Raw genomic sequence first — 118,013 nt, 5'->3', positions numbered from 1 at the left:
CCTTTTTAAGACGCGCGCTGTTGAAATCGCCCAGAACCAAAATAGCAGCGTCTACGTTAGCTGTCTGTTGTTTGTTTACCTCGTTGTGTAGCTTTGAGAGTGCGGCCCCAGTGCTTGCTTGTGGTGGGATGTACACTCCGATCATGATGATGGACGTTAACTCCCTCGGGAGAAAGAAGGGTCGGCATTTGATGGTGATAAACTCCAGGTCTGGGGAGCGGTGGTTAGACAATTCCTTTGCATTGCCTATATCGCACCACTCCTTGTTTACCATGAAAGCTATGCCGCCTCCTCTCGTCTTTAGTGATTCTTCTGCCGTTCGGTCCTTACGGAGAACGAAGAAGTGATCTGCCGGTTCTATTGCATGGTTTGGGACGTCCGGAGTCAGCCAAGTCTCGGTGAAACAGAGGACGTTGCAGTCCCGAATGTCCCTCTGGAATTGGATCCGTGCTCTGATGTCGTCCATTTTGTTTCCTATCGATTGCACATTGGCCAACAATATGCTGGGCAATGTGGTTCTGTGTCGCTTGGATCTCAATCTGTTTCGGACCCCAGCTCTTCTACCTCGTCGTCGCGCCTTTTTCTTGCTTCGGCCGCAACAAAGGATCTCCGCTGGCCACTGTTGTTGTTCAGCAATCCGATCCAGAGAGCAATCCAGTCTGTAAGTTTTCCTTAATCCAATGTCAATGAGTGACTGACGGTCATACACATATAATGCACCAACAGTTGGTGCAAATAAAACTCTTAAAACTATAAAAATTAACAAAAGTAAGCACAGTCTCGACGGAGCTAACAGAAAGGCGGCCGGTCGGAGCAGCGCCATCATGTTCTATTACTGGGACGGGTTCTATTACTGTGTCTTGACCAGTGTGGGAAGAACTTTAGTCATTGCCGTAGAGTGAGAACACTAGGTGCCCAGTGTGGAAAGAGCTTTGCTTCTTGTGCCTTGTGTAAATATATGTCTAAGAGATAAGTCTTTCAGTAAAAGAAAGCTAAATGGGAACACTGTGTGCGTGTCTGTTAATGTGCATTCTGTCTAACCCTTTCCTTTCCGGGTAATGCTCATTATTGTTTAACCCTTTCCCCACCCCCTGCCTATGCATCATTGGGACAGGTCTCTACTCGCCAATCAGGAAGGGTACTGCTTTGGGGATAAAGTATATCATCCATCATTACTGTCATCGGGTGTGGGAGGGTGCAGGAAGTATTGAGGGAAGTGTGGGTGTGTGGGGAACTACTGCGAGTCGCCCTGGAGGGCAAGAAGGACCAGTGCACCACCCATTAGTGAATCCTAGGCCCCATCCACTCCCTCTGCTAAACCTCCACTACAAAACTCCTGGCCTACAGTCGGGGACTCAGCCGGACCCAGATCTGCTGCGTTCCCACTACCAGGTGGCAGTGTACATCCACTCCTATAAAGCAGGGATAATCCACCCTGCTACAATATTTTGCCGGAGTATAAATAATTTGTGAGGGATTAAGAGAATCAAGTGAAAGATTTTCTCTGGTTAAGGTTGTGAGGGCACCAATGGTGCTGATGATGGACGATAACGGTTTGTTAATAATTGTTTGAAAGCTTAATCTGTAAAATCAACAGATCAAATTGTTTAACGAATAACGAAACAGAATACCGTACACAAATCAACCACACAATCACCTGGTGCACAGACAATAACCTCCTCCTCAACTCATCAAAAACCCAAGAACTCATCGACTTCAGACGCCAGCCAAACCCCAAAACCCCCATATCCATCTCCGGCAAACCCATAATCAACACAGACTCCTTCAAATTTCTCGGCACCCACATAAGCAATAACCTCAAATGGAAAACCAACACAGACCACATACACAAAAAAGCCAATCAAATGATGCTGAGGGGCGCATAACTATAGCTAGGATTATACACAATAACAGGAAAATTGCATTGGCAGCGGTATATGCCCCAAATTTGTACGAAGTGGGTTTCTTCACTTCACTAACCGGAGAAATGTTAAACCATCCCGAATACTCATATATAATAGGTGCGGATTTGAATGCCATTTGGAACCCAAGGATGGACAAAACTTACCTTACCTTTTCCAGCGAACAAAAAAATTCATCTAAAGCATTAAAAGATTGGTCGAAATCAACAGGGGTAACTGATTTATGGCGTTCACTTAACCCCATGACCCGCAAGTACTCCTGTCGTTCGTCGAGACACAACACACTATCCAGAATTGATTACGTCTTTGCATCCCCGAGAATATTTGATAAATATGAAGTGGAAATGACACCCAATGCGCTATCAGATCACTGCTACTTAATCCTGAAAGCAACATTTGGTACACTATCTTCCCGGGCCCCAAGATGGCGTTTTAATTCTATGCTGCTTAACAACAATGAATTCATTACACAAATTAAAGAAGCTCTCACAATATTCCTACGGGATAATGCTAACTCGGTGCAAGATCCCAGAATATTATGGATGTCGGTAAAGACTATGATTAAGGATTTCTCGGATAGATTTTCCTCCATATTGCGCAAAAATCAAAACACAAAACTATCTGAAATGGAAACGCTTTACTCAACGCTTTTTAATTCTTTAAAATACAACAACTCTACTAGACTAGAAAACCAAGTAAACATTCTAAAGACAGAGATCAAAGCAATATACAGACAAAAATCGGAATTGCAAATACGCAGCACAAGACAACAGCAGTACTTCCAAGGCTCTAAACCTAGTCACCTATTAGCCATGCGACTAAGAATTAATGCAAAATTTGCAGATATAACTGCCATTAGGAAACAACAAGCTCTAGTAACAGAACCCAAAATAATAAACGATACATTCAAAGAATTCTACTCCGATTTATATAATTCAGAAACGACCTTTGATCAAGACAAATTAGACACATATCTTAATCAAATTACTCTCCCTAAACTTACGGAGGACGACGCTAAACAGTTAGAAGTACCGATCACATTAGAAGAACTCAAGAAGGCCATATCCGGAATGAAAAACGGCAAGGCTCCGGGAATTGATGGTATCCCATCAGAAATGTACATTTCTTGCTGGGACATATTTGGACCCTTATTACTAAATATGATCTTATACTCAGTCAAAGAGGGAAGCTTCCATAAACACCAAAATACCGCACTCATTTCAGTTCTTCACAAAAAAGACAAAGACCCCACTGAGTGCGGTAGTTACCGTCCTTTAAGCCTCCTCGGAACCGATGTCAAACTGTACTCTAAGATATTAGCCATCAGATTGCAAAAGCATATGACGTCTTTAGTTCATCCGGACCAAACAGGCTTCATAAAAGGTCGCCTGATCAATGATAACATAAGACGAATACTGCACGTACTAGATGCAGACAAAGAGGACACCACACCTAAGGCGATACTATCCCTGGATGCTATGAAAGCATTTGACAGGTTGGAATGGTCGTTTCTATGGGCAGTATTAGAAAGGATGGGGTTAGGAAAAGGATTCATTGATATGATTAAAGTACTATACAAGGACCCATCGGCCAGGATTACAACAGGCACATTCATCTCCGATATCTTTCCGGTATCACGCTCAGCCAGACAGGGTTGCCCTCTTAGTCCCGGACTATTCGATCTATCATTAGAACCTTTAGCACAATTTATAAGACAATCCCAACACATAGAACCAATAGTAATCAAGGGCACACATCTTAAAATTAGTTTATATGCGGACGACGTAATATTGTTCATGCAAAACCCCAACAACACATTGCCGCATATACTCAAGTTGATAGAAAACTTTGGTGATTTATCGGGATTTAAAATAAATTGGCCTAAGTCGGCTTTTCTTCCTCTTAACACCAGTGCAAAAAAAGACACAACCCTCCCAGGTGCGATACCCATGGTCAAACATTTCAGATGCTTGGGTGTGGAAATATTTCCCACCATAAGACAAACGGTGAAGCACAATTACACAAAAATACAGAACAAAATCAAAGACGACCTGGACAGGTGGGCAAAACTTAAAAACTCAGTACAGGCAAGGGTATCAATAGTTAAGATGGATGTATTACCAATAATCAATTTCTTCAGCTCAATGCTTCCGTTACCTCCTCCAGAGGGCTACTGGAAAAGATTACAAACCTCCACATACAAATTTATTTGGAATAACAAACCACCTCGCATAAAAAGATCTACCGCACAGAGAAATAAAGCAGACGGTGGCATGGCAGTCCCAGATTTTTTACAATATTTTAAGGCCTTCACATTAAGACCAGTGAAGATATGGTTTGACCCCCAGGCTTTGGTATCTTGGAGAGAATTAGAAGAAAACATGGTAGCCCCACAGAGACTGAAAGACATAGCACACACTAAACTTTCAATCAAGCATTGTGAGCGAGAATTTGGCCCAATAATTACCCATGCAATCAGAACATGGCGGGAAACACAAAAGAAATATCCTAACCCTCAAGAATGGCATAATCACACTCCCATATTCAATAACAATGCACTCTTAATGGGAAAACGACCTATAGGATTCCCTATATGGGAAGAGAAAGGCATACACTCATTAGGGGATATTTTTAATAACAAGGGCCTCTGTAGTTATGTCGAAATATGCATAAAGTTTAACCTCACCGAGTCCACATGGCTTTTTTACATACAGTTACGACTTTGTATGAGATCTCACGGTGTTCCATTACTCGTACCAATTGAACACCACAGATACCACAAATTTTTCTATGAAAGAGATACATTGGGAGGTTTTGTATCAAGTTTTTATTATCAATTACTAACGTCCTCGTATGAAACCCTTCAAATAGACACTGTCTGGAGGAGGGATATACCAGACCTGGAATATGACTTTGATTGGCAAGGAGCCTGGGCAAATGTCCGACTTACATCAAGGAACCCGGATCATCAACAAATCAATCTGAACTATATTCACAGGACATACTTGACTCCTATAAGGCTGTGCAAAATGGGGCTTATACAAGACTCCAAATGCTCCCAATATACAAATGGGGACGAAGGAACATTTATGCACATGTATTGGGACTGCCCACCAGTTAAGGCATTCTGGAAAGATGTGTCCCAACAATTATCAACACTAGTATTTTGGAATATACCTGTACACCCCGCGGTATTACTATTGAATGATGTTTTTGAGTTTGCAGTGAATCCACAACTAAAAAGATTGGTTTTATCGGGTATCACAGTAGCTAAAAAACTGATCGCATCACGTTGGTTTCAACCGGAAAAAATGTGCCGAAAAGTGTGGTTTCTTACATATCTTGATGTGATATATCAAGAAATATCTACAGCAAGAATTCTGGGGCTCAATGAATCCAAAATGTCAATGTGGTTAGAAGTGGTGGAGAGAATAAAAGCTAGCTTATAATGGTGGTGTCTGGTTAGGAGTGAGGGATAATGGAGGTACTATCCAAGAGGGGGTCCGGGAGGGGGGGGTTTGAGCTGGAGCATATGTGTGTAGGGTTTTAGAAAATAGGTATTAGGGGTATATTATATACTAACATTTATATAATTGTAATTTCGCTGGATATACACTGTATACGGCTAAAATGTTATTATAGACTATTTTTGTTTTATCCTGTTTCTGTACTTGCATATATTATAACCACCTTTACTGAAAGTTTCATTATGCATTGTGTGTTGAGTACTGACTTTTAATAATTTTTTGTTTTGCAATAATAAAAGAAAATATATATAAAAAAAAAAAAGCCAATCAAAGACTCTTCTTCCTCCGCCAGCTCAAAAAATACAGAGTCAGAAAACATCTCCTGCTCCGCTTCTACCAGGCTATCATTCAAAGCATCCTCTTCTTCACAACTGTTTGGTACAGCAATTTGGACACTCACTCCAAAAACAAACTCCAAAGAATTATCAATAAATCCTCCAAAATAATCCACACCCCCCTCCCTTCTCTCGAATCACTCCACCGCCAAAGCACAATTAGAAGAGCTAGAAAAATCATCTCTGACCCCACTCACCCAGCACACCACATCTTCCAGCTGCTGCCCTCCGGGAGGCGCTACAGATCCCTGACCCCCAAAACATCCCGCTTTAAAAACAGCTTCTTCCCCACTGCCATACGGACACTGAACTCCCTGTAGTACCCCCCCCCCCCGCAACCCCCCTTACCTCTGCTGACATGGACATAAACTCTGAACTGTAATTGTGTATTTATGTTTTTTCTAACTGCATGTAGTATGTACGTTTTAAGTGAAGTTATATCTTCTATGTTCTATGTTGGAACAAATGCTGTAACATGCTGCACTGAAACCAAATTCCACCAGCCTGGCTGGGTGGTCATTAAAGATAATTGATTGATTGATTGGTTACAGATTTGGCAGTGATCACAGAGCACTGGAGTTGGTCCTTGGTATAGATGGCAACACCACCTCCTCTAGAGGATCTATCATGTCTGAATACATTATACCCAGACAGATCAGAGTTGGGAATGCTTTTTGTGAGCCAGATTTAGCTAATAACCAGTACATCAGGATTAGCAGAATTAACCCAAATTGATCTAGCTTTGGCAATAGGCTTCTAGAATGTATAGGTTTTTCTGAGTACAGAAGTCAGAAAAACAAAACTCGTCAATATTCAAGACACTGACAGGAAAACCTAAAGAAAAAAAAGAAAAAAGGACCAGGATGAACATGGACTTTACCAGAAATCCTTAGCAATAGCATAATTAAAGCATGTCTAAGGACAGGCCTTGTTTTTAGATGTGAAGCACATCATAGAGCAGCGATGTCACTAACTAACTCATTCACTCAGTCAGTCAGTCAAGTCAGCCAGTAGCTCACACACAGAGCCCCGAGTGGCAGCTCTCAAGCACGTTGTGTCCTTGTTTCACATAAAAAGCCAACCATTATGTAGCAGGGTGGATTATCCCTGCTTCGTGGGAACTGTGGTGCGCGGTCACTAGGTAGCGAGATACAGTAGCACTCTGGCCAGCTGCACCTCCGTCTTTGGGGTCCGGAGCGTCAACTGGAGACTGGCAGTGGGAGTGTATGAGGCCCAGGATTTACAAACCTGGTCTGGTACTCTGGTCTTCCTCCCTCTCTCTGGGGCAGTCAGCAGTACTCCCCAACACACCCCCACCCTCCACAATTGTCTCCTTAGCCCTCCCACACCTAATTACTGGATGGTAAAGAAATAACTTGGTTCCCCCCGCAAGCAGTACCCTCCATCAGTAACACCAGAAACCTTACAATGGAAATGGAAGGTAGAATAGGCAGGGGTTAATGATATATATATATTACCCGCATCAAAGGGTTAGGATTAGGGTTAGGTTCAATAAAAGACACGCACACAGTGCTCCCGTTCTGGATGGATGTTATATTAACTCAGCCTAGTTACAACAATGCTACGTCTGGTGATTACTGCACCATGGGTATCAACACAATGATTACACTGGCATAAATCAATTATAGTATTACACCCAGGCACCAAGTGCTCTTACAGTACCCAGACTAAGTGCTCCCCACGTCTGGGCGGAACACAGTATTTACCTCCTCTAAGGAATTACACATACACTGTTCCCGGTTGGTAATATGGGGAAGGAAGGGGGAGCATAGGGAAGGATAATAAAAGGGATTCACTGAACGGGAAATATTATGAAACACACACCTTATCACGCTCAAAGAAAAGGAATGAAATAAAAGAGTGAGCCCACAAAATACCGGTAAAGTCCTATCTTAATGCCGGCATATATTGGTCGGAGTACCCCTATGAAATGGTAGTAGCAACGTTACTTTCGCCCGCGGGCTGCACCACACTGTGTATTGTATAAGGAATCGGGAGCATCAATGCTCATTTGTACTCATCCGAAATGGCCGCCTCGCCACTCCACTGTTGTCCGGGCGGCAAGATGGCGTCGAACGCTCTCGGCGAGGATGTTAGCAGGCGGAGCTAGGCAGAGAGGCAGCACCGGCTGAGAGTGTGTATTGAGCGATGACGACCCCTGCTGGATGGGCGGAACTCCCGTCGGCCGCAGGCAGCCTGGTGCAGGTCTGAGTGAAGTCCTCCGGAGCAGGCTGAATGCAGGCAGCCGGTTGCAGGTCTGGTCGAAGTCAGCCGGAGCAGAATGGTCGTTGGCCCACGCTCGTCCTGGTGCGCGCACTCTATACCGCACACTGTAACTACTATAACTCGGTAGTTAAAGACTTGGATACTTGTTTAACCGCACGTTACTTATACCGCACAGTAACTATCATAACCCGATTGCTAGTGCCTGGCTCTGCACTTATTGTTCATATACTACCGCTGGTACTGCTAGGATATCGTGTCCACTAGCCAGTACTGGTTATCACCCGTTGTCCTCTCACGGGGCCCTCTGGCATAACGTCAGCAACAGGGCTATCCAGAGGCCCCGTTAGCTGCGACTACTCGTTGTCCAAGTTCACTGCCGAAGAGAGCGGCTTCCGCTGGTCTCTTCCATATATCACCTCCCAACTCTCTCCGCCACTCTCTGTCTGCTACCGCCCCCTGCTGGTCCCGCCTGCCAGTCACAAGGGGAGACGCATTGTAGAATATGATTCAGTACTGTCATTTATAATCCATATTCCAGTGCTCTTCGGAAGGGGACGCTTGTGTCATTGTTCGTGTGAATATCAATGACACTAGTTAGAATGTCTTTGTGTACAAAAGGGATATAAAACACAGTCAGCAGTTCTGAATAATATACCATATTTTCCAGACTGCTACAATTAGTTACCACTTGTGTATTGAATGAGAACACTTTCAGGCATTTCAGAGGAGGGAGAGTTTGAAGTTCTATTACAAGCAGGGAAGGCATGCTGTCAAAGTGCCCAATGTGATCTGTGGGCCTTTTGAATAGAGGCCTTGCATGGAATGTTAGTGTAGTTATCTTCCTTCCAGTATGGCTGCCTGTAACCACTGTTAACCACTTTCAAAAGAAAAAGCCTAATTTATGTGCAGCGGTAGACTATAAGTAAAACATGACGGTAAACATTGCTATTCTACTGTGAAAAATCCGATTATAAGACACACAAATTATTCCGTTTTTGTTGATATATTTCTTAATCTACACATTAACAGCAACTGGAACACTATAATGGTTGTTATATTACAGGAAGTCATCCTGGAAGAAACTACATAAACATTCAGTGCAAGGTCTCACTTACAGGGCAACTTTATTCCAAATGTTGAAATGGTTGTCATGTGTTTTATAGGTAACACTTTATAATAACACTCAGTTATAAGACCTTTATAAGGTATTTGTAGATAATGAACTAATCATGAACAAACCGTTTATAAACATTCATAAATTATTATTAAATCATTTATAACTATATTTGTATAACATCTACAAATTAGTTGTACATTATTTATAATTCATTATCAAATTGTTTGTACTTGATTTGTTCATCATTAAATAATGTTGTTTAATGTGTAGTAACTAGAGGCGGGCATAGATTATTTTTTTTAATCTAGATTAATCTATCTGCAATCCTGGATTTAATCTAGATTAATCTAGATTAAAATGGCTAAAAAAAAAGAAAAAACCCTGCCGAAGGCATTCAAAATATGTGTGTTTTACCCAAATAATGACCAGAAGTAAGTCCTTACTTTTTCTTTCCTCCTTATGTTTCTCAGGCCAGGTGGCCCATTACACCATGAGCCCATCTCCCGTTTCCAAAATGCATTACAGACTGTTTGAAAAAGCTGTTTTGCTATGATAATTGGTAATGAAATATCAAAATAATGTTCAATAAGATGTACTTGTGTTTAATAAGTTGTTTTATTCAGAAGTTAACACAAAGAAAAAAATATTACCAGTACAGTACACAGTATCTAGCACACTCTCAGGAGCAAAACAGAAAGAAGCATTTCAAACTTGAACTATGTGACATGGCTTGACTCAATCAGTCCAATCTCTATTTTTCCTTCTTCCACCAGTCACTCAGGCAGACCAGCTTGTTTTATGTAGCGGTGTCTACTTATAGTGCCTATAATATTTTTCCCATTGGGTGCCAGAAAGGGCCAAAACCCTGCCAATGCAAATCAACTGCTCCAGTGGAGTTGCTCAGTGGCCAATGGTGTCAACTGTGGTTGTACTGGGCAGCTCCCAGGTGTGAATGGAACTGTGTGAATGTGAAGCAGGGCGTTCCTGAAAAAGAGCATCTGTGCTCAGCGAACCTACCCTGGGTAAGTAAAGGTAAAAAAAAAAATGTAAAAAAAAAAAAAAAAAAAAAGATTAATGCGTTAATTATATTATCGCGCAATACTAGTATCGCGTTAACGCAGCACGTTAACGCCATTAACGGCCCAGCTCTAGTAGTAACACATTTGTAGATGCTTTGAAAAATGGATATGAAAAAACGACTATACTGTACCTCCATTTATTTGTTCATGTTCAACAAATTATTTGTTAAGATATTCATAAAACATCTATAAATCATTTGCAGATGCTATTGTGTGCCCTTTTGCAGATGCTATTGTGTGACCTAATCTAAAGTGAAGCATATTCATCATTAACAAATGTCTAATAGTTTGTTTATTTGTGGACTTTTATGAATACACACGAAGCAATGACCAGACTTTTCTTTTCATGTTTAACAAATTATTTGTTAAGACATTCATAAAACATCTATAAATCATTTGCAGATACTATTGTGTGCCCTAATCTGAAGTGAAGCCTATTCATCATTAACAAATGTCTAATACAGTTAATTATTTGTTTACTTTTTCATCATCTGTTAGAAATGTTGTTGACAGCTTTCGGATACACCCTTCTTTGTGACATCAAACAGTGACAGAATTAGGACTATAGATATATGCAATTTTATTAACATATAAAATACATAGGGCGGCTAGGTGGCGTAGCGGAGATTGCGTTCGTCACCAACCCCGGACCTGTGAGCTGGATTCGCCTGTTCGAATCCAGCTCACAGCTCCGGGGTTGTCACCAGCTTGGCTGGCCGTTCACACTAATACAATTGGCTGTATTAGAGGGTGGGAGAAGCTGGCGGGGTGGGTCCGGGTCGTTGTAAACAGCGACTCCTACAGTTCGGTCGGGGCGCCTGCTAAGCGCGGATAGGACCTGAGTGGGATAGTGTGATCCTTCCACACGCTACGCCCTCTCAGGGAGGATCCACGCTGCCAGGTGAAAAGAAGCGGTTGATTGGCTGGACGTGTGTCGGAGGAAGCACGTGATAGCCTCCACTCTCCCAGATGATCTGACTGTGGGGGGTAAGTGCGCGGCGACCAGGAAGGGGATTGGGAATTGGCATACGACTAACATTGGGATGGGAGAAAATCGGAGGAAAATGGAGGGGGAAAAAGATAAAAAAAATAAAACATATAAGATACATGTGCATAACATATAGTGTAACGTGGGGGGCACTAGGACCCAGGAGTACCCTGGCCAGATATTGACAGAGTATGTAGAGGAAGTATCGTGTGTTCCCTTCTGTTGAATGGAAGCGCGATACATTAGCAGAGCCAAGTTATTCGTGCTGCCCCACGCTTTTAAGGTATGAGCAGGCTAAACACCTTTTTTGTTGGTAAATCTATTCCATCATTTCCGACCTACAACTCTTATATGTTGTGTAGACGTACTTGATGTGGTGGGCGCTAACGTTACATTTGAATTATGTGTTTGTTCCTAATGTGTGCTCAGTATATTGCTGTAAAGGCCGAATGAGTGTTTTTTGTTATGGATTAATATTATTATTATTAATATTATTATAATTATTATTATTATTACCAATAGAAGGTTACAATTTATGGGAATGTTACGATTTATAGAAGGTTATGATTTAAGGGAATGTTATGATTATCTGTGTAGCCAGTTTGGTGGACTCTGTTGTACTGTGGGTGGATCACCTGCACCTGTGGGTGGATCAGCCCACGGCGCGGCGGAGATCATTAAATAGGTGATAGGAATCAGCTGTTGGGCTGTAGCACGGGGAACGCATAATATTTTCTGACCGCTTCGGGACGTTTCCGGATGCTTATAGAACGCTTCGGGAATGCTTTAGAATAGTTTTATCTTAGGAAACACTTTGAGCAATTAGAACCACGGTTATAGGACGCTTTAGGATCGCTTTGATCACCTCTCCCATGTAACCTACATTGTCTAAATAAATCGGATCACCACGTCGGTATCTGATAACGGAACTCAATGTGTGGAGACTATTCTTTGGATGGAGCGCGTATGGAATCACTCCCCGTCTACCAGGAAGCGGACACAGGCAGGTGCTGCTACAATTGCGGTATGTGATGATGACACAAGGGTAATAATTATTTGTATTTTCAGGCTGTATAGGCACCGATACCGCCTGAAAATACAAACTGACATTTGTTAATGATGAATAGGCTTCACTTCAGATTAGGGCACACAATAGCATCTGCAAATGATTTATAGATGTTCAGATTAGGACACACAATAGCATCTGCAAATGATTTATAGATGTTTTATGAATGTCTTAACAAATCATTTGTTGAACATGAACAAATTAATGGAGGTACAGTATAGTCATTTTTTCATATCCATTTTTCAAAGCATCTACAAATGTGTTACTACACATTAAACAACATTATTTAATGATGAACAAATCAAGTACAAACAATGTTGATAATGAGTTATAAATAATGTAGAACAAATTTGTAAATGTTATACAAATATAGTTATAAATGATTTAATAATAATTTACGAATGTATATAAATGGTTTGTTCATGATTAGTTAATCATCTACAAATACCTTATAAATGTCTTATAACTGAGTGTTATTATAAAGTGTTACCGTTTTATATCCTTAAATTGTTAATCAGTTGATCTAACAATAAGAAATGAACACAACATGGAGGCACTTATTAATGTGGCTTTACTTTGTTGGTAGGCAAATCACAACAACCAAAGTTGCGCAATCACAACGTGCCAACTCCAGGTGAGTATGGCAAGGACACTGGGACAAACTTAACCCAATACATAACAATGTGTATGAAGTGTGACATGACAAAAGGACACATTTTGTAAAAACGTAATTTGGGGATCCAGATTTGTTAATGTTCTGTGGTTTGTTCTGTTCTCCGGACATGCATTAGGCCGATACAGTTTCGTTTTTCACTTGACCACTAGATGGGACAATTTATCTATTCAAATCCTTGAGTGAGGGAGTATTCTATTTCAAATGTATTGAAAGATGCCAATTGTTACGTACCCCAGTAGGGAGACGCAACAGGCCACAGACAGGGTAGGTGAGGGTGCAGTGACACAAAACCATGAAACAATTTGCAAAATAATAGTATTTATTTTTATAAACACAAAACTCAGCAACACAGAGAGCAAGGAGGACCTACCAGTGGCACCAAATGAAATATCAAAAGGAAATGAAAACCCACCCCCCCATTACAGGCGCGGATGCCCAAAAGTACAGGTGGCGGTGCTCACTCTAAGGCTGGTGTCTTTAACATCAGGTCACCTACGTGATGCAAAATGTAGACCCCAGGGTATCTTCCTGTCCTCAATTGTCCCTGTGTGCGAAACAAAAGATTAATACAAAAGAAAAGCAATCACCATAGGCTGGGTGACAAGGGAATAAATATACACAGGATTAGGGTTAAACAGAAATGTGCTACAAACATCAAAAGATACAAGGATTCCACTAAACAATAGCACAACTAACCAGAGCTTTAGGTACCAGCTCTACACCAACCGAAATGCTTAAAAGGCCACAGCTCTACAGATCACACAACACTAAAGATACAGCTTTACAATAAAGAACAATACTAAAGCTATTTCCTACAAACTAACAGCACAAAGTGCCAGAGCCTTCACCAGCTCTACAAAAGACCCGCTCTCCCACAAAGACACAGAATAGTTACCACAACCAAACGAACCAGGGAGCTAACTAACACCGCACACAATGGGGTATATGAAGTGAGAGAGAAGGTTGATCGCTGACGAGCCTCAGCTGCTGCTGCACTGGGGTGAGTTGCTGATTGACCAGCTGCTGCTGCAACTGGGACTGGGAGACACCTGAGAATTGGATATGTTACACAGGAGGGAGACAAAAACAGAACAACCAAAACATGTGAGGTAACATTGACTTGATAAAACGGGTCATTTCAATAGAGAAGACTGTAACCTTGGGTGACTGCTGGGAAATGCCAGATAACAAGTTGAAACAGCAGTTAAACAGGAAACTGTGAGCTAAAATCGGAACTGCAGATCGCTTACTGGACATTGTAAAACCCCCACTAGGGCAACTGTTCTGTTGTGTAGATAGCACCACATTCCGGGGTGTGAGTGTTGCAGCAGTGAACAGGAGGCCAAATGGAACTGATGTGTCTCTTTGGACCAGGACATTAATGTGTAGAACTGTACTATCAAAGGAGACAACTGAGAAAAGATAATCTGTGTTAAACAGGTATTCTCTAGTCATAAAGCTCAGTACTTTACAAGTCAAGTCAAGTCAAGAGTTTTATTTGTCACGGCATACAAGTATACAATGAAATGCGGGTGGTCTTGCCCGCAACGATGTGCAATACAGTGGTACAACATATAATAGAATCCAATAAAAAACAACATTGTGCAATAAACAGGTAACAGGTAACATGGTGGGACATCTCGGTATCTGTACATAGTTATTTACAGAGCATGAGTGTGTGCCTGCTCATGTTAAAGTGGCTGCTAGTGTGTGAGCGTGCACAGCGTGCGTGTCGTGTGTGTGCTCATGTGTGCTTGTGTGTGAAAAGTTCAGTGTTCTGTGGCACTCAGTGTTCATTGTTCAAGGCTCTGATGGCCTGGGGGAAGAAGCTGAGCCGGAGCCTCTCTGTCCTAGTAGCTGGGGTTCGCAGGCGTCTGCCTGACCTCAGCAGCTGGAACAGGCTGTTATTGGGGTGGTGGGGGTCTTTCATTATTCTGCAGGCTCTGGATTTGCACCTCTTGTTGTATAGAACCTGCAGGGGAGGTAGTGCAATACCCGTGGTACGCTCGGCTGAGCGCACCACTCTCTGTAGGGCCTTCTTGTCCTGTGCCGTGCTGTTTCCATACCAGGCAGTGATGTTTCCAGTCAAGATGCTCTCTACAGCTCCGGAGTAGAAGGACTGGAGTATCTTCCCCGATACTCTGAACTTCCTTAACTGTCTCAGGTGGTAGAGGCGCTGCTTCGCCTTTTTTTTTACGACTGTGTCTATGTGTGTTGACCATGTCAGATCCTCTGAGATGTGGACCCCCAGGTACTTAAAGCTGCTCACCCTGTCCACGGTAGCCCCGTTTATCATCAGTGGTGTGTGTGTCTCCTGCTGTCCTCTCCTATAATCCACGATCAGCTCCTTGGTTTTACCAATGTTCAGGAGCAGGCTGTTGTCCTGGCACCAGCGTTCCAGTACCTCAACCTCCTCCCGGTAGGCCTTCTCGTCGTTGTCCGAGATCAGCCCCACCACCACCGTGTCGTCTGCAAACTTCACTATGGAGTTGGAGCTGAACTTGGCCACACAATCGTGTGTGTAGAGTGAGTACAGCAGGGGGCTCAGAACACAGCCCTGGGGGGACCCGATGCTCAGGGTGATGGTGTTGGAGGTCTGACCCCCCACCCTGACCGCCTGGGGTCTTTCACTCAGAAAGTCCAGTACCCAGGCGCTCAGGGCGGAGCTCAGACCCAGCTCGATCAGCTTGTCCACCAGTCTGGTGGGGACTATGGTGTTGAACGCTGAGCTGTAGTCAATGAACAACAGTCTCTGACGGTCAATGTGAGAGAGGGTGCTGTGCAGTACCTGGGAGACCGCGTCGTCAGTGGACCTGTTTGTCCTGTATGCAAATTGCATAGGGTCCATATCACTGGGGAGGGAGGCACAAATGTGGTCCTTGACCAGCCTCTCGAAACATTTCATGACCACAGAGGTGAGTGCCACCAGTCTGTAGTCATTGAGACATGTTGGGGAGGGTTTCTTCGGTACAGGGATGATGGTAGACATCTTGAAGCAGGCAGGGACCACTGACTCCGCCAGGGATTGATTAAATATGGCGGTGAACACCGGGGCTAGCTGGTTGGCACAGGACTTAAGTATGCGTCCTGTTATACCATCTGGGCCAGCCGCTTTCCTGGTGTTCACCTGCATAAATGCTCTTCTCACACTGTGTTCCGACAACGAGAGAGCGTCCCCGCCCCCCCGCGGTTGCCCCCCCCCCCCTCCACAACAGCCGGCGCGCCAGTGACGTCACTAGCCGTAGAGCCAGCGGCGCCACAGTCTACACCAAACCGGGCGTAGAAAGAGTTGAGTTTGTCCGCGAGTTTGTACATATCCATAAGTGTTAGATTCTGGGGAATTAACTATAAAAACTGTTTTACTGTTTGTATTTAACACAATACATATAAGAACAGATCATTCATAGTTAATTTCTATATATATATTAGATCAAGGTAAAAGAGTCCAACTATCGGTTAGCTACATCAATGCTTGATATCAAACTGAAGGTAATTACATACACCGGTTGAAATATTACATTAGAAATTATGAAGTAGAAAGTGTTTTCATTGGGGTCAACTGCCAAACACAAGAAATGTCAATATCTGTTCATCCTCTTTTGGGGGGAGAAGCCAAGCACAAGGTCCTCTGGGTTGAAGGACAACATGCCCATATATGGATATGAAGGTCTCTGGGGAGACAGAGAGGAAGAACATAGGAACAGCAACCTCTTGTCTTATTATGGAGACATTTCATTGGTAAAGACCATATTTGGATGTAACTCTGATTGGCTGAAAATAGTCTTAACTTGTGATGTCATGTTTAGTATATAAGAGAGAAACAGTGTTAAATCACATGAGGCCAGACAACCCCCGTCTGGTCTCACACCGCTGCCACCTGAGAGTGTATTTGCAATGCGTGAGTAAACCATGATTCTGAATAACAACTGTTAGTGTTGTCTAGTTTAAATGTGAGGTCATTGCACTGGACCAGAGTTGAACATGTATTGCACAGTATATTCCTTTCATTGACAACCATGTGAATATGTGTGTATAGACTTGTTTGGTAAAGCCAATTTGATGGGCTCCAGGAATGTGAAAGCATCTATAACCATGTATTCATTAAGTTGAAATATGATTTAATCCCTGTATGTCTGACCTGCTTTTCCACCTTGGGCCTCTGGCAATAAATATGAGTTGAATTCTAGCTCGGTTGTCTTGACTACAAGCTTTATTCTCCTTCTGGCTAGTGGAGTCAAAGGGGGGAAAACCATTTCACCATTCTATCCTTCTTCTATCCAATTCAGCAGGCTATGTACACTGTGACTAACCTAGGATGTCTACATAATATACGACACATGCCTATATACACACACACACAACAGATAACATACATAAGGACAGGGTCCGTAACACTCCCCCCCATAAAGAGTCAGCCCATGGCTGGCGACAACACAACACATAACATCCAAGTCCCCCATTTTTTTTTTTTTTTCAAAGAACACACATCATAACACCAAAAATATCCCACCACCGCCATCAACCACCCAGACCATCACCAGGCACCTCACAAAAAAAACAGAGGGATGGTCCATGGTTAAAAATGCACAATGGCAGACTGCTGCCCTCTTCCTTCTCACAAAGAAAAACACATAATACATTGTGAGAAAGTCTGCACAGCACTGTACAAACTGCAGCATCACAATACGCTGAGCAGTAGAGAGACCCCCCTTAACAGCCTCAAAGGGCTTCTCATTGACCGAAGTTTACGTTTATTCACAACAGAACGCAGCACCACACCCTTGCTTCCAGCTATCCCCGGAGCAGGAGCAGTAACTGAACATGTGGCCAAACCAGCGTCTTCACTCTGGGCAACTACCAGCTTACCACGAGTCCTGGGTAACCGTGTTGCCTCAGAGGCAAGTGAACCCCGCTGAAGCGTCACCTGGTCACCTCGTCACAACTGCAGGTTGTGAAGCACGGGTGATCACACAAACTGGCAACACATCAGGGAGCAATGGAGCCAACACATTACGGTGCAAAATAGTAGGGCGCTCCAAAACTTCAACACATGGCATAACTCTGCCACCAGCGATGTCACTACCCAATAAAAAGGTGACACCTCCCACTGGTAATGATGGGCGCACGCCCACCTCGAATACCCCCTTTGCCAACCCGCAGGTTAAATGTATTTGATGGAGGGGCACCGACACAAAGCCCATCTCGAACCCCTGCACCAACACACTAGAGCCAGTCGATGACTCAACACAAAATGGTAACATGTCTGATACAATGAATGACTGTGCTGCTCCAGTATCCTGCAGTATGCGTACTGGACGCTGGTCCAACTCACTGCCACTGAGCGAAACCAACCCGTCCGACATAAATGGTTCGTAACTGGGTCCTGGTACGTCACACATTTTCTCCGAGACCACTGACATTGGAGCCAACACTGTCTGGACTAAACCAACCTCTTTTGGTCGTCCATTTGCCTGTGACTGCTCCTTGTGTTTCAAAACAACACAGTTACTTATTACGTGGCCCACTTGATGACAATAAAAAACACTCTCGCTCCTCCTTGTAGCGGGGAGACACAAAGCGGGGCGGACTAGTCTGTCCAACATAGCCACTGCGGCGGATCTGCGGCGGACTAACGTGTGATCTAGCTGGAGTGTGAGCAGAGGGATAAAAGGTCCTACCCTCATGTCGGAGAGTACCAAACGTTTGCTTATGGGTCAGTACAAACTCGTCAGCGAGCACTGCAGCCTGAGCCAACGTACCAACTTTTTGCTCACTCAGATACGTAGCCAAGCGGTCAGACAGACTACATTATGCCATGTCCCCACGTATCTGGATCTTTTGCCAAACGGATATTCACAGGCTCTGTTTAAAAAGAAATCCTCGTCCACACGACAGTGGTAAAAAAAAAAAACTGATCCAGACGCAAACACATAAACGCATATACATTTCTCCAACAAGCATGCGGGCCAGTAGGTGGCGATAAACGATATCTCAAATACCATAGTGGTACGAGCGGTCAGGACGATTGAGAAACAATAGGAATTGTCCATTGGTCCCCTCAGCCCACGTGGCCATTCCTAGCACTTCCATTGGCTATATTGACATACATACAGTAGATAAAAAATAGATAGATATAGCGGTGGATTAGATGAAGTCCAGAGGAAACAACCAATCTAGATATGTCACGATTCAATGCTTTACTTCTGCGCACTGGGCGACGGAGAGATACAATGTCAATGTTGAGATCACAATCTTCGGATTCTGAAACTAAATATGGCGAGTCCTTATCACAAACTATATATACTAATTACAACAAGACATTCATTAATTGCATTGTACTGTTCACGTGTGGTGCCGATATCCTTAACTATCCGCAACATCAGAGAGCATCAGGTGCAGACCTCTTCTGTCGCGCCGTCTATTAACTAAATTTAGAATGCAATTTGGCTTTTAACTGAAGCCGGGCGCAAAACTAGACATGTTTAGCAAAACATTAAATATCTTTGCAACAGTTTGTGATAATGCCTCGCCTTATTTTGTTTCGGAATCGCGATATTGTGATCTCAACTCAACATTGACATTGTATGATATCTCTCGAGAAATAAGCGGACAAAAAAAATATCACTCGCCACTTAAATAAATCAAAAGCGTGTATTTAACAACCTCAAAAGCGTTCGAAACACGGTTTATATTAACTTAATAAATAAACAAAAACTAAAAATCTACTTGTGTAAACGAAAATGTCCAGTATAACTAAATAACAGATACATCCCTATTACACGCAAGCAGCGTCTGATGGCCGGATCTGTCGGCACTGGAGTATACAGTAGCTGTTACATCTAGACATTTATGAATGATATACAAGATATACAAATATACAGTACTGCTTAAGAGGCAGAGATCAATAAGAGAAAATATATACATTCGAGGGGGAAGAAACTACATGCTATTTCTGTCTGTCATTTCAGCACTAGGCGCTGTCCATCTTATTACCTCCGTGCGCTTCAAGGCTACGGGTGCCTATTGTATTGCCATAGATAGAACAACAGTCTGAGCATGCGTAGTGAGCTGTGGCGTCATCGTTTATCTAGACTATGCGTTTACAGTGGCTACACGGATCCACTGAACGGATATTTTGGAAAATCTTCACTTTAAAATGCGTTTAAGAAAATCTCTGTTTATGTTTCTGAAAACACCCTTTACGTGTGGATGAAAGGCCCAATCGTGGAATAAAATGTGCGTTTGGCAAAAGATCCAGATACGTGGGGACATGGCCTTAAACTCCTCCAGTAACAGTAATTCAGACAGCGAATTAAAATCAGACACGTCACTCGCCTTACACCACCGAAAAAACAGAGACTCCTTCTCATGAGCGAACTCCACAAAAGTCTGTACGCCTCTGGCACTAGCTCATAGGCCCTAAGTACAGCCGTCTTGATTACGTCATAAGACAAACTGTCAGACAGAGGGAGGGCAGACAAAATCTCCTGGGCTTTCCCAGTGAGTTTACATTGTAGCAAGAGAGCCCAAACCTCTTTAGGCCACTTTAAAGAGGTAGCAACTCGCTCAAAAGCATTAAAATAGGAGTCTACCTCCACCTCATGAAATTGAGGTACAAGAGATATAAGTCTACTCACATCGTAAGCCCCCACAGCCGTGGAAGAGGGTCGAGAAGGACTCCCAGCCTTAGCAGCTTTGAGCTCCAGTTGCTTAATCTTAATCTCAGCCTCCAACCGGCCGTTCTCCCGCTCGGTCTCAGCCTCCAACTCTATTTTCCTGACAGCTAACCTGTAATCCCTCTCCTTCCCCCTCTCCTCAAATTGTAACCGTGCAAAACTTAACTGAAGACTGGCCTCCTCAGTACTCCCACCAGGGAAAAGTGAAGCATGTCTGGGCACTGGAGACGTGACACTCGAAAGGGGAGGCTTATCCTCCTCTACCCCGTCTGCAACCGGGTCCACCACCGCCCCCTCTACTCCCTCATTCTCCGTGTCTGAGTTAGACTGAGGAGAAGAAATAAAAGACGCTCCCTCACCAACACAGAGCACCTTCTTATAGACCAAAATACATACCAACTCCTCTCTCAGGTCAGCCTTCGCCAAACTCCTAGCAAGGCTGACCTGAAAATGTACACAGCACACAGATCCTCCTTCCTACACTGATCCAAACTCTCAACCGAGGGATCACTTAGAAACTCCTCCACACTAAAAGACGCCATAATCACAAAGAGACCCCAGCGCAACCATACACAACCCAAATACCAGCCTATCTAACGTGCCCACTGCACACCAACACCAAACGTCTGTTGCCCATTAACGAGCCCCCATTTATGTTACGTACCCCAGTAGGGAGACGCAACACAAGGCCACAGACAGGGTAGGTGAGGGTGCAGTGACACAAAACCATGAAACAATTTGCTAAATAATAGTATTTATTTTTATAAACACAAAACTCAGCAACACAGAGAGCAAGGAGGACCTACCAGTGGCACCAAATGAAATATCAAAAGGAAATGAAAACCCACCCCCCCATTACAGGCGCGGATGCCCAAAAGTACAGGTGGCGGTGCTCACTCTAAGGCTGGTGTCTTTAACATCAGGTCACCTACGTGATGCAAAATGTAGACCCCAGGGTATCTTCCTGTCCTCAATTGTCCCTGTGTGCGAAACAAAAGATTAATACAAAAGAAAAGCAATCACCATAGGCTGGGTGACAAGGGAATAAATATACACAGGGTTAGGGTTAAACAGAAATGTGCTACAAACATCAAAAGATACAAGGATTCCACTAAACAATAGCACAACTAACCAGAGCTTTAGGTACCAGCTCTACACCAACCGAAATGCCTAAAAGGCCACAGCTCTACAGATCACACAACACTAAAGATACAGCTTTACAATAAAGAACAATACTAAAGCTATTTCCTACAAACTAACAGCACAAAGTGCCAGAGCCTTCACCAGCTCTACAAAAGACCCGCTCTCCCACAAAGACACAGAATAGTTACCACAACCAAACGAACCAGGGAGCTAACTAACACTGCACACAATGGGGTATATGAAGTGAGAGAGAAGGTTGATCGCTGACGAGCCTCAGCTGCTGCTGCACTGGGGTGAGTTGCTGATTGACCAGCTGCTGCTCCCTCTATATACATACATAAGGACAGGGTCCGTAACACCAATGGTTTTGCGTTTATATTTAGTCCTTTGCAAGTTGAGGCAATTCAAAGGTTAATCCTAGATCCAACTAGAAATACACCACAAAAAGCTAAAGCTATAGGTCATGGACATCATGGACATCATGGACAAGTGATTCTTCTGGTGTCTGATAATATATAGACCTGGTGAACCTGTGTCATTTTCCAGCATTGTTGCAAAAAACGTAATATGAATGCAAATGATGTGTGTGTGTGTGTGCACACGCGTGTGTGTTACCCAGTAATTGCTGTAGGAAATTGATTGAAACCTCATGAAGTTTTACTCTGAATTTGTAAAAATTCTCTTTAATAGCCTTTCAAAATGTCCATAATGGATGCTTTCCCGTATTTTAATTAAGGCTCTTGCATTCATTAATTTGCTTTGAAATAGACTAAAGCCCAGCCCGCCCTCTTGACTTTTAATCTTAGGAGAACTGATTTAGAGAAATATCCATGGCCACCCCACCCCCACCCCCAAACGAGGGAGATATGTTTTCATATGTATTGGGAAGGGAGGGGGCAACCTCATTTAGATTTATTTTTTCCATGTAGATCTTCTCATGATTGACGTTGACACGATTATAAACAATCGATACCTTATCTTCAGTGTGTGTTATAATGTTCTCAGATTGAAGGCTTTAGAGCAGGTTTTCTATGGTCTGGTCAGCTTCATACACTATGAGTCACGTAATATGTCTGCCTTATCCAGTGGCGGCCGCTGGCGCTGGTGCCTTGTAGGTCGCAGTTCTCGTTAATAGGTCGAGTTGAAAATGTAATGCTCTGAGATGCTCTGGAGCAATCTCTCTCTCTGTCTCTCGGATCAATCAAATCAAATAATTAACACATGTATGTTGTCATTTTAAACAACTCACCATTCATTCATTATGCATCAGCAGCAGCTAAATTAATGTTATAGTTCACAACACAGCAGCGCGTTTTGAATCGCTAGCCTATTAATTATCGTCTCAGCAAGCACAGTCAATACTTTTTTCCGTAGCCGCATTTCGCGGAGACAGCTGTGTATAGCGAGAGAGAGAGAGCGAGAGAGCGAGAGAGAGAGAGAGAGAGAGAGACTCACTGTTTAGTTGAAACATCCAGGGCAGGAGAGCTTGATAAACGTGTATAATCCACTGTTGATGTATATCCACTGTCCACTGTCTCCAGACTGCATCCGCCATATAGCTTGTTAGCCAAGTGTTAGCTTGTTAGGCTGTGTTAGCACAACACAAGTACATTTCTTTGTCCATTTTTCCGCGTCGAACAGACTGCAAACTACCTGGCGTTCTATCGCCATGCTCTAAGACAAACTCTAACCTTAACCAACTTTGAAAGAGTGCCTGCTGCCTGCATTTCACAACAACACAACAACACAACTATCTCTCACCAACGGACCGGTGACCGGAATAAGCTAGAATTGGAACATTAGAAATTGGATTCGGCCAATCAGAGATCGTCTCTGTGAAATTCTGCTACGGAAAAAAATACTGGCGTCGGCCAATCAGAGAGCGTCTCCGCGAAATGCGGCTACAGAAATTCTTGACGCTACTGGCTAGACCGCTTCAAATCGCGCCCGGATTCCAACATAATAGTCATATTTCAACGCACAACGCGCTACGCACTGATTGGCTTCGACGGATACAGCGATCAAACCGTGACGCGCACTCAGAGCGCTATTGCGTCTAGCCCGGGCCGAGAAATAATAAAAAAAAAAAAGTGATGTCACTTCCTGTTCAAGAAAACGAGTATTTTTTTATTTTATATAATAACGTTATATTGTGCATTGGAAACACAAACATACTTAAAATGAGTAAATGTTATTAATTTTAAACATGTTTATATTATTTATAGGGCTATAAAACTAAAAACTAAAAAGTTTTATTTTCTTCTTCTCTCTGATTTAACAGCAGTCAGCAGGTGGGTCGGCGCCCTTGCGCCCCTAGTGGCAGAGCCGCCACTGGCCTTATCACAACACCAGCTGAACTGTGAACGACATGATTAATGGAGTGTTTATGTCATAGTGGGACTTAGATCCTGCCGCTGTAATAAACAACGATGGCGGTCTTCCAATTCTATGACTCCCTATCTGGGGCAAAGGGAAAAATTGTGCAGTCGTGTACAGTATGGAGATTTATGATCTCACGCAATGATACACACACAACTGCAAAGTATCGGACAAATGTCTTCAGATTTATTCCATGACAACATTTTATTAGGAGTGCTGTTGTGAGATTTTCATCAGTGCTCTGTCAAACTAAAGACGTTGACAGTCGTCACAGGATAGTCAATGTCCCCACAATGTTGTCCTCCAGCAATTGACTGCATGCTAAATCATACTGATATGATTATGAGTTACGAGTTTAGAGCTTCAGACTGATGAGTCACTGGACTAGATTCATCAGGAATGACCATCAGACTTTATGAGTGTATGTATGAGTGACTGTGACGCAAGGACTACTGGTTCAAAGGTTGCCCCTTCCTCTCTTCAGGACTTGGTTAAATTGTCTCTGTGTCACTGAGAAAAGCCACATGGCTGTCAGCGATGTCCAAGACCATCATGGAAGGTGAGTAGCTCACACACACACACACACACACACACACACACACACACACACACACACACACACACACACACACACACACACACACACACACACACACACACACACACACACACACACACACACACACACACACACACACACACACACACACACACACACACACAGACACACACAGACACACACACACACAGACACACACACACACACACACACACACACACACACACACACACACACACACACACACACACACACACACACACACACAGTACAAGGGACAACTGATTTAGTTGATTAATCTGATTTGTTATGTATCTCAAAAGCTGAACATGGGACAAAGGTGCAGACTTTTGATATATGGTATTATTTATTAAGGACAAAATCATCATTTTCATTTAATTATCCACCCACCAACATCACCAGACCATTCAGATCCTCTTCCAAACTGCCCTTTTTATTATTTCAGTGAACCTCTGTGGAATATCAGCCCTAGATGGATTCTAGTTCGCTGGGCTAGTGGTTAATACATGGTTGACTCAATGATTGATGATCGACTGTGTGCACACAAACACACGCACACACACACACACACACACACACACACACACACACACACACACACACACACACACACACACACACACACACACACACACAAACACACACACACACACACACACACACACACACACACACACACACACACACACACACACACACACACACACACACACACACACAACCACATACACACACAATGCTTCCCTCTAGCTTTTTCTTATCCCCTTGTGCAATTGCAATGTGTTATTGTTGCATTGCATTTGATAAACATCCCTCATGAGAATTGCCAGCTACTGGGGGTGTGATAAGAAGTGTTGGCATTTTATATTGTGCTTTCTAAGGTATGTCCTGGCAGATTAACTGGTGAGAGAATTCACACAAATAATTCATTAGCATCTTTGAGTCACACTCAACGGTTTGGTACCTACTCTATGATAAAAAATAGCTGATAAGCAATGCCCATGATTGGAATAAAATATTTTTAATATGAATTCTTCAAATATTTATGAATATTGATTGATTGAATAGTTTATTGATTTAAATGAATAACACATACTGTATACAATTGAACAGGTATATATATATATCAGCCCACCATTTACCAATAGGATTAAAAAACACAATAAAGCCATAGGCTTGTTTCCATTGCGGTCCTTCATCATTGGTGTCCGTGGAGTCATGTACTGGTGTGTGGATGTGGGTGTTTGTAGTGTATGTGTGTCATCATTTCACACATGATGGTTTGCTTATATATCCACATTCAATTTTGGTACTATAAAACTGTTAATTTGAGCAACTACTCTTAACCCTCTGAGACCCACATAGATCCACCATTGTATTATTTAATGGAGGTCAGTGGATCTTTAGGAGGAAATAACAGGTCAGCAGTAGAAGCCACATAGAAGTGGTGACATCGTCTGAAAGCGAAGAACCTGAAGTGTATGAGATGCAGCTCAGCACGATGTGTCAGGTTGTTTGGTTGTGTTTTGGTTAGCTAAGTTCTTGCAGCAATGTTTGGGTTGATACCATTTGTTAAACTGGTTTGGTGCAAAATGTAACCTTGAGAACCGATGAACATGGCCAAAAATACCTTTAGAATATCACATTAGTACGGGCGGCTACGTGGCGTAGTGGGCAAGGCGCTCGCCACGAAATCTGGAGACGCTGGGCTTGCCTGTTCGAGCCCAGCGCTCCACATTTGCTTTCAGTTTAGCTGGTCGTCCGTACTAATACACATTGGCCGTATTAGGGGGTGGGAAACTGATGGGTGGGGATCGGGCGTTGTGGACAGCGACTCCTACAGGTCGGTTGGTGCGCCTGCGCAGTAGAATCAGGAAGTGTCGGGGGCAGCGTGAGCCTCCCACGCGTTACTCCTCGCCACTGAGAGATCGAGCTGCGCAGGTGAAAAGATGCGACTGCTGTTACCTCAAGTACCGGAGGGGACTTGTGCTATGTATGACTTAGTCCACATTGCAGCCGGCTTGTGGGAGGCAAGAAACAGCGTTCGTAACAGGGGAGGGTTGAATTGGATGTTACGAAATTGGGATGGGAGAAAATATAGAAAAATGGGAGAAAAAGTGGATAAAAAAAAATAAAATATCACATTAGTAAGACACTAAGACCTCGAGGGAACACCATATAAAAAGCAATATCACATTAAGACACTAAGACCTTGAGGAACACCATAGAAAAAGGTAAAGCTGTGATCTGCTATCAAACAGTTCTGACATTTGGAGATTTCTGTAAGAATTACATTTTCAGAGAAGCCATACATTCTCTGACTGGCCCAAGTCTCTAGTCTGTGGTTGTAAAGTTGCATGAGGCTGTGGGTTATACTAAAGGTCACAATAGGTCATTTATTACAGTAAAAATAAAATTAAAAAAAAGTCTCACTACAATGAAATGGCTACTATGGCGACTAACATCATCACACATGAATTCACTTGGCCTCTTTGAAGTCTCAGATTTCCAGTCATACCAAAATTCAAGACCGCTAGGAACCCCAGTATGCAGACATTTTCAAATACACAATTTTTTTAATACTGTAGGTGAAGATAACTGCATGGTTCTCGCTCCAAACTGAAATAACCCATTTTCATTCAGATATCTGGAGGTGACAGGTCAAGGGACCTCTTTGAAAATGGCCATGGCAGTTTTTCCAAAATGTTGCCCAACATTGGAGCATTATTTAGCACCCTTCCCGACAATAACAACATATTCCTTAACTCATTGACTGCCACACTGTTTTCCCATCTTTACTCCCTGGCGCCAGCGTTATTGACCATTTTCACGATGTTTGCGGACCCATCGTATATTCTATATTATAGCTATGGAGACAATAGTATGGCTCATTTGACAGGCACTATTTATAGTCCAACAGGGACGAAACAGTTAATTTCTACATACTTTAGTTTGTGCGCTATTCCATGCTAAACATCGCCCGTTTCACAATAATCCAGGCTGGTTTTCTAGATCGTGAGATAAAGTGTGTTATGCGCAAATCTCGCGGCTGCTCGCCTGGAATTATTATTATTATTATATTATTATTGCCAGGTCAAAGGTAAACACGACCATATGTTTCTTCACAAAGCCACAATGCGATCATACAAACGCATGTTTTGGGATGGGGTTTCGGTAAAATAGACGTTACCTTTGTCAAAAAGTACACTACCATATGTTTCTTCACAAAGGCATCGGGGGGGGGAGGGTCTTTTTCAGACGCTGCGATCATACAAACGCATGTTTTAGGATGGGGTTTCGGTAAAGTAGATGTAAAATAGACGTTACCTTTGTTTTAGAGGTACTCCATTTCTCACTTCGAGTCCAAGTGTCTTGAATCACAACAGGATCAATACATATAACGTTAGGTATAGCGATTATCCGTTGTCTTCTTCATCTACTATATCTGCTCGGGCCAGACTATAGACGGAGCCGAATAGGTTTCCTCATCGGTCGGTTTGATTATAGTTTTTCTTTTTTGCGTTTTACCAGTAGTGCTGAGTCCAACATAGTCTGGTGGAAACGCACCTTATCGTCCATAATCATCATCCATATAATCCATTTAGTCTTTTTCATAATATCCAATAGTTTGGTCTAGGCCAGGGGTCGGCAACCTGCGGCTCCGGAGGCCGCATGCCGCTCTTTAGCCAATCAGCTGCGGCTCCCGGCTCCCTTATTATTTTTAATTTAAATTTTTTTCTTATTTTGGAGATTGATGTCATACTGTGACACTGAAATGAAAAAATATTTCATCAACTAAAATATTTAGTCAACAAAAATATTTCATCAACTAAAATATACAGTACGTCACACCCCGTGCCTCTCCCTGCCGTCTGCAAGTGGCTAATCTTGAGTTTTTCGACTCCCCAGTAAGCTAACCATGGATAAATCCAAAAGAAGGAAAGGCTGAGGAAAATAGAGGGTTTAATTCAGCGTGGACAGATTAATTTGCTTTCACGACTAACAATGCAGGCTTACCTGTATGCCTGATATGTGGTGCGAAATTTGCGAACAACAAAAAATTTACTTTTTATTTTATAGATTTTCCACAAATAAGGGAAGGACTCAAATAGAGCTGCATAGTTCAGGGTTTTATTTCAAAGTAGGTCTACAGATGCCAGTGTTTTTTCTCCTTTTCTGTGTTTTATTTCAAAGTAGGTCTACACATGGTAGTCTTTTTTCAAAGTGGACTACTTTTTATTTTATAAATGTTCCACAAATAAGGGAAGGACTCAAATATACCTGAATAGTTCAGGGTTTTATTTCAAAGTTGGTCTACAGACACCAGTGTTTTGTCTCCTCTTCTGTGTTTTATTTAAAAATAGGTCTACACAGCCAGTATTTTTTCTCCTCTTCATAAGAGTTTGAGGTTTTCCTTTGTTATAACAGGTAAAAACAGCAATAAAAAGTCAAAAATTGTCTTTTTGTTGCTTTATAATTCCATTAATGCAACAAACTGTGTGCTATATAAGTATAAAGTATAATAAATCGCAAATTACTTTGGGTATGCAATTGTCAGGCGTTTTATGCTAAATGTGGGGTATGCTTGGGGATATATAAAACGTTATACACTGTGTTATCTTCATTTTAAGGGTAAATAGGTTGTGCGGCTCCCTGAGCATTTTATTTTGTGGGAGGGGGGAAAAGTGGCTCTTTTGATAGTAAAGGTTGCTGACCCCTGGTCTAGGCGATCGCGTCCTGCTCACAGCTGATTGCAACCTACTAGTAGATTCCCTAGTTGTTTGGGGGGCTGTGGTTGTTTGGGGGATGTGGGGCCAATGCATGTTCATAAGGTAGGTGATACTGCCACCTGGCGGGATTCAATCATCATTGCAGTTCCAATCCACAACCACAAGGCAAGCGCGAGTGCCTAGTTAGTATGATAAAATCGGAAAATGATCTAAAAACAAGAAATCTCGGGTTTGGCGCTGAATGAGTTAATGTTCTCTAGTTTCCATATCTTCACTCTAACTTTAAAAACATAGCCTCTGAAAGACCCGCCAAGTTATAACTGGATAACTGAATGAATAATGAATAATACATCCCAATTTATTATGATCCCAGTGATGATTTATTATCAGAAAAGGAAAAACAGGAAACATACCCGCTATCATCGACAGTATGAACACATTCGACAATATTTTATTATTCAGTGTCAGAAATTACACAAAAAAAGTACAGTCACAAGTAAATGTACACAATCACAATTGCAGATCCCCCTCTCGATGCACATTCCCTATTTCATCGTGCCGTACTGTACTATTGTTATTGTAAACACATTTCTGGCTCGGTCGGTTGCTTGCAATAATCATTCACAGCCCTGTCGTAACTGCCGCTCAGAGTTAATATTGAACCCGGTCCATAAAGGTTCATTGCTAATCGTGTAACTCCTCTGTGTATTTTGTAATCTCTCATGTGTGATGATAATGGGTGGTGGGTGGAGTCTGCAGGGGTAAGATAAGATACCCCTCAGAGGATCACAATATCAGGAGGCTCTTAACAGGCACATGCAGAGGGGGGAGCTTTGGGTGCCCAAGCACTTGCCCATGCCTTGGTGACCAAAGTGTTTTGGCAAGGCTTTTTTTTTAATAGATGTATTATTATTATTATTATTTATTTTATTAAGAGCAATGCCCAGGGACCCCATCAAGAATAATTTTAATAATATTAAAAATAAAAATATGTTTTTCTGTTATGTTGGTGACGTGTCACCCTCCCTCTTGGAATGACGGGCCCATTAGCCAATACAAATCTATAATACATTTTGATGAATCCCAAACTATTCTAAGGCATAATCATATAGTATGATGCAGTTTGTTGTAAAATTCTGTGTTACATTCTCTGAATATTGGTTGCTAATGGTATAGTTTGGCTGGTTACGTTACGGTATACGCTGTTCTAACATTTTGATACATGTGCCCTTTTTAAAATGTTAGCACCTGCCCCTCTAAAGGTCTCTGCATGGCCCTGGCTCTTAATGTGCATGTACCTTATTATGTGACAAATAAAACAAAACTTGAAAACTTGAAACTTGTGTACACAAATTTGCTTTATTCTATAGTAGTGTTTCTTAGCTCTGAAACAGGAAATGTACTCGTACATTTGTACTCAGAACCTTCCAATGGCTGTTCTCAGTGTCACCATCCTTACCAATGAATTGTCTGTGGAGCAGTCAATGAGCCAGTTTGACATAACACAGTCCTGATCTGAGCATGAACTTCACACACACACATACTCGCCCAAAGTACCAAAGCTATAAAGTGATTATGGTGGTTTTATAAGCAACCTTTTCTCATATTGTACAATATCTGTCATGTTAGATGTCCTGCTCTTTGTCTGTTGTTGTAGTGATGATCTACACATTTCATATTCTAGTAATAATAATAAAGATTTATATTTTCTTTGATTCTATTTGATTATTTTCTCCTCTCCTCTCCTCTCCTCTCCTCTCCTCTCCTCTCCTCTCCTCTCCTCTCCTCTCCTCTCCTCTCCTCTCCTCTCCTCTCCTCTCCCCTCCTCTCCTCTCCTCTCCTCTCCTCTCCTCTCCTCTCCTCTCCTCTCCTCTCCTCTCCTCTCCTCTCCTCTCCCCTCCTCTCTTCTCCTCTCCTCTCCTCTATCTTCTCTGCCCATCTCCTCTACTCTCTATCCTCTCCTCTCCTCTCTATCCCCTTCTCTCCCCTTCTCTCCTCTCTCCTCTCCTCTCATCTCCCCTCCTCACCTCTCCTCCTCTCCTCTCGTTCCCCCCCTCTCCTCTCCTCTCCTCTCCTCTCCTCTCCTCTCCTCTCCTCTCCTCTCCTCTCCTCTCCTCTCCTCTCCTCTCCTCTCCTCTCCTCTCCTCTCCTCTCCTCGCCTCTCTATCCTCTGGCAGTATCCAGCAGATTGCGGTGTCCGCAAGCCAAAGGGCTGGAGGGCATTGCAGCCCTGGTGCGCACTGTAGAGGAGACCCCTGATCCCATCACCACCACCATCAAGGGAACCATTCCTTCCTGGATCAATGGAAGCTTCCTGAGGAATGGACCTGGAAAGTTTGAGTTTGGGCCAGACAGGTATTTGCATAGTCTCTACAATCTTCACAGGACAAATACAAAGAAAGAACCCTTGACACATTCAACTCTTCCTCCCTCTTGAGTCCATATCATATGACAGCCCACACACAGATACACATGGTACAAGGACAATATGACCTCACACAGACATACAGTGCATATAGTGATATGGCTGTTTGCTGTCTTGTAATGCTTGGTGTCATGCTGCGAGGTCAATATGATAGTTTTTTAGTTCATTGATGTAGTAATATTTGATGTCAATATCCTATGTATCTGTGCACCTATTGTCTGATGCACACTGTAGCCAGGGCGTCTCTCAGTCTGTGACCTGATGACCCCGTAGCTGCATCCATCCTGCTAGTCCCTCCTCACACACACACACGCGCCTCACACACACACACATCCTCCTCTTCCGACGCGCACACGCACACACACTCACGTACACACACACACACATCGCTCACCCACACTTACAAACACATACACACAGTTACACACCAACTATTATGAGAACTGTCAGGAATATCACGAACCATTAGATGGATGTTAACCAGATGGCCCCCTTAGACAACATCCATTAACAGACACACACACCACACAGACTAGCACACACACACCACACACACACATACATACACACACAAATACATACACACACACACCCCTCCCCTTCTCTCTCTGTCCAAGAGGGTATATATGTCATGTAATGTGGGTACTCTTTCTCTTTCTTCTACTGGTGTGCGAGGAGCTGAGCCCGTGCGGGCTGCAGGAGGAGAGTTCTCTTCTTCTCTGTGTAATAAAAGCTCCGTTTGAAATACTCTGTGTTCCGCAAATCTTTTGGTCGACTGGTCCACTACCATATCAATTAAGAATTCACGAGGGACAGGTGATCCCTTTCAAATACCTACTGTCCTTGTACAATCTGTATCTGTATGCATGGCCGCCTAGTTATAGTTGAAAGTGGGGGTGCATAATTTTTTTTTTTTTTTTTTTTATTAATCTTTTTTTTTTTTTTTGACAGGCAAGGGGTGGTTTGGCAGATATTTTTTTCATTTAATGAACCTGTACATGCAATTTCCTGCAATATAGAGCCTTCAATCTTGACCAATAAAGCTGCTCTTTTCACTATAAAACTCAGTTTATATTGCAGTATGATAGCCAATTACTATAATAATAATAATAATATATTAATATATATATATATATATACTGTATATATACTGTATATTGATTTTTCGCTCTTTTATTTTTATTAAATCAATCTCCTTTCAAATAGGCCAAGTTTTTAATAAGAAAGAGAGAAAAAATACCAACAAGGAACAATAACAGGGTCTGCTGTAAATATAGCCTATTTTGTGTCTTAATTTGTTATGTTATCCTACACTTTAAGCTGTCTGATATTTCCATTACCTGTAACTCTTGGGTCTCTTTCTCTCCTTCTCTGCCTCCTCCCTGAGTCTGCACAGTCACCATATCATTCTACATTAAGGAGAGCAATACACTTATGAATACACTGAACATCATTATGAAACATTTCTATTGCACCCTTACTTACAATTCATTATGAATTGAAAATGGGGAACCCTGATGTAAACAAGACGAAAGTCTTTCTCTGGTCTGCATCCCCTTAACAATTGTGTGTATTGAGCTGTACTGTACTGTACCCATTCTGCAATCTGTTATTGATTGATTAAAAATGTTATTAACATATTGCAGAATGGGTACAATATAGTACGGCTCAATACACACAATTGTTAAGGGGATGCAGACCAGAGAAAGACTTTTGTTTTGTTTACATCAGGGTCCCCTTATTGCATTATTATTATTATAAATTTTCTTTTTTTTTAAGTAAAAAAAAAAAAAAAAAATTTGGGGGGCCCTCATCACTAAAGGCCCACGGGCCGCGGCCGTCGTTAATCCGGCCCTGCTCGTCTGCCATAGCGAACGTTAAAATTTGCAAACGAAGTCAACGTTATCCAGCTGACCACACCACATATCTAGATATATGACAACGTTAGCTAGCGGCTAGCACTAAAGCTAACGCCAACCAGAGGGAAACTTTGTTATTATTATTATTATTATTATTATTATTGGTATGACCAGATGGCATTTCGGGACGTGAAACACTTTTATTGTATTGCGTGGTAGAACTTCTACCACTCAATAGAAGACATGTCTAACATAAATAATCTTAACAATCATAAACAACTTACTGGAAAATCCTGCCTGCCACCAAATGACACACTTCTGTGGCCTTTATTTACACTCAGCCTACCTGCAGCGCCAGCGCCGTGCGCCGTCTGCTCTGCTGGGGGTGGGAGAGGCACTGGATCAAACCATATGGGGGAGCAGGGGGGGGGTGTCGCAATCTTTGGAAACTTAAAAACTTGCTATTTTGGGGGGCCCTCATCACTAAAGGCCCACGGGCCGCGGCCGTCGTTAATCCGGCCCTGCTCGTCTGCCATAGCGAACGTTAAAATTTGCAAACGAAGTCAACGTTATCCAGCTGACGACACCACATATCTAGATATATGACAATGTTAGCTAGCGGCTAGCACTAAAGCTAACGCCAACCAGAGGGAAACTTTGTTATTATTATTATTATTATTATTATTGGTATGACCAGATGGCATTTCGGGACGTGAAACACTTTTATTGTATTGCGTGGTAGAACTTCTACCACTCAATAGAAGACATGTCTAACATAAATAATCTTAACAATCATAAACAACTTATTGGAAAATCCTGCCTGCCACCAAATGACACACTTCTGTGGCCTTTATTTACACTCAGCCTACCTGCAGCGCCAGCGCCGTGCGCCGTCTGCTCTGCTGGGGGTGGGAGAGGCACTGGATCAAACCATATGGGGGAGCAGGGGGGGGGTGTCGCAATCTTTGGAAACTTAAAAACTTGCTATTAAGTGTCATTGCGTATTATTAATTTGATTGAAATTACGTAGTTATGGTTAGAAATATATATTGGGGGGGGGTATATCAAATTTTTCATATGATCAAAAAGTGGTGGAGCAAGAGCATAGCTTTGCTCCCCCAAGTTCAATAGTCGGAGAGCATTTGCTCCGAGTGCTCTTATGGCCAGGCGTCTATGTCTGTATGTACCATAGAAACTCTGTGGGTTGTTGTGACTCTGCACCGATGACACAGATACATTTCTATGCAGCTATTGTACTTGGTGAATCAAGTGGTTCTAAATGGTAATGGTAAATGGTGCATTTATATAACGCTTTTATCCAAAGCACTTTACAATTTGAAATCTCTCTCTCTCTCTCTCCCCCCCCCCCCCCCCCCCCCCCCCACTTCCAAAAAACCCGAAATTCAGATACACCCACTGGTTTGACGGCATGGCCATGATGCACCGGTTCCACATCAGTAACGGTGATGTGACCTACAGCAGCCGTTTCCTCCGGAGCGACTCATACACCCTCAACTCGGAGAAGGAGCGCATCGTGGTGTCAGAGTTCGGGACGATGGCCATGCCCGATCCCTGCAAGAACATCTTTGCACGCTTCTTCTCCCGCTTCAAGATGCCCAGTATGTTGAACCGCATGCATAATATCCCCCTATGTGCAAATTCCTTTTGCAGTTAGTTGTTTGTCGTTTGTAGTGTAGTTCGTTTAGTTAGGTACGGTTCTACTGCTGTGTCAGGATGCACCCTGCTCCCTTCCAATGGGTCAAAGTTCATGTTGCTACCATTTACCATCTCACAGGAATTTGCAAAAGCTTTTCTGAAGATTAATAAAAAAAAATCACACAAAACAATAGGGTTGGCACTTCGTGCTTGAAACCCTAATTAAGGATTTTGCAAGACCCGGATATATTTCTACTTGGACATTTTTTTTTCAACCTTTCAGATGGTGTTGTAGGAGTACTTTGTAGAGAAAAATATAGTGTTTATAAAAAAAATTATATATTTGTAAGGTTTTATTGAAATGTTGTAATAGTACAACTGTGGTTCTGTGGGGTAGCAGAATTTCCCATAGGCCATTTTTACTCAATGTCAGAGTAAAGTAAGTTATTCAAATAAGTAATGCATACTATTATGAAAATATGGTTTTGGTAATTATTTGCTTTTCACTGTATATATACAGTATACTTTATATATATGTTTAGGGTTTCAAGCACACGAGAGCTTGGCACAACAAGAGAAGAGACCTAGGGCTTTCTAAAAAAAAAAAAAACTCCACTTCCCAGCTCATGCCAGCCCCTGTCAATCATCTGACTTCTAGCGTGAAGCTTTTTCTTTTCTCTTTATTTTCAGAATCATATCTCACAACAAACCTAAACGTTATTGCCATGAAATAGAACGCAGTTAGTTTCTCTACCTTTCTGTGAACGTCTAGCAAAAAAAACGCATTGCAATCTGATGAAAAATGGCGGAGCAATTTACATTATAAAAAAAATAACTGTACTTGCAGTAGATTTCATTCACAGGTTTTGCTGCCCTGTCAGGGGCACCTGGTGATACTAAATCCAGATTGAACTCTGCCATTGGAAAGGGGATATTTGGCCCAATCCATAGATGTGTGACTTGGCCATAATAAGGTCATTTATAGGTGTGCTGAAGGGTCTGCAATTAGGTAAAATTAGACCTAAGATTATCCCCTTTTAAGTTCACCAACCTGTTCAATTAGTTTAAGAGTTAAGGCATCCTACCACACCCCCTAAGGTGAAAATTATATACAGTCCTCTAAGCTCCCGCACAATTTGGTCCTTCGAGCCGGAGTTAAACCAGATAGGATGTCACGAAAGAGCGAGGCAGGTTCAAAGGGTCCCCCCCCCCCCCCCCTCGGTGCTCCTAGAGAGCGTAGATTACCCTCCAGACTAGATGACTGTGTCCTGGGTACACCCAGTAGCCCTAGTTCGGAGAGCAATCAGCATGTGCTAAACACATCAGCTGACCGGACAGTAGGGGACTTTATAACCCAGACGGCAGGCACACCCCAGCTAGTAGAGGGTGCTGCTGCCACACCACAGTTAGATCAGATGGCAGGCACACCCCAGCTAGTAGAGGGTGCTGCTGCCACACCGCAGTTAGATCAGACTCTGAGAACAGAGTCAGACCCGACTGACACCCCCCAGCTGCCTGAAGAGAAGAAGAGACACCAGGTGGCCCCGTGTAGTAAAGACATAACTACCTTCTCGCCACTGAATACCGCCAACCAAGATGAGTATGAGCAAGATGAGCCTGAAGAAGAAGAGGAGTGTGACTCCGCTGAAAACGACTCGCGACCTGGAGAGGATATCAATCCCCCAGACAGAGTGGAGCCACGCGGCAGGCAGGACTTCAATCACTTCCAACCGGGAGAGTTCTTCCTAGACACTCGCAGAACTGGTAGGCCCCCCAGCAGAGCACAAAGCAGAGGGAGCGTTACAAGCCAAACAGAATTCATGTTCCAATGCATGCAACAACAACGCGAAGATGCGCTCGCAAGAGAGGCTCAACGACGCCAAGATGCGCTCGACAGAGAGAGAAGAGCCGCGGAAGCACTGGAGCGGGAGCGCGATAGAGCGGCAGCCCAGGCCTTGGAGTACGCCCGGCTCGCTACCGCCCAACTGCGATCGGCCTCTGCCTCCAGGCAATCATCAAGAGCATCCACTAGGAATAACTCACCCCAGCGCCGCCAGCCTGAAAGGGTGGAGCACCCGGCTACGTATCCCCGACCCCGAAGAGGGGACAAGGCAGACTCCGAAGACCTGGAAAGGCGACTGGCTCGTCTGCAGGAGGAATATACGGCACCAGGAGAGGTGCCACCCCGCTCTCAATGTGAGCGGCTACCCGCCACACACAGAGCAACCTCCAGATCCCATCAACATTGGCCCGCAACTACACCGGCCCCTAGGTACGACCCGCTCCCACAGCGCCCACCAGGGAGCGCCATCCCATTCTTCAAAGACAATTCTAGAAGCCAGTACCATGACATGAGGATGTGTCTGGAGTTCCTCCTGGGCGCCGCCAACCACAGCGAGCAACAGAAGTTCCTCGAGCTGTCTATGCACTGTACGCTGCCTGCGGCCAAGCTCATATACACTGCCAACGCATACTCCCCCACCCCCTATACTTCGTCTATCCAGGCCCTGGACGAGCGCTGGGGACGCCCGTGGGACCACATATTGGATGATATCCACGAGCTGGGAGAAATGGCAGACATAAAGGATGACCACGCCCTGGACACATACTCCTTGAAGGTACAGGCTCTGGTGAGCCTCCTGACGTTTCAAGGAGCCGCCAGCCGCACTGAGCTCTATGCAGGCTCCAACGTAGAACGCTTCGTCAGGAAGCTTCCAAAGGAAAGGGAAGAGAGGTTCCGACGGGAACACGAGCGTCTCCACCCCCAGCAGCCACTGTCTACCCTGATGGAGCTCTCAGAGTTCCTGAAGTCGGAGATGAGGCACATCCGCCTCCCCAAGCGGGAAGAGCCGAAAGGCAATGGACACAGTGGACGAGACAAGTCCGACCGAACGGGGCGGCCCGTTAGGGTGCTGACCACCGTACATGAAACCACATCAAAGGAGCACCAAGGGCCCCCGAAAGGCCAACAAGGCTTCTCCTCCCAGAAGAAACGAGAGAAGAAGACTCCGCCGCCATGCCAGTGCTGCACAGAGGTCCACTGGCTAGACAACTGTCCCGTTTTCAAGGAGAAGACTACAGAGGAAAAGAAACAGTGGATAATAGAGAATAAGCGGTGCTGGAAGTGCGCCCGTGAGCACAGAGCAAAGGACTGCACCCTCAAGGGACCCTGCAGACAGAGCGGGTGCGGGAAGATCCACCTCACGGCCCTCCACGACCTCAACAATAGAGACGACAAGGCTAAGCCTTACGTGGCGGAAGTCCGTGATGAGCCCTCTAGAGAGCTACGCAACTACTACGTGGGCCCCGTGAGGGGCAGCACTCACTGCGTGCTGTTGAAGATTGTGCCGGTGGTCCTGCGGAACCGCGACAAGACTCTGGAGACCTACGCGGTTATTGGCGATGGCTCGGAGCGCACGCTGCTGATGCGTGAGGCTGCCATCGCCCTTGGACTCGTGGGCGACGCAGAGGAGCTGGATCTCCTCACCATCCAACCAGGGCGCACCACTATTCAAGGAGAAAGTGTGGCCCTCACCCTCACACCGGCCGGACGGCCGAAGGAAGTCTTCAAGGTGAGCCGCGTATTCACAGCTGCCGGGTTGTGCCTCTCCAGTTACGGCTACCCGATGGAGTCCCTCATGAAGAGGTACCCACATCTCTGTAATCTGGGGATCAACGCTGCAATGGAGGTGAAGCCCACCCTCCTGCTCGGCTCCGATAATGTGAACCTCACTTTACCCAAGCACATCATCCCGGGTCCACCCGGATGTCCCGTCGCCCTGGAGACTCCGCTAGGCTGGACCCTGCAGGGCCCCATCAGTCTAAGAAATCTGAACGCCCATCAGACCCACTGCCTCTTCATTGGAGCGGGGCACGAAGACGAGGCACTGCTGGAGAATGTTCAGAGGTTATGGCAGCTGGACATTGCTCCATACAAAAACGAGAAGATACACACTCGCTCCAAAGAAGATAAGGCGGCGATGGATCTTCTCCAAGCCAAGACCAAGCGTGTCTGCGTGCGCAGAGTCCTCAGATATGCCACACCGCTCTTGAGAAGAGAGCCCATGCCGACCTTCAAGGTTCCCCCAGGAGTAGCGAAGCCGTGTCTGCTTAGCACTGAAAGAAGACTCAGCAGAGACCCCGAGACGGCTGCCGCCTATGCCACAGAAATGAGCAAGCTCATAGAGTCTGGACTCATCAGGAGGCTGAAGCCTGAGGAGGCGGAAAGGAGTACCGAGTCATGGTACCTTCCACACCATAACGTTAAGCACAACGGAAAGAACAGAGTGGTATTTAATTGCAGCTTTCAAGTGCGCCAGCAGAACCTCAACCGCTATCTCCTGCCCGGTCCGACTCTGACCCCTCCTCTCCTCGTAGTCATGGTGCGCTTCCGACGACAGAAGACCGCCATCAGTGGCAACATCAAACGCATGTTCCATCAGGTGTGTTTGCTCGACGAAGATAAGCCACTCATGAGGTTCTTGTGGAGAGAAAACCCAGACGACCCGGAACCGTCCATCTATCAGTGGGAGGTGCTGCCCTTCGGGACGACCTGCAGCCCGTGTTGTGCCACCTACGCCCTGCAGCTTCATGTCGACGACGGCACCGCACCCCCCGGAGTCTCCGATGCTGTCCACCACAGTTTCTATGTGGAAAACTGCCTCCACAGTGTGGAGACCGCGGAAGAGGCCTACAAGCTGGTGCATGACATACGCACCTTCCTGGCCACCGCTGGCTTTGAGGTCCGCCAGTGGGCCACCAACGACCCTGAGGTCGTCCGAGACCTCCCAGACGAAGCGAAGGCTGACAGCAGCGAGAGCTGGCTCTCCCAGTCAAGTGAGGACGCCCAGGAAATGACTCTGGGTCTCCTCTGGCGTTTCAAGTCTGACACCCTGTGTTACCGGCAAAAGAAAATCGAAACTCGCCATTACGTAACCAGGAGGTCGATCTACAGTACTCTGGCGAGTCAATATGACCCGTTGGGTTACATAAACCCCTACACGACTCGTGCCAAGGCTCTGGTCAGCGAGCTGTGGATTGAGGCGAAGGGATGGGATGACCCCCTACCAGAGACACTCGCGGCGAAGTGGAAGAAGTGGGAAGAAGAGCTCCCCACCCTCCAACAGATCGAGTTTCCCAGGAGCTACTTTCCCTCGAGCGTCAGTCTGACCGGCAGCCAGCTCTCCCTTCATGTATTCTGTGACGCGTCTGAGAAGGCATATGGTGCAGTAGCGGTGGAGCCCGACGACACAGTCCACGTCTCCTTCATTCTTGCACGCTCAAGAGTTGCACCCAAGAAGCAGCAATCCATTCCCCGGCTGGAGCTCTGCGCAGCTCTAAGTGGAGCCCAGTTGGGAAAGATGCTGAAGGAAGAGCTGCACCTCCCCCTTCACGCGGTGTCGATGTGGTCTGACTCCACAACAGTCATCCAGTGGATCCAGTCGACTTCGTGCAGATATAAAGTATTCGTGGGAACAAGGGTGACAGAGATCCAAGAGCTTGTGGGGATCAGCTGCTGGCGATACGTTTCGACAGATGTCAACCCGGCGGACGTGATCACCAGAGGTGCGACCCTCGAGGAATTGGCACGTCCCAACCTCTACCACCGTGGACCCGACTACCTACGCAAGCCAGAAGAAGAGTGGCCTTCTCCTCCGAACTTGGAGAACGCAGAGGTGGAGGTGGAACTTAAGAAGTCCATCTTCTGCGGCCTCACCGGACTCCAAGACCCTTCAAACACCGACGGTCCCAAGGTTGAGGATTGCCAGACCCTAGAAGAGCTCCAAGTACGTACCTTCCACCACCGGAACCCCGGTCCCGGAGACCCGACCCCCCTCAGCGCCGACGACTACGCCGCAGCTGAGATCATGTTGCTGCAGAGGGTGCAGCGGGAGGTCTTCCAGATCGAGATGGCATGCTTGGGACGGAAGATGGAGCTCCCAAGAGACAGCAAGCTGAGGCTACTGGCCCCCGAACTGGACGAGAAAGACCTCATACGTGTCGGAGGCCGCCTACGACGGGCTCAGGGCCTCACCGAGGACAGCAAACACCCCATCCTACTCCCCTCAAAGCATCCGGTGACTAACTTGGTGATTCGTGATGACACCAAATTGTATCACCCTGGAGCGGAGCGGCTCTTCGCGGAGCTCAGGAGAAGGTTCTGGATACTTCGCGGCCGGGAGGCTGTGCGGCGTTACCAACGGTCATGCACAGACTGCCAGAAGCTCAGAGCCCAACCCATCATGCCACGAATGGCTGACCTCCCATCCTGCCGCCTCAGTCTCCAAGAAGCGCCCTTCCACAACACGGGCATGGACTGCTTCGGGCCCTTCACCATCAAGGCGGAGATCGGGAGAGCAACTCCTAAGAGATGGGGAATCATCTTCAAGTGCCTCACCACGAGAGCCGTCCATCTCGAGGTGCTGGCTGAAATGACAACAGACAGCTTCCTCCAGTCATTCCGTCGATTTACTGGAAGGAGAGGGCGACCCCATACCTTATGGTCTGATCACGGGACGAACTTCAAGGGAGGAGAAGCTGAACTCATCAAGAGTTACCACCAGATGAGTGAGGAGTTGAGGGACGAGCTGGCCTCCCAACAGGTCACCTTTTCCTACAACTCTCCAAATGCACCCCACTTCGGTGGAACGTGGGAGAGAGAGGTCAAGTCAGTAAAGGCTGCTCTAGCAGCCGCTCTCAGAGGACAGGTTCCGAAGGCAGAGGTCTTCAACACCGTACTGGTGGAGATTGAAGCCATTCTGAATTCCAAGCCACTGGGGTACGTCAGTAGCGACGCGGCCGATCTCGACCCCATAACACCCAACAGCCTTTTGATGGGGCGGCGAGACACGGCCCTTCCCTTTGCGGTCTACGCCTCCACCGAGATCATCGGCAGAAGACAATGGAGGTATAGTCAGGCTTTAGCCGACCAATTCTGGAAGAGGTTCACCACCGAATATCTCCCATCGCTGCAAGGCCGCCGTAAGTGGATCACTGAAAGAGGCAACCTAGAACCAGGAGCCCCAGTCATGATCGTGGATCAGGCGCTCCCCCGAGCCCGCTGGCTCACCGGAGGGGTGAAGAGTGTGGTAAAAGGGCAAGACGGAAGAGTCCGCTCGGCTATCGTGGATGTCGGAGGAAGAACATACCACAGACCAGTGGCTCGACTGATCCGACTACCCCCGTACTCTGACTCTGACTCTGACCAGCCTGAGTGACTACTAGACATTCAGCAGACCTCAGTACTGATTAGCGCCGCAAATCAGGGGGCGGCTGTGCTGAAGGGTCTGCAATTAGGTCAAATTAGACCTAAGATTATCCCCCTTTAAGTTCACCAACCTGTTCAATTAGTTTAAGAGTTAAGGCATCCTACCACACCCCCTAAGGTGACAATTATATACAGTCCTCTAAGCTCCCGCACAATTGGCCTGATATTCTATATCCTATAATCATATTTCAAATTGCATGTGTGCGGATGGCAGAATTCAGTACTGTATCTACAGAACCTCCTGTCATCTGCCCTTTATTAATTTGCTTAGATTCTTTGTACACGCGATCTCAAGAAGGTGCTGAATGAGCTCAGTGGCAATTTTTCATATCTGGTACATTTTAGCATGGTGTTATTCACCATCAAAGATAAAAATTAAAAAAAATTATATTGATATTCTCCTTTGGTTCATTACAATTTACTCAAGCCTAGTAACAGACAGAATATGTCTGACACTGGGAATACATTCCCAGATCCATAGATGTCCCTAGATACCAAGAACATGCAAATGGTCCTTGTAGAAGTGGAGCAATCTTCCATTTACTTAGGTATGTATTTCTTGGCAAATTTTCTGAAAATAAAAAACCTCTTAAGCAGACCCTCCATTTTGCAGAAAACTAAAGCTTAAGAGGTTAATCTTCTTCAGAAATGCTTTTGCATATTCCCGTGAGATGGTAGAAACATGAGCTTTGACCCATTGGAGGTTTAGTGTAAATGCTTAGTGTAATGTTTAGTGTAAATGCTCTCCAACAAATATGACCCCACTTGGCCTAAAGGGGCCGCTATAATTAATGGTCAAACCTTTGCACTTTGAAAGGTCAGAACTCCTATGCCATAAGTCTGATTCACACAAAACTTGGTACAGACATCCATCTATATTCACTCTACAAATTAGTCTCAAGGACCCATAAAGTCTGCCATATTGGATTTTCTGCCATTTTGGATTTGATGTAAAACACAATTTTGACATCTCCTCCTAAACCGTATGTCTGATTGCTACCATATTTGCTGTGGAACATTATTGGATGAAGCTTATTAAAGTTAGTATAAGGATTGTTGAGTTAGTTTTCACAATATTAACCAATGAACTTCAAGAAGGTGTGGCTCACCACATAAATAGATGCAAGCCATTAACCAATCATCACCAAATATGCAGGATATGTCCAGGTAGCGTCTATTCGAAGCCTAACCGGTTCATGCTTCCGCGTTCGCGTTTTGCGAATCTGATTGGCCACTGCCGTTTCTGGTGCGATCTGATTGGCTACTGACGTTTCTGGTCATGTGACATGTGCGCCCAATCGCGTGACGCGCCCATTTCCGCCTCGACCAGCAGCAAACTAACACCTAACGCCTAGTTTATCACTGGTTAAGCTTAGCTCTTTTGAAGTTGGTTAAGGTTAGAGTTTGGAATCAGGGCTGGTGTTCTATCGCCCTGCTCTAAGACAAACTCTAACCTTAAAGGAAAACTCCAACATTTTGGGAAATTAGCTTATTTAACATCTTCCCTGGAGTTAGACAAGAAGATACATAACTTTTTTGTCTCTGTGCGTGCATTTAGCTTAGGGAACAGTCGCTCCGTTAGCGTAGCTTAGCTTCATCACTGGAAGTGGGGCGGAGTTAGAGCCTGACGTTCCCTACAGTCACGAAATACACTCCAAATACAACTCCAAACGTTCCTGTAAACATGTTGTGACCTGTGTATTTACCACATGGAGAAATAAAAAATAATTGAATTCGACAATTACGTTTTCTAAGCAAATATACTCTGAACAATTTTTTGCCTAACGACTCCTCTCTGAGCGCAGTCAGTGATTTCAATATGTCGTCATGATTGTTGACATTCTCATTCATTCAAAGGATCCAAACCGATTGAAGTTTATGGATACCATGACTTAAAATCCTCTTACCTTGACGATTAAAAGCCTCCCCAATTTAGAAAACAGTAATCCAATGGCTGGTATTGATATACTGCACGCTAACGGAGCTAACCAGCAACCGGACACTCAAGCAGATAACGAGAGCAATGACTTCCTTTCTGGGGGGTTTCAAAATAAAAGAGCGACGTCTATAGCAGCGGAATACGTTTATTTTGTACATTATCTAACGTTAACACGAACCTAAACTAACTTTAGGTTAGTTGTAACGTTAGTTTAGGTTCGTGTTAACGTTAGATAATGTACAAAATAAACTTATTCCGCTGCTATAGATGTCGCTCTTTTATTTTAAAACCCCCCAGAAAGGAAGTCATTATATTAGCTTTAGTGTCTGGTTAGCTTTAGTGTCCGGTTAGCTCCGTTAGCGTGCAGTATATCAATACCAGCCATTGGATTACTGTTTTCAAAATTTTAAGTCATGGTATTTTAAGTCATGGTATCCATAAACTTCAATCGGTTCGGATCCTTTGAATGAATGAGAATGTCAACAATCACGACGACACGTTGAAATCACTGACTGCGCTCAGAGAGGAGTCGTTAGGCAAAAAATAGTTCAGAGTATATTTGCTTAGAAAACGTAATTGTCGAATTCAATTATTTTTTATTTCTCCACGTGGTAAATACACAGGTCACAACATGTTTACAGGAACATTTTGGAGTTGTATTTGGAGTGTATTTCGTGACTGTAGGGAACGTCAGGCTCTAACTCCGCCCCACTTCCAGTGATGAAGCTAAGCTACGCTAACGGAGCGACTGTTCCCTAAGCTAAATGCACGCACAGAGACAAAAAAGGTATGTATCTTCTTGTCTAACTCCAGGGAAGATGTTAAATAAGCTAATTTCCCAAAATGTTGGAGTTTTCCTTTAACCAACTTCGAAAGAGTGCCTAAGCTTAACCGGCGAAATAACTTGCCGTCACACGTTTGGTGCGACCAGAAACATCAGTAGCCAATCAGAGCGCAAAACGCAAACGCGGAAGAATGAACCGGTTAGGCTTCGAATAGACACGTCCAGGTAACTACCCGAAACATACCCTAAAAATTACATTCATATTGAACACTAGGGGGCACCACAAATGTACAAAATGTGTGTGGAATAACACAATCGGATTATATTTCAATGTTTTCTCATCCAAACATTACAAAACTTGCAGGACATGTTTCATAACACTGCTGAACCGTGTGTGAACTTATTTTGCTTACTTACTCATGAACGCTATACTAAACTAAACACATGTATACAGAAGGGAGCAGTGGGACAATCCCCCATAGGGAACACATTTAGATGACTTATGCTGAGGACAGACTGGACAGAAGCGCAGCCAATTTGTTTTCGGCACCCCATGTTAACCGATTGCACCATTCAGATGGGCCGTGCCGAGGCGCGGAGGCGCTCCATGGCCAACTTGCGGTCCTCTGCGATGGTCTCTGTGTCTGGTCTATTCCTACTCTTGCGAACAGGAGTCTGGCTTTCTTCTTCTTTCGTGTAACGTCAGAGGTCCAACTCCGTATCTTGTAGCCATGCCCTTAACTCTGGTCCCACGTCAAAGAGGCTGGCTTCCGAGGCTGGCTTCCGAGGGTGGTTTGTATAGGGGGCAGATGGTCAGGATATGCTCAACAGTCTGCTCAGGGTCTCCACACTCACCTACCAGGCCCCACTTCTTTAATGCTGCTTTAAAGCGACGACCCCAGTTCTTAAACGGTTCAACAGAGTCCATTGCTGGCATGGGAGATCGTCTCCTGTGGCGCCATCTCCTGGATCCCAGATGTAGTGGTGGATGCGGGTTGGTCCAGCACTCTACCACTTTCTCTTCCAGGCTGCCGCCAGCCATCCATTTCTGGACAGGTCCTCAGTGGTGGAACGGAGCATCTCTTGTGCCGCCTTGTTGTAGGGGTGGCGGGACTTGAGTCTGCTCATAGGTGCTGCTGTTGTTGTGGTGTTGTGTAGGATGTGCCAGTTATGCATCACTGCTTTCCTTGCTAGGGCGAGAGTGGCAGCCTCTCGTCGTAGGCCAGCTGGGGTGCGATTTCTGCAAGGAGTCTGGCTGTTCACACGAGAAGCCATGTCTCCAAGATGACCAACAAGAGATTCCGCTACACTTCTCCAATCACATGTAGAGGTGCTCGTGGCTCATGGACAAAACAGACGGCAGACAGCAAAACTATTGCTCAAGATCACGAGCCGGCCACGAAGTTCCCAGTCTGAACATCGGTTAACATGGGTGCCGAAAAGGAAACTTCCCAGCGCTTCAGCGTCCAGTGTGTCCCTGGCATTAAAGCAGATGGAGACTGGGGTGGTTAAAATAACACTATAGCAATGGATCAGCACAGAAGAGAGTGCACAGAGTTGAGTGATGCATCATTTAAATCAGGGGTCTCAAACTCAATTTACCTGGGGGCCGCTGGAGGTAGAGTCTGGGTGAGGCTGGGCCGCATCAAATATTCCACAAAAAAAGGGTTTCAAGTATTCCAAAAAAAAGTACAACTGATCCAATCATCTCAATCTTTAGCAATAACAATTCAGAACATGAACAGTTCTTCAGAACATGAACGGTTCTTCAGAACATAGGCTTCTCAGTGGTGTCAGTGGACTCATCCACAGCTATGGAAATGCACTGTGCATTTTTTTTATTCTATCACAAAGCTGTTTATTCTGGTTGCTGTGCGATCTGAGGGGGATTTGCTTTTGTTTGCCTTCAAACATGGTCTCCATCACTTCAGTCATACATTATTTTATTATGTATGCATCAGAGAGAGAGAATGGCTTCTTGCCACTGAGTGTGGACTTGGTATCTGTATGTCATATGTCCTGATGAATTGAAAATGGGGGACCCTGATGTAAACAAGACGAAAGTCTTTCTCTGGTCTGCATCCCCCCTTTTTTTTCTTTTTTTTTTTCTTTTTTTTTTTATTTATTTATTCCAAGTTAAGAGATTTGATAATTGCTGGGTCACCTCTTTCCAGAATATCTTAACTGGTGCATGGGCAGTCCCAGTACATGTGCATAAATGTCCCCTCGTCCCCATTTGTACATAAGGAGCATTTGGAGTCTTGTATAAGACCCATTTTTTTCAGTCTTATAGGAGTCAAGTATGTCCTGTGAATATAGTTAAGATTGATTTGTTGATGGTCCGGGTTCCTTGATGTGAGTCGAACATTTGCCCAGGCTTCTTGCCAATCAAAATCACTTTCCAGGTCTGGTATATCCCTCCTCCAGACGGAGTCTAGGTGGAGGGTTTCATATGAGGACGTTAGTAATTGATGATACAAATCTGAAACAAAACCTCTTGATGTCTCTCTTTCATAGAAGAGTTTGTGGTATCTGTGGTGTTCAATTGGTTTCGTTAATGGAACACCTTGAGTCTTCAAACATAACAATAACTGTATGTAAAAAAGATGTGTGGACTTGGTGAGATAAAAATGTTTCCGTATTTCTTCATAACTACAAAAACCCTGTTTGTTAAAAACATCCCCTAATGAGTGTATGCCTTGCTTTTCCCATATAGGGAATCTTATAGGTCGTTTTCCAATCAAGAGTGCATTGTTATTGAATAAGGGAGTATGATTGTGCCATTTATGTGGGTTAGGATATTTTTTTTGTGTTTCACGCCATATCCGGATCGCATGAGTAATTATGGGGCCAAATTTCCGTTCGCAATGCTTGATTGATAGTTTAGTGTATGCTATGTCCTTCAGTCTATGTGGGGCTACTATGTTTTCTTCTAATTTTCTCCAGGATACTAATGCTTGGGGATCAAACCATGTTGTCAATGGTCTTAATGTGTACGCCTTAAAATAGTGGAAAAAATCTGGAAATGCCATGCCACCGTCTGCTTTATTTCTCTGTGCGGTGGATCTTTTTATACGTGGTGGTTTGTTATTCCAAATAAATTTGTATGTGGAGGGTTGTAATTTTATCCAGTAACCCTCTGGAGGGGGTAACGGTAGCATTGAGCTGAAGAAGTTGATTCTAGGTAGTACGTCCATCTTAACTATTGATATCCGTGCCTGTACTGAGTTTTTAAGTTTTGCCCACCTATCAAGGTCGTCTTTGATTTTGTTTTGGATTTTTGTGTAATGGTCTACATCCCCTTAACAATTGTGTGTATTGAGCTGTACTGTATTGTACGCATTCTGCAATCTGTTAATACAGTTTTCAATCAATCAATCAATACACGTCAATTCTAGCCTCCGATCCCATGACGTCATTTATCTCCTGCGGAGTGAGGATTATAAAATGAACGTGTTTTAAAGTGTGATGCTGTTTGTCATTTTAACAGCAGATACACTTTCTTAAATTCCATTGTCCCCGACAGAGCGTGTGACGGGGATCTCAGATGGGATGTGTTTTGCTTGGTGTTATTATAGCATTAGCTGAAAAGCGAGCGTTAGCTACGTTACATCAAATCAGGACCTGGTTTCTCCAGGACCTGACACTCTGTCCGTCTATCAACAATAATGCACCCACGGTGAATCGTATTTAAGTCAAGTAGCTACTGACTAGCGTTAGCTGACTAACGTTATCAAATGTCAATGTGAAAACCTTGCGCGGAAGACGAGCTAGGTCAGCTAGCTTAGCTTGACAACGGTCCCTTGGCTAAAGTTGGTGCTATTCATAATCCAGTAATAATGGCTGCAGACCTGCAAGCAAAGTACAGCAAGTTCCAAGTGCCAAAGGATAAGAGTCTCTGAGGCGGAGTCTCAAAAGAGAATGTTGAATATTTATTTTGCATCGAAAATCACAACATTCGAACGTCACTACTAGCCAGAGTCTCTGCGACTGCTACAGACTGGGTAGCGAATGTAACACCGTCTAATGTCCGTGCGGATCATTGGAGTAGGGTATATCTGCAGTGCCGCAGCCCCATAAAACGTCCAACTCTCGCGCAACGACTCAGCAAACAGTTGCGTGCGGGTAGCATTAACACTACACTACGCCGTCGTGTCACGTGAGACAAAGAAGTGGACGACGAATCAGAGGCCACGCTCCAGGACGTGTTTACAGATACGGATTGGGATATGTTCAAAGGAAGCGCCAGTGACGTCAGCGAGCTCGCAGACACAGTGGTGAGCTACATTACAACAATAGCTGATGGTATTGTCCCCAGGAAAACGGTGCGGGTTTTCCCAAACCAGAAACCGTGGGTGGACAGCACTATTAGAGCAGCTCTGAACTCTCGCACCACCGCCTACAACCTGGGTAGAGAGTCAGGAAACATGGAGGAGTATAAGGCTTCAGTCTATACTCTACGCAAGGCTGTTAAACTTGCTAAGAGGACATATGCTGACAAACTGGAGACACAAATGGCACAAAACGACACAAGAGGATTATGGCAGGGACTGAAGACAATAACTGACTATAAAGTCAGCGCCCCCTCAATGGGGAGCGACGACGCCTCCCTCGCGGACAAGCTCAACATCTTCTACGCTCGGTTTGGTGTAGACAGTGGCGCTGCTGGCTCTCCGGCTAGTGACGTCACTGGCGCGCCGGCTGTTGTGAAGGGGGGGGGGGGGGGCAACCGCGGGGGGGCGGGGGCGCTCTCTCGTTGTCGGAACACAGTGTGAGAAGAGCATTTATGCAGGTGAACACCAGGAAGGCTGCTGGCCCAGATGGCATAACAGGACGCATACTCAAGCCCTGTGCCAACCAGCTGGCCCCAGTGTTCACCGCCATATTTAATCAATCCGTGGCGGAGTCAGTGGTCTCTGCCTGCTTCAAGATGTCTACCATCATCCCTGTACCGAAGAAACCCTCCCCAACATGTCCAAATGACTACAGACCGGTGGCACTCACCTCTGTGGTCATGAAATGTTTCGAGAGGCTGGTCAAGGACCACATTTGTGCCTCCCTCCCCAGTGATATGGACCCTATGCAATTTGCATACAGGACAAACAGGTCCACCGACGACGCGGTCTCCCAGGTACTGCACAGCACCCTCTCGCACCTTGACCGTCAGAAGGGGGGCTATGTGAGACTGTTGTTCATTGACTACAGCTCAGCGTTCAACACCATAGTCCCCACCAGACTGGTGGACAAGCTGATCGAGCTAGGTCTGAGCTCCGCCCTGAGCGCCTGGGTACTGGACTTTCTGAGCGAAAGACCCCAGGCGGTCAGGGTGGGGGGTCAGACCTCCAACACCATCACCCTGAGCATCGGGTCCCCCCAGGGCTGTGTTCTGAGCCCCCTGCTGTACTCACTCTACACACACGATTGTGTGGCCAAGTTCAGCTCCAACTCCATAGTGAAGTTCGCAGACGACACGGTGGTGGTGGGGCTGATCTCGGACAACGACGAGAAGGCCTACCGGGAGGAGGTTGAGGTACTGGAACGCTGGTGCCAGGACAACAGCCTGCTCCTGAACATTGGTAAAACCAAGGAGCTGATCGTGGATTATAGGAGAGGACAGCAGGAGACGCACACACCACTGATGATTAACGGGGCTACCGTGGACAGGGTGAGCAGCTTTAAGTACCTGGGGGTCCACATCTCAGAGGACCTGACATGGTCAACACACATAGACACAGTAGTAAAGAAGGCGAAACAGCGCCTCTACCACCTGAGACAGTTAAGGAAGTTCAGAGTATCGGGGAAGATACTCCAGTCCTTCTACTCAGGAGCTGTAGAGAGCATCCTGACCGGAAACATCACTGCCTGGTATGGAAACAGCACGGCACAGGACAAGAAGGCCCTACAGAGAGTGGTGCGCTCAGCCGAGCGTACCACGGGTATTGCACTACCCCCCCTGCAGGCTCTATACAACAAGAGGTGCAAATCCAGAGCCTGCAGGATAATGAAAGACCCTCACCACCCAAATAACAGCCTGTTCCAGCTGCTGAGGTCAGGCAGACGCCTGCGAACCCCAGCTACTAGGACAGAGCGGCTTAGGCTCAGCTTCTTCCCCCAGGCCATCAGAGTCCTGAACAATGAACATTGAGTGCTCAGAACATTGAACTATCCACACACAAGCACACATGAACACACACACGACACGCACGCTGTGCACGCTCACACACGAGCAGACACTTAACACTTTAACATGAGCGGGCACACACTCATGTCGCACACACGCACACTTATGGCCAAAAGGAAAGGACACTTTAAATTAGAATAACAGGAACAGTGTATTGCACTACCAAAGCTAACTAGCACGTCCCATATGCTCTGTAAATAACTATGTACAGATACCGAGATGTCACTCCATGTTACCTGTTACCTGTTTACTGCACAATGTTGTTTTTTCATTTTGATTCTATTATATGTTGTACCACTGTATTGCACATCGTTGCGGGCAAGACCACCCGCATTTCATTGTATACCTGTATGCCGTGACAATTAAAACTCTTGACTTGACTTGACACTTTGACGTCAAGTAGGGAGCCGCAAAATATCATCCCGCGGGCCGCAAATGGCCCGCGGGCCGCGAGTTTGAGACCCCTGATTTAAATAAACCTAGTATATGTGAGATGATTGGACAGTGACAGATATTAGCTGTGTGTGCAGCGCATATATATACACGTATATATATTTATTTTTTCTTTATGGTGATCATTGTGACCAAAATGTATAGGTTTACCCACCTCAAATGATTATTATTATTATATATTTAACTACTTGTGTTGTGTATAGTCTACAGTAAGCAAAAGGACAGCCAGATGGCAGTTTACAAATCAGAGAAACAAGCAAAAAGCATACAGTATGTGTCAACATCATCATGCTTTACAGCTTTAGTGGAGCAGGAGTGTGACTTAAAACTGCTGAAACAGTTAGAAAGAAAAAAAGAAAAAGAAAAGCACAACGTTGCCACCATGTGATATATCAGTGAGAAGGATTAAACTGCTGAACCAGGACAGTGAGACAATGTTCCTGACAGATCTGTATGTGTGAACAGAGGCCACAGACAACGCCAGTGTGAACTTTGTCAAGTACAAGGGGGACTACTACGTCAGCACAGAGACCAACTATATGAGGAGAGTCAACCCACAGAGTCTGGAGACCAAGGAGAAGGTAGGACATCCATGCAGAGCTGGACTTTAATGAGTTGGATGATGCTGATTGACGGTGGTGATTGTTTGAATCTCCGGACATCTGCATGCCCTCCTGAGCGGGGATACTTCTGAAAGGTGAAAGCAGCCATAATTACTTTCTAGCGTGTAAAACTAGACCACTTCTAGACCACCATGTTTCAGTAGGTTACTTTATTGTAACCGTCAGTAATACATACAGCTGCTGTAGCCTCCTAGCTCGCACCAAGCCTCCTTGCATTTCAACAACGTAGAAGAAGAGCCACATCCGGTAGTCCTCCAACCTAGATAACAGTTCCTGCATATTACCAGCAGGAGGGGTAATAACATCACCATAACAGTGATGACGGTAGTGGTGGTGTAGTGGTGGTGATGATGATGATGATGATGATGATGATGATGATGATGATGATGATGATGATGATGGTGATGATGATGATGATGATGATGATGATGGTGATGATGATGATGATGATGATGATGATGATGATGATGATGATGATGATGATGATGATGATGATGATAGAGAAGATAATGTTTTTCTTGTCCATCATTAGGTGGACTGGACTCAGTACATTGCTGTCAACGCAGCGACAGCTCACCCACACTATGACCGTGAAGGAGCTTCATACAATATGGGCAACTCCTATGGCAAGAATGGTATGTTGTCTGTCTGTCTGTCTGTCTGTCTGTCTGTCTGTCTGTCTGTCTGTCTGTCTGTCTGTCTGTCTGTCTGTCTGTCTGTCTGTCTGTCTGTCTGTCTGCCTGCCTGCCTGTCTGCCTGCCTGCCTGTCTGCCTGCCTGCCTGCCTGCCTGCCTGTCTGCCTGCCTGCCTGCCTGCCTGTCTTATTGATATTTTCATATCCGGTCCCCACCAGGTTTCTTCTACAACATCATCCGTGTGCCTCCTCCAGTGGAGAACAGGGACGTGGAGGAGGACAGGGCAGATCTGAGCGGGGCACAGGTCATCTGCTCCATTCGTGCGTCTGAACCGAGGAAACCATCCTACTATCACAGCTTTGGTGAGATGAATAAGTCAACTCATAATAGTCTCAGTATCTATCTGTCTACAGTTGTACACCCACTGCCGTGGCCACAGGGATGACTCTTTCCTTTGAGTCAGTGACTCACAATGGGCCTCATTCAACAATACTCTCTTATTATTTTTCTTATATTCTTGCTTACCTGTCTGTTAAGAGAACAATAAGAAAAGCCACCGCCACATTCATCAAGCCATTCTTAACCTCGAAATCTGTGCGTACCCAGGAGATTTGAATGGTGAATCCCACTCATTCTAAACTGGATTCGCGTTCTCGCGCAAGTAATTTGCATACAGAGACATGCCTCACGGGCTCATTATAATACGAGAACCGTGGGTCTGCATTGTGGATCCCCCGGCCGCTGGAGTGAATGAATGAATGAATGAAAACTTTATTTAACAGATTGCAGAATGGGTACAATACAGTACGGCTCAATACATACAATTGTTAAGGGGATGCAGACCTGAAAAGACGTTTGTCTTGTTTCCATCAGGGTCCCCCATTTTCAATTCATATAGACATTTATGACATACACAACATACATGACATTTATGGCATAGGGACATATAGGTATTTAGTACTGATACATTTGTGACATAAGCGGTATTCAAATATACAGTACTGTTACCCCTAGATCCTGACAGAGTATATACATATGATGGGGAGGGGACTGTACATTAGGAGGGGGTGGGTGGGTGGGAGGGAAATATACATACGGCGGGGAGGGAATATATACATGCGGTGGGGAGGAGACTGTCTATTAGGAGGTGGTGGGGGTTTTGGGCATTTACGGTGGCCAGTTTCGAATTGCAGCCTCCCGTAGGTGCTCTTTAAGAGCGGTTTTGAATGTGGGCAGGGATTCACATTCCTTTACAGCTTTGGGTAGGGCGTTCCACATTGTTGTGGCATAATTGCGAAACGTGTTTAGTCCCTTGTTGGAGCCGAATCTGGGTTTAACATGATTTGTTGAGCTTCCTCTGGTGTAGTGGTTGTGGTATTCACTGACCTTTGGGAAGTATTTTGACATGTACATGGGCACCCCGGTCGTATAGTGTATCTTGTAGACCAGGCCCATTGCAAGTTGCTGTACTCTGTCGTCTACTCTAAGCCATCCTAGGTTGTCAAAGTGGGCAGGGGTGAGGTGGGTTCTGGGGTTCAGGTCAAGTAGTAGTCTGACCAGTTTGTTTTGTGATGTTTGTAATTTTGTTTTAAGCGCCTTTGAGGTGCTTTGGTACCATGAGGTGCATGCATAGTCATAGTACCCTTGAATGAGTGCTCCTGCCAGAGTCTTCAGGGTATTCTTGTTTACCAGAGAGGAGATCTTTGCGATCTTTGCGATAGATCAAAATGAGCTAGGAATCAAATGTATTGTCATCATACAGCACCTATAGCTATATAGTGAAATAGACTATTAATATAGTAGTAATATAATAGTAGTTGGCTAGTTGTGCGCTTCTGGCCACCTCCTGCAGTGCGCGCATACACACGTACTGTATATACTGTACAGTACGTGCAAAATGAATCGTTCCAGCAAAGTACTGTGGGCTTTGTCAATATTGAACGACGGCGTTATCAAGAGCCAATCGCACAGGTTGCCTCATCTCATCTGGCTCTGCAAATAGATCTAGAGTCTGAATATCTCCGCATATAGCCTGCTGATGACTGACACATCTCTCTCAAATCCATTCTGAGAACGGAATGCAGTGCCCGCGATGCGGGTCTTGATTGATTGATTGATTGATTGATTGAAAATTGTATTAACAGATTACAGAATGGGTAATACAGTACAGCTCAATACACACACTTGTTAAGGGGATGCAGACCAGAGAAAGACTTTCGTCTTAATTTTTTACATCAGGGTCCCCCATTTTCAATTCATCATAACATATATGACATACATGACATACAGATAGACCGTATTGCTACATCTATACATTTATGACATACCAGATTTACAAATACAGTACTGTTTGTGACACAAAAAGAGTTTAAAAAAAAAGAGAGTATACATTTGACGAAGAAACTGTACATTGGAGGAGGTGGGGGGGGGGGGGGTTGGGTAGGTGGGGTGGGGTGTGGGGGGGAACTACATTGGAGGTGGTTGGGTGGGTGGGGTGGGGTGGAGGCGGATGGGTAGGCGGGTGGGGGTAACTGTACATCGGATTATCGACGAAACCTTACTTGGTCCAAGAAGAGGATCTAGTGTATTACTGGGTTTAAGTCAGTTGTTTATTTATTTATGTTTTACTGTTTGCATACGAGGTGGTCCGCAAATGTTCTTGATAACAATCTAGTGGTCCACATAAAACAGAAGTTTGGGAACCACTGATATAGACGATCTCTAAATATGCATTCTATGCTACGTATATGTACTGCATATCTGTATGTCATGTCATAAATGTCATGATATATATCTGTATATCTGTATGTTGTTTATGTCATAAATGTCATTATGAATTGAAAATGGGGGACCCTGATGTAAACAAGATGAAAGTCTTTCTCTGGTCTGCATCCCCTTAACAATTGTGTGTATTGAGCTGTACTGTATTGTACCCATTCTGCAATCTGTTAATCAAATCTTCAATCAATCAATGGCCTGGGTGGCCAGAGCATGTTCTAACAGTAATATATAATCCATTTCAGACAGAACGCACGCAATAAGTTATAATAATAATAATTATTATTATTGAAAAGTTCTGTATTTTTTAAGTCATATTTGGGGGCAATTAACCAATGGTATGCTTTTTTTTTTTTTTTTTTGTAAGAGTTTCTTATTTCGGTAAGAGTGCTCTCGACCACTCTTATAATTTGTTCTTGCCTGAGAAAAAAGCAACAATAAGAAAACTTTGCTGAATCCCAGGTAAGAACAATGTAAGAGGAAATGCTAGTTAAGAACGAAATCTGTTCTTATATCGCTTCATGCATGCCTCCCCCTCACACACAAATACACACCTTTCTTTCTTTCTTTCTTTCTTTCTTTCTTTCTTTCTTTCTTTCTTTCTTTCTTTCTTTCTTTCTTTCTTTCTTTCTTTCTTTCTTTCTTTCTTTCTTTCTTTCTTTCTTTCTTTCTTTCTTTCTTTCTTTCTTTCTTTCTTTCTTTCTTTTTGATCATTGTCTACTTCTTAAAAAATATGTCAATGTCCTCAATCTCTTTGCCTCTGAGAGCTGATACTGAGATTTACTGGGAGGAAAAAAACAAACAGTCTACATCTTAGATCCCATGCCAGTCCTATGAGCCAGACCACCCCAGCTCTGCCAGACAGTCTGGCACCAAGAAATTTGAAAAGGGGGTGAACACTGTTTCAAAAGACCAATAGACCATGTAATTGAAATTAGTTTATCTCTCCAATCACACGTCTAAAAATAGTCGCATCTGTTCCACCAGATATTCTGGACACATAATATAAGTGTGTATGTGTGTGTGTGTGTGTGTGTGTGTGTGTGTGTGTGTGTGTGTGTGTGTGTGTGTGTGTGTGTGTGTGTGTGTGTGTGTGTGTGTGTGTGTGTGTGTGTGTGTGTGTGTGTGTGTGTGTGTGTGTGTATCTATGTCTGTGTGTGGAATGGATCACCAACTTCCACTGACTAATGCCCGAGGTCGCCTCCTGTGGGCACAACAGCAAAGACAGCGGGAACAATGGACTGAGTTGAGACTGCAGGGGAAGATTGCGTGTCTCCCTGCTGCGGACCATTCTGTCTCTCACTCTGTGTTAAATTTTTTTGCCATAGATGAGTGCATTGTTATCTTTACTCTGAAAGCGAGATTACAGGTCTTACCATCTAAACTGAATCTCTCCATCTGGTTTCCAGGCAGTCATGCTCCTCACTGTATTCATCATGACAATAACCAAATAGCTGAAACCATGTCCCACATCTTAAATGGTTGCCATGTATACAGGGGCCTCTACATAAGTAGGCATGACAGAATAGTAGATTTGATAGCGAAAGATATCTCTCTTATTTTTAGGTCCTCCATCACGCTGTTTAAGCATTCTACTGTGAAGCCAAGCATGTTCAACCTGTGCAATGATGATTCCATGTTCTCTAATATTACAGCTAACACCCCTGATATTTGTGGTAAATGAACACCTTAGGGAGGTGTCCATTCTTGAGGTTGGCTGTACTTTTGACTACAGCTTAGAAGAAGCCTTCCTAACTAAAATGCTGAAATACCAACAGCTACAGCAGACCATCTCACAGCTAGGCTACAGATGTAAACTCCTAGTTTTTATCTTTGGCAGCCTAGGGCGTGTGCACAAGTTGGTTGTGAGGGGCCTACAAATAGCCGGTCTTCCCAAAAGGAAGGCCAAGCAGTTAGCCAGGTACTGCTCAGTATCAGCAATTATAGGAAGCCGCTCAATTTGGAGGAGGTGTTGTTACCTTTTCCCATGATTCTGCCGCCCATGCACCTTGTACCTGACTGTTCTTTCATAATTTTCTGACTGCACTCGCATTGTTTATGTCCTTTGTATGAGGCCTCATTGTACTTCTGTTCATGTGGACATAAATAAACATTTCAAGTGTGTGTGTGTGTGTGTGTGTGTGTGTGTGTGTGTGTGTGTGTGTGTGTGTGTGTGTGTGTGTGTGTGTGTGTGTGTGTGTGTGTGTGTGTGTGTGTGTGTGTGTGTGTGTGTGTGTGTGTGTGTGTGTGTGTGTGTGTGTGTGTGTGTGTGTGTGTGTGTGTGTGTGTGTGTGTGTGGTTTAGTAATTAACATCCGGTCTCTGTTTTCACTCTCCAGTCATGTCAGAAAACTACATAGTCTTCGTTGAGCAGCCCATTAAGCTGGACATGTTGAAGCTCATGTTATACAGACTCCAGGGGAAGGCCTTCCACAAGATCATGGTATGGGAGCCCCAGTATGATACCATCTTCCATCTGGTCAACAGGCACACTGGAGAGGTGGGTCAAACTTTTTTATTTTCTTTTAGACAAGTGACACTGCAAAACATAATTATAGGCACGTCTAATTTAATAGAGGCTTAGGCAAATGTAAAAGTGTCAGCCATTTGGAATAAATAGCAATGCTTCATGGATTTTCTGGATTCCCTGAGTTTGAATTTCAGGTTGATGTCAAAATGACATAATCATCAGCCTGGGCCCTGGGGTGATCTTTTTGAAAACTGAATAGAGTTGGCAGGGAGGCTGGGAGCCAGCAGAGAGCCCCACAACTCATCACACACTGTTCACGTCTCATCACACAATGTTCTGAAGTAACTTTTCAGACTGAAGAGGATTCTGTGTTTCAAAAGCTGTTGTTAAAAAAGTAGAAGTCTGGAACAAAGGAAAACGGACGAGAGCTCTCTTTCTGATGTGTATTCAAGTGAAAATGGCTCATGACATGACAAGGTTCTTTCTCCAACGACAGCCAAGTTTCTCTCTTTCTCCTCTTCCCCAAGTTAGACATTTTATGCAATTCCCTGACCCCTTGAAACCAAGATGGTTTGTTCCAATGTCTGTTTCAAGGCTCCCCTATCTAGAATTAACAAAAGGTTTTCCTGCCGCACCTAAGAAAGGTGTCTTTCAACAATGGCCTTGTGTTTTCACATGATACTGTCAATTCTTGATTCGATCAGCGTTCTTCAGTATATTTCCTAGTGTCTTCTCCCCAGACGGCTCAAATACACATTGGGTCTCATTCCCGAAAATGTTTCAAAGATATATTCTGGAAGACTTATCTTGGAACCACTGAGACATAATCTATGACAAGTACACTCTGAGTCCTGAACGTGCTGGTAATATGTCTTAAGTGGCTGAAACGGTCGCAGAAATTATAATCTGATATCTGCTTGGAGAATGGCATTCTGTCTTAAACTCCAAAGCGCGTTCCCGTTCAGCTCATTTGCATACAAAACAACGCCTCCATATCTCCTTATAAGGCAACTGGTGACGCAGCTGTGTGAAATGGAATGGCGGAAGTGCTTTGCGAGTCTTGCGAGCCGCGTGATTACGAAACTTAGCGTCAGTCAGTGCCAATCAGAGAGCGTCTCCGAGAAATGCGGCTAGGTTTCGTAATCACGCTTGTGCCCATCAAAACTAGATTAGATTAATGTATTGGCATCATATACAGCTCGCGGTACACACCTGCCGCAGCGCGCGCGCACACACACACACACACACACACATGCGTGCACAGTACTGTATATGAATGAATGAATGACATATAATATATATAGCCTACGGCGGGCGTAATGAATGAACGCAGTATGGCTTATTATTCCATAATTAAGCCCATAGGCTACTGTTCATTCGTAGGCGCACACAAGACTTGTTATGGAATATTAATGCAGTCTATTTCCACCGATTAGCTTTAGTTCTTATTTATTTATCCACTGTCATTTAAGTGTTGGTGTATAGGCTATATAGTGTATTTCAATATAAGTTTAATTGATTAATGATATATTCGAAGGAATGCAGGTTTATAGCTATATCAACCCCCTCCAATGTACAGTAAATTACCAAGTATGGTATTTCTCGGCCCGGGCTATACGCGATAGCGCTCTGAGTGCGCGTCACAGTTTGATCGCTGTATCCGTCACAGCCAATCAGTGCATAACGCGTTGTGCGTTGAAATATGACTATTATGTTGGAATCCGGGCGCGATTTGAAGCGGTCTAGCCAGTAGCGTCAAGAATATCTGTAGCCGCATTTCGCGGAGACGCTCTCTGATTGGCCGACGCCAGTATTTTTTTCCGTAGCAGAATTTCACAGAGACGATCTCTGATTGGCCGAATCCAATTTCTAATGTTCCAATTCTAGGTTATTCCTAGGTTGGTCGGTGGAGATAGTTGTGTTGTTGTGAGAATGATGCAGGCAGCTGTTTGTCTTAGACGAGCGTGCCGTGACTGCAAGTTCTTTAGACTGTTAAGGTTAGGCACTCTTTCAAAGTTGGTTAAGGTTAGAGTTTGTCTTAGAGCATGGCGATAGAACGCCAGGTAGTTTGCAGTCTGTTCGAGCGGAAATGGACAAAGGAATGTACTTGTGTTGTGCTAACGAGCTAACACTTGGCTAACAAGCTATATGGCGGATGCAGTCTGGAGACAGACTACAGTGGACAGTGGTCTGGAATACATCATCAGTGGATTATACACGTTTATCAAGCTCTCCTGCCCTGGACGTTTCAACTAAACAGTGAGTCTCTCTCTCTCTCTCTCTCTCTCTCTCTCTCTCTCTCTCTCTCTCTCTCTCTCTCTCTCTCTCTCTCTCTCTCTCTCTCTCTCTCTCTCTCTCTCTCTCTCTCTCTCTCTCTCTCTCTCTCTCTCTCTCTCTCTCTCTCTCTCTCTCTGTGGTTAACGTTAACGTTTGTAAATAGTTTTTTTTAGGAGCAGTACTGTTAGGCTACTGCTGGCCATTCATGAAGCGAGACATTGCTGATTGTTTATTTATTTTATAACACAAGACTATGACTACCAACTGCCTAGCCAGCCATGTATCAATCTTGGATGCAATAATAACGTTACCACACTGACTATGTCGATGGCTCATTGATTTAACTACTGCAGCTCTCTCGGATTGAAAATACGTGGATTATGGCTTGTTCAATATCGTCTATGTTTGAATGAATGAATGAATGAGAACTTTATTAACAGATTGCAGAATGGGTACAATACAGTACGGCTCAATACACACAATTGTTAAGGGGATGCAGACCAGAGAAAGACGTTTGTCTTGTTTACATCAGGGTCCCAGATTTTCGATTCATATCGATAGTTTAATAGCTAGCCTTGGCTCGTTTAACAATATGCAAAATATGTGTACAGCCCTGTACTCATACTGAAGTTATTCTTGGTATATAATAGGTCTGATTGTGTAACGAATCGATTCCACGTCGCGCTGTGTGAGAGAGAGAAGGAGAGAGGGAGAGATCTGCCTGTGTTTGGAGACGGGCGAGTTTTGTTTCTAACTTTTCTATTTATATATTGTGTTTCAAGTTGTGAATTAGAGTCTAGACTATACTTTATTTGACTGGTTGTGTGTTGTTGTAGTAACAGCTGAGCGACTCGTTCATAAGAGCCGATTCATTGCCGTGAGCGTGAGTCGAATCGCTCACGTCTTGCCATGAGTCTGTTGCGTGGTACTGTACTGTACATGTTTGCAAAATGTTTGGTATAGCGCCCCTAGTGGCGAAGTACCCACCGGCCGCCACTGACTGTACTGTACCCATTCTGCAATCTGTTAATAAAGTTTTCAATCAATCAATCAAACAAAGGTCTGTCCCATTGTATACCAATCAATGGGATACATTGCATGTTGACCTGCATTCTTTCAAATATATATAATTAATCATTAAAACAGATGTGTAACAAATAAGAAATACAAATTCCACAGAAGGCATTAAATTATTATTATTTTCAATCATTTCACAATAATTGCATAATTGTGTTTGAATATCTGAGTAATTAAAGTAATTATACATTTGTCCAAAATAGCTGGTTCAGATATGGTTAAGCAGCTGCCCTGTGATCAGATGAATCCATATAATTTATTTTTCCGACATCAAATGCGTAATTTCTTATCGTACAAATATTGTCATATTTATTTTAATTATGATTAAGTAATTAATTCCAAGGAGGCCTGTAGCGTTGACGTGAAGGAATCACTATGAGAACACAGTCTGTCAAGTTATAATAACATTTTAAATTAGTCAATCAATCATGAGATTTGATCGTGGGCTGAGAGCATATTTAAGTGTGCTCCTCAGCACTCTTAAATCTGCTCTCAGCCACGATCAAATAAGATCTCAGGAAAGTTTGGGGACTCCCACTCCCAGCCCTAATATGTCTTAAATGGGCCGAAATCTGGCTAAAACGAAATATTTTGTCGTAACTTCGTTCGGGAATGAGACCCAATGTCAACTTTACCTATTAGCTGGTTTTAACTATTTCTTAACACTTTGATTGCCTAAGGCTAAATTCATGATATACCATCCCTTGCCAGCTCTATTTGTCTATGGAGAAGTTCCCCTTCTTTGCAGGGCTATAACTTTTTAAATTCTATTGCTAAATTGCCATTATTAGGGCCCATTCAATGTCCTATATGTATTGTTCAGGGTGTATGAACGTTAAACTTTTTCATTGACATATTCATACTAAAATATGATCTAAAGTATAAGTATGTTTTCATCTCTTTCTGCAGCTTTCTCCAGAACGTGATTTATAGCCCCAAATGCATTATATTGATGATCAAATACAGTTTGATAGCAATCGGCGCGATATAAAAAAATCCAACTGGACGGACTTCTGGAAGTTACTACACGTCATCTGATGTTGACCGGATGGGCGAGGGGGCGTTTATAATTCCGTGGGCAGCGTTATACCATTCATCTAATGTGGGTCAAATGTTCATCATAGCAGTTAGTGTCGAACACGGTAATATTACACGCTAAAACTCACCCCAGTCTCCGCGGGCCGTTGGGCGATCAGCGTGGGGTTTTCCATTATGGGATGTTGAAATACCCGGTCCATTTCCAGGTTGTATAATAATATATACGTCCAAATCATGTTGTTTTTTCGAGTTATTTGCAGCGATCGATGTTCACTGTGTGAAGTCTCTCTAACATTAGCGAGTGCCCGGACCACATATGGAGTGAGTCCTGCCGGGTTAAAGGTAACATCCGTTTTTTCGATCTGCCGATCGGCCACCAGATGGCGGTCTTGAACCGCTAGAGGATTGAGAGGAGATCACACTTGTGTCTCAGGGCCCCGGAAAGGAAATATCATTCCGATCACAGATTTTTTAAATATTGATATCAAAGACGAGTTACGGCGTCTTCGGCAACTTGAGCATGGCGGGGAAGGACGCCTAAACTCGTCCTTTGGCAACTAAAGTGTTAACCAACGGCCATATGAAGATAAAAAATATACGTCAGTTCTAATATCATCATCACACACTGTTCTAATCTCATCACACACTGTTCTAATCTCATCACACACTGTTCTACTCTCATCACACACTGATCTAATGGCATCACGCACAGTTCTACTCTCATCACACAATCATACACTCTCTAATCTTTCAGCTGCAGATGTATCATTTGTTTTGTTATAACTGTTTAAGTGCACACTCTCTGAGCACAGCCAACTCTCAGTATGTTGAGGGGGCGTGGCCTTCTGTACACTAAAAGGAGATTTCATGTTAGCATCATAATACATTCTCGAAGACACTCTGATGTCACGAGACCGCCGCCATCTTGGTATAGGGGGACCATACGGATTTCTACCATCAAATGCATGCGTTGAGGTCCGTTTTTATTACATGTTTTATCACATTCTTGTTCATTTCATAACATTTTCATACGATTTGTTTTGAAAATATTGAGGCCAACATGGCATTTCACTATTTCGAAAGCCTTTCTGGTGATTCTAAGGCGAGATATGAGTCAAAGATCTCCCCCTGATTGACTTGACATAATGTCCATACAAAACACCTGCAGACATGGCCATCTCTCGAATACCCAAATTGAAGCTGCTGTGTTACGTTTTGTAAAGTTTTTTTGAGGAAAAAGTGGCTGGTGGCTAACGTTCTGCTAACTCGCTTTGTGTTGTGGTCGTGGTAGCGACATGCTAAGCTAACGTTAATTACATAATATCGAACCGATAGGAGCTTATCTTATCTAATCTTACGTGGTGGTACCACGTGTGCCACTACCCGATCAAACATCCACGTAAGATTAGATAAGATAAGCTCCTAACGGTTTGATATTATGTAATTAACGTTAGCTTAGCATGTAGCTACCACGACCACAACACAGAGCGAGTTAGCCGAACGTTAGCCACCAGCCACTTTTTCCTCCGTAATGGTATAAAACTTGCGATTTGGATTTCTGTTTTTGTTATTAGTACAACGCGTAACACAGCAGCTCTTTGGCATTGTGAAGGACTGAAGAAAATTCCGCTTGATAGTCTTTAATTTGACGCTTTAACGATCCGTTTCTGCACTAAATGAACCGTACACAATGTACGAGGCGGGGCAGTTACCCCCCACGCTGCAGTTGCCTAGCAACAACAGGCAGGAAGTTGACTTCGAGAATTAGGGTGACCAAACGTCCTCTTTTGCCCGGACATGTCCTCTTTTCACGCCCTGTCCGGGGCGTCCGGGGGGGGGTTTATTAATGCATCGAAATGTCCGGGGTTTCATTGTTTTTCAGTTTCAGTTTCACGGCCCTTTGCGAGCATCTGAAGGCTCGGGCTGCATTTTTCGCCGAACATATAAATTACCGAATTAAAGCGCTATTCGTTGCCGTTCAAATGCCATCTGGATCGCCAAAATCCGTGCCTCGGTTCTCGAGTTACATGCCGATATGTCAGGCATGCGACTTTTTACATGGCGCGCCAGATTATCCAACCGGACTCCCGGAGAAGCATGCAGCTGCAGAGCCAGCGGCGCTCTCTGGGCCGTGCGCTGACGGCCGCGCTGTGAGGCAATAGTATCCAGCTGCAGGACGACAGCACCAACACTCTCAGGACCGCAACACTTTAAGGACCCTCGCTTCCATTGGCTGATTTGGGTCACGTGACCGTCCCACCCAATGGCTGAATTGGAGTATTGCACTGCGGGATTGATTGATTGATTGATTGATTGAAAACTTTATTAACAGATTGCAGAATGGGTACAGTACAGCTCAATACACACAATTGTTAAGGGGATGCAGACCAGAGAAAGACCACAAAGCAGTACTGTTACATTTGTGACATACAGTAAATATATACAAGGGGGAGGGAACTGTACATTTATGATGAATTGAAAATGGGGGACCCTGATGTAAACAAGACTTGCACGATTTTGCGCGCCGCGTGGGAGCAAATTCGAGACACATATTCGGTTGCAAAAAGGTGTCCCACGGTCTCCTCTATGGCCGTGCATATTTTCACGCGGATCGGAATCACGGCGTGCCCGTGGCACACTTTACCGCTTCGGCGAGTTTATTCCACGCTATGTCCTCTTTTTTGGAAATCAAAATATGGTCACCCTATAAAATACATGAAGCTTTCATGTGACCAGTGTGATCCGTTGCTATGGGAGGCATTGTGCAGGCGATGTTTTATCACAGTTGCTGTGGATGTTTTTGAACCTCTAAAAGTAACTACATTGTAGCAACCTTGTTTCATTACTTGTTTGTTGTTTAGCTAGCTGATATCCTTTACAACTACTGACTACTGACATATTGACTGATGGGCTGAATCTCAGTGAATCTCAAACAAGTGGCTGAGGCAGAGGTCAGTTTCCATGACCAAACAAAGTCTCTTATCAACTCAAAATCTCCTCTTCGATGAGGCGACCCAGGTGTCCAGTGCCTCATTAGTCTGCACTGCAGCCACTTGACTCACCAATTAGCTGACTAGCACCTGGTGAGTCAAGTGGCCTTCGCCCACGCACCACGAACCTAGAAACTGTGAGGCAGCAACAGACCATGAACTTGGAGAAACTGTGAACGTGGCAATGTGCATTAGAACAGCTCAATAGAACAGAGAAGAGAAGGTGCCTTGAGATCTTCCTCAGTTACGGACACATTTCAATGCCAAATACAAATATTTATTGTGTTGTAACTGTCACCACATCACCTTTTATGTGACATTTTGATAATTAGATTAGATTCGATTCAATTTAAATGTATTGTCATTATACAGCACAAGTACAGTACAACAAAAAGAGGTTTGGCATCCAACCAGAGGGATATGTACAGATATATAAAAAAGGATTATATTATGCAGGTATGTACAGACAGATGTGGATATATACACTGGCGGACTCGGGGGGGGGGCAAAAGTGGCAAAAGCGAGAGGACGTGCCCTATTGGTGCCCCTCCAATGGTTAAACTTGACCATGTGCTCCCACAGTTGAAAATATTGCGCTAAAATGCAGTTTGAGTGAAAAAACGTTCATATATATATTAGGGCTGTCCCCGACTAAGGATTTGGATAGTCGACTTTGATTGGCCGAAATTAGCCGAAATGAGCCGATAGTCGACTATTAGTCGACTATAAGAAAAAGAAAAAAAAAACGTATCGTTTTTTTTTATCATTCCATTTGGGCTGTGGGGGTGCTTAATGTCTGAAGGAGTCGACGGAAGACTTCTTGTCCTCTGCGAAAGCATGCAATCGACCTATCGCTAAGCCACGCCCCCTTTGAAAAGTCGGAAAAACAAAGTCGACCGTGTATGACTGTTGACGATGGCCGCAGGTAGCCCCTTTCCTGACTGTGATGCAAGCCTTGCTTCACAGTCACGAAAGGGGCTAGGCCGCGGGAGATTTACCACAGCAGGTAATAGACCTGTTTTGTGAAGATAACACAAATATTTCATCTAGAAGCAGACAGAGAGGGTTACAATATGCAGTGGAAAAGTACGTTCATGAGATACACATTTACCTTATGTTATGGTTTGTAACCGACCCCAATCGCACAACACAAGACAGGTATGAGAGTAAGCCAAGAACTGGGCATTTATTGAAACACACAGAAAACGGCACTGTCCCTTTAAGGGAGAACACAAATTACCGGAAAACAAGAAATGGGAAAAAGGCACAGTGCCTCTAGGAGGCGAGCTGGCTAAGGGGAAGGCTAAGGGAACAGGACAGGGCAAGGGACAAGGGCAGGAACAAGGAGGACTAGGAGGACTGGACGGGATGACTAGGAGGACTAGGAGGACTGGACAGGGAGGGCTAGGAGGACTAGAGAGGGGAAACAGGGACAGAGGCTCGCGGAGGCGGGCTGGGGAGAGGGAGGACTGGAAGGACTAGACAGGGAGGACTAGGATGACTAGGAGGACTGGAAGGACTGGACAGGGAGGACTAGGAGGACTAGACGGACTGGACGGACTGGATAGGGAGGACTAGGAGGACTAGACGGACTGGACGGACTGGACAGGGAGGACTAGAGAGGGGAAACAGGGAGAGAGGCCCGCGGAGGCGGGCTGGGGACAGGGAGGACTAGGAGGGCTAGAAGGACTGGACAGGGAGGACTAGGAGGACTAGAGAATGGAAAACAGACAAAGACTGGGATACAAGCATTAGAAGAATGTTGCTGCTCTGCAGCTTCTCCCGGGAAGGTTCGTCTGAGGAATCAGACAGTGACGTCAGAGCCGCTCTGCAGAATCCTCTCGGCAGCTCTCCGAGGTGGTAACGGGACAGAGAGGGAGAGAGAGAGCGGGTTAGCTCAGAGTACAGTTGGGAACAGAGCAGGTGACAGGAGAAGTGACTTGTCCCAAAACAGAGTAATCCAAGTGACTGAATCTTCGGTGTAAATACACACTGTGAGTAATGTCCCGACAACAATCCATGTGATAGAATCTTCGGTGCAAATACACACAGTGAGCGAAGTCCCAATTATAATCCAAGTGATAATATCTTCGGTGTGAATACACACAGTAAGCGATGTCCCAATGATAATCCAGGTGATAATATCTTCGGTGTGAATACACACAGTGAGCAAAGTTCAAGCAAATATTATCCCAAATGAACAATCCAAAAAGCAGGCACAGGGTGAGTGACAGTCAGAACAAAAAGCAGGATCTCTTCAGTGTTTAACACACACGAAAAATGATAGGGTCAAAAAGAAGTCTTGCAAACTCACCCAGGCGCTGTGCGTAAAGAGAGCAGGATCAAAACAGGGGGAGCGCGTCGCTACGGGGAACGGGTTGTCCAGCGTCGTTACCGGGAACGGGTTGTCCAAGCGGAGGTCTGAGTGGTGCGCGACTAGAGTGCGTCAGGATGCGCGTCTGGATGCGCGTCTGGAGTGAAGAGCGCGTCAGGCTCGGAGGTCTGGATGAGCGTCTGGAGTGCGTCTGGATGCGCGTCTGGAAGCGCGTCAGGAGTGAAGAGCGCGTCAGGCTCGGAGGTCTGGATGGTGCGCGTCTGCTTGGAGTACGCGCCGGTACGGAGAGCGCATCTGCTGCGCGGAGGTCTGGAGTGGAACACCGGAATACCTCCCGTAGAGGTTTAGAGAGCGCAGTACGGTGTCTCCTTCCAGGCAAACGGCGACAGGTGGCGAAGGCTTGAGCGCATCTGGCGCGGAGGTCTGGGGTGGAACACTGGAATACCTCCCTTAGAGAATTAGAGAGCGCAGTACAATATCTCCCTCCAGGCAACGGCGACAGGTGGCCAAAGCTTGCACCTCGTCTCACGCCGGAGATAAACAGCATACAGACAGAAACAGAACTCCCGTAGGAGCCTATAGACAGAGAACCTCCCGAAGGAGTTAGGAGATAGAGATATGATACGGAACAACCCGACAAGGCCAGAGGGGAAGAGCGAGGTACTTAAAGCCCAAAGGGGAACTAATTAGAATACACGTCAGGTGCGTGAAGGTAATTGATACTTGAAACTAGAAGTGTGTGTTCGGCACCAGACCAATCAAACACATAATGACAGGTAGTCCAAGGGTGTGGCTGCTGAAGAGCAAACGAACGCGAGGGTGGGGGCTAGTGAAGTGAGGAGACAGGGAATTAAAGTACAGGGAACAGGAATTAAAGGTCCAGGGAGAGGAGAACCTCACAGTACTCCCCCCTCCACGGGAGCCACCGGGCGACCCAAAAACACAGACAGAGGGGCAGGGGAAAAAACAAGGCAACAAAACAAAAGGTACTGGGCCATGCTAGCAGGGGAAGCTACAACAAAAGTGGGGCTAGCAAAGGAACAGGGCAGCTGAGGGGTAACTAGGGAAGCCGAGGGGCAACTAGAGGAGCTGAGGGGTAACCAGAGGAGCAGAGGGGTCACCATGGTAGCTGAGGGGTAACTAGAGGAGCTGAGGGGTAACTAGAGGAGCAGAGGGGTAACCATGGTAGCTGAGGGGTAACTAGAGGAGCTGAGGGGTAACTAGAGGAGCCGAGGGGTAACTAGAGGAGCTGAGGGGTAACTAGAGGAGCTGAGGGGTAACAGCCAGGGCACTGATAGCCACAGGGCCTATGCTAGCTGTACCGCTACATTAACATAGAGGCTGCGCTAGCTGCCGGGGCTAGGCTAGCAGACAGGGCTGGAACAGGGGCACTGGAGAGGGGAACAGGGAAGGGGCTAGCAGAGGGAAAGGGTAGCTGCCAGGGCACTGATAGCTACAGGGCCTATGCTAGCTGTACTGCTACATTAACAAAGAGGCTGCGCTAGCTGCCGGAGCTAGACTGGCAGACAGGGCTGGACCAGCATGAGAGAACAAGCTAGCTGGAAGGACAGTCCTAGCTGAGAGAGAAAACTGACCTTGCTAGCTGAAGGGGCAGTCCTAGCAGTGGGAGCAAACTGACCTTGCTAGCTGAAGGGGCAGTCCTAGCAGTGGGAGAAAACTGACCTTGCTAGCTGAAGGGGCAGTCCTAGCAGTGGGAGAAAAACTGACCTTGCTAGCTGAAGGGGCAGTCCTAGCAGTGGGGCAAACTGACCTTGCTAGCTGAAGCGGCAGTCCTAGCAGTGGGAGAAAACTGACCTTGCTAGCTGAAAGGGCAGTCCTAGCAGTGGGAAAACTGACCTTGCTAGCTGAAAGGGCAGTCCTAGCAGTGGGAAAACTGACCTTGCTAGCTGAAAGGGCAGTCCTAGCAGTGGGAAAACTGACCTTGCTAGCTGAAAGGGCAGTCCTAGCAGTGGGAGAAAACTGACCTTGCTAGCTGAAAGGGCAGTCCTAGCAGTGGGAAAAACTGACCTTGCTAGCTGAAAGGGCAGTCCTAGCAGTGGGAAAAACTGACCTTGCTAGCTGAAAGGGCAGTCCTAGCAGTGGGAAAACTGACCTTGCTAGCTGAAAGGGCAGTCCTAGCAGTGGGAAAAAACTGACCTTGCTAGCTGAAAGGGCAGTCCTAGCAGTGGGAGAAAACTGACCTTGCTAGCTGAAAGGGCAGTCCTAGCAGTGGGAAAACTGACCTTGCTAGCTGAAAGGGCAGTCCTAGCAGTGGGAGAAAACTGACCTTGCTAGCTGAAAGGGCAGTCCTAGCAGTGGGAAAACTGACCTTGCTAGCTGAAGGAGCAGTCCTAGCAGTGGGAAGGCTACACAAAAAGTGGAGGCCATGCAGAGGGACCGGGTTAGCTGCCTGGGCATGGCTAGCTACAGGGCCTATGCTAGCTGCAAGGGCTGCATTAACATAGAGGCTGTGCTAACAGCCGGGGCTAAGCTAGCAGACTGGGGCCATGCAGAGGGACTGGGTTAGCTGCCTGGGCATGGCTAGCTACAGGGCCTATGCCAGCAGCAAGGGCTGCATTAACATAGAGGCTGTGCTAGCAGCCGGGGCAAAGCTAGCAGACTGGGGCCATGCTGGTAGTAGAGGCCTAACAAGCTGCAGGGGAGCTAACGAGGCTAACAGGGAAGCAAACAGGGGAGTCAACAGGCTAACAGGGGAGCTAACAGGGGAGACTAACAAGCTAACAGGGGAGCTAACAGGGCTAACAGGGAAGCTAACAGGGCTAACAGGAAAGACTAACAGGCTAAACAGGGGAGCTAACAGGGGAACTAACAGGGGAACTAGAGGGAACAAAAAAAAAAGGCAAACTCAACATACACCGTCTGTGCTGGCTGGGGTCGTCGATTGGTCGGGTCGTACTGTTATGGTTTGTAACCGATCCCAATCGCACAACACAAGACAGGTATGAGAGTAAGCCAAGAACTGGGCATTTATTGAAACACACAGAAAACGGCACTGTCCCTTTAAGGGAGAACACAAATTACCGGAAAACAAGAAATGGGAAAAAGGCACAGTGCCTCTAGGAGGCGAGCTGGCTAAGGGGAAGGCTAAGGGAACAGGACAGGGCAAGGGACAAGGGCAGGAACAGGGAGGACTAGGAGGACTGGACGGGATGACTAGGAGGACTAGGAGGACTGGACAGGGAGGGCTAGGAGGACTAGAGAGGGGAAACAGGGACAGAGGCTCGCGGAGGCGGGCTGGGGAGAGGGAGGACTGGAAGGACTAGACAGGGAGGACTAGGATGACTAGGAGGACTGGAAGGACTGGACAGGGAGGACTAGGAGGACTAGACGGACTGGACGGACTGGACAGGGAGGAGGACTAGACGGACTGGACGGACTGGACAGGGAGGACTAGAGAGGGGAAACAGGGACAGAGGCCCGCGGAGGCGGGCTGGGGACAGGGAGGACTAGGAGGGCTAGAAGGACTGGACAGGGAGGACTAGGAGGACTAGAGAATGGAAAACAGACAAAGACTGGGATACAAGCATTAGAAGAATGTTGCTGCTCTGCAGCTTCTCCCGGGAAGGTTCGTCTGAGGAATCAGACAGTGACGTCAGAGCCGCTCTGCAGAATCCTCTCGGCAGCTCTCCGAGGTGGTAACGGGACAGAGAGGGAGAGAGAGAGCGGGTTAGCTCAGAGTACAGTTGGGAACAGAGCAGGTGACAGGAGAAGTGACTTGTCCCAAAACAGAGTAATCCAAGTGACTGAATCTTCGGTGTAAATACACACTGTGAGTAAAGTCCCAACAACAATCCACGTGATAGAATCTTCGGTGCAAATACACACAGTGAGCGAAGTCCCAATTATAATCCAAGTGATAATATCTTCGGTGCAAATACACACAGTGAGCGAAGTCCCAATGATAATCCAGGTGATAATATCTTCGGTGTGAATACACACAGTGAGCAAAGTTCAAGCAAATATTATCCCAAATGAACAATCCAAAAAGCAGGCACAGGGTGAGTGACAGTCTGACAAAAAGCAGGATCTCTTCAGTGTTTAACACACACGAAAAATGATAGGGTCAAAAAGACAGTCTTGCAAACTCACCCAGGCGCTGTGCGTAAAGAGAGCAGGATCAAAACAGGGGGAGCGCGTCGCTACGGGGAACGGGTTGTCCAGCGTCGTCACCGGGAACGGGTTGTCCAAGCGGAGGTCTGAGTGGTGCGCGACTAGAGTGCGTCAGGATGCGCGTCTGGATGCGCGTCTGGAGTGAAGAGCGCGTCAGGCTCGGAGGTCTGGATGAGCGTCTGGAGTGCGTCTGGATGCACGTCTGGAAGCGCGTCAGGAGTGAAGAGCGCGTCAGGCTCGGAGGTCTGGATGGTGCGCGTCTGCTTGGAGTACGCGCCGGTACGGAGAGCGCATCTGCTGCGCGGAGGTCTGGAGTGGAACACCGGAATACCTCCCGTAGAGGTTTAGAGAGCGCAGTACGGTGTCTCCTTCCAGGCAAACGGCGACAGGTGGCGAAGGCTTGAGCGCATCTGGCGCGGAGGTCTGGGGTGGAACACTGGAATACCTCCCTTAGAGAATTAGAGAGCGCAGTACAATATCTCCCTCCAGGCAACGGCGACAGGTGGCCAAAGCTTGCACCTCGTCTCACGCCGGAGATAAACAGCATACAGACAGAAACAGAACTCCCGTAGGAGCCTATAGACAGAGAACCTCCCGAAGGAGTTAGGAGATAGAGATATGATACGGAACGACCCGACAAGGCCAGAGGGGAAGAGCGAAGTACTTAAAGGGGAACTATTTTACTATTTCTTTCACTATTTGGGCACTTTTACACAATTCCTGTGAGTCTATGGAACACCTCTGTAATATATATATATTTTTTTATTCATTGTTTTGTATTTCTAATCAAGTCCTCAAAAACAGCATTTTTCTACCTCAAGATCTCGAGCTGTTTTGAGCCTGGGCTCCTAAACCACGGCACCGTGCCGGCCCCCCTGAACATTAACATGCAGCGGTGACTATATGACATCACATATAGGCACATTTTCAAACGACTCAGTTCAGTGAGGGTGAATATTGTGAGAGGAGAATTGGAAGAATGCGCCAATATGAGAATTTTGAGACATAGATCATATTAATATAAGTTCACATAGCTAGGAAACAATGCTAAACACTCAAAAAGGCCATTTATAAGATAGTTCCCCTTTAAAGCCCAAAGGGGAACTAATTAGAATACACGTCAGGTGCGTGAAGGTAATTGATACTTGAAACTAGAAGTGTGTGTTCGGCACCAGACCAATCAAACACATAATGACAGGTAGTCCAAGGGTGTGGCTGCTGAAGAGCAAACGAACGCGAGGGTGGGGGCTAGTGAAGTGAGGAGACAGGGAATTAAAGTACAGGGAACAGGAATTAAAGGTCCAGGGAGAGGAGAACCTCACACCTTAGACCTCCATGGTGATGCAAGCATTAGCTATATATAACTGTAGCAACCTGGAAAATATGCCTATTATCCAGATGTGCTGACTTGCCTTTTATCTCCCCTTTGTGCACAAAGACATGTTGACTAGTTTCCATTGATATTCTCACAAACAATGATGCAAGCTTCTCCTTCTTCTACCGGCTGAAATATGGATTATAAACGGCATTACTGGATTCTATTCTACAATCCTTTTCCCTGTGTGGCTAGTTGGCGACCAGCAGGGGGCGGTGGCAGGCAGAGAGCGTACCAGAGAGCCGGCGGAGCAAGTAAATGGGGACGGAAGAGGGAAGGAGAGCCTCTTCTGCCTGGGATGTTGCTGTGAACGGTCGCAGCTGCAGCGGGAGGTGCCAGCGACGGGTTATCATAGGAGTATCCGTGATAGTGCGTGAGTAAGAGAGTCTGGAGCTAACGAGACTAACGTCTAACGTTATCGGGTTATAGTAGTTACTGTGTGCGGTATAGTAGTATGCTGCTAACGGCTCCGTCTGACTGCAGTAGAAGAGACCGGTGGTATAGCCAGCCACGTTGCGCCACAGTATAATCGTGTAGCAGGTGGGCTGTTTTGGGACCCAGAGTGTAGCTTCAGTGTGAGTGAGGGCGAGTTTAGGTATGCGCGCCGTCAACTCTGCACCGGCTGTTTACAACCGTTCTGCACCGGCTGACTTCAGGCCAACACGGGAGATCGTCCCGACCGGCAGAGGCACACGCTCTCAGCTCACTACTGCCCCTGCTCCAGCCCCGCCTGCTAGCCCCCCGCGACGAGAGCGTTCGACGCCATCTTGCCACCCCGGACGGTGGTGGTGCGGCGCGGCCGCCATTTTGGGTTGAGTACAATTGAGCATCAATGCTCTGGAGCTATTACACAGTACACAGTGTGGTGCGGCCCGCGGGCGAAGCTAACGTTGCTAACCACAGTTCCAGGGGTACCCCATTAACAATACATGCCGGCATTAGCATAGGGCTTTTGTAAGGTATTTGTGGGCCCACCTTTTGATTTCTTTTCATTTTCTCTGAGTGTGATAACGGGTTTGTTCTTTAATAATATTTTCCCATCTAGTTAACCCTTTCCCTGTGGGGAAGTTACAGACCTGGTACATTATAAATAAGGCCTAGAGAGGTATTATTCTTGCCGTATAATTAAAGCCTTTTGGAGGTATTATACAGGGTGAAGACCCAGACGTGGGCGATGAGTCAAACACATTGAAGTATATTATCCCCGATATTAACCCAGAGGTGGGTGTATAATATACGTGTTTATGAGGTATGGAGTTACCAACGGTACTATAGTGGGACTTCAGTCCATTTGGTCACTAGTAGTAAATCATTGTAACTGACCAGTATCAATAACATTAAAGAATTAGATGGGAGCTCTGTGTGCGTGTCTATCCATGAGCCGTTTAACAACTCTTTTGGTGTGGGTAACGTTAACATAATTAACCCCTTCCTATTCCACCTTTCCCTTTTCATTGTGGGGTTTCTAGGGTCATTGAGGGAGGGTACTGCTTGCGGGGGGAACCCAGGGTATTTATTTACAATTCAGTCACTAGGTGTGGGAGGGTTTAAGGAGCCACCGGGGGAAGTGGGAGCGTGTTGGGGAGTACTGCTGACCGCCCTGCTGCAGGGGAGGAAGACCAGAGTACCAGACCAGGTTGGTAAATCCCGGGCCCCATCCACTCACACTACCAGCCTCCAGTCGACGCTCCAGGCCCAAAGACGAGGGTGCAGTCAGACGGAGCTCTACTGTGTCCAGCTACCTTGTGACTGCCAGCAACCGTTCCCACGAAGCAGGGATAATCCACCCTGTTACATAACGTTAGCTAGCTACTCTCAAGCTTACAGTTGACTTGATTGAAGATTACAAGAACTATGACGATAATCCATGATTACTACTATTGCTGATACATTTTAGTGGAGAGGGGAGCTATATTCAAGTAGCAGCTAGTACGAGCAGTGTTCTCAAACAGTAGCCTATTTATTTTCTCCTTCTCATTTCTGTTGAAACCATACTGTAGGGCACCAGGGTACTGTGCACACATCATTGGGCTCATGTACAGTTTAGACATTTCTCGTGCATAAAATTAAGACACTGCCTCTTGTACAAAATGGTGCTCATTCACAGTTTATTGAAAAAAAAATGTGCACCGTCATGCAGTTTGATGTGAAAGAATAATAGCCCATTGGTTGTGGCTTGAGCTATCAGGTAATTGTATTCTTGGCTGGAAGTTAGACAGCATGCTCACAACATACCAGATCTGGTTGATGTTTGTCAACCTTATGTTAGGGATCCTCTCTCACACAATTTTAAATGTCTTTATCTTTGATATAGCACGTTCAACATGTGTCCTGTGTGCAGCCACTTTTTTTTGTCAGGCAGACATCTGTAGAGGGCATCTGCCTTTTTCCTCTGACGAAGGGTGGGATGTTTATTTCAAGTCCAATTTCTTGTAGGTCATTTTCAATAAAAAATCCAAATCTACCATAAGCCCATCCCCTTCCTGCAGATAGCCATGTTTAAGCAGATTTTTCATTAGCTTAATAAAGTTGCTCTGCCTAACTATTTCTTTGTCAGCCATAGATCCAGTGACAAGATATTACAGAACCTCGTGGATCACATGCTATGAGGGATTTCAATGTGTTTGCAGACTTGTAGGTTGAGTAGCTTTGGAAGTTGGGGTTTGAATTTTTAACTCTGTACAGTCTAATATTGGCATCGTTGTAGGAAATTCCTCTCTGTACTTTCCTGGCATTTGTGCCATTATTATGTCTCTATGAGGCCATGCGGGTAATTCCCCTAGAACTGTGAACATAGTCCGTCCACCCATGCATTGAACAAAGTACCAACACTTCGTTCATCAATCATAAATCTAAATGCCAAATCTTTGAAATCATGATTTTGTCTCAGTTTCATAAGAACAAGCAAAAGCTGCACACGCAGGGGCATTGTGTTAATTTGCCAATCACTTCTGCTATATGTCAATGGGACTGAAGTTTGCTGTGCTGTTTCACTGCTAGGTATACTAAACACAGTACATAGATTATTGAATTGATCATAAGTGAATCTAGTGGCATATTTGAAATATAGGCTGGTACACAGCTGTTCTGCAAGACCTCTGGTGTTAATCTATTTGGTACTTGATTATGTCTCAGAACAGTATTTATACTCGTCAGTGATTCGATTTGTGCTTGTTGATTTCTCAATCGTTCATCTCACTCCTCTTGTCCACCTTCTTCCATTTGGGGGAGGCTGCTCCACAGGCCGGCAGAAGTGCTTTGAGGGGAAAAGACAGTTAGCAAACGTTAAATTAGCTAAAAACACCAGCTAACTAGCGAGGAAGAAAAGTCAGACAACAAATTAATGACCGCAAAGTTGATGTTGATAACACTGTAGCTAGCTAGCTAGGATAACACCAGCTAGCTAGCTGGCTAGCTAGCTTGCAGCTAACGTTAGCTAACTAATAGTTTGGTCTACGTTTCTAATACATGTCGTCAAATATTATGTCTTTATGAATTGACCTTACCTTTGAGCAAACATAAGTGTCCTCTTCACATTCAGTTGTGTATGTGGTCGACGACACAGTAGAATCCACCGCTTGCATTTGCAGAGTTTTCTTTTGGGCTTCGGAAAAGGTACAAAATATACTCCTCCATCCAGTCTTTCAGGGTACCTGGTGTCCGAATTACAGGTACCCCACGCACAGCGTTTCACCATCAGATATTAGCTAGATAATAAACATAGAAACTGAACCCTTCACAGTGGTTTCGATCACAGACGTTTGGTTTGATGCGCCCTACAAATGGCTTTTCTGTTGATGTCCGAGTTTTCTGCAGTGGTGCAGTCCTAATATGGGAACTGGTAACACGCCACGCCACGCGCACGCGCGGGTACGTGCATGCGCACATAACTGATTTATACACACACACACGCACACACACACGCACACACACACACAAGCGCATATACGCAAGTGCAATCTTTCTATCATACAAGCTCTTCTTGCTCTCTATTTGTGTGAATGTGCGCATGGAAAGCTGGCGCGCAGCACAGACGCTTGATTCAATATCATAAGCAGGTAGACCCCATCACGAATTCCGAGCCACATTAGTATTCACCTCCACTGCCTGTGTCACACAGAATGAAGGGGGAGATGCATTCAGATAGCCAACACCCAGACACTTAGTCTACCTGCGCTTTTTGTTATGTAAAACGGTGGCCGGGTACTAGTCACAACGAATGGATACAGCGCATTTTTGTGTGCGCGTACACGCGAGTACACATCTGTGCGCGATCGTGCGTACTTCTGCCTCAGTGATCTGGTAACACGGCGTGTAACCGGGTGTGACTGCGACTGCACCACTGGTTTTCTGCCAGCGAGGATTTTCGCTGTGATATGATTGGACAAATTCTATTTGGGGCGTGGTTTAGCGACAGGTCTATTGGTCCACTGATGGATACATCTTGATATTTGTCTAGTCTAGTCGTGTTCATTAGATGGGTGAAATCCTCTTTCAGTGCCTCTGTGCCTGTTTTCTTAGGCAGTTAGCCTCTGGTATGCGTGCCATTAGCGTTAGCCACGCTTCTAGGCCTCTTCTTTTGGAAAGAATGATACAAAACATTTTTATGTAAAAAAATAATTATAATAATAATAAATAAATAAATATTATAATAATTATTATAAAAAAAAATTGCATTCGACTAAGAGGTTGGCAGTCGACTACGGCTCCTTTCGATCGATTAGTCGACTATACTGTAAGAATATACAGTATTTATATATATATATATGGTTATACAGCACTATTGTACATTCTATCATACAGAGTTATATAGGTAGACTATAGTATGAGGTAGGTAGTAATAACATGATTATTATGATTACTATGATTACAGTGTAGGGAAGTTGTAGACAGTGAAAGTAGTAGGTAGGTATAAATTGAGTTTAGGCAACAGAGTTCAAAGTTCATACAGTATGGGTAACAAAGCCTAGGGTATAGGCAATGGAGTTTAGAGTTCAGAGTTGATATGGTATGGGGGGGGGGGGCTGACATCATGGTACAGAGTTGACAGGGAGATGACCGCTGAGGGAAAGAAGCTGTTCCTGAATCTGCTTGACTTGGAATGGAGGTTCCTCTAGCGCCTCCCGGAGGGGAGGAGGGCAAACAGTCCATGATTGGGATGAGAGGTCTGCTTGACAATGCTGCATACAATACCTTCAATTGCAGGGAGTGGTACTGGTGATGAGTTGAGCAGTCTTCACCTTCTGCAGTGCTTTCTGGTCTGAGGCAGTGCAGTTTCCATACCAGACTGCGATGCAGTTGTGGAGTAAGCTTTCTATGGTGCACCGGTAAAGGTTCACCAGAATCTGAGGAGACTTTTGTCGTATCTTGGTTTAGATACAATGTTCTATGTACTAGCGTTGTTCTGCTCCCAAACCTATAGTCTTCTTAAAAACGGGTTGTCCAGACAAGCGCTCCTGGTTTTCTCTTGCAAGTTTATTAACCAAAGCATACAATAACGGCTTCTTAATAACTTCTTGCAGTTGATCAAAAACACTGAATGGTTAAAATAACTCAAGGTTTGCATTGGATCTCCAGACTACTGTTACAAGAATGTTCCTTGGTATTTGTCAATACCGTCGTCCGTGATCTCTGTCTCTGTATAGCGGCGTGGATATGTAGAGTGGTTGAGGCATCTTCATTCATTTTCGCCTCACAGTCCAGGGGCCTCAGTTATAAAGGCCCAGATTGCAGGGTGATGACATCACAGGCTAGTGACCTCATCCCAGGTATTCCTCCAATCAACAATGGTTTCAGTTTGACTTTGAAAAAGTAGGCGTGGCTTGTCTAACTGCCTAACTGAACTTGGTTATAGCCATAACCTAACGTTCTGTATCGTATGGCTCCGCTCGGCGTCACTACTGCACAAGGGAGGCCGAGCGAGAGCCATCGGCCGACAAATGTACCCCGCTGAGGCCCCCCACAACCATCAGATCAGGGAGGACCAAGCCCCCCCGACCCCCCCTAATGGAGGGCACCCCCCCTATGGAGGATCGCGGGAGGGCGACGGATCCGACTGTGCGAAGAGGCACTCAAGCAACTCAACGCACAGGGTGAGCAGACCGTGGCTTGACCCCACGACTACACACACGCACAACACGCATGCCACCCGGGAACGAATGGAAGGAACAACCTCGTTACTGCCCCCAGAATCACGGGGTCAAGAACAAACCCAACCCTGTGGCAAGGCCGTAGCAGCGGAGCGCGAAGGAAGACCCAGACCCACCGAAGGGACTGGATCCCCTGGAAAACGGGGGCCCGGAGAGGTCAATGATGCCAGGCATCAAGACCCCACCAGGCGGTCACTTAGTGACACCGCCCCCCACATCGCCAGCATATTCGGATCAGGCCCCTCCAAGAGCGGGCCCTTTCCCCCCAATAGCACACCGTCTGGCATACTGACCCTGCAGAACAGGCAGTCAGCACGACCGTAAAAGGTTAACCAACGGAAGCAGGCAGCGTACCGGGGAAACCAGGCAACAGGCTGTAACCCGAGCCTGGAGCACTGCGGACGAGACAGGCGCCAAAGGAGTCAGCTGAAAACAGCCGCCCCGGCGGAAGGGGCGTATGCTGGCGTTGTTGATCACCATGACAAAGCCTCCTTTAAAAACCCCCACCCAGAGGGGTTGAGGCAGAGAAGGCTGACATGATTGGCAGATGTCATGAACGTGCAGGGGCACACTCGACCGGACAACCCGGGAGTTGACACTGCTCCAACACACCAGGGAACCAACCACCATGTCGTTACCCTATGCGTGGTTGTTCCTATAACCCCTCAGGAAAAACTCCAAAACACACCTGCGGGTATCATACCGCAGTACAAGTGTTGCAGTTTTTCAAAAAAGGGTTATTCCAGGCCTACGGGTCGACGAACAGTACTTCGGACTGGGCCCGGCGGCACGGGAAGCACAGAGTTACCAGAGGAGGTCCAAGACCACCCCAACAGACCCCTCCACGCCACGCGTGAGAGAGGAGCGAAAAGAATGGAGAACCAGCCCCAAGCACACCGCCCTTGGTATTCCCAGGCGGTCTCCCAACCAAGTACTAACCAGGACCGAACCTGCGTAGCGGCCGAGATCTGACGAGATCGGGCGTGTACAGGTTGGCATGGCCGTAAGCCATTACGACAGTGCAGAGTACAATATGTACCCAACAAGGGTCTCCATAGCGCCTAACCCTGTGACACCCGGACCGACCTGGCATTTTTCCCCCCGAAAAAAGCACAAGTCCCTCAGGGTACCAGAACAGCAGATCTGCATCCCCGGCGGACAACGGGTTAACTGACCTGGACCAGCGTGACCAGACCAGTCCCGCGTCCTAATCACGCCGACCTGCCTACTCCGGGAGAAGGGGCAGATATGCGTGTCGATCTAAAACATGAAAAGAGGGCGCCACCCAGACGGTCCCCATTTAGACCGTGCTCAGTTGCCCACCCCAATGGGCGTGAGACCCCTCTACATATGTTCAGATCTATTCCGTTAACATCCCCCAGATATGAACGAGAATTCATCGAGACAACCTAGTAAACTGGCGCTCGGAAGAGACAAAACTCCATCCCAGTTGCCCTATAAAAACGCTGTTTTAACAAGCAACCAAGGCGCACTTAGCCCCTGTGTGATCCTGTAACAGAAACACACCGAGCCAGCACTATGTATGCGTCGAGACACAAACACATCAATGGATAGTCTAGCCAGACACCAAACATTGTTCCTCCAAGTCGCCTGGGAGAACGACACGGAGCCGTCGTGCTTCATGTACCTTCCTCTTTTTATCCAAAAAAGAAAGAACACAGACTGACATGAATCCCTCGTGACGCAGGCTGAGGGTAAAAATTGTGTACATTTTTACATCCCACCACCCTCCCATAGGGAGGAGACGGAAATCCCCAGAGAGACTTCCCACGCGAGCTGTATAGATTGAAAAGAATATATTGCAACATTGAGCCATGTAAAAATTTGGTTTAGGGCTCTCTGAGGAGGAGGCACTGAACCCATACACACTCAATAATCGAATTGAATTGAATACACACACAATAGAGCAGGACTCCTTTTTGGAGTTCTACTCACCTTGACAATCTGAGGAGGAGGCTCTGCACTCTGAGGAGGCTCCCTCACATGGAAGGAGAGTCCTAACTCACAGAAGGCCAGAGTAGGAGCTTCGTGAGGAGGAGCCCTGACCCCTCCCTGAAACAGATCCATCATATGGACCTGAACAGCTCACGGAAGTCTTACCAACAGAGACGCGCACAGTGACGTACTCTGTGGCGGGGGCATTTCTGCGGTGCACACGCCCAATATTCCAATATGCTAACCTGCTATCTGATTTTTACTAAGGAAAAAACACAGAATAGAGAGGGCCCCCTAAAGAGCCCCGGTACCAGACTTACACATGTGATTCTGTGGCCAACCCAACCCAGTTGTAGATCACAAGATACACACAACCCTTTACCACCACAAAAAATGGCAATACACTCTACAGAGGAACGCCGTTTTTCATAATGAGAGAATACACAATTCTCGATTAGTATCGGCCACAGGCCTTGCTAAGCACACACGAAAAGTGACCAAACAATCTTTTCTTTTAGGAAAATACAGTTCCTCAAGCAGTTTTAGCACAACGCCAGCAATCAAGCCAAGGGTTACATCGTATCCCACCACACAGTGACACAATATATTGTAAACAACATGTCTGAGAGGAGGGTGAGGAAGTCCCCAGGGAACCGGGGGGAAACACCCCTCCTACCTTACCCTTAATACGGCCAGTTGAACAGGTAAACCTGTTAATATGTGAACACACTGTTCATTGTCATTACAGTCTGAGAAAAGAATTCATTCTTCACTCATATGTCACTAAGCATAGCTTTATAGGTTAGTTTAACCCCCTTAGTTGTGAGTACACGGTACATGAACACACATGATGTTTCTCAACACAACAAACCAGATCATTTTTACATCTGTAACAAACAACCCGATTTGCATGGAGAAGCTAATACCAGTGACAAGACAATTCACACACAACTCGCGTTGTATCCTAAATGTAGTGCAGCAACACTCGTTTTGGAAAACATCGTTATTTACAAAACATTTAGAAGGGAAGGAAGAAGACGCATTTTAAGGTCTGGTCAGGACCTTCCTACCGAGAGTGCAGATCAAGCGAACTGCAGTATCTAACAGGGCACCGATAGTAAACACAGCATCCTGTGTTTGACGACACGGGCAGCGTCGCTGCTCCCCGCCGCTACGGTTCTCCTTGTTGACGCAGTCCTCGCCGGCCGGCTCCAGGTAGGTTCGACTAACATCCTCTGTCAAAGATGACGTCGTAGTCAGAGTGTTTAAGGCATGTTATAGTCACAGAAAACGTTCAACAGTGTAGCATTAAGCTAACAGCCGTTCGGCTGATAGCAGCAAGCTAACGTGTACTAGCCTGGTAAACACAGCGAGCTAACACCGCACTAACAGCTGACTGGCTAACACAGTAGGCCACAACTAGCACGCAAGCTAAGCAGCTATCTGCTAAGCAGCTACCACCCGAATTTGTACACACACGATATAACAAGCCACACTTCAGACAGGCCGCCATTCTGAAACCCTCCTCACCTTTTAAGAGAGAAGAGAAAAAGAGATGTCAACACAGTTTACAACAGTGATTTTACCAGACATCCGGCGGAGCCAGCACAAGTCCCATCTGGGCTGTAGCCGACTTGAACATGGATCTCCCGATAACGAACATCCATGCCCACATTTCCTCGTTAGGGTATACTCTCATTTGTATATGAAAGATGGGGCCTACACGGTGACAGAGAAGCATCCACTCGTCCAGAGAATCCTGGGATCACCAGTTACTGGTCGTGGCCCACTAGTTGACTATAATGGGCTTCAAACCAAGATCCTCCGCCGTCTCCTAAAAGGCTGAACAGAAGGACCCTAATCTGGGGCCGGTTTTCGTAAAACTTGTCAGCTAGCCCCCATAGCACTAACAGACAAGTGGTGCTCGCAAGCAAACATTACTCACCAAACCTGGAACCCACCGCTTCTCACAACAGTCGGTGCGTCCTACAGTCCAGCTGTATTGCTGGAGGGTCTTACCCCATCCAGCCGCAGCAAGGAGGATTGTAGTTGGGAGGCATGTCAGCGGCGTGAACTCCTAATACGAAAAAAACAGTGGAGGTGTAGAATGATCATCATCTACATCATCATCTACATCATCATCATCAGGACAGTCAGTCTGACGTACTGGTGAGCAACACCGGCGCCCCCCAGGGAACTGTGCTGTCACCCTTCCTCTTCACCCTCTACACCTCAGACTTCTGCCGCAACTCCAGCGGGTGCCACCTGCAGAAGTTCTCAGACGACTCCTCCATCGTAAGCTACATCACCGACGATGATGAGGAGGAGTACAGAGCCCTGGTGGAGAGCTTTGTGGGGTGGAGCGACAGCAACCACCTCCAACTCAACACCAGTAAGACCAAGGAGCTGGTGGTGGACTTCCGGAGGGGCAAGAAGAGGCCCCCCCCGATTCCCATCTCCATCCGAGGGGTGGATGTGGAGATGGTGGACTCATACAAGTTCCTTGGGGTACACCTGAACAATAAACTGGACTGGTCGGACAACACAGAGGCCCTCTACAGGAAGGGACAGAGCAGGCTGTTCTTCCTGAGGAGACTCAGGTCCTTCAATGTGTGCAACAAACTGCTGCAGTCTTTTTACCAGTCTGTTGTGGCCAGCATCCTCTTCTATGCTGTGGCATGCTGGGGAGGATACATCAACTCAAGGGACACCAACAAGCTCAACAAGCTGGTGAGGAAGGCTAGCTCCGTGGTGGGAGTCGAGCTACCTAGACTTGAGGTGATGGTAGAGAGGGGGATGATAAGGAAGCTGGATGCCATCATGGAGAACCCCTACCACCCCCTCTACGACGAGCTAGTCAAGATGAGAAGCTCGTTCAGCCACAGACTCATCCCCCCCCGACACTCAACTAACCGCCTCGGACAGTCCTTCATACCAGCGGCCATCAGGCTCCACAACAGTGGGCAGCGACTAGCAGCCTCCAGGCCCCACAACAGGGGGCAGCGACAGCGACTGCTACCAGACATTGACCTGGGACTTATAGGAACCCAAGGGGGACAAAGTAGACTACCCTGGTACTTTGATTAATGTATACTCAGTAGATAGTAAATTATTATAACACTACCTCTTGCATACTGCACCTCATGTGACACTGTGAATAATGTGAATATTCCTCAGCTAGTCAGATAGTAAATTATATTGACCATATTGATCAAATTGTTTACACTGCCTGTGTTGTCTTTTACTACCTGTATACTGTGTTGTTTTACTACCTGTACCCCTCCCCCCCTCCCCCCCATGCTGCTATGATGCCTGAATTTCCCCAAGGGGATCAATAAAGGAATATCATCATCATCTTCCAGACACTCCAGTAACGAAGACAATATCGCCGTATTTTCTCGAAAATAGTGAGAGAGAAAATAAAGATATGATGTCAACGTATCTCTTGTTTTCCAACTTTCTTCTACTAACAACCTCGTCAAGTGGGGATCTACCGAAGGCACTTCCTTGTGGTGAAAGCGAAGAAGGAGGCGAGTATGTGGCCCCACCCCTGCTTATGTAGGTAAGCTGATAGGGGTGTGGCGCTCCACAGGTCCTGAAAAACAAACTTCAGACAGCTCAAAACAAATTAATGAGAGTAGTCCTTAAACTACCTCCACGCACTCACCTAGGGCCAACTTTCTTTAGGCAACTAAACTGGCTTCTGGTCAATAAAAGGGTAATTCACATCAAATTAGGTCTCACACACAAGATTGTTCAAAATACAGGTCCGAAATATCTATCTAATTATTTTAATCGATTCCGTGACAATCATTCATACTCCACTAGAAGGAGCAGTACGGATTTTATTCTGCCAAAATGTAACTCCCTAATGGGCACAAATACTTTTTTATATTCTGCAGCACTGGAGTGGAACAAGCTTCCAGTGGCCCTGAAAAACATCGAAGAGGGGGGAAGTTTTAGACGTGCCACAAAGAAATGGCTAGCCAGTGAAGTATAGAATAGCCATAGGAAGGTGAGGGTAGGGAGTGTTTTTTTGTATGGGGTTGCTATTATGTTTTATTCTCTGTTTTTTATTATGATGATCTATGTTTTATTATGATGCTCTATGTTTTATTATGATGCTCTATGTTTTATTATGATGCTCTATGTTTTATTATGATGCTCTGTTTTAGTATGTTTTATTATGATGCTCTATGTTTTATGATGTCTGTCCATGTCCAAAATCAGGGACCATGATGGAAATAAGTGCTTGCACTTTCTCATGTTTTTATCCCTTGGATGCTGTCTTTTACTCCACAATAAAAATCAATCAATCAATCAATCAGACGGATGTTGGGATGTAAAGGTACATTGTGGAATTTTTTATTCAGTGCGCGTGCACGAGCGAGGTACAGTGCAGTAGTGACGCCGAGCGGAGCCATACGATACAGAACTTAGTATTTGCTTCCAAACCATTCTAGGGCTAAATCATTATAACTATTACATTTATTTAATACACATGATATGTAAATATTATTCTTAGTCTAGTTCTCCATAACATCATCATATAATTAAAAAAAAAATCTCATATTATTCCCCCATTTTATTAAAGTCTTTTGTTTTGGCTTGTAAATTCCCTTTAGTTCTTTCAAAAAACAGATTTACTTTCAAACAATGGTTTCCTAGTTATCTACTAAACTTATATCTGTAATAACATCTTTTTAGAACATCTTTCCATCACAGAATATGCATTCTAGTAATAACACTTGGTTTCCTTTGTATACACATTTTCTAAACCCAGATTTACTTTTAACACCTACTACTTTGAAGATGTATTGTTGTAAATTACTTCTTTAAAAAGACTTTATTCTATGTCAGAAACTCAAACTATATTTTATTTGATCTGTCTCAAAACAGCTTTAGGCCATTTGGGGCCTTACGTGCATTAGTCCTGCTCAGTACGATACACAAGTCGGTGGGGAAGAGAGTGAGGGGTTAACACTACAGGGAGAACAGCCTTGGTGGGCGCCTCCTGGTTGTCCCTATCAAAGCTGACGTAAAGGTTATTGAGCTCATCAGGGAGGGAGGGGTCAGTGGTTGGGGGAGAGTTATTGGTGGTGCAAAACATAATGAGATGTTTTGGGGGAAATTGTGTCTGGTCAAAGCGTGTGCTGTGGCATTAAAGCTGTTGAGAACCAGTGCCATGGAACATTTCTTTACTCTGTACCTTGTTTGTTTTTTTAACAGTCATGATTGGTCCTGATTGTCTGTGTGACCGATCTAATAGGTGAGCAAAGTGAAGTACCATGGGGCGGCCATGTTCGCTCTGCACCAGATCAACGCCTACGAGGACAACGGCTTCCTGGTTATGGACATGTGCTGCGGAGACGACGGAGCGGTCATCGGAGACTTCACACTGGAGAACCTCCGCAGAGCTCCTGGAGAGGACATGGACAAGGTGGAGAAGATGGACGGACACACATTCAGACAGACAAGAAGGGTGGACACACATTCAGACAGACAAGAAGGGCGGACACACATTCAGACAGACAAGAAGGACGGACACACATTCAGACAGACAAGAAGGACGGACACACATTCAGACAGACAAGAAGAGCGGACACACATTCAGACAGACAAGAAGGGCGGACACACATTCAGACAGACAAGAAGGGCGGACACACATTCAGACAGACAAGAAGGGCGGACACACATTCAGACAGACAAGAAGGACGGACACACATTCAGACAGACAAGAAGGGCGGACACACATTCAGACAGACAAGAAGGACGGACACACATTCAGACAGACAAGAAGGGCGGACACACATTGAGACAGACAAGAAGGACGGACACACATTCAGACAGACAAGAAGGACGGACACACATTCAGACAGACAAGAAGGGCGGACACACATTCAGACAGACAAGAAGGGCGGACACACATTCAGACAGACAAGAAGGGCGGACACACATTCAGACAGACAAGATGGACGGACACACATTCAGACAGACAAGAAGCGCAGACACACATTCAGACAGACAAGATGGACGGACACACATTCAGACAGACAAGAAGGACGGACACACATTCAGACAGACAAGATGGACGGACACACATTCAGACAGACAAGAAGGATGGACACACATTCAGACAGACAAGATGGATGGACACAGGGCGGCTAAGTGGCGCAGTGGGCAAGGCGCTCGCCACTAACGCAGGAGATGCTGGGTTCGAGCCCAGCTCTCGGCGTTGCTTCCGGCTTGGCTGGTCGTTCATACTAATACAATTGGCAGTATTAGGGGGTGGGAAAGCCGGTGGGTGGGGATCGGACGTTGTGGACAGCCACTCCTACAGGTCGGTTGGTGCGCCTGTACAGCGGAATCAGGAAGAAACGGGGGTTACTCCTCGCCGCTGAGAGATCGCGCTGTACAGGTGAAAAGATGCGACGGCTGCCTCCTCCTGGACCGGAGGGGACGCGTGATGCAAGGCTTCGTCCACATTGCAGTCGACCAGTGGGAGGCATGGTCTAACAACATTCAAGACAGGGGAGGGTAGAATTGGATAATACGAAATTGGGATGGGAGAAAAATAGAAAATGGGGAGAATAAGTGGATCAAATTCTTTTTTTACATAAAAACACTTACCCATGTACTGTACATACAGTATGGACATATAACTTTACACACACACATCATTACCATGTAAAATCATATAAAGCACTGTACCTGATTTAACAGCATTTTGATAAAATAGTCAGACATGTATGGTGATGAAACCTGAGCGTGGTGAGTCATCACGGCCCGTGTGTCTCTTCTCTTTCCTTCCCCCGTCAGTTTTACAACTCAATGTGCAGAAACCTTCCCAGGAGATACGTTCTTCCTCTAAGCGTGGATGATAACGCACCGCTGGACCAAAACCTCGTCACTCTGCATTACTGTGCAGCTACAGCTGTGAAGACAGCCCCTGGAGAGGTACGACACTATTGAGTTCCCTATAGTGGCACTGTCCCCGGGTAACATGTGGCCCATTGGAGTCACTCACTCACTCACTCACTCACTCACTCACTCACTCACTCACTCACTCACACATCCACTCACTCGGTCACTCACTCACTCACTCACTCGGTCACTCTGTCATTCGTTCACTCACTCACTCACTCACTCACTCACTCACTCACTCACTCACTCACTCACTCACTCACTCACTCACGCATCCACTCACACACTCACGCATCCACTCACACACTCACTCATCCACTTACTCACTCACTCACTCACTCACTGACTCACTCACTCACTCACTTACTCACTCACTCACTGATCCACTCACTCACTGATCCACTCACTCACTCACTCACTCATCCACTCACTCACTCACTCACTCACTCACTCACTCACTCACTCACTCACTCACTCACTCACTCACTCACTCACTCACTCACTCACTGATCCACTCACTCACACATCCACTCACTCACTCACTCACTCACTCACTCACTCACTCACTCACTCACTTACTCACTCACTCACTGATCCACTCACTCACTGATCCACTCACTCACTCACTCACTCATCCACTCACTCACTCACTCACTCACTCACTCACTCACTCACTCACTCACTCACTCACTCACTGATCCACTCACTCACACATCCACTCACTCACTCACTCACTCACACATCCACACACACATCCACTCACTCGGCCACTCACTTGGTCACTCACTCGGTCACTCGGTCACTCACTCGGTCACTCACTCACTCACTCACTCACTCACTCACCCACTCACTCACTCACTCACTCACTCATCCACTCACTGACTCACTCACTCACTCACTCACTCACTCACTGATCCACTCACTCACACATCCACTCACTCACTCACTCACTCACACATCCACTCACTCACTCACTCACTGATCCACTCACTCACTCACTCACTCACACATCCACTCACGCACTCACTCACTCACACATCCACTCACTCACTCACTCACTCACTCACTCACTGATCCACTCACTCACACATCCACTCACTCACTCACTGATCCACTTACTCACACATCCACTCACTCACTCACTCACTCACTCACTCGGCCACTCACTCGGCCACTCACTCGGTCACTCACTCACTCACTCACTCACTCACTCACTCACTCACTCACTCAATCATCCTGTTAGATTCTGATCAATCAGCCAGTATCACGTCTTCGTCTGTTTGGCTTGTGTTATCATCTCTCCATCCCCTGACCCTGCGTTGTGTTTATTTCTTGGACGTCTTCACATACTGGCTGATACAATCTTTGTCATCCCCCTTTAATGCAATCCGCAAGCATAAGAATGCACCACCTCCATAAGAATTCGACCCTTGACAGCGTAATACCTTTCTTGAAAGAGCGTTGTTTATTACATAAGCAGAAGCCTCAGCTCAGATTTTATCAGATTGTATTGTCCTTGCGAAAGTCTCTGATGGAACACTAAAGTTCATTATTCTAATGATCTCCTGTTACCCCGCTCGGTGATAATTGCGGCCTGGCTGTTATCCCAAAGCCTTCTCTGTGGTCGTGCCACGTCAGTCTTTTCCCCGCAAGGGGAGGGGGAGGGGGAATCGCTTCCAAGTCTCTGATCAAGCTTATTCTCTTCTGTGTGGTTCGTATCTCAGTCTGACTTACACCCGGAAGGAACTTACTTTTCTATATTCTCGCCATAGCAACAACAGGCCCGCCCCTCTTCTGGTTACTATGTGCCGCTGCCATGACAACTGTTCTAACCTTTAAACACACATTTTAAACGTCTGTTTCATTAATGTCAAACTCTCTCCCTCGCTCCTGTGCCTGTCCTGTGTTCTTATCAGCTGTTGATGTTCTGATGGAATGCAAACATTCTGCTCGCTGCGAACACTGCCTGCCTCCTGCCTCTAAACCGCTTCCTCCACCGTTCAAACCGTCACCATGCACAGCTACCTCTCTGACCTAGCACCATTAGATGCTGTCATCTCCCCCCAATCTATACATCACATACATTGAAAAACACCGATATCTTTCACTCCCCCCTTTGATTCTCAATCAACCTTCAGAATCAAAAACAACTTGGTTTTTCAATTGATTAGGCTGTCGTTTTGAAATGTCCATCTTCCCCTCTGGGAATTGTCTCTTCAGCTAGAAAACCCTCCTTTCTTCGTGGTCCTGAGATACACTCACCTTCCCCCTCCCTTGATCCTGCTAGAGGAATGGTTTATCTGTCCCGAGAGGACTATATTAACACTTGCTATGCCACTCGCGGCTTTTCTCGGATTTACGAGATTTCTCTGAATTTTTAATTTTTTTATTTTTTAGCGATCTGAAATCATATTGCATCACGCGAGCCTACCCTAGCCTACCCAAGGGCCGCCGGCGATCAGATGTGAAAAAAGCGCCCCCTATCGTCTCCCAGATGACATCAGGGATTTTGGAATGGACTCAATGAAAATGGATGGGGGGAAAAAAATATTCCAGTCCACATTTTCCAGTCCACTGATGCAGCCGGGGTTACCAGAGTTCATTCTGGAGACTCTGAGCCGCGGCAAGCATGAGTTCTACTGTATACACGTTAGATCTATACATTTATCGATTTTTTCGAATGGTGATCAGGAATTGGAATATACCAGTTGGATACCATCTGATGTCAGGTAAGGAATCTATGTTATCAGTGTTAGGATAATCAGACTCGTTTTGATGAAGATATAAGCTTTTTTCTGATATGTGCTCCAGCGGTTTCACTGTAAAATCCATGAGGAAATGAAAACGGCTATTATCAGCGCGCGCCTCGAATATGCGTGCGGGCACGTATACTATTGATCATCTAGCGTTTATTTGAAAACGATTCATAAATAGGCCGACAAATATCAACGTTCTGGAATATTCCAGTAAAAGACGATTATCACAGAATGGGCTGTTTTTTACCTCAAAACGGGTGCTTTTCAAAATGCTCTCAAACGGAAATGAAGCGATAAAAAACCAATCTGCCTTGACAGCACTGACTGGAAAATGATTCTTTGATAAGCGACGGGCAGATTAGACACATAGCCATAATTTAAAACATAGATTAGGCAATATTAAGGTTAACATTGGCGCTGATGGTGGCATTCAAGCACTAAGTCGTGCGCCCCCTGGTGGCACTGAAAGTGTTAAACATACTACAGGAAATTGTCATAAATTCCCCCCTGCTATATATATACCTTATATATCTCTATCTTATATATTCATATATAAATCATCTCTTACTTCTGTAAATTATAATCAATAAACACACAGGACTTCACGCTGTCATCTTCATGCTGTCTCTTGTCTCTGGAAGGAAGTCCCTGTTTTTTTTGTTCAGGTTTCAACAATAAACCCGCCCACGCTTTAGGTTTCAACACGCCTCGAAACAGCGGCTCCGCAGGAAAGCCCCTTCTGATGTCTGCCTCGTTCTCCCCTGGGCCACACCGCCTGCGACCGCTGGACTCCGCCCCGTTGGCCGTCTCCACCGCTGTCGGTGGTCCTCCTTTCCGCTATCGGTCATCACCGGACTCTGAAAGCAGAAAACAAACCCCAGCAGTCTTCTGTACACAACCTTCCCTTGTGTTTCCCTGACCGCTCATATACCATGGCCTGGGGACTTGCAGCTCCTCCCATACTGTAACTTCCGGTTCGCTATATATTTTCTCTGCAAGCCCCTGCCATGGCCACGCCCTTTCAGGCTGTTGGATGGTGTGAGTGTCCTACAGCCCACGGCGCTCCCACTACATTAGCCTACCACCTTCTCAACACCACATCTGTCCTACAGGGCGGTTCCCTGTTTGTCGTCTTCCGTGGTGACACCAGCAGCTTACCGATTCCCACTTCCCAACTCTATCTTCGTCCCAGCTTGACCCCCAGCCCGCGCCAGTTCTTTCTGGTGACTGTGTACTCTGAAAACTCTGCCTATTTATCAGGTGTGAGAAGGCGCCACTGGAAATTAAACGTCCTCTTTATTCCATAATTAACCTATTTAATTAACTGCACCTCATCTCTCTGTGAAGTTCTTATTTAATCCTGTATAATTAAACTCTATTTAATTAAACTTGTCTATCAATATTATCATATTAATAACATACAACAGAGCATCGCTCTAACATACAACAGAGCAGCTTGTCGCTCTAACATACAACAGAGCAGTCCGTCGCTCTAAACAACAACAGAGCTGTCCGTTGCTCTACCCCAAACAGAGCAGTTCCGTCGCCCTGGAGCTGTGCGTCGCTCTAATCTAAACACGGGGCAGTTCCATCGCCCTGGAGCTGTGCGTCGCTCTATCCTAACACGGAGCAGTCCGTTGCTCTGGAGCTGTGCGTCGCTCTAATCTAAACACGGGGCAGTTCCGTCGCCCTGGAGCTGTGCGTCGCTCTATCCTAACACGGAGCAGTCCGTTGCTCTGGAGCTGTGCGTCGCTCTAATCTAAACACGGGGCAGTTCCATCGCCCTGGAGCTGTGCGTCACTCTATCCTAACACGGCGCAGTCCGTTGCTCTGGAGCTGTGCGTCGCTCTATCCTAACACGGAGCAGTCCGTTGCTCTGGAGCTGTGCGTCGCTCTATCCTAACACGGAGCAGTCCGTTGCTCTGAAGCTGTCCGTCGCTCTATCCTCACACTTTGAGTTCCTTTACAAAGTTCTAACCTACACCACCGTGTATACACACATGCAGTTGGTAATTTGAATAAAATGTAACTCTTTAATTAAATTAAAAACTCTTCTAACTGGAATCACTAGTATTACTATAATAACAGTACCCTTTGTACTTGGTCCAGTAATCTGGAGTCACTACCCCACTCCGCCACTAGATGGTAGTAGATATCCCTCTTCAAATATTTGCCTGCATTACCCCCCCCCCTAGATGGCGGCCAACTCAGTCTAGAGTACTTTAGCTGACGTGTCTCTCCTTGGTTCTTATCTGTTAGCCTCCTTGTGGCTCTTTGCGGCCATCTTGTATCTGTGCCTAACGGCCGACCTTCAGAGCACTGGCTCTGTATTACCGTGGAGACACAAAACTGACATATCTTTTTTTTTCGCACTGTCCCTTTAAAGCTTTCTAGCTACCGACCACACCCGTAACGTTGTTCACTGCTCCCTTCACCTCACAGTCCCGCTTCCCGCTTTCTGTGTTTGAACAGTAATCAACTAAATACGATGTCGCTCCTTTGCCTCTCTTCTCATTTCCTACACAGTGGCTTCTGTGCTCTGTAGATAAGACTCTCGGTTTTCAAAACAAAACCGTGCAGCTCTGCTGCTCTCCCAAAACACACTTCCCCCCTCTGGCTTTTCCTCTGTGTCTTCAAAACACATTACAGCTGGCCTAGGTGTGTGTTAATTATGTTTACGGATGTACATATGTTCGTTTTTATTGGCTTGTGAAGTTGTTGAGAGACTAACTTTTTCCCTTTTCACCGTCGGTTGTTGGTCCATGGCGCTACCCCCCCCCCCCCCCCGGCCTTGCTTGGCTCGCTCGCTGGCTTGGCTCGTGTCCATGGCTACCCCACACGCCTTGGCACATAGTCTCTTACTTTCAAGCAACTTCAAAGCAAGCAATATCTGGGTCACGGCACTAACTGTTAGATTCTGATTAATCAGCCAGTATCACGTCTTCGTCTGTTTGGCTTGTGTTATCATCTCTCCATCCCCTGACCCTATGACCCTATGACCCTATGACCTTATGTTTATTTCTGGGACGTCTTCACATACTGGCTGATACAATCTTTGTCATCCCCCTTTAATGCAATCCGCAAGCATAAGAATGCACCACCTCCATAAGAATTCGACCCTTGACAGCGTAATACCTTTCTTGAAAGAGCGTTGTTTATTACATAAACAGAAGCCTCAGCTCAGATGTTATCAGATTATATTGTCCTTGCGAAAGTCTCTGATGGAACACTAAAGTTCATTATTCTAATGATCTCCTGTTACCCCGCTCGGTGATCATTGCGGCCTGGCTGTTATCCCAAAGCCTTCTCTGTGGTCGTGCCACGTCAGTCCTTTCCCCGCAAGGGGAGGGGGAGGGGGAATCGCTTCCAAGTCTCTGATCAAGCTTATTCTCTTCTGTGTGGTTCGTATCTCAGTCTGACTTACACCCGGAAGGAACTTACTTTTCTATATTCTCGCCATAGCAACAACAGGCCCGCCCCTCTTCTGGTTACTATGTGCCGCTGCCATGACAACTGCTCTAACCTTTAAACACAAATTTTAAACGTCTGTTTCATTGATGTCAAACTCTCTCCCTCGCTCCTGTGCCCGCTGCTGTTCTTATCAGCGATGTTCTGATGGAATGCAAACATTCTGCTCGCTGCGAACACTGCCTGCCTCCTGCCTCTAAACCGCTTCCTCCACCGTTCAAACCGTCACCATGCACAGCTACCTCTCTGACCTAGCACCATTAGATGCTGTCATCTCCCCCCAATCTATACATCACATACATTGAAAAACACCGATATCTTTCAATCCACTCACTCACTCACTCACTCATCCACTCACTCACTCACTCACTCACTCACTCACTCACTCACTCACTCACTCACTCACTCACTCACTCACTCACTCACTCACTCACTCACTCACTCACTCACTCACTCACTCACTCACTCACTCGATCTGGCAGGGATGTTTGGTTGGATGCAGATAACGTCATTGGTCTCCACGGTTTTGTGCTTGTTTTGTGTATTTGTGTGTACGTGTGTGTACGTGTGTGTTTGTCTGTGTGTAGTCAGACCAGGAGGGAATAATATAAAGAATGACAGCCCATAATAATTCTGAGTTCTCATTTCCCAAATGCTACAGTATGAAATTAATCAGCCTGAAAAAGTAATATTTTTTCTTTCAGACGTGGTAATTTGATGACTCAGAAAAGGTAGAAGTGACTTCAAAGTGAGTCTGACTTACTGTATGGCTCAACTGCCAGTCAAAGAGTAAAGACGTCTCTCCCTCACAGTCACCTCACCGTGAAAGACACACACACACACACACACACACACACACACACACACACACACACACACACACACACACACACACACACACACACACACACAAACACACACACACACACACACACACACACAGACGCATGCACGCACACAAAGACGGACACACACACAGACGGAGACACACACACACACATACACAGAAAGTGGTACTTACACTGCATCAATTACATTTATTACTTTACCCCATACTCTAACCTTAGCCATAAATGCTATATGAGCTTTTATTCAGACTTGTAAGGCCTAACCAAAATGTCCTCATAACCCTAAAGATTTCCTCACAACCCCAAATAATGTCCTCACAAGCATGGTTTTACATGTGCGTGCACACACCTGTAACGATCCCAAGCCCAGCCCTTTGTGGGCCTGTTATGATAAGAAAGACATTGGACATTCCCTACCTCCTGTCAGTGGTCTCATTGAAGTGGACCGTGGCATCAAGGGGGTAAAAAGGAAAACCCGGCGTGGCACTCAAAGTGTTAATGTAATTAATTGTTTGAGTAATGTAATTTCATTGTGTGTGTTGTTGACCTTCCCTTACCTTGTGTGATGTGGTTCCCCTGTTTTGGTTTTGTGTTTGTGATATTGCTTTTGTGTTTAGTTGGTGTTAATTGTTTCTGTGTTTTAGACTGGCCTGCCAGGTGTTTTCAATTGTAATTAGTCTGTGTATATTAGTGTGTCCTGTTCCCACTTCCTGTGTGGCGTCATCCCTCTGTGTTACCTCCAGTTACCTCCGTGTTCCCTTGCTCGTCGTGTCTCCTGTCGTCCCCCTTGCCTTGCTGTTTTGTATTGAGAGTTTGTAAGTAGATTTAGTATTTCCGTTTTGGTGCATCTTTGTTTTCTCGTGTCTTCAGTTCATTTTGTATCTAGTGCCTTTTGTTTTGTTTGTTCCTGTAAATATATTTCTTGGCTCTAGTGTTTAGCTAATAAATAGATCACCGTATCTGAGAAGAGCAACTGCCGTCTCCGTTTCCTCCATTCATTGTCCGCAGTATTGGGTTCTCTCTCCTCTCCACACTACCCCCACTCGTAACACACACTCTCACTCACACAAACTTTTCAACATTCATTCCTGGCACAGTGATGCAGGTGTACCGATGTGTTAGTGGTCATGGGTACCTGACTGACATAGTGATGTGTTAGTTGTCATGGCTACCTGACTGACACAGTGATGTGTTAGTTGTCATGGGTACCTGACTGACATAGTGATGTGTTAGTTGTCATGGGTACCTGACTGACACAGTGATGTGTTAGTGGTCATGGGTACTTGAGTGACACAGTGATGTGTTAGTTGTCATGGCTACCTGACTGACACAGTGATGTGTTAGTGGTCACTTGAGTGCATGCTTACCAACTGTTAGTCTGCAACACTACTATCACCGACATCTAAGAAGGGAGATCCCCCCTTGAATGGCCCTTCTAAGGTTTCTCTCCTCCACACTGCCTGTGGAGCATTTTTCCCTATTGTTAGGTTTTAGTGAGTTTTTCCTTACCTTCGCGTGGGGTATGTCTGGGAGTGCTTGCATTCTTTCATTTATTTGCATTTATTTTAAATTTGTTGGACCTTATGGTGTTCTTGTTCTGTTCTTGACTTATTGTTATGTTTCTTCTTGACTTGTTTAAAGAAGACGTGTACGGCCCATGGGGACATTAACGTGTGTTGTCGGGCCTTACAAATAAATTTGATTTGATTTGATTTATGGCTACCTGACTGACACAGTGATGTGTTAGTTGTCATGGCTACAGTACCTGACTGACACAGTGTTTGACTGATGAAAGGAAAGATGACGCGTTAGTTGTCACGGCTACCCGACTGACACTGTGATGGTTACTAGGTTAATACTGTAGGCTACAAGCAGACCAAATCTTCAGCGTACAAGTTGTGTCTTGAGGCCAAATAAACGTCACTAATATCATCCCGGTGTGATCGATATTAGTAGGCCTACTCACAATATAGGCTTGATGGATTCCGTGAAATTGTCACGTTGCACCAATGCAATGTTGTCTTCCTTTGGTGACAGGTTTACCTAACCCACGAGGAGCTGTATGATGAAGATCTGCTGCAGTATGGTGGCCTTGAGTTCCCTCAGATCAACTATGCCGAGTACAACGCCAGGCCCTACCGTTACTTCTACGCCTGCGGCTTTGGACACGTCTTCAGCGACTCGTTGCTCAAGATGGACGTCCACACCAAGGAGCTTAAGGTGCAAACATGTCAATCAAACACCTCATTCTTTCACATAGGCTGGGTTGCTGGGACTGCCGTTTTAGCACAGAGAGAAGGGGCGACAGTGGCTCCGGAGGTAGAGCAGTCGTCTGGTAATCCAGAGGTTCCCGGTTCGATTCTTGCTCCTCCCGGGCAGTGTGTAGAAGTGTCCTTGAGCAAGACACTTAACTTAACCCCTAACTGCTCCCGATGAGCAGGCAAATGTGAGGAACAAATTGTAAAGCGCTTTGGATAAAAGTGCTATATAAATGTACCATTAACCTCTTATCAAGTGGGCAGAAAAGTGGCAATTTTCTTGTGTACCAATAATGTACCATTATTTGGTTGTGAGTTGTACACTGTTAGCACAGACGTGCTGACATAACACATGTTATTGAACATATGCCGGTGTGTTACAGGTTTGCTGAATAACAATACAATATGTGTTAGTTTGAAGTTTAAATAGTTTAAAGGTAGAATCTGTAATGCAGCCAAACAGTGACATTGTTTCCATTTTTCATGTTTTGTGGGTTGGAGTTGAGTGGGAATAGGGGAGGGGTCGCACCTTTTTTGGGGGGAAAACAACTTGGGGAATAAACAGGGATTACCATCAAGGCCCAGAAGTTGCCTCTTAGTCTTAAATCAGTTGGAGATTCATAAGCGTAATGTTAAATGTCCAGGTATTAGAAATTAGAATATATCCTGCAGCTGACTTGGGGGAATACCATAGGCGGAAGGCTGAAGAGGCACGACTGAAAATGGATTCAACATAACTTTTCACAATGGCGCAAATGCTCAATGGCGACCAGTGTTGCAAAGTAATTGCTTGACTTAACATGCACTAAAAAAACAAACCTTTCAAACAATGTAAGTGTTCTGCCAACAATACAAATGGTTGTCAATAGGAACTGTGTCTGGGTTTTCCCCCTGAAAGTAGCTGCAGCCACGAAAACAAGCCTAAGTACCCAGTGTGATGAACAGCAACCCCTCCCCTATTCCCACTCAAATACAACCCACACACCACACCAAAACAACTAAAACGTAACCAAGCGGTTACTCTTTTTTTTTATAGAGCTCGCTGTTTGACGGTATTGCAGATCCTACCTTTAACGTTTGAGCTCCTTCTCCATCAAATATCTTCGGAGGCTAATTCGACGGATGTGACTATAGGAAGGAATTGTGAATAGGACTGGTGATATCTTTGACCGAGGTTGAGCACAACGCCCTGAACAATACTAGAGATGGTAAGAGGGAGATCTGCTAATCAGTGCCATGATACACTCCACCCACAAAGAGACACTTCAAATCTCACAACTACCACCAGGTCATTGTGAAAGAAGGAGAGGTTGCTTGAGCTGTCAGTGGTTTTGGGAAACACTCTTGAAATAAACCAATGAAGTGTGTGTGTGTGTGTGTGTGTGTGTGTGTGTGTGTGTGTGTGTGTGTGTGTGTGTGTGTGTGTGTGTGTGTGTGTGTGCATGGGATGAGTAGAATTGACAGAAGTTTATAGGCCCTATTTGAATCGGGGGGAGGTTATATTTGTCTTTATCACTGAATATACTGGTGAGAATAGTCATGAGGAGGGGCTTCATAGCGACTTGTATAGTAGGTCTGTGATGAGTGGGTGATTTGATTCAACAGAGCCCCCACCCCTCTTTAAACGATGTTAAAACTCCATTTTTACCGCGTGTTGCTTCCTCTGTGCAGGCGTGGCGCCACCCCGGTCTGTTCCCGTCAGAGCCTGTGTTTGTTGCCGCTCCCAACGCCAAGGACGAGGACGATGGGGTCGTCATGTCTGTCATCATCACACCCCGAGAAGTCAGTCATCATGGATTACTACAGACATTTAAGCAACAATATACAAACGCATTCCTTTTCAACACTACAGCAACAACAAAATGTTGATTTTAACATTATATACAGGGTACTCAGACTGCTGTTTTATGCAAGGATCTATCAAGAGAGAGATTGAATAATTAAGGGAATTTTCACACCTGTAGCTTGTTTGCTTTGTTCCGATTCAGGGAATAAAATTATGTAATTGTTGTGTTTGTCCCTCTGGAACATTCAACAGTGGTCCAAAGTTGTAAACGGATGCCATGTGCGAGCAAACTGTTCTCTTATTGGTCAGAAGTCCTACCGGAGGGGCAGCTGGGTAGTGTAGAGGTCTAACCACTCGCCTACCGCAGCAGATATACATTTAGACACTTGATTCACATCAATTTGTGGATAGTTCACTACTTGAAAGATAGCCCATCATTGTAATGATAATCAGTTGTTTGGGTTGCTTGACTTGATCGTGTTCTCACTGCAAACAAACCGCTCCAGGGTTTAGAATGGAAGCCGAGGCCACACTCTTGGCGATTTCAGCTTGTTTTGTTCCGCATCCGAGTGCGATTGCTGTGGCATATGCCCAAGCGAACCGATCTGGGGCGGGGGGGGGATGGGATTGGTAGGCCTGTGTCGTTTGTCTTCGGGAGAGGTACAAAGATGCTGGTATAAAGATGTGCATGGAAGGCTTAATGGTTCGTTACTGTCATTACTGCTAGAGGAGGTGGTGGTCTGTGACCTTTTAACATAACATTATCCTTAATCACTCCGTTTCTGTTTTCAGGAGAAAAGCACCTTCCTGCTGGTGTTGGATGCCAAGACCTTCACAGAGCTGGGAAGAGCGGAAGTCCCTGTCAACGTTCCTTACGGAACACACGGCGTGTTCAACGAGACGGGCTAGAGACTCTGCTATTTCAGGCCCTGCACCTAATCACTCTCTCTCTCTCCCTCTCTCTCTCTCTATATATATATAGGGTGCGAATCATGGGGGAGCTGGGTGAGCCATGGCTCCCCTAGATCAGACATCAGCTCCCCTGAAAACATGATTTGTGAATTTTTGGGGGGTCTCTAAAATACTGACAATAAATGCAATTTTTGCCATGCATTTCTCATTTTTCTGTCATTTTCTGTCATCATCGTGTATAATAATAAAATTAGGCTATTTTGATGTATGATTAATGATGTGCACACTAATTCACCGTAATAGACAATAGCATAAATCTATGGGGTTGCGGCACTGCAGATATACCCTACTCGTAATATGCATGCAACATGCATGCTATTCTTGCGTTTACCATTCAGAGCGTGGCGGCGCTGCACTGCAGTCTGCAGGCACAGATCAAACTTCACCCGCCGTTTAAAATAAATAAATACAGGTATCCAGGATAATGTCGATAATTAAACAAAATCAAAGAAGTAAGCCTTCTAACCAATTTTGGTTTTACAAAGAAGGCAAAGCAGCCTGCTGCGGGGGACTACTTCTGTGACATGCAGATTTTGAGAATTGGGCAGATCTTCACCATCAGGACAGGTGGGTGGCGATAATGTTGAATTTTTTTGCCTACTATAATAATGTTAGACTCGATGTGTTTGGTCGTGGACTTGTTGTTCGGTATTGGTTCATCCGTGTGTTTATGTGTAAATAGGCCTGTTGTGTGTGAATTTTAGTGTTGGATCAGAGGGGTTAATCTGAGCATGTGTATTTAGACACCTGTGTGGTGTGGACTATGTGTGGTTCTGTAATACTCATACCTATAGCCTGTGTCGACCGGGGACGTTTTATGAGTTGTCAGCTCCTTTCTGTCATTCATTTCTATGCTACAGGCGCGACAGGCGCGCTCCTTTTCCCAGCGCCGCGCCTCGCGTTTATGCGCTCTCTGCGGCAGCTTTTTTGGGCGGAGCGCTCCCAGCGCCTAAAGTTGAAACTAGTTCAACAGAGGAGCGCGCTCATCAAGGTAACTCTTTTCGACCGACTAATCAACCGCATGACTCAGGAAACCGCTCTGAGCCCCCCCCCCCCCCCCCCCCCCCCCGAAAGAAAAATAATGAGCTCCCCCGAAGACCATGGTATGGTTTGCACACTCATATATATATATATATATGCACAGAACCCGTATATATTTGAATACAATCACCTTCAGATTCTCGCTATCACTGCCAGCTTGACGGGTGTTATTATGTCCTCACTCTGCACTTGCCAACACGATCCCTCGGAGGTCAGTGGGCTGCAGACCAACAACACATGATGCACAGCGCGGTAGCAGTATCCTGATATAGCTCATCCTCTTTGTATTCTTCTCACTGTGCTGTTTACACATTTAGAAACCTTGGACCGTCGCCAAAATAACTCGCCACACACAGCGATTACTCACACAGACACGCAGTGTAAATATTTGCTTCCATATTTTCTTTTTTTTTCTTTTGTGGGACATGCTAATGTTGTTGTTCATATAGAGACTAAACTCAAATCAGTTGCAAAAAAAAAAAAACTAAATCAAAATAAAGCATGAAGTGTTTTTGCAACAGCACGCCAAATGAAAGGCTATACTCCCGGTGAGATTAGAGGAGCACTTAGGACACATGGAAATGTATCACAGGAAATTCAATTTCTGTCAAAGTAATGTGATAGAAAATGGACATTGTCTGAAATGTCAGGGAAACAAATGGGTGTGAGTGGTGCTCAGCCTCCAGAGAGAGAGCCCTGCGGAGGTCACACCAAAAACTCAGCACAACGGCTCCAACAACAAAGTTCATGTTCGCACTAGTAAAGACTGTGAGCAGGCATGTCGTTCAGCTGTTGGCGAAGAAATGGTAAATGGTGCATTTATATAGCGCTTTTATCCGAAGCGCTTTACAATTTTTGTTCCTCGCATTCACCCATTCACTCACCAATGGCGGAGGCAACCATGCAAGGTGCCAACCTGCTCATCGGGAGCATTTAGGGGTTAAGGGTCTTGCTAAAGGACACTTCGACACACTGCCCGGTTAAGTGTTTTGCCCAAGGACACTTTGACACGCTGCCCGGGAGGAGCGGGAATTGAACCGGGAATCAAACCGGGAACCTTCCGACTACCAGACGACTGCTCTACCTCCTGAGCCACTATAACTAAGTTACGCTTCAAAGAATATTTGGATACACCCAGGATTGATACACCCACGTCCTTAATTGTTGCCAATCTGCCTTATTATTACATAGAATGGAATAAAAGAGTTAATAATGGAGCTAGATTCTACTGTACTCTGTTTTGTGTGGTCTGAGCTTGTGGATGATAGTGGTTTTCTGATAAGGATGGTGAGAGGGTGAGTTTTTGGCACCAGGTCATGTGTCCTAATATATATTCTGTACCGGTCTCCCTAGAATAGCCTACACATTCATTAGCACCATAACTTCTAATGTAATCAGTCACGCTTAATTTCTCTATGCTCTGTGTGTGTGTGTGTGTGTGTGTGTGTGTGTGTGTGTGTGTGTGTGTGTGTGTGTGTGTGTGTGTGTGTGCGTGTGTGTGTGTGCATGTGCGCGTGCACGTGTGTATGCATGCGTGTATGCATGTGTCTGTGTCCATGTTCATATTCATTAGTGCTTATCTAAAGGTCATGAACATTGGGGAGAGGTACAATGACCTTTGACCTTGACTGAATCTGAAGCTAGTGTGTGCGTGTGCGTGCGTGTGTGTGTAATGAACCCGTATCAGTTGAGTGTAGCATCTATTATTGTAAATGAGCACAGGGTGAGGAGGCATGCAAGGGAGATGTTTTCTATTGAATATTATTCAAGGCATTTGAGGTTGGAACACTGACGTTCACATACTCACAAGCCTGCACTCACTACCACATAACATACCCATACATCAACACTTAGTATAGTCGACTAATCGATCGAAAGGAGCCGTAGTCGACTGCCAATCTCTCAGTCGAATGCAAATCTCTAATCTTTTATAATTTTTTATTTGGATATTTGGATCATTCCATTTGGGCTGTGGGGGCTGCTTAAAGGTCCCATGCATTATAAATGGCCTTTTCCAGTGTTTAGCATTGTATCCTAGCAATTGGGGATTATATCAATGTGGTCTGTCGTTAATTATCATATACTCATCAGTCTAGTCTCGAGTTCACGAGATCTTCCCTCACTCAACTAAGCTGTTCTGATTTGACGGTATTGCTGACGTGAATATGGCACTGATTTGCATAACTAACGGCCCCTCTATGGTTGACAGCGACAGCAGAGCGAGTGGAAATAACTTCACTTCCTCAAACAGAGCGAGGCAGACAACGAGCGAGCGAGAGAGAAGGAGAGAGAGATAGAGAGGGAGAGAGAGAGATAGAGAGGGAGAGAGAGAGAGAGGAGAGAGAGAGGGGGAGAGAGTGAGATAGAGAGGGAGAGAGAGACATGAGCTTCTGTCGGGAAACAAACCGCGCGCGGGGAAGCAGTGGCACACACGCATTTACACACCCAACCTGGACCGCGCGGGGGAAGCAGTGGAGAGATAACTTTATGCTCCGTGTCCCCCTCTCTCTCTCTATCTCTCTATCTCTCTGTGCCAGTCGCAGACTGTGTGGATGACTGTCACTCAAAGTGCTTATGGGCGGAGCCAGGCCAACACAGCCTGAAATCCAAAGGGAGAAAAATGTGGCTTTTGAGTACTTGATTAGAAATATAAAACAATGACTCACAGGAATTGTGTAAAGTTGCCCAAATAGTGCAAGGAATAGCAATGCACGTCCCCTTTAATGTCTGATTTAAGTTAAATCAGTTTTGGATCATTCCATTTGGGCTGTGGGGGGTGCTTAATGTCTGATTTAAGTTAAATCATACATTAAGCACCCCCACAGTCCAAATTAAATTATCCAATTTCTTTTTAAATGTATTATCGCTATCGGCAAATTTTGGCCAATCAAAGTCTAAAACATGCACAGAAACAAATGCACGTAAACAGACACATGGACATGCCTACACAAAAGCAAGGAAATGTGTGGGCAGACACACGAACAACACACGCACACACACTGTTCTGCCAGGTATTAGTGCTCCCACAGGTGGCTAGCTCTTATGCCCCCCTACGATTTTGCAGAGTTGTCACCTTAGTGCATGAAAAGATGCATCACGTTCAAGGTCATAAAAAACGTAATTTGTAATATTTCGTTCCAATTCTTTTTTTATGAATACCACTATGAACCTAACTCAACATATCTATCAAAGATTCCAAAGATTTCCGTTTGTAGGGTTATGGTTAGGGTTGGGGTTAGGGTTAGGGGACTGTTGAGCAAGTGTTGGGGTGGGCACGGCCCAGTGGCGGCTGGTACTATCTTCCATTGGTGGGTCGCAACTCGACGTTAGGTCGAGTTGAAAATGTAACGTAACGTTAATAAATGCTCTGGAGCAATCTCTCTCTCTGTCTCTCGGATCAATCCAATAAATAATTAACACATGTATATGTTGTCATTTTAAACAACTCACCATTCATTCATTCATACATTATGCATCACAGCAGCGCGTTTTGAAGTGCTATTATCATCTCAGCATTTCATAGCCGCATTTCTCGGAGACACAGGATTGTGAGAGAGAGAGAGAGCGAGAGAGAGAGCGAGAGAGAGAGAGCGAGAGAGAGAGAGAGAATCACGTTAGTTAGTTAGTTAGGGAGAGACAGAGAGAGAGAGAGAGAGAGAGAGAGAGAGAGAGAGAGAGAGAGAGAGAGAGAGAGAGAGAGAGCGAGCGATATCGCAAATCTACCTTGTTAAGTTGACAGCAGGCAGAAGGGCTTGATAAAGTATATCCACTCCATTGTCCAGACTGTGTTGATGTCCATTGTCCATGCATGTCCCTCCACACTGCATCCATATATAGCTTGTTGTTAGCCAACAAGTACTGTGTGAGCTAACAACAAATAGCTGCATCACAACACAACAGCATAAACTCACTTTGTTTAATTGAAACGTGGTCCAGCCGGAGGGCTTAATAAAGTGTATGTCCACTGACGATGTCGATGTATATCCACACTCACTGCCCACTGTCCAGACTCCAGACTGAATCACAAGTTCACAACACACAGCCTCGAACATGTTGCAAACTGTGGCTAAGGAAAGAACTGGCATCGCCGCGTCGGCCAATCAGAGAGCGTCTCCGCGAAATGCAGCTATGGAAATTCTAGACGGAAATTCTAAATGCTTGCGTAGACCGCTTCAAATCGCGCCCGGCTTCCATCATAAACATCATATTTCAACGCACAACGCGTTACGCACTGATTGGCTGCGACGGATACAGCGATGAAACAGTGACACGCACTCAGAGCGCGATTGCGTCTAGCCCGGGCCGAGAAATACGGCTAGGAGAAATGCGGCAGGAGTGAGTCACTTCCTGTACAGGAAAACGATTAATTTTTTATTTGATATATTAACGTTATATTGTGCATTGGAAACACAAACATACTTAAAATGAGTAAATATTATTCATTTTAAACATGTTTATATTATTTATAGGGCTATAAAACTAAAAACTAAAAAAATTATATTTTTTCTTCTTCTCTCATTTAACAGGTGGGTCGGCGCCCTAGCGCCCCCGGTGGCCAGCCGCCACTGGCACGGGCACAGGGATGAGATTTTACCTTCTCCTAATCTTTCTGTCTGGCACCCCTTCCTGACAGGCAGCGACGCGAGCGAGCGTGATTGCGAAAATGATTAAAATGTATTCGTTTCAATCCTGACCTGCCGCGAGCGACAGCGAACTGAGCAGCGATGTCGTCCACCCCTCAGATATTCGCTCGCTGTGTCTCTAGTTGAGCGATTACGCGGCCGAGTCCCGCCCCTAAACACTTTTTATTGGTCAAGAATCGCAGGCTGCCTTGCCCCCCCCCACGTGTGCTTCCAGGTAACACACACACACACAGACACACTCGGACACGCGCCGCCTCATATCAGGACAGTGTCGCGCGCGATTTCGTCTCCAGTTCGCTCGCTCGCTCCCTGTCAGGAACCGGTGTCAGTAACCCTAACCCTAACCCCCATGGTAAGAAATAAACCACTATGGACGCCGGTTTGAAAGCTAATATTGTTAACTTTTGTGTTAGAGGGTTTCAAAATCTAATCTTTTCAAATTCTGTGAATATATGGAAAATAAGCAAACGGACACAATTTCATGACATAATCATCAACACAGCCATCGTTGTACACAGAAACACAAAAAATATAGGCAAAAAACACAAAATAGTCGCTAAGGGGGCAGAAGAGCTAGAGTGTATATTGGGCAGGACAAATCTGGGTACAGAGAACAGTTGTTCTCAGCCTCTCAGGAGCACGTTTAACACAGTGAATATAGATGATGTTGTTATCAATTCATAGGGTCTGAAATAATAAATGCAGATAAGAGTTGATGTGATGAAATTAAGTTCCATTATGGAAGTTCCATCATCTGGTGCCGAGATAACAGGGTCACTGGGTTCAAGCGGTCTGAACCGAGAGAGAGAAAGAGAGAGAGAGAGAGAGAGAGAGAGGGGGGGGGGGGAGAGAGGTAGAGATGAGAGAGAAAAAGAGGAAACGAGAGAGGACATGAGAGAGACAGAAAAAGAGAGAAAGAGAGAGGGATGGAGTGTGTGTGTGCATGTGTGTGCACGTGTGTGTGTGCGTGTGTGTGTGTAGTTGTGTAACTCTCTGGGGTGCTCTCTAATTGTACATCATGCCAAACACTACAGATTCTCTACGAGGCCAGAGTGGAGCAATTAGCTACCCATGGAGCACAGAGGACCATGCAATGTCAACAAGTATAAACCACACACCGACCCAATAGCCTGGCACATTGTCAGCAGCACAGAGAGGGATATGGACACAGAATCATAGAAGTGCGGCGGTCGGGTGGCGTAGCCGAGATTGCGCTCGTCACCAATGCAAGAGGCTGCGGTCTTGACTCCCGGAGTCAGCATTGCCTGCGGCTTGGGCCGATCGTCATACTAACTCGTTTTGGCTGAGTTAGCGGGAGGGAAGTCGTGGGTGGGAATCTGCCGTTGTGGACAGCGACGCCTACAGGTCAGGTCTGGGCGCCTGCTCAGCGAAAGACGGGAAGTGGTGAAGGCAGCGTGACCTCCCACGCATTACGCTTCACCAATGAGAGTCTTCGCTGCCGGGTGAAAAGAGAGCCACTGGCTGTCTCCGCATGTGTCGGAGGAAGCATGTGGTAGGATTCAGGGTTCCCTTGTACCGACCAGTAGGGGGAACATGCGCACAACAACCAGGTAGGGGAGGGGGGGAATTGACATAACGACTAAATTGGGATGGGGAGAAAAGCATAGAAAAATCAGGCGGAGAAAAAGAGGATAAAAAGAAAAAAGAATCATAGAAGTGGATCATTTGTGTGCTGACTGAGAATTCACAGTGCTCATTTAGCTATTGTATCTGCTGTGTTGGTGGCTAATGTGTCACTCTGCTGCTGTCTATGCTCCCTATGATAATCTAAACCTGAATTGATTGGATTGAAAGTAATTTGACATCCCTGGTCTGTGTGTGTGTGTGTGTGTGTGTGTGTGTGTGTGTGTGTGTGTGTGTGTGTGTGTGTGTGTGTGTGTGTGTGTGTGAGAGTTGAGACTTGATGACCCTCCATCCCAGAGCATCTCGACCTGCAGTCCTCACATAAGAGTCTTCCTGGGGGGCCTATGTTCACTGCACATGCAACAGTGCACATCAATGTTCCACCCACGGGAGGAATTGTTTAGGGAAAATCAAATCTTGTTCAACCTTCTACAGTCAAAAGTCTGTTGTGGAACTGAGAGATTCCTGTTTTCCATTGTAATATGCCAAGACTTTCACCCACAAATAGTAGTCTGTAGGTCCTACTGCAGTGCAAGGAAACTATAAAAGAAGGAAGGGTCATCACGTCACTGTGTAGCGCATGAGCGCTCATCGGTGCCAAGTGTGGAATCTTCCAGTTTGGCCGACATTGAGCTGAATGGATCAGCCATCTCCTCGTTTATGTAATTTAAACAGGTTATCGGATGTCAGACTCATCTGCATTTTAACGTTTGATATCGTAAAGACCAAGGATGCCTTGACTTGCTAGCCCTGGGCTAAATCAAATCAAACCAAATCAAATCAAATGTGTTTGTAAGGCCCGACAACACACGTTAATGTCCCCATGGGCCGAACACATCTTCTTTAAACAAGTCAAGAAGAAACATCACAATAAATCAAGAACAAAACAAAAAACACCATGAAATCCAAAATAAAATCTAAAATGAATAAATGCAACACTCCCAGACATACCCCATGCGAAGCTAAGGAAAAACTGACTAAAAGCCTAGCAATAGGAAAAAAGCTCCACAGGCAGTGTGGAGGGGAGAAACCTTAGAAGGGCCGTTCAAGGGGGGATCTCCCTTCTTAGATGTCGGTGATAGTTGTGTTGCTATAAAACAGGCGAAACAGTTGGTATGTATGTACATACGTGTAAGGAAACACATACGTGTAAGGAAACACAACTGTATGCAATAGCAACTGGGGTACATAAGAACATTTTGAAAGATTGAAAATAGAATAGAGCTGATGACGGATCCATTTGAGGTATGGGGGGGGGGGGGGGGGGCGACGTAGAGAGGATCGCATCCTCCATCACCACGGGACGTCCACCACTCCGGTCATCACCACGGGACGTCCACCACTCCGGTCATCACCACGGGACGTCCACCACTCCGGTCATCACCACGGGACGTCCACCACTCCGGTCATCACCACGGGACGTCCACCACTCCGGTCATCACCACGGGACGTCCACTACTCCGGTCATCACCACGAGACATCCACCACTCCGGTCATCATCACGGGACGTCCACCACTCCGGTCATCACCACGGGACGTCCACCACTCCGGTCATCACCACGGGACGTCCACCACTCCGGTCATCACCACGGGACGTCCACCACTCCGGTCATCACCACGGGACGTCCACCACTCCGGTCATCACCACGGGACGTCCACCACTCCGGTCATCACCACGGGACGTCCACCACTCCGGTCATCACCACAAGACATCCACTCACAGGGAGACGGGGAGACGGGGACAGGCGTTAGACAGTTTGCGTGTTTGTGATAAGCGGACATAGCAATAGATACATGTAGTAAGCATATAATGTGAATAGAATAGATACATGTAGTAAGCATATATGTGAATAGAATAGATACATGTAGTAAGCATATATGTGAATAGAATAGATACATGTAGTAAGCATATATGTGAATAGAATAGATACATGTAGTAAGCATATATGTGAATAGAATAGATACATGTAGTAAGCATATATGTGAATAGAATCAGAGTATATAAGAGAATCACGAAATCAAGTAATAAATAGAACTAAGAACAACTGCAAGTGTGTACAGTATACAGGACGGGATACAAGACGATGGCTCAGGGCATCCAGTGACGTGAGGAAGCTGATAGGCTGAAGCTTCCCAAAGAAGGGGTGTAGCGTAAAATGACCACAGATGCCTAGACTCGCTGGCCCTTGGCTAACGGGTCGGACCCTTTAGTCGACTGGTTAGCGCTGTCGCCCCTGGTCTGGGGTCCAATTCCCGGCCGCCCACTGGATTCTCTACAACATATCGGTTGACGTACATTTCCTCAGACAGCTCGCATATTCAGCTTCTCCGTGCAGCTCCCATAGGCTTCAACAGAACCGGCACCAGAGTCTGGCACCAAAGCAGAGCAGGGAACACCGGCACTCCGATGCGATGACCCTTCCTTCTTTCGCAGTGTCCTCGCTGCAGTGCGAACGCAATGAGGACAAGAAGCGTGACGGTGGACTTCCGCAGCCGCCGCTACGAAGACATGGAACTCTAGTGGGACACGAGGACAAGCCCAGGCCAATATAAGCAGAAGGAGTCTGATTCTCCCCCATCATCACACCAGCGACTTCTATTCTCTCTTGGACGGCTGCCCGGGCTGACAGTCATAACGTCATTATGAGCCAGTGGCGTCGTACTCTGTCACTGTCACCGCTCTTAAATAGAGACTTTGTTTTCCAGATTTGTAAAGATTTATGACAGTGCGGGGGCCCTATTTAAGCGATGATGCACAACAGAGTCATTCTGGTTAATGTGAAGCCGTTTTTTGAAAAATGGAAGGTTTTGTGGGCGCTGTCTGGTTTTGTTTCACTGCGTTCCTCTCCGAGCGCTAATAGAATACTTCCTCTGTCCCCCCCCCCCTCTGCCAGAGGAGATACAGATGTTACGTGAAGTGTTGGGGATGTTTTTCAAATGAATGATGACATTGTTATCGCCCGTCGTCTTTGACCCTCACTTCCAAAAAAAAGAAAAGGTCTTGCTTATTCCCATGCATTGGTTCGTATTGGATGAATGAATGGTCCATGGTGATGCCATGATGACAGCCAACACATTAACTGACCTAATAGGGCAAATGGTACAACTGTGTGGTGAGCAACACTTCCTGTTTATGGGGCAGTGCACTTCTCTAATAAAACTGGGGACCATGCAATGAACTCATCAAGAGTCCTACGGATTCCGACTGACTGTTACAGTTATTGTCTAATGGATTTTTTTTTACCAGCATGAGCCTGTGTCAACAGGGCTAGGTAGGTAGGCCTACTACTTCATCTGAAACATTACACAATTGGATCTCCTCGTGATTGACTTCTGTGTTTCTCCAGTGAAGCAGTGCGTCAGCAGCGCCCTCTGCTGGTTTACAGAAAGTCATCTTTATAAACTAGGTGTGATGCCAGCACACACGCATGCAGTCAAAAAGAAGCGTTCAACACGCACCAAAGTCAGTCAGAGAGGCGCGCTGCTTTTGGGGAGCATTGAAGTCGGTCCGCGTTTTTCTGCTGCACTCCAGTACTTTCAGACGAGTTCCTTTTAACTCCGTAAAGATAAATATATAACCCGACCAGGCGTTCTCATCAGTTTTCAATATAAAGGAATGCCTTGAGCATCATTTTGTCTTAAGTCAAGGGGAATTGGAGCGAACAGTCTACTCTGAACACAGATGATGCGGAGAGATCAGGTCACAGTAGTTCGTCGATATGAACACAGCTCAACGGACCCTGAAATAACTGCTTTCATGGATTGATTATCTCAAATTGTTTTAGTTATTTTCACACAGAGGATTTTGTGTTTCTTCATTAGTCCGCATCATTTAAATTTGTGGATTTATTGAAAAGAGGGGGTTTTCGAAGGTCCGTCCGATACCTAATTATTGGAGTTGAATGAGGATACATTCCAATAATAGTTACGCCGGGGGTCAACGATCCGAAGAGGCGGATTTACAGCCCATTTGCAGGAGGGGAAATAATAGCCTAATTGGATTCCAACTCATCTTCCGCTTGCTGCTGAATCTACATTCAAGCCCATCACTATGTGGATTTATCTGTACACCTTTCTTTATCTACTAGGTGAGAAGAGGACGTGTGAAAATGAAATGCGCCGTCATCATAATTAAAACAGCTATATAGAAGTTATGGAATTCCCACAAAACGGGGGCATGCATGTTTTGCTTATCTGTCCACTTTTCTGATGTGGGGATTCGTCTATTTACAAGCGGCACGAAGCTATTCCTAATAACCGTGCGCGAGTAATTGCTATTAGTATTTTTAATTTGAACGCGGTATTTGATCGGCATCTTGTAATGAAACTTGAACTGTGCAGTCCAGTTGTATGGAGGAAGACGATAAACCCACAGCTTCCAGTCGCTATGGAGTAATTATTTGATATAATGTGTATAGGGTTCTACTTCTACTTTATATGAGTAAAGAGTGATCTGCATGGTCTTATATAATAATAATAATAATAATAATAATAATAATAATAATAATAATAATAATAATAATAATAATAATTATTATTATTATTATTATTATTATTATTATTATTATTATTATTATTAATATTATTATTATTATCACCACCACAATTATCACTTTCATTATCCTATTCTGCCCATCGTGGTTGGCCTCTATTGTATACTTTAAAGTTAAATGGCTTTAGGCTCGTCTCTCAATTGATCATCAATATACTTATAGATTAACTTTTTTATTTAAAAAAATCTATTTCCTATTTATGATTATTTCTATACTGATACAAGGTCCTTCCTCATCAGTCAGACGGTAATAAGGTATATAATAAAACGTCCACAAGGTGTCTCTCTTGTCACTTTACCAATAGGTGTCTGTTCTCAGATGGTACCTGGCTGTGTTTGAATCTTGCCTTCATTCAGGGCAAGATTGCTTCAGTCTCTGCCATCTGGATCTTGCCCTGATAACTTAATTCAAGACAAAGGCTAATTAATTGGCTAACTAGACAGCGAATAAATGTGGGCATTTCCTTTATTTTATTTATTTATGTGTGCATTTATTTATTTCAATATGTCTTTTTCAATGGATATCAATTGAAGCACATCACCAGCCTTCCATTTTGTTTTGTTTGCTTTGTTTGTTTTGGCAACACTTTAAAATTACATTTTTGTCTCAACTTATATTTCCATTTTGAATTGGCTTGACTCAACTTTAGATTTTTTTAAACAGTATAATTCCTAATTAAGGATTTGTATTAAAATGTATTAATATGACCGAAATAGACCTACCATTTAAGCAACCTATACACAACGACCATGAGGCTGACGGCCATCTTTTAGGAGGTCTTCACCACCTAATGATTATGGTAAATAGTGTAATAAAGAAAGTTTCCTTCCATATCCCCTTGAGACACTGATACATGTAGGCTCCTATAGGGCTGCCCCCTCCTACTTGATTCATCAATTAATTGGTCAATTTAGTCTTAGTTGTTATTCGATTATTATCGAAAAGGTTAATGTCATTCGAAAAGGTTCTCTGGTGTGGCACTTAGTTCAAAGAGGTCCCTCTGCATGACTGCATATATGGGAAACGCAATTTTACAGATTTGTTGATTAAACCAATGTCCTTTGACTATTACTGTAGTTGACTACAATACTGTATTTCTTCGAGGACACAGTCCTACTATGTACATGTGTCACCAGACAGGTCACAGTGCAGGCGCAGTCCTATGAAGTGGCATTGGAGTTAGTCGGTCAATTGACCTACCTTAAGCCCCGCCCCTACCCCTCAATCCTCCGATCACAACTGTTGATTGGAGGATCAAGAAAAGAGGGCGGGTTTGAGATAGGTAAATTACACTTCTTTAACGAAGGTGGGAGACACCATAGAGAGCTCCTGATATGATAGTATGACATACCTGGGCATATGGTACCATGATATTGCTTTTCTCAATGTTCTGTGATATCTTATGTGTTGCGCGATTTGATACAGCAATATATCACACGGTTTAATTTCATTCATTTCATTCAATGCTAGAATCATATTTCTTATTGACATAAAATGTCTGAATTAATATTATTACTAATGAGTAAAAAGCCTTGGGTCGATCATTACATGAAGGTCGAGGATTTTCTTTTTTTCTTTTTTGATTTTCAAGCATTTGTTTAATTTCCATTTGACAGTTTTCTTCCATTTCCAAGTTGAACATTAATGTCTTTGATCAGGAGCCTTGAAACAGTTTTGTGAAAAATACTGTGCCGACCGTCAACATATTGATATGATATGATTGTGATGCTATACAGTATTGCAGAGTGTTTCCCCCCTGTTCTGCTAGGATGGCCACTGGGCTGTGATGGTGTTATCAAACTGGCAAGTTTCTCATATAGGTAACGACCAGGCCCACCCTGCCCGCGGTCCCTGACACATTTTAGACAATGGACCTATCTCAAACACCACCCTCTTTTCTTGATCCTCCAATCACAACTGTCACTTCAAGTCAAGACCCGGAGGATCAAGACAAGATGGCGGGGTTTGAGATAGATCAATTATCAAACAAGAAGAACAATTTGCACAATGTACACACTACCATACACACGCAGACACAAACGTGCATGTAACACACACACAGGCCCGACATAGGCCCCCAAAGGCCCTCTACTCTTCATATTTTACCCGCACTGCTCTGTCTTCACAAGCTCACAAGCTCCTTGTCTGTCCCGTCACCCCCCTCCCTCTCTCTCTCCTCCCCCAGATCAGGCTGCATGCTCCTGGGGGGGCTCGTCTGCCCTGGCCCTGTCTGGAGACGGCCCCTGTGGAACCGCTGCCCACCCAGAGTCGTTGGACTGCGTTCAGGCCGGCGACATGTGCAACCAGGACGCCCAGTGCAGCTCGCGGTACCGGGTGATGCGCCAGTGTCTGGTGGGCAGGGAGAAGGACTCCATGCTGGACACCAACAGGGAGTGCCAGGCCGCCCTGGAGTTCCTCCTGCGCAGCCCCATGTACTGCTGCCGCTGCAGGAGAGGCATGAAGAAGGAGCTGCAGTGCCTCCAGAGCTACTGGAGCATACACATGGGACTCACTGAAGGTAAGCGGCCTCCATGCTGCGTGTAGACTCACTGCCTTCTCACGCTCTAACATGTTGGTTTTGCAAAAAAATTCATAATGGCCCACCGAGGTAAGCGTCGGGTGGTTGTGGGACGCTGTGTGGTCTTTCCTGGGCAAAACTAGTATCCGGCGACAGTGGCGACAGGAGGTAAAGCTGTCGTCGTCTGGTAATCAGAAGGTTCCCGGTTCGATTCCAGCACTGCGTCAAAGTGTCCTTGAGTGAGGGGCTTAACCCCCTAACTGCTCCCGATGAGCAGGTTGGCACCTCGCACGGTTGTCTCCGCCGTCGGTGTGTGAATGTGTGTGAGTGAATGGGTGAATGTGAGGCATAAGTTGTAAAGTGCTTGGGATAAAAGCGATATGAATGCAACATCTACCGTTTACTTTTAAATGGACCATATTCGGCCGGCTAGGTGGTGTAGTGGGCAAGGCGCTTGCCACCAATGCAAGAGACGCTGGGTTCGAGCCCAGCTCTCCGCATTGCTATCAGCTTGGCTGGTCGTTCATACTAACACAATTGGCAGTGTTAGAGGGTGGGAAAGCTGATGGGTGGGGATCGGACATTGTGGACAGCGACTCCTACAGGTCGGTTGGTGCGCCTGCGCAGCAGAATCAGGAAGCGACGGGGGCGGCGTGCCCTCCAAACGCAGACCCTCGCCGCTGAGAGATCGCGCTGTGCAGGTGAAAAGATGCGACGGCTGCCTCCTCGAGTACCGGAGGGGACACGTGATGTAAGACTTCGTCCACATTGCAGCCGGCTTGTGGGAGGCATGGCCTAACAGCGTTCGAGACAGGAGAGGGTAGAATTGGACGATACGAAATTGGGATGGGAGAAAAATAGAAAATGGGAGAAAAAAGTTGATCAAAAAAATAAATGGACCATATTCACACGGCGGCCGTCTCACTCTCACGTCGTGCTCAGGATGGGATTCCTTTCCACCCTGCTCCCACGTATATATGTGGTCTATGGTCCGTAGCAACTGGTGGATCCGTCTGTCCTTGTGGAGGTTGAAAACCTGTCATCACTGCGTGTCGCACATTCTTCAGATGCATTGTCACACTGACGAAGGTCAGAGTGTCGACACAGCCAGTGAACAGTAGCCGGGAAGGCCTTGGCTCGGAGCACGCTTGCTTGCCCCCGCTGTGGGCGTGACTTTAGCTCGCTCCTTGTGCAGTAATTGTATTCCATTTATTGCACGCTACCACACGGGTCTGACTAAAGGAGAGTCCCCATGGTCTTCTGTCTCATTCCCTTAGGAGATTTATTAGGTACAGGTAGATTGATTGTGCAATTTATGCAGTAAGTTGCAGAATGCCATGATAAATGGCATGTGCAAATGAAATATATGTACAACACATTAATTTGTATGAATCCCAAATTTTCCTTATCGTGTTTGTTTGTTTGTTTATTTGTTTGTGTGTTTTTTTGGTATGCATGTCCAGTTTGTTTTCCATACGAATTCTCCAAAAGCAATAATCCAGACAAAGCACCAGCTGTACACCACACACATGAAAAAGAAAAGTACCTACTTAGTGAAGATATTCACTACAGCACCCCCTAATGTTGCCCCGTTCCCCCAAGCCCCCATAAAGTGTTACCCAGAACCCCTCCGATGAAACATTTATGATTTTCCAGCTTTTCCTCCTGCTCTCCAAGGTAATGGAGCAGTAATAGGATTACGTTAAGAGGACCTGTTATGGCAGGCCTATTGGTTTTCACCTAAAGTGTTCTATATTACCATATTATTAGGTTACAACCCCACTCCTCGATGGCCCTTATGTGTCCACTTACACACAGGACACAAGATCCACGTAGCACTCTTGTGGAAAATCTTGCGGAAATATTCTGGTTTTCACAGTTCTATTAACATATAGGAAAAGAGTGACAATGCGCCCCGGCTTGATACGGTCCTACTGCTCAGTCCCACAGCACATTGCACGCACACACACACGCACACACACACACACACACAGACTGCTCAGTCAGAACACTTCAGCCGACTGAACCAGAAACATCGGGGGCACGTGTTGCACATGGTGTGCGTCGGAGAGCGGCGGGACTGAATGATGTCATTCCAGGGGGATGGACATGCTTTACGGACACGGTCTATTTACGAGCGTCTCCTGACGACGTCTCCGCGTCAAGTCCTGTAAAGACGGAGGGCGTGCTGTAAGTCAGCTGCTTCCATCACGCAAGGAGCGCTGGCTGAGCGTGGCTAAGTCCTCTGGCCTATGCACATTCTGGTGTGTTTTATTATTTCTTTTTAACTGTGATATGATCCGTGAAGCCATTGGCCATGCCGACTGCTCATAGCAACCAGCTACACTCCATCAAGCTGATGGCAGCGGACGGTCCCTGACACCAGTTCAAGTGAAATGTAATGATACGGATGTTTATCCTGGCCTTCTGTCGCTATTTCTCTACTTTCCTCCATCTCTCTCTCTCTCTCTCTATGTCCATCATTCTGAATGGATGCATCATGGTCGTCTCGTTCTGTGTTGTGAATGCACTGAACAAGCTGTCTCGGTCTGGGGAGGAGATGTAGTGCACCTCTTCTGCATGCCGTATGCCGTCCTTGGCGGTCTGGTGAGATGTAGTGCGCCACTCCGGCACGCCGTGTCCATGTCCTTCACGGTTGGCACTCGCCTTGCTTTCGCCGCGGGCCGATGGGAGAACACGCCTCTCACACTGGCGGTGTCCCGTTTTGGCCCCTGCCGTC

The 118,013-nt window shown here is 45.5% G+C and overlaps 2 protein-coding genes across 2 annotated transcripts in view; both read left to right on the top strand.

The window, feature by feature from the left end:
* Positions 1–24,692: 24,692 nt before the first annotated feature.
* bco2l (beta-carotene 15, 15-dioxygenase 2, like) lies at positions 24,693–100,811 on the top strand (the record flags this gene model as incomplete). Its single annotated transcript, XM_084323126.1, has 12 exons — positions 24,693–24,714; positions 31,643–31,820; positions 35,157–35,368; positions 52,495–52,610; positions 53,185–53,287; positions 53,506–53,649; positions 58,404–58,564; positions 87,132–87,302; positions 88,682–88,819; positions 97,896–98,078; positions 99,788–99,898; positions 100,695–100,811. 12 exons carry the CDS (start codon positions 24,693–24,695, stop codon positions 100,809–100,811), a joined length of 1,656 nt encoding a protein of 551 aa, XP_084179252.1.
* A 10,905-nt stretch (positions 100,812–111,716) lies between these two features.
* The window catches only part of LOC311235315 (GDNF family receptor alpha-2-like), a 257,806-nt gene continuing 251,509 nt past the window's right edge, over positions 111,717–118,013 (top strand). The window contains exons 1-2 of the mRNA XM_084322740.1: positions 111,717–112,290; positions 114,941–115,273. Of these exons, the coding sequence (XP_084178866.1) occupies positions 112,254–112,290; positions 114,941–115,273 (370 nt within the window). The 5' untranslated portion in view covers positions 111,717–112,253. The remainder of the gene's footprint in view (positions 112,291–114,940; positions 115,274–118,013) is intronic.

This window comes from Notolepis coatsorum, assembly GCF_963971535.1.
Source record: "Notolepis coatsorum genome assembly, chromosome: 10".
Classification (NCBI taxonomy): Eukaryota; Metazoa; Chordata; class Actinopteri; order Aulopiformes; family Paralepididae; genus Notolepis; species Notolepis coatsorum.
Note: the sequence above shows the minus strand (reverse complement) of the source record. Positions and strands in the feature narration are given on the sequence as shown.